Raw genomic sequence first — 144,179 nt, forward strand, 5'->3', positions numbered from 1 at the left:
TTCTTTTATGGAAAACAACGTGAATGACCAAACCATGGCACTTTGTTTAAATGATCTGGTGTATTAACAAACTGAATACCACATGGCTTTTAAAATACGTAAATGAGGTAGGGAGAAAAAAAAAAAAAAAAAAAAAATCTAGATTCTGTAATGTTAACTAAAATAAAATCTTTTTTTTTGTTGTTTGTCTTTTTTTTGTTTTTCACCCTCATGTTGAGGGCTGACTTTCTTTCTTTTTTTTTTTTTAATTTTTTTTTTTCAACGTTTATTTATTTTTTGGGGGACAGAGAGAGACAGAGCATGAACGGGGTAGGGGCAGAGAGAGAGGGAGACACAGAATCGGAAACAGGCTCCAGGCTCCGAGCCATCAGCCCAGAGCCCGACGCGGGGCTCGAACTCACGGACCGCGAGATCGTGACCTGGCTGAAGTCGGACGCTTAACCGACTGCGCCACCCAGGCGCCCCTAGGGCTGACTTTCAATAGATCACAGTGAGGGAATGGCTTTGCTATGTACGAACCCCTGTAAAATCTTAAAATAATATGGGTGCATTGACTGCAATTGCAAAAAATTATATCTGTACAGTTTTAAAGGAAGGAGAGACCATTGTATCTTGACATTCATTTAGGTTTTATGGTGAAAAGGGCTGGGATTTTTCTTTTTTGATGATTCTGCTTATATTTCACCATAAAGTTGTTACTATGTAATTAAAATATTGAAAAGCCCACATGGAATATTCCTTGAACTATTTGAGAAGAAAGGCACTCCAAAAATGAAAGCATGGTCATCAACATATTCGCCCATCATAAACATACCCAAGGAGCATCATTAAATTCTGATAACTAGGTTCCAGCCAGAATGTTGGTGTGGTGAAGTGAATCCTCTTGCTGTGATCAGCACTGTACTGCTTGCAATGGTCAGCCTGCGATGAGGATGAACAGGGTTTTTGGAGCTGTGGGAGGCGTGGAATATGTGGTATCACCTGGGTGGTTCATGAAGGCCTCTTCCCCAAATCTCTCTACCTCCTGCACAGGTCTGCAGTTCTTCTGGGGAGCAATACTTTCTTCTGTTCAAGGGGGGGCACTGTGACCTTCCACTACATATAAATGATTATGTTTTTCCAAAGGAAAGGTTTCAATATCTGTGAAGAAAGAGTGCAGAAAACAGGGGTGGTTCTGGATGCACTGAAATCTAATGTCTTCCTAAACATGCTAAGGATGAATCTAGCATCTCAATTCAAACGACCTCCAGTCCCTCACTCCTGAATTCTCTCCCCTCCTCTTACATTGTACGAAGATGCACAGAGCTGGAAGGGCTGGGCAGGGCCCTCTGATTTATCGTTCTGCCTCTGTCAGTAACTTTAAGTCATCCCAGTGAAGTAAGTTCCTCCTATTTTTAAGAACCAGAAGAGGATGTTCTTCAACATCTCTCAATCATACATTCCTTGTCTGGTAAGACTCACCCCAGAAATGCTTCCTTAAGCTAAACTTTCTAAACTAAATTCCTCACCTGCAATTTCACAGCCTTTTACTTGTTGGATTGCCATCAGAGATTAAGAATCCTTAATCATAGCCCTTCAGAATTTTTATCTGGCAACTGTAACTAGGTGAGGGGTCATCTAATCCTCCTTTGCTAACACTGTGCTCAGCGATCTAGGAGCTCAGAGACTGATGGACACTCTTTCTAGTTCTGGAAAATGAGGAGAGTAATATTCACCTCTCTTCTCCTTGCATGCACCTTGTAAAGACCCATAAGATAATATGAATAAAATAACTCAGGGAAATATGAACAAGCTCAAGTTAATATTAACATCCTTCTCACTTTTCCATTGAGTCTTTGCTATCATCCAAGGCTTCTCTGCTCCTCTAGCACTGGCTTTGGCATCTCATAGCATTGCCAGTAGGAGCCTCACGGTCTTCCAGCCACCCCTGCTCTGCCCTCTGACTTGCAGCTCTGTGCAACCCACAGCACCGATGGCTCGGTCTGAATGGATTTCCTGGGGTTGGTCTCTTCCTTTACCTTCTTTGTAAACTGCTGAATCCTTACAGACATGTGGTTCTCAACCGGGGGTGTTTCTCCCCCTTCCTCCCTTCCCAGCAGAGGACACTGGGCAATTTCTGGAGTAATTTTTGGTTATCATAGTAGTGGGTAGAGGCAAAGGATGCTGCCAAATACCCAATGATATAAGACAGCCCCCCACCCCCAAGAATTGTCTGGCCCCAAATAGTTGAGGCTGAGAAATTCTGTTATATATTAAAGCTCACATATTTTTTTTTTTTAAAAAGAGCCTTATCAAGGTCTAATTGATATACAGGAACATAGATATATTTAAAGTGTACAGTTTGATGTGTTTGACATCACTACATGTGAAACCATCGCCACAATGAAGAAAACAAACATATCCATCACCACCAAAAGTTTTCCCTGTAGTTTTGTAAGTTAGCCCTCTGCTTTCCACCCACCCCACCCTCTTCTACCCAGTGAACCACTGGCTTGCCTTCTGTCACTCTTAATTAGTTTGCATATTCTAGAATTTTATTTAAATGGAATCATATACTTGTTTTTGTCTGGCTTCTTTCACTCAGCGTAATTATTCTGAGATTTATCCGTATCATTGCTGAATGAGTTACTCTTGAAAAGGAAAGATAAGCTTATGGTTGAACAAAGGGATATGACCTGTAGGCCCTAGGTCACTACTACCCACTCCTTTGATGATTTGCTTCCTATATGGGATACCTCACTCAGCTGTTGTATAGCTTTTTGTTTCTGTTTTGTTTTCAGTCACTTTTCTTATCATGGTCCTCAAGACCTGGCCAGTGAGCTATCTCAGTGGTCTTCTAATGGGAGACTTCTGATTTCTAGGCTCTGTTTCCTTTAATTCATAAAACCCCATTCTTTCCCCTTCCCTCAAGAAAATCCCAGAGAGCTAATATGTAAGATACTAGTTTGAGAAATACTGCCCTGACATAGCTTTTTTTTGTTTTTAAATTTCTACATTTCAGTTTTTATGCACATGCAGTGCACATACAGAGAAATAAGTCTTGACACACCATCTCTAAGTGTCCATGCTTAGCTGGTTTCCCCATGTTGGTGCTCGGAATCTTCCCTGGAATGATACCCAGTCAAGGTATCAATATTTAGTAATAGCAGGATGGATTCTTTAACTGGGGACATTGTGAAGACCATAAAGAAATTAGTTGACAATAGATGAACTCACATATAATTGAGAATTATGTGTATTTTTCTACATGGGTAGCCTAGACATACTTTTATATAGCAATGACATATGTTTTTGGAGTGATATTCTTGAATAAATTTCAAGTTGCTTCTTTCAAGATAAATGATAAAATATTTATTCTTAAGAAAATAGTACTCTTTTTGGTCTGTTCTGTAAATTTCTTTTCCAACTGTTTCCAAATAGCCTGATCCTACAGGATGTGGCTTATTCTTATCTCTTCCTACACAGTATGGTGTGGGGTGATTATTTCCTCATATTAATATTTGTACTATTTTTCTTCATCCAGCTCTTGGTTTTTGCATCTGCAATGGTTCTCCAGGTTCATTTTAAGTATCAGATGTCATTATTATGGCGAGGATGTTTTGCTCTCCTCCACACACGATGCCCTGCCCCTGGCAGCTTGTTACTTGGAAAGGCTTTCTTCTGTCTATGGTGGTCACTGGTCATCTTGCAAACTTAGTGTTCATTCCATTTGGTAGCAGCAATCTGCTTTCTTTTAGGGGAACCCTCTGTCCCCTCTTTAATGTGTTTGGTTAACCTATTGGTCTAAGTACTCTTTGGCCTTCAACTCTCTTATCCAAGAGGTGGCAAGCACATGACCTGGGTTAGCTCCATCAGACTCTTCCCTGGGAGTTTAGTCTTCAGTGGCGAGTGGTGGCTGGAGCTGAGTCATTCTTCTTTCATCTGTGAGATACTGACTGAAATTCTTGGAACTGTTCCTTTCCTGTCCTTCTTGAGGACTGCTCGTTCAGATCTTTCTTCAGTTCTAGGACATTACCCAATGTCTGTTGTCCCAACAAATTATTATTATTATTCTGTCTGTATTTTTTTAGAGTCAGTTTCAATTGCTTACAATTAAAGAACCCAATCATATGCAAAGTATCTCTATTTTTCTTTCCATACATGGTCTTTTCTGTCCTTTGTTCCATTGCCCCAAAGTGGAAAGGTCTGCTTCCTCCTTTTAGTAAGCAGATTGACTTCCTAATTGTGGACTGAATAAGAGACTGCCCTGACTGACCTTGGTGACCCCACTGAAGAGACTGAGGAATGCCCTCAAGAGCAAGAGGAATGGAAAGGTGATTTCTCTGGAACTCCAACAAGACACCAGGACTGGGGGAAGGCAGTGAGAAAGCCCTGTGAGTACTCGGGCTCAGCAGCATGAGAGCACCTTGCCCAAAGCAGTGGCAAGATTTCAAGGGAGGGTGAATGATCAACCTTCAGAGCCTAGCTTTAGACCCCTTATCTCTCAAAGGCAAAAATTCCTTTACTTTTGGCTGGTCATTGAAGCAGAGATACCAGACTTCATAGTTCACTGTGGAGATCAGCAGTGAACATGATGATAGAGGTCCAGAGGCCCTTACCCTGATTTTCTGAGCACCATGGAAGGATACTAGATTCTGGAGAGACGCTGAGGAGGAAGGAGACCCTGGTAATGCCTGAGATCGAAATTCTTGCAAGTCTAGGAGGATGAGAAGTCAAAATGGAAATTAATTTGATTTAATAAAAATAAAGAAGTAGGTTTTTTTGGTATCCTTAGTTTGTAGACTTGAGATTCATAATGGCTATAAGCCCTTAAAAAATTCTCACCTAGAGATTAACAAGTGTATTGAGTGCCAATTCTATCCCAAACATTAGCAAGACTCTGTGGGTAAAGCAAAGACATAGGAACTTTGCCTGAGTCTTCCAAGAGAATACAGCCAACTTGGAGAGAGAAGACTCCAATAGCTTGGAGGAAATAAGATACCTTTATAAGAGATAGTCATCAGCATCTAACAACATTTTAAGAGCTGCCACATGTGCTTAATTGGCAAATGAGTGGCCTGGTCAATAACAGCATGAATTCAGTGGTTGTAACATTAAAGGAAAGTGGGAGGAAAAAAATAATTTAATGCTTTTTGTTCCAGTAAGGGTGAGTGTGCTCGGTTGCTTGTTCTGAGAAAAGGAACAGTTTGTTCCTGCATCTCACCACTTCCCAGGGAGCCATGCTTTGCCAGCCCGTGGTCTCAAGGGTCCCTCTTGCAGAGATGGGGGTCAGGCTGACTGGAGCAGTTTGCAGAAATCAAGCAGGCTGATAATGCGCTTAAAGATGTTTTCTGCTTGTCCTTTTTCCCTGTCTTCTCAAATACACAGCACTTTTCCAGGTCAGTGTCACAGGAGCTTATGTTCCTTTTAAGCAATAAGACCCAGCAGGCAGGGGATTGCTTCGGGATTAGGGGAACTCAGATTGGCTTTGTATGTCAGGGACATGGGCCTATTCTTCCATGCCAGTATCCAGCACAAGGTTGTTTGAAAGCCTTGCTTAAAAAACCTCAAGTTATGGCCAACTTGGAGCTCTGGGCTTTGACGTAGGCAAGGTGAAGAGATCAGATGAAGTTCCCTGTGAGGTTGGGTGGTTGAGGAAGGGATTTGAGAGTCATGTCAGTGCAGAGTTTGTTCCAGGATATTCTTGGATTAGACATAACTCCATTTTGGAGCTTGGTGTTAGTATCTGTAAAATGACCACCAGAATACAGATAGAACTTTAATCAAAATTGAAATATCCTACATTAACATATTAAGGAGTGGCCATTCACTTTACAACAAAGATTGTTCCCTTTATAAGAATTCAAAGTAAAATCCTTTTACAGGGCACTTGCCTTTTATTAAAAAGTGGAACATGATTTGCAAAATGTGTTTGTATTTTCAGCTTTGAAGGGAAATCTCAGTTGCAAGAAGAGAGTTTCACATGTTTTGCTCTATTCCTTCTTCACCCTTCCACCCATCTCCTCCTCTTCTGTGAAAATTATGAGGATAATGTTTACATGGTACTTAACAGATGTTTAAGATCTGAGCTGAAAAATCCAAACTGGTAGTGTATTCATCAGCAAAGACGAACAGGGGTTCATCCTCCAGTGGCTTCTAGACTGGCAGGGAATAGGTCTGGGTTCTGGTCCAGGCCTTATCTCTAAATAGCTGGGTTCCTTTGTGACAAGTCTTAAAATTGTAGAGCCTTTGTGTTGGGACAGAATTAAAGGTCATCTAGTGCAGGCTTCTTCTGACAAAGGCATTTCATCTACAATATCTTAAGTGATGAGTATCTAGTCTCTTTATTTTCTGGGCCTCAGTGGGTCCATCTGTAGGACAAGGGAAGTTGATCTTCAATTTGAATCAGAGAGCAAGGTGGGAAGGGGAGGTTTGAGTGAGTAGAAGCCAGGACTCTGAAAACTAAATGACATCACAATCTAGCAAAGGCCAAGCTGTCCGAATAAGAACTCTTAGGGAATTAAATACGCATTCATTTGTTCTGCACAGGTGTACCCTCCTGTGGTCAATAGTGAGGAAAAGTTATGAGACTTTGAGACACTTGCAGTGTGCTCTGAACTTCCTACAGTTCTACTGCAACATGTTTAAAGGGAGGTAAGCAGTGAGTTTCCTGCATGTTTAAGCTGAATATTATTACAAGGTTGAGCAGCCTCCACTGGCCTCTTCTCTCTTGCTTCAGGTCTCCCTGCCCCCTTCTTTTTACAACATGCAAACCTCAAGGGCATGCAGTTGGGTCTGGCTGAAATCAGCTGAATGTTTACAGGGTTTATCCAAGGAAGAACCCTTGGGTCATTGTCATGGCAATTTTGATAATACTGACAGGGTGCAGATGTGGCTGTCCAGGGCAATCCGAGAATGCATCCTACCCTCCAGCCTCAGCCACTGCTTGGGACAAGTGGGGCTTAATAACCATTTTTTTTTTTTTTGCATTCTCTGTACACACACAAAAAAATCAAATATTTCATCTAGAGTGAGAAAAAAAAACTCTGTAAAGACTGAATGAGTCACTGGTAGAACTGGACAACTGCATAACTACATTGTTTCTTTATTGTCTGTTAACATGTCTATTCACCCTCTCCAACCAACCCCCTCCTTCCCTGCTGTACTCAGACCTGGATATGGACTCTGCAAGACCAGGGATCTTTTCCAGTTCATCTTCTGATGTCTCCAATGCCTAGGTACTTAACAGAAATCCAGCAGTGTTTGCTGGATGAATGAAGAGCTGGGCATGTGATGGTAGAGAGATGTGTTAGGAGACTCCTGGTGGGCAGAGACTGGATGAAGGTAGAAATGAGTGGTGTGAAGAGGCAGGGGCTCCTGGTGCAGATGCCAGGACAAAAGATAGAAGGGAGTGAGTGTAGCTGGTGAGGCAGGATGAGGATGTCACCCCTTCAGTGGCAAGGCCTTAGCCAAGGCTTTTGAGCATGGAATCAACACCATGAATATCAATGCCCAGAAAAGTAGAAGTTAGTGTCAAAATATTTGGAGAATTAGATAGAGTTGGAAAGAGCTTGGGGGCAGAAAGATCTGCAAGGAGGGTGAACTTGTTTCCTTGAAAAAGTACAGCGTGAAAAAGGCAGTGCTAGGGGAGCCTGAGACCTGTTATTGCAGGCCCATTTATCTGGCCAGGAGTGGAGCCAGGACGAAGATGCAAATGCCCAAAGAGTTGGGCACCAACTTGTACATGCGTGTTCGTAGTAGCATTATTCATACTAGCTAAAAAGTGGAAATAACTCAACTTTCTATGAACTGTTGAGGGGATAAACAGAATGTGGTATATCCATTTAATGGAATATCATGTAGCAATACAAAGTAATGAGGTATGGAATCATGCGACAGAACAGATAAAACTTGGAAACGCTGTGCAAAGTGAGAGAAGCCAGTCACAGAAGACCCTGTGTGGATTTATTCTATTTATATGAAATGATCGGAGTAGGCAAATCCATAAAGACACAAAGTAGGTTAGTAATTGCTGGGGGCTGAGAGAGGGAGGAATAGGGAGTGACTGCTAATGTGTACAGGGTTTTCTTTGGTTGGGGGTGATGAAAATGTTCTAAAATTAGATTGTGGTGATGATTTTATTACTTTTTGAATATACTAAAACCCATAAAATTATACAGTTTAAAAGGGTGAATTGTATGCTATGTGAATCATGTCTCAGGTGCCCTTATTCCCACCTGCTGCCCAACTGACTATGGATGGATTTAGAATGGCATCCACTTTCTTAATTTAGTCCAAGACACTCTTGGCCTGGGGCATTTCCTTTCTGAAGAGCTTACAGCTAGGGATCCTGTGACTTAATGTGAGTGTTTTATGAGTGAGTGGGGGCAGTCCAGTGATTAAGAGCACCATCTTTGCAGTCAGAGAGACAAGAGCTCTGATATTTGCTACTTATTCAACCTCTCTAAGTCTCAATTTCCTTATCTGCCAAATGGAAATACTTTGCGTACCTACCTCTTACATTTGATCTGAGATGTATATGGAGTTTGTAAACAGTGCCTGGCTCATGAGTGTTCAACAGCAGCTGTTGCTATAATTAATGATGATTATGATGGTATAAATGCTCCAGCCTTCACTCTCCCTGATGATTATCTGACTTGATGCTTTGAGTACATTTTGGAGAGCAAGTAAGTGGCTTTCGACCCTGGAGATAAAAGTGGAAGACCGAAAAGAATAGAAAAATTTATTGACAAGCTTGTGTGGATATGCATGGAAAAATGAGCTCTTGTATTTGCATTTGATTTAGTTTCTCCAGTGAAAAAAATGCTAATGAATATGATTAAATGGCTGTGCTTAATCCTGCAATTTAAGAGGGAAAAGAAGTCATTAGCAAGTTGATTCTTATTACTAATACTCAAGGTAATCAGCCTCAATTGCAGAGACTGATTAAAAGTAAATGTCCAAATGAAAACACGGGGCTTAAATTAATGAAAGTTGGAGCCCCAAATATTTAAGATAGTAATCTGTGGTTCCACAGTAAGATTAAAGCGATTAAATTATTGGCCATATTTGAACAGGAACATGTGTATATTTTGTCTTTGTCTCTCTAAATAAGGATGGGGAGTGGAGATTTCCAAGCCTCATGCTTCGATAAAAACTTTTCATTTTTCTCACTCAGATATTAGCTGTTTCATTCAACTTTTATTCTCTCTCTGATAGTCACATGACTTTTAAAAATTCTGATAAGACTTGATAGAAATGCCTCAGTGAAGACTCCTCTGAATCAGGAGGCCATCAGTCATTACTTACTGGTCTGCACTTTTACATGAGATAAAATACTCAGAACTAACTCACACATTAAATAGCAGATCCTAGCAGGACAGTAAGACTCTTGACAGAAGAATGTTTCCGAATTTTTGGCCATGCTTCTCTTCTGTCACCAGCTAAGATATCAAACTGTTCAGTGCTGGAATACTTTAGTTTTAGAAATATGTGTTTTGTAGAAAATGAAATGATTGCAAGTTAAATTCTATTTTAAGTGTTGTAAGGTAGCTTTCCCCTTAAATTATCTGGTAGATCTTTTAGAAAGAGCTGCCAAGTGTCCTCTGTTTCTTACCTTCAATTGTTCCCTTTCTACTGCCCTCTTTTTTAATTCCTGGAAAGGTGCTCTGGTGACTCCAGCATCCATTCCTCAGTCCCTGACCACTACCATTCAACTCTCTGTTTCTGTGAATTCAGTTTTTCTTGGATTCCATGTGTAAGTGAGGTCAGATACTATTTGTCTTTCTCTGTATGACTTACTTCACTTAGCACAATACCTTCAATGTCCATTCATGCTGTTACAAATGGCAGGATTTCCTTATTCTTTATGGCTGAATAATATTCCTGTGTGTGTGTGTGTGTATATGTATATATATATATATATATATATGTATATATATGTGTGTGTATACATATATATATATACATATATATATTACATATGTAATATATATATATACATATATATATATTACAATTTCTTTATCCATTCATTTATTGATGGACACTTAGATTGTTTCCATGTCTTAGTTATTATAAAGCTGCTATTAACAAGGGAATGTAGCTATCTTTTTGAATTAGTGTTTTTGTTTCTCGTATCTTTTTAAAAATAGCCATTTTAGGGGTGTCTTGGTGGCTCAGTCAGCTAAGCAGCCAACTCTTGATTTCAGCTCAGGTCATGATCTCACAATTCGTGAGTTCAAGCCCTGATATGGGCTGTGTGCTGACAGCACAGAGCCTGCTTGGAATTCTCTCTCTCCCTCTCTCTCTGCCACCCCCTCAAAATAAATAAATAAACTTAAAAAACAAAACAAAACAAAGGAACTTGTCTATCCCCTTCATTTAAAAAAATAAATAAAAATAGCCTTTTTATCAGGTGTGAGGTGATAACTCCCAGCTTTAATTTGCATTTCCTAATGATTAGCGACGTTGAGCACCCTTTTATGTACATGTTGACCATTTGTATGTCTTCTTTGGAAAAATGTCTATTCAGTTCCTTGCCCAGTTTTAAATCAAATTGTTATTATTTGTTATGAGTTATATGAGTTCCTTATATATTATGAATATTAACCCCTTCTGAGAGACATCATTTGCAATTTTTTTCTCCCATCCAGTAGATTGCCTTTTCATTTTGTTGATTGTTTCTCTTGCCTTACAGAAGCTTTCAGTTTGGTGTGGTCCCATTTATTTATTTTTTGCTTTTGTTGCTTGTGTTTTTGGTGTCATATCCAAAAAATCATTGCTGAGAATGAATTAAGGAGGTTTTTAATTTTTTTTTCCAGTAGTTTTACAGTTTCATGCTTTATATTTAAGTCTTTAATTTATTTTTGTAAGTGGTATAAGATAGGGCTCCAGCTCATCACCCTTTTCAGTGTTTCCTGGCTACCCTTTACTCAACTTTTCCCATTTCTTCCAACTTTGTAGACAAGTCATGTGAACTCTCTCAGTCTCATTTCAAATGTAAAATAGGCATTGTATTGATGATCTTCTGGGTAATTGTGAGGATTAAACATATTAATCCTACTCAAATATATGTGTAACAAGCCTAGCACAGCACTAAATATATAGTACACACTCCATAATTGTTGTTTATTTCCTTTCCATTTTCCCCCATTAAAAATTGCTTTCACAATAAGGCATTAAAGACCAGTAAGAATGTTTAATGAGTTACTATTCTTTGCGGTATTTGCATGTTATTCTATGTAATTAGTTCAATCAATCATACCTTCATTCCATATCAGTGGATATTTTTTGTGGGCCCCTGTATTCCAGAAACTGTATTAACTTTAGCACTTAAAAATTGAGCAACAAAATATTAGGGGTCCAGTGTTCCTGAAATTTTACCTAGTGGGTTTGAACTTAAACACACAGACCTGGTAAGATACTTGAATTATCTTGGTAGTATGTTACAACTCACATTATCAGGCTATCTTTCCTGTCTGAAAATTGCACTATTTGGCGGAATGCCTAAAAACGGTCACCAGAGTTGAGAACTTTACCATCTCTGAAGGCAACGATGGAAAGAAACAGACTCAGGAAAGGCAGCTCACCAAGCAGAGCAGTCTCCCCAAATGTTGCTGTTTTGTCTTAATAGGTCTGTGTTTTTGTAGCAAACCTGTCTGACAGAGGTGTGTTCGACATCATTCTCTAAGGATCCTGAACTTCATGATAAAACGATTCAGAATATCTTCTGATGAGAAGCACAAGGAGGAGTCAGAGATTTCCTTGGGGCTACTTAGCCATAACAGAGATAGGACCATATGCAGAACTAAGAGAATTCAGGAGATAACATATTGAAGGACTGGGTTTGCAGGAAGGGTATAGATGATTAGAGCAGGGGCACAATCCTGGATTTCTTAGCACTTTTTAATCCAAAGAGCTAAAGAGCCTCTCAGCCTGCTTATGAAGAGAACTGGCATAATTGCTACCCACTTTATAGGCGAGGAATTGGGAAGCACAGATTCAAGTCCTCTCTTACCTGGCTCCAGCTTACCTGTTCCTCTTTATCTTCAATATTTTAGTATCACCTCGGCAGCAACCATACCCCCCTTTTTTTATCATCCCGCAATTATACTAGGATCCCTTCCCAACTCTGTGTGGAGGAGGGAGGTAGACTAATCCCAATACACAGATGAGAAAACCATGGCTCAGGACTCAAATGATTTGCTGAAGCTCACCTGCTTAGTCATGGCATGGCTGGGACAAATTTAGGCTTCCAGACTGCCAGTCCATTTCCTGATGTCCCTAACCTCCAAACCTTAGGGAAATGTGAATTCTAGGAAGCCCCCTCAGTGCATGCTGAATCTCTACATACAGACCGGCAGATGGAGCAGGTGGAAGAGGAAAGGGAGCACTACCTATCCATCAGGCTCCATTTACTCCTTACCCAAAGATTCTTCTTCTAGCAACTTAACCACTTTCCAGAGTCAGCATTTAGTGATGGTTGTAAAAACACAAACAATTTAGCACAGGACACTCTGAACTATAAACTCTGGTAAATAGGATTGGGGGAAGATTTAAGTGGAAGGGACAGCTGCTATAAAGACTTAGCAGGAATTCATTAGGCTCCACAGATAAAGCAGATAAAAGATTCATAACCACATACAGGAAGTGAAAGGAAAATCCTAAATCATTAAGATGCAATGAGGTCCTGCCACACTCATTAATCAGATCATCCTCAGGGGTCATGGCTCAAGTATTCAAAGGGACCGACAGAAGGAAGGCTCCTACACCCACCATTTTCCATGAGAGCAGGGTCTTACTGGCATGTGTGGATGTGTCAGAAATTTGATGTTATCTACCAATTTCATCTATCATTTCTCCTCTGATTATTTGTTTCCATGTACTAATATTTGCTTTCTTGCTTTCACCCTTTGTTCCTTCCCTTTCTCCTCTCTCCTGTCCCCCTTCCCTCCCTTTCAAAAACTCCATTCTTTTTCTTTCTTCACTCACCTCTGTCTTTACCAGGTCTTTCCCACCTTCTCTCCCTCCCTTCTTATTTCTGCCCTCCTCAGACTCTGGGAGGACTTGCCTTCCTCCTCTTTCTCATCCTTATCTCCCACTGCCCTACATGCTCTCCCTGTGGGATTCACTGATTTCCGATTTCCCTGGTGGGCTGTGTGCAGGCTGGGGGTGGGGGCAGATGCAAAGGGGACTGGCTCTCTCTTTCTCTTTTACATTTCTTTCAACACTTTTTTTGAGAGGTGTGGAGGTAGAGCATAACCTGACCAGTTAATTTGGTCCAAAATTGTTTGCTTTTATCATTAAATCAGATGTCTTCAGATTTCTATGTTAAAACCAAACATAAGATAGCTGAGAAATATCTCACTGTTTCTTTGGAAATTGCAAGGGACACAAGTGAAACGAATATTAACTGTTACAACATGTAAGGTGCCTATTTCTCACCTCATGCTGTTTAGCACAGATTTTTTCTGAAGAGAATGCCAGTATGGTTTTCTACTCCCCTATTCTCTGACCTTCCTTCAGAAGAGATGTAACAGATTCTCAAGAATTGAGAATATTTGATTGCAATTTTTATACAGTTTTTGAAGTAATTGCTTGTAAGTGGAAACAAAGAACTAAAGAACTTTGGAGCAAAGATGTGTCACTTTCAATAAATCAAAAAAGAGGGAGAGTGAGTGTTATTAAGAGACAGAGGGAAAACTGCTTGGAGGACAAATTCTGCGTGTGCGTGTGTGTGTGTGGGCATGTGCGTGTGTGCACAGTGTGTGTATGTGTGTGTATTTGTGGTGTTTGTGGTGTGTGTGTGTGTGTGTGTGTGTGTGTACGTGTATATTATTTCTGCAAAATTTTGAAGATCCATTCCAGTTTTCTAAAATTGCTGGTGAGATTGTGGTATGAATATCTGTACTTCATTTTCATAGGAACGCTCTGGATGCACCCTTCACACGTTCAGCCACAGCAAAAAGTAATTTTCCATGCACCAGGGGGCTGCAATTTGAGCACTGTAATGATTAGTGATTTCATCCAGTTGTGGTTGACCCCCTGCTCATTTTTATATATTAAATGTTAAAAATGTTGAGAGTGCTGGTTGATTGACATTCCAAGGGAAACTTTTGTGTAGATAAAACATACCGAGAAAAGCCAGGGTGCTGGGAAATTCAGGGTGAAAAAGAGAGAGAAATAAAGAAAGAAAAAGAAAATAATCATAACAGAAAGGTCCCTCAGAGTCTTTCTGAATGTGAAAAATGTTTACATACTTAGGCTGTTTGATGCATTAGTTCCTATTTAATGGGTTTTCACCTCCTCCCCAGTGCCATTCTGGTGCTATACCCCTCCTCTCTTCTCCCCTGTCATCTCTCTCCTGCTTCTCTTTCTCCTCTCCTTTCCTTTCTTTCTTTCCTATTCCTCCAGAAAGGAGCTATAAAATGCTTTCCAAAGAGGCAGGCTCTCTAATGGTGGCTGGTTGCCATGGAAACACACAGTTTCCAAGACCTCAGAGTGATCTGGGGTCAGAGCCTGCTTGGGTCAGAGGCCAAGGCTGCCCCTGAGACTTCTGGGTAAGGGGAACCAGGAGATATAAGGTCATTTGAGGGGTAGGTCAGTGTCCACAGAGAAAGGCTAGAAAAATGGCATCTAAATAGTTATTTCTTCTGTCTCACACTATCCACAATTACATTTGCTAGCTGTTAGTAATATAGATGAATGCGGCTGTGAGTGTAAGGGGTTGAAAAATAAGAATAATTACTGTGTTTTTCTGCTGTTTTCTTACTCTTCTCTATTTATAAAATGATATGGTTCATGTCTCTGAGGAAGGGTCACAGTTAGAAGAAATTTTTTTTGCCAGCTATCAACAAAGAATGTCTATTTTGGTAGAATAAAAAAGTTCAGTTTTATAGATGCCAAAGTTGCCTTTGTTTTCCAAAATCAATAGCATCACATTTTACAAAACACATCAAATTTTGCTGAGATTATTTTATTATGGCCCAGTATTTCAACCTAGGTAACAGAGGTGTCATCTGTGTCCCAGAACAGGTTTCCAGAAAGCTCAGTTTTCCTCTCTTGAATCTGAACACAAGGATGCGGGCTTTCTCTCCACTTCCCCATACAGCATTGAGGGCCACGCCTGTCTTGGAGGTTATGTACCATCGTGGATGGGGGCAGAGGTAATGGGCTAATTAGATGAGGAGGGAGCAAAATTCACTAACTCCTCACCTTTATTTAGTTTGGGGAAAATCACCTCTCTTTTGATTTTTCTCAGAGATACTCCTCTCTCCTTTTCTTGTTCTACCTCCTTGACCCCAAAACCAGTTATCCTGCTGTTCATTCACAATAGACCCCAGAAGCCCAAAGCCCAAATCATTCAAAACTGGCGTTTTTTTCCTGGTAGCAAAAGAGTTTGCCCTTCAAACCATCCTAGAAGATGAGGGAAGTTTGTACTCCACCCTTTAGAAAAACAGCAACAAAAAAATGCAGTCAGGTTTGCAGTTAAAACAGATCACCAGTATTTTGACCATACAGTCTGTAGAAGAATACACCCCTTAACACTGTGTCTTTGTAGCTCCTTCTATCAAGAGGTAGGGTCTGTTTCCCTACCATTTGAATCTGGGCTGGCCATATGATTTATTTTGACCAACAGTCATGCTGGCAGTGATGCTGTGGGATTTATAGGCCTAGACTTCAAGAAGCTTTGCACCTTCGCTCTCACCCTCTTAAAAAACCGCCCTGAAGTTCTCAGGCAAACTAGCAGGATCTAACCTCCTGGAGGGTGATAGGCCACCTGAAGCACAGATGAGGTGTCCCAGTGGAGGTCCCTAGGCCTTTCGGCAGCAGGCAGCCAGCATCAGTCCTCAAACAGGAGTGTGAGGCAATCCTGGATATTCTATGCTAGTTGAGTTCCCAGATAACAGCAGTTATATGAGTGAAGAACTGCTTATTTGTGCCAGGCCCAAATTGTTAATCTACAGACTCATAATCAAATAAAATTGTAGTTACTTTAACTCACTAAGTGTTGGGGTTGTTTGCTACACAGGAGAGGATGTCTGATATAATCATCCATCACTCATACCTATTTCATCTCCCTGTATGTTTCCAATATAATTTTACCATAATTTGATACCATTCATATTCATTATTTTCATAATTGATAACTATGTGACATTGTTCAGTTTTTCAGCCAAGCATTGTGTTATGAATGCCTTTCCTTTCTTGTTCAACTTTTGGTTTTCCTATAGTTTTTTTTTTTTTAATTTTCCTTAGCTTTCTGGTATCTTTTGCTAAGTCTTCTCATATCCTTCAATAGCTCTGTGAAGTGACTCTCAATCCAGTTTTTCACACCATAAACCTGACAGAAGATCTAGAAGTTTTATTTTCTTTTGGAAACCTCCCTCTCAGAGCCTTTTATGCTTCTGCTTTAACTGGACTTGTTGCCATCTAAAATGGCTGCTCAACTCCTGTCTTGGGACTTACTCTCCTATCATATTGTGGATTCTATCTACGTCTCTTGCCCTGAGTCCCCAGTCTATGGCTTCCACATATTCTCCTTTTTTTATAGTAACTTTTCTGTTTTTCAGGAACTTATCCTCTAGTGGTTTTTTGAGAGGTGTGCTTAGGAGGTCTATTTTTTAAGACCTTGAATGTAAGGAAACATTTCTACCTTTACTCTTGATCAAAGTTTGGCTGGGTATAGAATTATAAATTGGACATTATTTTCTTTGATTATTTTGAAGACTTACCTCACTATCTTCTTGATAGTATTGCTGTTGAGAAGTCTGATGCCATTCTTTTTTTTTAAATTTTTTTTTTCAACGTTTATTTATTTTTGGGACAGAGAGAGACAGAGTATGAACGGGGGAGGGGCAGAGAGAGAGGGAGACACAGAATCAGAAACAGGCTCCGAGCCATCAGTCCAGAGCCCGACGCGGGGCTCGAACTCACGGACTGCGAGATCGTGACCTGGCTGAAGTCGGACGCTTAACCGACTGCGCCACCCAGGCGCCCCTCTGATGCCATTCTTATTCTCAATTCTTCACATGTCATTTGTTCTTTCTTCCTGGGATATTTTCTTTATCCTCTGGATTCTGAAGTTTCACAGTAATGTCCTTGGTGTGAATATTTTTTGTCATTATATTGGGCCTTTATACTTTTTAATGTGGAGACTCCTTTCCTTCTATAATACATATTATAAATTCTTGTTTTTTTTTCTTTGATAATTTCCCTCCCAGTATTTTCTCTATTGCTTTATTCACAATTCCTAGTTTGGGATGCTGGACGTCTTAAATCTCTTAGTTTTTATTGATTTGTCTTTTTGTTTATGTTTTATGAGCTATGGTATGGCCTGAATGTTTATGTCCCTCCCAAATCATAGGTTGAAATCCTAATCCCTAACATGATGACATTTGGAGGTGGGACCTTTAGGAGCTAAGTAGGGTTAGATTAGTTCGAAGAGTAGTCCCTCATGATGGGCCTAATGCCCTTATAAAAAGAGGAAGATACAAGAGAGAGCTCTCTTTCTCCACATGCACCTGCCAAGGAAAAGCCATGTGAGGACAAAAAAAGAATATGGCTGTCCACAAACCAATAAGCAGGCTTCTGTCAGACACTGAATCTGAAGGCACTTCGGTCTTGGAGATCCAGAACTGTGATAAATAAGTATTTGTTGTTTAAACCACCCACCAGAACTAAGACAAGATATTCTTCACTTTCCTTTGTAGCTCCTTTCTTTTTTTTTCAGTGTTCACTAACTTTATTTATCAATGTCATGTACCTCAAGAAGATTCTCAGATTAATCACTAAGTCAATTTCTAAGCATATAATAAACTATTAGTTAAAATTTTCATTCAGGAAGGAGATTAATCAGTCACATATATGGATTTAATCCACCAATGAGTCATGAGTAAATAAGACTCATTTCAAAATTTCATTTTGCCAATCATTTGACATGTTTTGCACCAAGGCACAATGTAACCATTATAAATGATAATATTTTCCCACTGTTTTGAAATAAAAGGAAACATTTAATAAAGGAAACACTGTATACATTTCCAGATCTCAGATTTAGTCAGAGGCACAAAGCGTTTTGTTGAAAGGCTATGTATTTATGTCTCTTTATGGAAATGTCAATATTGTCCAGCCTAGACCACTAGGAACACTCCTGTAGTTGAATAAGTTGCAGTAAAGGTGAACACATACCTTGGGGAAACCACTGACTGCCCCTGTAAGGGAGCGTTAGAATGTATCATAGGATATGCACTTCAGCTGGGTAATTTGAGGGAGGGTCTAAGGAAGTGGAATTTGCTCTAGATAGGATGCTATCAGAAAGGGATGGTAATTGTATGATAGACCATTTCTTTCTTTTTAATTTTTTTTTACCAGTTAAGAAGTACTTTTTAAATATCAAAGATGTTCCAGCAATACTTTGCCAGTATGGAAGGCACAAAGTAGCCTACAGCATGATCTTTGTAAAAAAAAAAAAAAAACAACCCCAAAAACTTTCAGTAATGTATGTATGAAGTGTTAAGACAATCTTTAAAAAAAAATTTTTTTTAAATGTTTATTTATTATTGAGAGACAGAGAGACACAGAGTGTGAGCAGGGGAGGGGTAGAGAGAGGGGGAGACATAGAATCTGAAGTAGGCTCCAGGCTCTGAGCTGTCAGCACAGAGCCCGATGCAGGGCTCGAACTCACAAACTGTGAGATCATGACCTGAGCTGAAGTCGGTTGCCCAACCAACTGAGCCACCCAGGCGCCCCAAGACAATCTGTATCCACTTATTTAATTGCATTACATAGATCAGCACTGTCCAATAGAAATATAATTGTGAACCACACATGTAATTCAAAATTTTCTATTAGCCACATTAAAAAATGTGAAATTATTTTAATAATATATTCTAACCAAGTATATCCAAAATACTGTCATTACCACCTATAAAAATTATTAATGAGATATTATACATACCTTGTTTTGTACTAAGTCTTTGAAGTCTATGGTATATTTTACACTTATATCACATTTCAGGTGCTTGATAGACATACACCTAGTGGCTACTGTATTAGTGTAGCTATACACAATTCTGGAATTAAGCATGACAAGTATGCTAGTAATTTTACTTAAGAAATTACATGTTCCTGGAATGAGAAAAATTGTGAGATTATATTTAAAGTTTATGACAAATTGAAGTATTCATTTTATTTATTTATTATTTATTTATTGATTGATTTATTCATTTCTTTTTTAATTTTACATCCAAGTTAGTTAGCATGTAATGCAATAATGATTTCAGGTGTAGAATCCAGTGATTCATCCCCTATGAATAACACCCAGTGCTCATCCCAACGAGTGTCTTTCTTAGTGCCCCCTGCCCATTTAGCCCATGTCCCTATCCACAACTCCTACAGCACCCTCAGTTTGTTCTTTATATTTAAGTATCTAATGTTTTGTCCCCCTCCCTGTTTTATATTATTCTTGCTTCCCTTCCCTTATGGTTCATCTGTTTTGTATCTTAAATTTCATATATGAGTGAAGTCATATGATATTTGTCTTTCTCTGACTGACTAATTTTGCTTAGCATAATACCCTCTAGTTCCATCCATGTTGTTGCAAATGACAAGATTTCATTCTTTTTGATTGGCGAGTAATACTCCATTGCATATATATACCATATCTTCTTTATCCATTCATCTGTCAATGGACATTTGGGCTCTTTCCATACTTTGGCTATTATGGATAGTGCTTCTGTAAACATTGGGGTGCATGTGCCCCTTTGAAACAGCACACCTGTATCCCTTGGATAAATACCTGGTAGTGCAATTGCTGGGTCATACGGTAGTTCTATTTTTAATTTTTTGAGGAACCTTCACACTGTTTTCCAGAGTGGCTGCACCAGTTTGCATTCCCACCAGCAGTGCAAAAGGGTTCCTCTTTCTCCACATCCTCACCAACATCTGTTGTTACCTGAGTTGTTAATGTTAGCCATTCTGCCTGGTGTGAGGTGGTATCTTATTGTGGTTTTGATTTGTATTTCCCTGATGATGAGGGATGTCGAGCATTTTTTTCATGTGTCTGTTAGCCACCTGGATGTCTTTGGAGAAGTGTCTAGTCATGTCTTTTGCCCATTTCTTCATTGGATTATTTGTTTTTTGGGTGTTCAGTTTAAGAAGTTCTGTATAGATTTTGGATACTAAACTTTTATCTGATATGTCATTTGCAACTACCTTCTCCCATTCCATTTGTTGCTGTTTAGTTTTTCTGATTGTCTCCTTCTCTGTGCAGAACCTTTTTATCTTGATGGGGTCACAATAGTTCATTTCTGCTTTTGTTTTTCTTGCTTCCAGAGACATGTTCAGTAAGAAGTTGCTGTGGCCGAGGTCAAGGAGGTTTTTACTTGCTTTCTCCTCTAGGATTTTGATGGCTTCCTGTCTTACATTTAGGTCTTTCATCCATTTTGAGTTTATTTTTGTGTATGGTGTAAAAAAGTGGTCCAGGTTCATTTTTCTGCATTTCACTGGCCAGTTTTCCCAGCACTATTTGCTGAAGAGACTGTCTTTATTCCATTGGATATTGTTTCCTGCTTTGTCAAAGATTAGTTGGCCATACGTTTGTGGGTCAATTTCTGAGTTCTCTATTTTGTTCCATTGAGTGTCTGTTTTTGTGCCCGTACCATACTGTCTTGATGATTACAACTTTTAATACATCTTGAAGTCCTGGATTGTGATGCCTCCAGCTTTGGTTTTCTTTTTCAAGATTGCTTTGGCTATTCGGGGTCTTTTCTGGTTCCATACAAATTTTAGGATTGTTTGTTACAGCTCTGTGAAGAATGTGGAGTTATTCTGATAGGGAGTGCATTGCATATGTAGAGTGCTTTGGGTAGTATTGACATATTAACAATATTTGTTCTTCCAATCCAGGAGCATAGAATGTTTTTCAATTTTTTTTTGTCTTCTCCAATTTCTTTCATAAACTTTCTGTAGTGTTCAGTGTATAGATTTTTCACCTCTTTGGTTGGGTTTATTCCTAGGTATTTTATGGTTTTTGGTCCAATTATAAATGGGATCGATTCCTTGATTCTCTTTCTGTTGCTTCATAATTGGTGTATAGAAATGAAGCTGATTTTTGTGCATTGATTTTATATCTTGCGACTTTGCTGAATTCATGGATCAGTTCTAGCAGATTTTTGGTGGAATATTTTGGGTTTTCCATATAGAGTATCATGTCATCTGCGAAGAGTGAAAGTTTGATTTCCTCCTTGCCAGTTAAAGTTCCTTATATGACTTTGTATTGTCTGATTGCTGAGGCTAGGTCTTCCAATACTGTGTTGAATAACAGTGGTGAGAGTGGACATCCCTGTTGTGTTTCTGACCTTAGGGCAAAAGTTCTAAGTTTGTCCCCATTGAGAATGATATTAGCAGTGGGTCTTTCTATATGGTTTTTTGGTCTCGAGGTATGATCCTTCTATCCCTACTTTCTTGAGGGTTTTTAATAAGAAAAGATGCTATATTTTGTCAAATGCTTTCTCTGCATCTGTTGAGAGGATCCTGTGGTTCTTGTGCTTTTTTTTTATTAATTTGATATATCACATTGATTTGTGGATATTGAACCAGCCCTGCATCCCACGTATAAATCCCACTTGGTCGTAGTGAATAATTCTTTTAATGTATTATTGGATCTGGTTGGATAGTATCTTGTTGAGAATTTTTGCATCCATATTCATTAGGGAATTGGTCTGTAGTTCTCTTTTTTAGTGGGGTCTTTGTCTGGTTTTGGAATCAAGGTATGCTGGCCTCATAGAATGAGTTTGGAAGTTTTCCTTCCTTTCCTTCCATTTCTATATTTTGGAACAGCTTCAAAATAATAGGTGTTGACTCTTCTTTAAATGTTTGGTATGATACACCTGAGTGGCTCAGTTGGTTAAGCGTCTGACTTTTCATTTTGGCTCAGGTCATGATCTCATGGTTCATGAATTCGAGCTCCACATCAAGCTCTGCACTGACAGTGTGAAGCCTGCTTGGGATTTTTGCTGTCCCTTTTTACCTCCCCCACTCCCACTCTCTCTCCCTCTCTCTCTCAAAAAATAAACTAAAAAAAAAAAGTTTTCCCCTGGAAATCTATCTGGCCTGGACTCTTGTTTTTTGGGAGATTTTTGATTACTAATTCAATTTCTTTGCTGGTTATGAGTCTGTTCAAATTTTCTATTTTTTCCGGTTTCAGTTTTGGTAGTTTATATGTTTCTAGGAATTGTCCCATTTCTTCCAGATTGCCCAATTTATTGGCATATAATTGTTCATAACATTCTCTTATTATTGTTTGTATTTCTGTAGTGTTGGTTGTGATCTCTCCTCTTTCATTCTTGATTTTATTTATTTGGGTCCTTTTCCTTTCCTTTTTCTTTTTTATCAAACTGGCTAGGGTTTATAAGTTTTCTTAATTCTTTCAAAGAATCAGCTCCTGGTTTCATTGATCTGTTCTGTTTTTTTTTTTTTTTTTTTAATTTTTTTTTTCAACGTTTATTTATTTTTGGGACAGAGAGAGACAGAGCATGAACGGGCGAGGGGCAGAGAGAGAGGGAGACACAGAATCGGAAACAGGCTCCAGGCTCTGAGCCATCAGCCCAGAGCCCGACGCGGGGCTCGAACTCACGGACCGTGAGATCGTGACCTGGCTGAAGTCGGACGCTTAACCGACTGCGCCACCCAGGCGCCCCCTTTTTTTTTTTTTAATTTCAATAGCATTGATTTCTGCTCTGATCTTTATTATTTCCCATCTTCTGCTAGTTTTGGGCTTTATTTGCTGTTCTTTTTCCAGCTCTTTAAGATGTTTTGTTCGGTTGTTTATCTGAGACCTTTCTTCCTTCTTTAGGAAGGCCTGGATTCCTATACACTTCCCTCTTAGGACCACCTTTGGTGTGTCCTAGAGGTTTTGGGCTGTGGTGTTATAATTTGCATTGGTTTCCATATACTCTTTAATTTCCTTCTTGACTTCTTGGTTAACCCATTCATTCTGTAGTGAGATGTTCTTTAGTCTCCAAGTATTTGTTGTCTTTCCAAATTTTTTCTTGTGGTTGATTTCAAGTTTCATACCGTTGTGATCTGTAAATATGCACAGTGTGATCTCGATCTTCTTGTACTTGTTGAGAGCTGATTTGTGTCCCAGTATGTGATCTATTCTGGAGAATGTTCCATGCTCACTGGGGAAGAATGTGTATTCTGCTACTTTAGGATGAAATGTTCTAATATATCTGTTAAGTCCATTCAGTCCAGTGTATCATTCAAAACCATTATTTCCTTGTTAATTTTCTATTTAGATGATCTGTCTGTTGCTGTGAGTGGGATGTTGATGTCCTCTACTATTATGGTACTATTGTCAGTGAGTTTCTTTCTGTTTGTGATTAATTGATTTATATATTTTGTGCTTTCACATTGGGGGCATAAATGTTTACATTTGTTAGGCCTTCTTCGTGGATAGATGCCTTAATTATGATATAATGCCCTTCTTCATCTCTTGTTACAGTCTTTATTTTAAAATGTAGATTATCTGATACAAGTATGGCTACTTCAGCTTTCTTTTGGTGACCATTAGCATGATAGATAGTCTCCATCCCCTTACTTTCTTTAAAAATTTTTTTTAATGTTTATCTATTTTTGAGAAAGAGACAGAACATAAGCAGGGAAAGATCAGAGAGAGAGGGAGACACAGAATCCAATGAAGACTCCAGGCTCTGAGGTGTCAGCACAGAGCCTGATGTGGGGCTTGAACCCACAAATCATGAGATCATGACCTGAGCTGAATTCAGACACTTAATCAGCCCAGGAGCCCCAATGAGCACCTTATTTTCAATCTGAAGGTGTCTTTAGGTCTAAAATGGGTCTCTTGTAAACAGCATATAGATGGATCTTGTTTTCTTATTCATTCTGTTACCCATGTCTTTTGATTGGAGTGTGTAGTCCATTGACATTTAGAGTGAGTATTGAAAGATATGAATTTATTGCCCTTGTGTTGTATTGCCCTTGTGTTGTAGAGGTGGTTTCTGGTAGTGTTCTCTGGTCCTTTCTAGTCTTTTTTGCTTTTGGTCTTTTTTGCTTTATTTTATCTTTTCTCCCCTCAGAGAGTCCCCCTTGAAATTTCTTACAGGGCTGGTTTAGTGGTCATTAACTCCTTTAGTTTTTTTTTTTTGTCTGGAAAACTCTGTATCTCTCCTATTCTGAGTGAGAACCTTGATGGATAAAGAATTCTTGACTGCATATTTTTCCTATTCAGCACATTGAATATATCCTGCCACTCCTTTCTGGCCTGCCAAGTTTCTGTGGATAGGTCTGCCACAAACCTGATCTGTCTTCCCTTGTAGGTTAAGGACTCTTTTTCCATTGCTGCTTTATTATTCTTTCCTTATCTGTGTATTTTGTGAATTTGACTGTGATATCCTTTGTTGGTGGTCAGTTTTTTGTTGAATCTAATGGGAGTTCTCTGTGCTTCCTAGATTTTGATGTCTGTGTCTTTCCCTAGGCTAGGAAAGTTTTCCACTATGATTTGCTCACATAAACCTTCTACCCCTTTTTTCTCTCTCCATCTTCTGGGACTCCTATGATTTAGATGTTATTCCTTTTTTTAATTTTAATTTTTAATGTTTATTTATTAGAGAGAGAGAAAGAGAGAGAGAGAGAGAGAGAGAGCATGTGAGGGAGAAGGAGCAGAGAGGGAGACACAGAATCCAAAGCAGACTCCAGGCTCTTAAGCTGTCAACAAAGAGCCCTACGTGGGGCTTGAACCCACAAACTGTGAGATCATGACCTGAGCTGAAGTCATATGCTTAACTGACTGAGTTCCCCAGGTGCCCCTTGGATGTTATACTTTTTAATGAGTCGCTGAGTTCTCCAATTCTTATATCATGCTCGTTTGCCTTAGTTTCCCTCTTTTTCTTTTGCTTCAGTATTCTCTTCAAGTTTGTCTTCTATATCACTGATTTGCTGCTCTGCCTCATCCATCCTTGCCACCATGATAACCATTTGAGATTGCATCTCAGTTATAGCATTTTAAATTTCGTCCTAACTAGATTTTACTTCTTTTATCTCGTAGAAATGGATTCTATGCTTATTTTCAACCCCAGCTAGTATTTTTATTATCATGATTGTAAATTCTGATTCAGACATCTTGCTTATATCTGTGTTGATAATTCCCTGGCTATCATTTCTTCCTGTTCTTTCTTTTGGGGTGAGTTCCTTCATTTCATCATTTTGGAAGAAGAAAATGAATTAATAAAATAAAAAATAAAAATTAAAAATTAAAAATTAAAACGAAACAAAAAAATCAAATAAAGGAAGCTATATCCTAGGTGTGTTTTGGTCTGATTATTGAAGGAAGCTTGATAGAATAGAGAAAAAGGGAAAGGAATAAAAGACAAAAAAAAAAAAAAAAAGGGAAAAAGGGAGGAAAATGTTTCAAAATTTAAAAATGAATATAATAGAATAAAATGAAATGAAGAAAGTAAAATAGAATAAAAATTATGAAAATAAAAAATATAGTAGAAAAAATAATCAAAAATATTTTTTACAAAACAAAATAATTTTTTTTCTCTTTCTGTATTCAAAGAATAAGAAAAGAAAAAGAAAAAAAATTGAATAGGTGGACCAATGAACAGAATGAAATATGAATGAAATTACATCCAGTTTCCCCTAGAAGTTAAATTATGAAGCACTTTATAGTCCAAAAATTAAGCAGGTGGGGAGCCTTGTGGTAGTCCTCTAGAGCTTGGTGGGTGCAGTTGGATGGGGCTTGGTGTAATGGCTCCATTCTCCACTAGATGGTGCTGCTTAGCTTATTGGAGTGGATCATTGTGGCATGTGTAGGTGTGTATGCTCATGCATGGGAGAGGTGAAAATGGTGTCATTCACCTTCCCAGTCTCTAGCATCAGAACTCTGTGCTCTCACCTACTGGCAATCAAGCACCCCTCCTTTGTCTCCCACTTCCCTCCATTCCCTGTCTGCGTCCAAGCTGTTAGCCTGCCAGGTGTCATTTTCCTCCCGAATTTTATCTCAGTTGGGGCTGTGTTTCCAAACTCCTCACCTCTGAGGGTCCTGCGACTTGCACCCGCTCCGAACCTCTGGGGGAGGTTCTCACTGAACAATGGCTAGGTGCTGGCCTGCCCCAGAAAAAGTTCACGTGATCATGTAGCAGTGGTGTTTCAGGGATTATGGTAAATTACAACACACATCTGGCGCCAGTCTTCACCATCACCTAACGTCCTTGTTTCAACATCAGCAAATGTGGCTGTTCTCCAGGGTCTGCTGGGACCTTAGCCTGTGGAGAGGCCGCATGGCCTATACCAAATGTCCTCTCATTTCTGTTTCATTCCAGCTTCTTTTGGGGGAGTGTTTTTCCTGTACTCTCCTTGCTGTCTCCATCGTGTCTCCAGAAGCAAAAACAACTCTCTACCCTCTGTAACTTCTGTCTCCCCCAGTTCACTTCTCTGCGCAGTGTACCTGCCAAGTTCTGTGACTTAAGTTATTCATATTATTGTGTTAATCCTCAGATCAATTTTCTAGGTGTGCAAAATGGTTTGGTGCTGATCTAGCTGCATTTCAGGGAGAAGAGAAGCAGAAAACTTCTGTGCTGCTCTGCCATCTTGGCCACCCCTGAAGTATTCTGGTAGAGTATTTCAATAAATCTCATTTATAGGGATGACTGATTGGAGAGATAATGAATCTGTCATTGATAAAAAAGTAATAGTCACTCATTTTAGCCAAGATGGGAGGGATGTGCAGTATTCTAGTTCCTTTCTTGAAGTCTAGACCACATATTCAGCTGCCTGCTTGACATCTGCATATGGTTGTTTTTTATATCTATTCTCAAATTCAACCATTTCAGGACTGAATTTATCTTCAGTAAAACTTATTATTGCTTTTCTCTGTCTTAGGGATTGGTACTACCATCTTGCAAGGAAACCCAGCTATCAATGACACCCTTCCTGATTATTTAGCAACCTAAGGCCTATTTATTCTATTTCCTTAATGATTCTTAAATCTATCCACTATTACTTATTCCCACTACTTCTTACCTAGTTCTGGTCATTGCTTTCTTTCTTGCATTGTGCTCCACGTGTAGCTCTGATTTCTGGGTGATCACAATCTAATTGATTCTTCATTCTGCAACTAACACTTGAGATTAAACTCAGATGTGGCTCCCTCTACCTTCCATTCCCCAGACTTCTGTCCTACATATTTCTTATCTCTATTAAACAGTTTTTCACCCTGAGTATATAGTTGCCTATTCTCTTGCTTGGCTTCCACCCTAGACCATGAATGACTTAAAGGCAGGGTAGTGGTTGTTACACAAAAAGTTCCCCACAAATATTTATTGCAAAAATCTCTGCCTCCTGAGGTAGAATATTTAGTCTTTGGTTAACTCATTCTGTTAAATTTTTTTCCTTCATACTGAGCTGGAATTTATCATCCTAGAATTTATACTCATTCATTGTAATTATATTCTGCAACTATAAGCCTGAGATTTTCTAGAACATAATATCTGATTTCAAACATGTATTGCTTTTATAAAACATCACAAAGTCTTGGAAGTTTTCAATTTCTAGTATTCAAACCACGTGCCCTAGAATGTCTCTCATATTTGGAAGTGGCACGGGTATTCTTCATCTTGTCATATGTCCTGATTTTTGGTTTGGAAAGTTTGGGAACTGAACAGCATGAAACCAATCTGATGCCTCTGCTTGGAACAGCCCTTCAGTTATTTGAAGTCAACCATTATGTCTCTCTTTTCCCTAGGCTGATACTTTTCAGGTTAACTCTCATGGATTGTTCTTGTACTCACCTTTGGATCTCCATACCCCTATTTAAAGTAGGTGGTGACACTAGGTAGTGCTACCTGTGCAGAATGGATCAGACCATCCCATACCTGTTCTAGGCACTGACTTGCTGTTACTACAGCCTAAGTTTCTTTTGCTTTCTTTAGAGGTAGCCACATTATATTTGTGACTCATAATTTATGCTATTAGTTATCAAGCCATATCCTTTACATCTTACACTTGAAAGTTGGATTTATTTCTGTTGAAATATATGTGGTTATGTTGAGGTCATCCTACAATCTTATGATCTTATCATACAATCTTATATTTTACTTTGAATTTCAATTCTGCCACCCAGTGTATTCTCTGGCCATCTCTGACTTGTTACATCAGAACAATGTTAGTTTGAGTTGTTGGCCTATAACTCAATGTAACAGGAACTTTGAAGGACATTTGTTGCATTAAAATTCTCCTTGTGAGTTGTTTTTCCTGTAATGCCATTTGCCTTGTGAATACCTGGTTTTGTGTTTGAATTTCACCAAGTATTGTATTTCACAGCAGGAACTTGGGGTCAGAAAAGTATATTCTGAGCTAACACATAATTAAGGAATATACTTACTCTAAGAAATAATTTTCCTCCATAATAGAATGGCCAGATATAGTCCTATTCAAATACCTATTCAAATATTTGCTCATTGTTTTTCTATCACATAAGCATTTGCAGGTGCATTTTAGTAATAAGAAAACTAGTTAAAAATCCTTTTTCTCTATATCAATCTGAATATTAAAAAAAAAAAAACTATAGACTTCAGTGTCCTCAGGGACAGGGACAATCCTTTATACTTTTCTATCTGGCTACACCCAAAAAACCTTCCCAAATAATCAACAATTTTTCTCTTTCTTGTGTCTACACCCTCCCTTGTACTAGCTCATCTTTCTAGCATGCCTCTCCTCCCATATCCCACAGGTTGAGAGTCCTGTTATTTCTCAAAGCTTAATTTAAATTTCACATCCTTTGAGAAGCCTTTCTCCAGAATCAGTTGAACATCAATTTTTTTGCACCTGGAATTCCTAAAGTACTACTCATTATGTTATCTACCTTTTTGATACAGGATTTATATACGTTAGTATTATTTCTTGAGATGGATTAGGAAATTCCTGTGGGTGGTGACCATATCTTCTTTCCTATGTGATTCCCTACTATTTTTTAAAGAATGCTAGGAGCATAATATAAATTTAGTTGAATTGGAATTTTGGGACACTCAAGGAATATGTCTAGGAAAGCAGGGTTGGGGGATCATTACTTTTCTTTAAAAACAAACCAGAAAGACTATGCTTTCAAAATCATTGAAACAGCATTCCTCAGTGCTGCTGAATTTCTCACAAGAGTCTAATTTGGGTATCTGTCATGGCAAGAACTTTCACATCCTTCTGTGGGATCATCATACAGGGAAAGAACTGGGGAGATGAGGCTGTGATGGGTGGCTCAGGCACAGGACAGAGCTATAAACCAGTAGTTTCCAAGACCTAGCAGCACACATCTGGAATCTCTCTTTATTGTCATCGCAAGGGGCACATAATTTGATTTTTCTTATTTACTACTTTTTTTTTTTTTTGCCAGAGAAAAAGGAGAAAATCCTTGAATATTTTAGGAGACATTTATCAGTTTTTAGTTAAGACCATTTGGTTTCAAGGTAACAACACGTGTTTCTTTCCTTTACTACCCTCATCCTTCCCAACTAATCTGGGAGGTCAGTGCTGAAGGCTTTCTTTTTGAAAAGCCAAATATACAGTTAATCAAAGCAGGTCACTTTCCTCTCCTGGAATCCTACTTAAGCACTGGAGCTGTATACTTTTTCAATGGATGTTTGACATTTATCACAATCCTAAACTGCGTTATGCAGTTGTGCTTTGCATCTACTCTTGGTGACTTGTACCTTTTTAATGCATTTCAGACCATTTTGGGGGAAAAGGTAATTTCGCAGTGAAGAATTAAATTTACCCAAAGAGAGATATGGCCTTTGTCCTTACTCCTGCGAGGTGACCTCTAAATCCTTGGAATTTACAGAATGATAGGGGAGTCTGCTATTCATGTTGGACCCCTAATAGTTTGTGCTAACGATGACTCAGGATAGGGGCTTTTGGCCACACCAGAAAGACTAAACATGTGATTAGGGTTGGTTTTTTTTTTTTTAAAGTTTATTTATTTTTTTAACATTTATTCCTTTTTTGAGAGACAGAGACAGTGTGAGCAGGGGAAAGACAGAGAGAGAGGGAGACACAGAATCCGAAGCAGGCTCCAGGCTCTGAGCTGTCCGCACAGAGCCCGACATGGGGCTCGAACCCACAAACTGTGAGATCATGACCTGAGCTGAAGTCGGATGCTTAACCGACTGAGCCACCCAGGTGCCCCGAGGGTTGGGGTTTTGAGGTAGGTAATGTCAGCCTGACCTCCAGGGAGGGGAGTGAGGCTAGAAATTGAGTTCAGTCAAGAGGATAATGATTTAATCAATCATGCCTACATAATGAAAGCTTAAAAACAACACCCCCCCCCAAACAAACAAACAAACAAACACCTCTGGATGCCAAAGCTTGGGTGAACTTCCCTGGTTAGCAATACTCTATGTGAATTGCCACATATTAGTGCCAGCTCTGAGGATAACAGGAACTTTCCCAGAGCTTATTCCCTGCTTTCCTTCCTTTAGTGGGTTCTAATTTGTATCTTGTTGCTGTAATAAAACTGCAGTCATACATACAGCACTTTCCTGAATTCTATGAGTCATTCTAGCAAATTATCAGACCTGAGAGTGGTTGTGGGAGTCCCTTGAATCTGTAGTCAGCTGGTGTGAAGTGAAGGTGGCCTTGGGGACCTCCAAACTGGTGACTGGAGTCTGAAGTGAGAGTAGTCTTGTGAGGACTATATCCTCAGAGTGTGTAGTTTGTTTCACTCATTACAGTAGTCTATCAAGAAACAGAAAATAATAGGGTAACAGGAAGGAGAAAAGAAAACAAAAATATTTGTGTCAAACTATGAAACCCTGGTGACTGAAAACAAGGTTTTTTTGCACCCTGTTTCTTCTAAAGCAAAGTTGGGGGAAGACAGGAAGGTATTTTTCTTGTGGTTTCTCTGTTGTTAATCTTAACTAGAATTTTTGAAAGAGTGTCCTTATTTTTCTAGTGGAGAGAAGTAGCCCACACCCTGTAGGTATTTAGGGTTGGAGACATGGGAGTCCTTCAGTGGGTGAAAGTGGGGTGATTGTGAAAGAACACGTTTCTTCTCACAGTGGTGCTAATTGGTCTCCTCTTTTTTGCAAGTGGAGATGCCGTGGGCATCATAGGATCGACCTCTGTAAGGGAACTGTGAATACCCAAGGAGAGAGGGCAAACTGATCATTAAAAGAGAAGTGGAGGTGGCGAGGGATGAGTAGCGCAAACCTCTTTCTTGGGGTTGCCTGCTTTGTCTCTGTCCTGTCAGCTTTTGGAGGAATTCTTCCCTCCTTCTATTCTTCTTGTCCTTGCCCTCCTTGAGACAGGCTTCTTAGCTCTTTGTTCTTCCTTCCTGTCTCACCATCCAAGCACTCGTGATTCTTCATTTGTTGATGCTCTGTCATGGTAGAACTGTTGACAGGGATATTTGCATTTTCACAGGGACAAGTCTTAAACCTAGAGATCAATCAAGCTGGAGGGTGGAATTTCATTCCTTCGTTGAGGTCAAGTTATATATTCAAGGGCCTTCCTCCGTAAGAAGTCTACCCAAGGTGACATCTGGTCCAGTCATTCTGATGCTGTGTTTCAGTGATAACCTCAGGCTGAGGGAGGAGCTGAACTTTCAAAGGAAAGCTACATTTGCTATTTGTATAAGAGGATGAGAACTCAGGAGCCTTAAATTTAGGAAGTTAGTAAGTGGTTGACAAATCACCTTGGTTCTCAGTAGCAGAATTTTGTGGTGGTCCTAGAGAGTATGACCTTGAGTAGGTTCTTCAGAAAAGGTGTCTGGGGGCCACAGCTAAAAATTAAGACTGAGTGAAATCAGAATAGGACAGATAGAAACCAGGTTTTGAGGCAGCAGCTCCTTTTGTGTGAATACACTGAAAAGTCTGTGTTTTGCTGCATACAACTGTGGAATCTTAAGAAAATTACTCCTTTTATCTAGACCAGACTTTATGGATAAAAAGAGGATAGTGAATTAGATGTTCTTTAAAGACCCTTTACACTGTAACCATATTATAAATTTTAGCCTAGGGATGAGGTTAAGAATAGGAGAGATGGCCACCAAAGAATGAAAAATTTGCATGGGCTCAGGCTACTTCAGAAGCCCAAATATGCTATCATGTCCTGGGTATTTTATTTGGAGACTGTCTGCTTTGGGGACAGAAGGAGAGGGGCAATTCAGGAATCTCAGATCTGGTGCCCTTTGATGATGAGGCCCATGGAGGAAGCATAATGTAATTGTTGAGGCAAAAATACACCTTGAGCCAGTCCTCCATTTCCCTCCTCATTCTATTGCCACTACGTAGATAACCTCACCTGTTAAGAGGTGAGAAGACTAGCTCGAATATTTGTCCTTTATTCTTAATTTTTAAATTTTATTTATTTATTTTGAGAGAGAGCTCGTGTGCACGTGAGCATAAGTGGGGGTGGGGGAGACAGAGAAAGGGAGCATTGTTGGCATGGAGCCCCATGCAGGCTTAATCTCACAAACTGTGACATCATTACCTGAGCCAAAATCAAGAGTTGGATGTTTAACTGACTGAGACAGCCAGGCACACCTGTCTTTTACTATTTTTAAGAGTGCTCGTTATGACAGCACTTCCTAACCAGTAAGTCCATGTCCAGGTGGGTCCTCTGAAAATCTGGGAACAAGATGATCTTTATCTATATTCGGAGTTCTCTTATCTCCTCTTGTGGCCTCTCTCATCATGGATGACCAGTGCTCCCCTGGAAGCAAATAATACCTTCCAATTAATAGCAAACACACAAACTCCAGCTCTTCTGAGGTTGGCCCTGAGTAGAGGAGAGTCTTCTGGGGGAGGGAGGAACAAAGGGGCAGGAAGGGTTGGCTTGTTCTTAGATTCATTTTCGTTTGAGATTCCTTGAATGAGACCAACATTACTGGCCTCAGGAATACTGCTTCCACTTAGCACTCTGACTCAAATGAGATACAAATGTCCATTCCCTGGCATTTCAGTAGTATAGGCAAGACAAGACTAGACATTCAGGTAGATCTTATCGTGAACAGAACTGAATACACCTAGCCCTACAGGCACAATAGTAGCACAGCACTCCTTCAATCTGATACCCTTTTCAAGTGTGTGTTTGGGAAGCAGAAAGACTTCTGATAGTAAAGCTTAGCCTTTCTTTGATGATCCCTGAGTAATTTAACCACTAACCCACATTTTCATTCAACAGATCAAAAGTTTGATAATTAACTGGTTTCACCATCCTTGGAAGATCTGACCCTCAGCAATCTCTCCCTATCCTTCCTACCCAAGCAATTTATCAATCAATATGCTTTCTTTTTGAGAGGAACGTCAGAAAATACAGTCTCTTCTTTGCTGCATTTCCAATGGTGTTTTAGCTCCTTCTAGAGGGGCACTCTAGGCAGTTGCTCAACTGACTTGATCTCTACCACACACCAAGGGTCCAAGAACTACCACTTGAGTGTGAAACTAGATAATGTACCTCTCTTGAGCTCAGGCTGTTCCTATCCCATTCCCCCATCTTGGGGACCCTTGGGAAAAGACCCAGCCTGGCATCTTTCATTCCCAGCTCTTGGTGTCCCTTCACAGGGAGGAAACTATCATTATAAGTATTACCCAGTGATGCCCATCCAGGCATCAAGACCCTGATGTCTAACCTTTTTAGCTCTTATTTTTTCTTCTTTGAAGATTAACCCGTACCTCTAGTACTGGACACCAACAATGACCCTTTATGAGACCATGTCCAGTTCCGGGGTGGCCTTCATCCTTGCTGGTCTTCACAGAATAACCATAAGAGAACATATTGTTAGAACCCCAGTAGTCACATCACATTTGTAGTAGAAAGAAGCTTTTTTTCCCCTCATTCATCTTTATCCTTTGCCTGCCTTGAGTTTTACATTCAAGATGCCTGCACTGCTGCTGTTAAAAATCTCTTGCTTCCTCTTCTCCACTCATATATGAACCAAAAACATTTTTTTCAATAAGCTGCCTATTAGAAAAGCACTGATAAGCTAAATTGTCAGAAGGTGCTCCTGGCTAAAAACAGCTCAGTGGGTGATTCAACTTTGGAGTAACAGTGCTTTCAACCCAAATGAGCTGAGCTCTCGAGGTGGACTTCAGTCATTGTTACAGAGCCCTGAGAAGATATTTTGGGTCAAGGAAGACCTCCCTGTTTGACTTTAATCACATACAGAAGTAGCAGGTTATTTCAGTTATGCCATCATGATACCTGTCTCATGGCTGGTTGCTTGGGCTGTTCTGTAATAGAGTGAGAGGAGAGTTAGAAGAATCAGGTTCCTACTTTGAAGCCTCATGTTTCCCCATTATTGAGCTTCTTATAGTGTATGGTGAGGCAGGAGGCATTCAGAATCCTGGGAGGGTAAGAATGACAGTTCTTCTTGGGGCATAAATATGTTCTTGAATATTTGGGGGAAAATAATGGTAGTGGAGTTATTTATTGAGATAGTAATTTGTATTTTGTTTTTGAGGCAGTTGAAGCATCAGAAGGAATGAGAGGTCTTTGTATATTTTTCTGAATTCAGAGATGGCCATTGTGTTCCCCTATTACAGTAGCAGCTTGAAGATAATCTATTTTCCAGGCTTTAAAAAAATCCCTAAACTCTGGAATTATTCTAAGAGTATATGTGTGTATATGTGGGAGTGGAGGGCTATGGAGAAGAGAGTGGAAGTGGCAAGAGAAGGGAGATTCCCAGAAGCCTGGGAAGGGATGGAGGTCTGGGAGGGGCCTGTTTGGAGCTGACAGGACTGCAGAAGGCAGACTGGATTTTGGGTGCTGGGTGTTGGGCTCTAGCCTCAGCAAAAATCCCACAAGCCAAGCTGAGGCTTGGCGGTAAAGGTATGGATATTTCTCACCCCCTTACTCCAAGGGCCATGCACAGTTGGGCAGTGAGCCCCTTGGGGCTGACTGGTGCAAACTGTGAACCAGAGCCCCTTCTCCAAATATTCTGTCTTGAGTACCCTGTGACTTTGACAACACCCTAGAGGAATAGATGTGAATCTACAGTTATAGGACTGAAAATGATAATTTTCTGTTCATTTGGCAGGGGGAGGAGGAGGTCTACATTAGATTTAATTTATTTCACAGAGAAAAATTCTGATTTTTATTGAAAAATTGTTGTATTAGTTATCTATTGCTGTGTAACAAAGTACCTCCCAAATTTAACATCTTAAAACACAAACCTTGGTGCATAGCTGGGTGCTTCTGGCTCAGTGTCTTTCTCAAGGCTGCAGTCAAGGTGTCAGCTGGCGTCAGAATCCTTTCAGGGCTCAACAGGGACAAGGTCTGCTTCCAAGTGCATTCACGTGGCTGTTGGAAGGAGTCAGGTCTTCTCTGGGTTTTGGCTGGAGACATCATTTCCTTGCCCTGTGGACCCTTCCATAGGGTTGCTACTCATAACATAACAACTGATTCCTTCAGAGCAAAGGAAGAGAGAGAAAAATGAGTGAATGAAAGAGAGAGAGGGAAAAATAAAAGATGAGACAGGTGGGGGGATAGAAAGAAAGAGAGCCTCTGACAGAAGCATAGTTTTTCATAACCTAATCTCAGAAGTGACATTCCATGGCTTTGTCAAATTCTGTTAGAAGGGAGTTCCTATACAAGGAGAGAGAATTAGAGAGGCATGAATAGTGAAGTGGGATCACTGAGAGCCATCTTTGAGGCTGCCTACCACACCTGCATTTGAGAATGCCATTTTATTTTGTATACACATAACCAAACATAATTATGCTATGGCATAGAACATGCAATTCTGAGATTGTTCATTCAGGGACCTTTAGTGGAAACCATTTGGGAAGCTTTGTATTCATTTGGCTCCTATGTTTAAGGAGTTGCCCTAAGTTGGACTTCTGCTTGCTGGTCCCTGGATACCATCTGAGGGACCATGAAAACACTGTAGGTAGATGAGAAGGAAAAGAAAACATTTTGCTGAACACTGTGGAAGGGATAAGGGAAGAACAGAGTGTGTTCTTGCTCATGGATGTGACATGGTTAAGTTGGAGCAACACTAGGAGACAGAACAGAAAACAGACTGCATTTAAGCCAGTGTTCACAACACATGCTCTTTATACCAAATGCTGTTGGTGGTAGATGTAGGGATGGGGCAAGGCAGAATGTCAGTGGGTCTATCTTAGTGCTGGGCAAGATACTAAAGAAGAGGAGAGAACTGAGCTTCTCCCCAAACCATGGAGGTGGAGGTGGTGTATACAAAATGGGTAGGGGCTTTGAAAGGTGGAGGAGAAAGTTATATTTAGGAACAGACTTGGTGGGAGAGCAGGCGTATATGGAATTCGGGTCCTGGCTTTTTTGTCATTGTCTTGCCCCTCATTCTTAGTGTGTCTCTTTGGGGTATCTTCCACCTGTATAGCTCTGTCATGGGTGGAAGAGCCTCTGGTGACCTTGGAAAGCACAGCCGTCCTTCAGGAAGTTTCCTGTGGAGCTGGGATGCCTGGGATACCCACTCTGAGCAAGTAAGCCCTTTTCTTTTCCTGGAAGGGATGGTCTTTGAGGGGAAAGGGCTAATTGGTTAGGAAAAAGCCCAATAGCTTCATCTTAAAGAAACCAAGTTTAATCAAGGATTTCAAGGAAATAACTAACCAGCTGTTTTGAACTAATTAAATGTAATTGGTTATCTCTTATAAAGAGTTAATGCACCACAAGGAACACCATTATTTTTAGGATCCCAAGGAAGCAGAGATTTATTTGAAACTTCATAATGAAGGTAGATCCAGGTTCTGTGAGGTGATGAGTAAAGAGAACCATCAAATTAATAGTTTTCTGAACTCTGTCTGAATTTGTGTAATTTATAAGGGAAGTGGGGGAGATTGTCTAATTTTATTCATTTTTGTCCCAAGAATAGCTTGTCAGAGCTTACATGTCACAATTTGGGGATTTAATGAGTTGGCATTTTCAGGCTCACTTTTTAATTAATCTTTGCTCTTACCAGGGTAGGGGTGGGCTCATCCTTCCTTCCTGACCCAGAGTTAGGAGTGTGAGGTCTGAGTCCTGACTGTCTAACCTTCCTATGGACTGGGGCTTTGAAGTAGATGCCCATAGGCTGGACAACCAAGGCAGTGGTTGGGTGAGGGGTGGGCTTAGCAGAGCTGAGTTGGCCTCATTATATTTAGGAAGTTGTAATCTTGTGTCTTTGCCCAAACAAACCTTGAAGTTACTTTGTTCTTTCCTTCCCTGACAGTAGAAAGCTAGTTAAATTAGGGAATATAAAAAAGTAGATGCAAATATACGTTAATATTTATCTACCTACTTACTTACTCATTTACTTGAAGTAATTATTTTTATTTTAACCTTAATTTAGAGCTGAACACCAGATTGTTGGTGTAGGGTCAAAACTCCTCTTTGAGGGGCGCCTGGGTGGCGCAGTCGGTTAAGCGTCCGACTTCAGCCAGGTCACGATCTCGCGGTCCGTGAGTTCGAGCCCCGCGTCGGGCTCTGGGCTGATGGCTCGGAGCCTGGAGCCTGTTTCCGATTCTGTGTCTCCCTCTCTCTCTGCCCCTCCCCCGTTCATGCTCTGTCTCTCTCTGTCCCAAAAATAAATAAACATTGAAAAAAAAAAAAAAAACTCCTCTTTGAGGACATATTGCTGATCAGAATTCTGTGTTGTCTTTCTTGTACATACCATTTTCTACAATGCATCATCTCTGATATCTAATTTTAGTTTTTTTTTTAAAGTGGAGTGAAAGTTGTGTTCACTTACAAAGTAGAATCTTAAAGTTTTACATTTCCTTCCCAATCTTTTGCGATTGTATCACTCATAACTAATTCAGTAAGTTTTTATTAGCATTTTTCAAAGCATTCCAATTTAGCTCTTATAGAAGTAACTCTTCTTTTTCACACTCATATTTTATCAGTATATACAATATTTTGTTGAATTAGATATTTACATTAACATATAAATGTGGGGGCGCCTGTGTGACTCAGTCCGTTGAGCATCCAGCTTCGGTTCAGGTCATGATCTCGCAGTTCTTGAGTTTGAGCCCCACATTGGGCTCTGTGCTGAAAGCTTGGAGCCTGGAGCCTGCTTCAGATTCTGTGTCTCCCTCTCTCTCCAACCCTCCCCCGCTTGCTCTCTCTCTCTTTCTCTCTCTCTCTCTCGAAAATAAACATTAAGAAAAACATATAAATGTCACATTCAAATGTTACATGTTAAATACGTTAACACAATAAATGGCAAACCACATTTGGGAACAATTTACTCTTGGAAAGTATAGAACTCAATTGGTGGAAGGAAAGAGTGTATTACTTACTGTTTACTAGCTTTGAGCTCAGAATGCTGTATGTTTTAAAGGGAATAGAGAGTGTCAGTTAATCTAGAACAGGGATCAACATACTTTTTTTTCTGCAAAGGGCCACAGAATAAATGTTTTGACTTTGCAGACCATATAGTTTCTATCTCCAACTACTCAACTCTGCCATTGTAGCACAAAAGCAGCCATAGACAATGTGTAAATGAATGGGTTTGGTGATGTTTCAATAAAACTTTATTTACCAAAAAAGGGCAGTGGGTGGGATTTAGCCTGAAGGTGGTTGTTTGCCAACCCCAGATCTAGAACATGGGTAAATTCAGGTAGATTAAGAGAGTTCCTGCTCATCATGATTTGATCCATCAAATGTTTATTGAGTGCCAACCTTTTATATCTGTGATAGATAAGATAACAATGTGGCTTATTTTTCCAAGCTGTAATATGATCCATGCCTTTGTACTGACTCTTCTGTGGTCTAGATTATTTTCCATGCCTCTTTCATAACCGGGCAAATTTCTGCCTGTCTTTCAAACCACATCTCATAAATCACCTCCTTAGGGAAGACTTCCTGTCTGCCAGCTAACTGAAACAGCCCTGCTCTGGTTGCTGAGGGATCCCCTAGTGCATTCTCCCATCATAGTGTTTATTATGTTGTATTGTAAAAAATGGCCTTCGTCCCTCTCTCTCCTTCTAAGCTGTGACCTTTTGAAGGCATGGACTGGGACTCAGTCATGTCCATGGTCCTTTGTTCATAGCAGGTGTTCATCAATTGTTTGTTGAATGAATGACAAAATCAATCTGGCAAAGCATGAACTACAGAGACCATTTGAGTAGGCTTTGCTATTATTTATGTGTATGTATTTTGACCTTATAACTTTTTTTCTTTGTATTTCTTCACTAAGAAGATGGAGGGAAGTGTAGCAGCTGTTCCTGACAAGTTTTACTATAATTTTCTCATAGAAACATGAACTTATTATTCATATACATTAGAAAAAAGTTATACATGTATATAGCTTTTAAGGTCAAATTCTACTACAAAATTTTTGAGTCAGACTCTGTTGGTTGGCTATTCACAGTCATTCTCAACCCTATTCTCCTTTGTTCACTTCCTATGATTGAGGATAAAAATCCAGACCTTCCCTTTACCAGGACTCTCTTGGCTTAGGGTGGCCATGTGACCCAGTTCTGGCCAATGACATGTAAGGAGGACTTTGCTGCAGATCTCCCAGGAAAGATTTTCCATTTCATTCTTACTTTTTTTTTTAAACCTTTTATTTGTTATTTTTGAGAGACAGAGACAGAGTGTGAGCAGGGGAGGGGCAGACAGAGAGGGAGACACAGACGCAGGCTCCAGGCTTTGAGCTGTCAGCACAGAGGCTGACGTGGGGCTCAAACCCACAAGCTGTGAGATCATGACCTGAGCCATAGTTGAGCTCAAACAACTGAGCCACCCAGGTGCCCCAAGATTTTCCATTTCTAATTGTGGTGGAGACAGCCAGGTATTGTCCATTTGTTCTTCCCTTTTTAGAACCTCTAATTTTTTTTTTTTTTTTTTTTGCCATGCATGTGACTGTCAGGAATAAACACTACATTCTCCAGCCTTTCTTATGGCTTTGTGACTAAATTCTGGCCAAAAGGCTATAGCAGAAGTGTTTTGTGGCAGCTTTCAGGAAATCTCCCTAAAGGAAAAGTCTCCTGTGACAAACTTTTATTCATACTTACTCCTTCCTGCTGGTTGGAATGTTGATGTGATGAATGGAACTGGAGTAACAGCTGGAACCATGAGGTGATCTTGGGAATGGAGGCTGTATCTAGAGTAGCAACAAGAGAGAAGGAGCTTTGTACTCTGAGGAGATACTGAACAGAACCTCCAAAGCGGCCCTGGACCACCTACCTTTAGACTCTTAGGTGAAACAATGTTCTGCCTTGTTCTAGCCACTCTTGTTTTGAGTTTCTGTTTTTCATTACCAAGTTAATCCTAACTGATACACTAATGAGAGGAGAGAGTTGCATGAGGACAACTCACTCACTCTCTCTCTCTCTCTCTTTCTGTCATTGGCTGTTCCATTCTCCATGTCCTGTCTGTGAAAACTAGATGTTTAGCGCTTGTGGCAGCCATCTTGTAACCCTGAGTAAACAAAGATGAAAAACAACACACTGAGGATGGTGGAGGTATAGGTTGGAAAGAAATGAGCACTCAGTGATATCCCTGAGCTTCCAGATGGTTCCTGGGACCATTTTCTTATGCAAGTTACTTTTAGGTAAACAACAAATGTCCTAATGTGATAAGCCATTTCAGTTTTAGTGGCTTCCCTGAAGTTTTACTTCAGTTTTAGTTTTTATTAATTTAGCTTAAGCTAAAGCAGTAGTCCCCTTGCTTCATGCCTGTTCAACCTTATTCTGCCTCTTACAGGGAACCACTTTCAACTTTTGGCTCTTTTCCTTGTTGACATTTAACTAAATACCTGCAATTTAAAAGAGAGGATTTTACTGTCCTAAATTACTCTTTTTACCCACCTCCCTAATGTCTCTTCTTCTGCTCTCAATATAGCTATCCCACTACTTTTGTTCATCATGACTTTTGTCAATATCACTCACAGCTGAGTCATGTAGTGTTCTCAAATTTCATGTCTTCTCTTTGCTTCTTTTTTCTTGGCACTGTTAATTGACTTGCTTTTTATTTGCTTAGTTTGCTATGTATCAGTAACTCACTTCCATATATTCCACTGAGCTGTAAAACTCTTTTTGTTCCATTTAAACACACAAAATCATCGGATGCTCCTTTTCCCTCTGGGAGCTGTCTCCCCTGGAGCCTTCCATCTAACTGCCCTGAGTGGACTGGCTGCTCTCTCTCTTTGCTGGCCAGTTTGCCATCTCAGGTGCTATCCTGGGATTCTTTTTGCCTCCTTTCTGTGCTGGAATCCCTGCTCCTAGATCCCATGTCTTTTTATTTCCTGGTTTTCTCAGTTGTTTGGCGGCAACACATCTTCCTGAATTTTTCTAAGAAAGAATACATTGTTTTTTAAAGATAAAATATTGTCTGGAAATGCCTTTATCTGACCTCCCCACTTGATGCATAGTTTGGCTGGCATAGAGTTCTTGGCTAGTGATTGTTTTCCCTTAGAATTTTGTAGACATTGCTATATTATGTCCTAACTTCTGCTGCTTTTGAGAAATCAGATATTATTTTTACCTGTTTTGTTTTTGTTTTTGTTTTCCTTCTTGAAAGCTTTAGAATCTTCCCTAAACCCCAGTGTTCTGAAATTTCATGAGAACGGTTTGTGTCTTTTTTGTTTGTTTGTTTATTGCTTGGGATATTTATTAAATTCTTTTAATCTGGAGACTTAAGTATTATGTCTTTGATCATTTTCTTTCTCTAAACTTCCTGGGGTTGAATTTTGGAACTTGTGTAAATCTGATGTTAGATACTCTGGATTGGTTCACTATTTTCTCTTTTCTCTCCTATTTTCCATCTCTTCATCTTTTTGTTCTAATTTCAGAAATATTTCCTCACCTTTGTCTTCTAATCTATTGAGTTTGTAAAATTCTGTCTTTACGTTCTATGGCATTTCATTCTTTATTCATGGATACCTTATTTGGATTTTATTAGCTTTAATTTTTTTTATTAAGTTGACCATCATTTAAGTACAGGGTAAAGAATAATCATACAAGAAAACAATACACTACACAAAATCTTAACACATGCAGGCATAAACACACATACACACAAACATGAAGGAAATGAAAGATAAATATCCCTACTTTTTTTTTTAATGTTTATTTATTTTTGAGAGCGAGAGAGACAAAGCACGAGCTGGGGAGGGGCAGGGAGAGAGGGAGACACAGAATGTGAAGCAGGATCCAGGCTCCGAGCTGTCAGCACAGAGCCGACATGGGGCTCGAACCCACGAACCGCGAGATCATGACCTGAGCTGAAGTTGGAGCTTAACCAACTGACCCACCCAGGTGCCCCAGATATCTCTATTTTTGATTCCACTTTTCCACAGCTGTCCATGCTGTGGACACTGTAAGAACACTATGTCAATGTTTTTGTGATAGTGTTTTTTGAATGCTTGAAATTTTCTTCTGCTCCCTGCATTGTTTCTTTTAAGTCCCGTTTCTTTTGTTTGTTTTGATGTTTCCTTTATGTTGGAGGTGTATGTACAATGGCTTTCCATTTTATGTAAGGTGAAAGTGCTAAAAAGATGACTGGAAGGTATGCATGAGGTGAGGGGGTTTGTACCAGTGATGGGTGATCAGATGGGAACTTAGGTATTTCACTGGAGGGCCCCTAAGTCTCTCATCATCTGCAGTTCTTTGTTCTTGGGCTGGTCCATTTCTGCAGAGTAATCCTCTGTGTTTTCTGCCTGGAGGTAGACACTTGGCTGTCACAGTTCTGGAAACTGGGGGTAGGGTGGTATCTTAACCACTTAAACCCCTGTTTTTTTGGTAGGGTTTTTTTTTTCTTTTCTCAATTAACAGATTTACTGAGGTGTAGTGGACAGAGCCTCTTGCATTTAGTGCAAGCACTGACCCCTCTTCTGCTGTGCAAGTTTCTCTTTACTTCTTCCTTGGAGGAGGAGTCTTAGGAGGTGCCTGGTGACTCCAACTGTTTTTCTGGGGTCTGCAGCACGATCCAGCTTGCCTTTTAGTTTAGTTTTCAGCTTCTCTGGTCTGCTAAGTCATTTACCATTGCCCATCTACTTTCCAGCATCCACAGTTTAGATACTGTCATCATCTTAATGGGATTGAAAAGTGAAGAAAAAAAGCACAGGTACAATCTGTCATGTTTAACCAGAAGCCCTATCAGGTTTGTTTGTTTGTTTGTTTGTTCATTCATTTTTTTTTTTTCACCAGCTTAATATCATCAATTCTTACTACTCAGATGTGGGCTCCTTGAACTGTTTGGGGGCTAAGGGTCAGAAGTAAAGGATGTATATATATGTGCGCATGTTTGTGTCTTTTGTGTATGTGCAAGGCTATGTATGAGATTATGTGTATGTCTGTGTGTGTTGGTTAAAATGAGAGTAAGTGTGTTAGCTAAGGAAATAAATGGGTCTGGCATGGTGAGTGTGAGGAATTGGGAGGGTGGGGAGAAGGGCAGGGAATAGGAGGAAGGCAGACTTGCAAGTTTTACAGTATATTTTACCTCAATGGAATATTTCCTTCCTATTCTTAACCTGGCCCTTCAGCTCATCTCTTTAAACCAGAAACCCTGGGATCAGGGTCAAACACAGGCCAAGTGTGAGATTTAACTTTGCTCCCTTCCACAGCACCTTTTAAACTCTCGCTCAGCCACTTTGGACTCAGCCACTTTGGACTTTCTTAGAGCTCTCTGGTTGCCCAAATTTCCACTTTGTTTTTATCTTCCAAGTAGTGCTCTCTGCTTCTGCCCCCTCCTTGCACAGAATCTGAAAATACAAAATGTCTTCTTCTTTATATGCATTTGGTATCTTATTTAATTTCTGTGCTACTTTGGTCTTCTGATGGTCAGCCCACATCTTTCCCCTTTCTCACTGATACTCTTTACAGTCCTGTGTGTTTTTCTAAGATGTCACAGCGCTCTTGTTAAGGAGGTAGGGCAGCTAATATTTCTATTTTATGGATGGAAAAACTGATGTGAAGAGGTACATCCAAGGATACATTTAATAAATGCTATTTTAGGATGGATGTGAATGGAAACCGTAATTTCTGAGCAGTCTGGGCCTATAGGTTGGGAGGAAGGGTATAAAGCCATAGGGAGGAAAACCCATCCTTAATTGTGCTTCTACTCTGTGGTCAGACAGCCAGGGACTGTACTTGGGGTTACATATGTTGTACTTGGGGTTACAACAAGATGTTGTCTCATTCTTCAGTCAGTATTGTGAGCTTGTTATTTTTATCTTCATTGTCCAGATGAAGCTCAGAGAAGCTATAAAACTTTCCAGTTGTCACACAGACCATCCAGCTGTGATTAAATGGGGCTATGTCCTATAACACCTGACAAAGTTGATATTCGACCCCAGGACTGCACAGTTTTAGAGCCCACATGAGTATGTGTTGTTAACCTTTTCCTCAGTGTCTGCAACTGATCATTGAAATTTCTGTCACTTAGAGTGGAAACCAAATGTAAGTGTCTCTGCAGTCAGTTCACAGAGATTACTCTAATTTAAAGAGCAGACTCATGTATTTTTCTGTTTTGGGAGAAAGATAAATTATGTGTTTGAGGACATATTTCTTTAGTGGCTCCTTTATAAAAGCTTTTTTTTAAAAAAAAAACAACCTTGTTTCTGAGTCCATAGACAATATTTAAAAAAAAATTTTTTTATGTTTATTTATTTTTGAGAGATACCGAGAGACAGAGCATGAGAAGGGTAGAGAGAGAGGGAGACACAGAATCCAAAGCAGGCTCCAGGGTCTGAGCTGTCAGCACAGAGCCCAACGCAGGGCTTGAACTCATAAACTGCGAGATCGTGACCTGAGCCAAAGTCAGATGCTTAACCGACTGAGCCACCCAGGCTCCCCCATAGACAATATTTTTAATTGCCCTGCTTTTTTTCCCTGAGTTATAAAAGCCATGCTGTTAAAGTTACAAATGTTAAAAATTTTATTATTTGCTAAAATCTCTGCCTCAGAGTGTATTCTGTTGGCTTGGATTTACACAAAAGTGTTATAAATAAAAGATTTAAATAGAAAATGTGCTTGATGTGGAAATTCAATAGTTAAGAGGCCCACAAAACTTGCCAGATGTTTGTGTGAGAAGCTGGCACTTCAGGTGGGTAAGTATTTATTGCTTCCTGTAGGGTAATATGAGCTGCTGGGGAGCCATGAAGTAAAAAAGGAGACCCTTGTCTGTACTGGGGAAAGAGCATAGTGGCACTGACTTCATAATTAGAGAAAAAACTAAATGTGAGGATACACCAACCCGCAGCTCTGCTGTTTCAAAATATCTTTTTATTCTAAGGATAATGACTTTTTTTTTCTTTTGCTTATGTTGCTATTTTTTTCCTAGGGAGTTCAAACTTTGTGTTTATAGGGTGACCTCAGGGGACATTTACTGGACATTTACTGGAGCTTTGGAGCATGTGAATTCCAGGCACATTTCTGGAAGCACATATTGGCTGTTATAGATGAGGTGAACAAGTTGCTGCCCACATCCAAGTTCGGCCTGAGCCACACAGCTGCCTCAAGTCTAGTAACTTTCTGTGAGATCCAAAAGGAAATTAGTTTTGCTCCCTTCTCATTTTTCACAAAACCATCCCAACACATTCCTCAGTTTGTCATATTCAAAACATTTTCTGATGGCTCTTTTCCTTGTTTGGGCTCTTTTTTTTCTCTTCTCTTCTTCTTCCTTCCTTCCTTCCTTCCTTCCTTCCTTCCGCTTAAAAAAACATATAGGGGCATCTGGGTGACTCAGTCAGGTAAGTGTCTATCTCACGGTACGTGAGTTTGAGCCCTGTGTTGGGCTCTGTGCTGACAGCTCAGAGCCTGGAACCTGCTTCTGATTCTGTCTCTATCTCTCTCTGCACCTCCCCTGCTCACGCTCTCTTTTGCAAAAACAAAGCAAAAACAAAGCATATATGATTTTCATCATTCTAAGTTTTCTTTCTAATTGTGCTAAAATGACAGCTACTTTTGGATTTTCCTAAGTGGTTTTGTTTCTTATTTTTTAAGAACATGCTGGGCATGTTTTAACATACGGGCACTAATTGATATTGTGCCTAGAAAATGGTTTGGCACTGTGAGAAATAGTAAAGAAGTGAAATGATCACTTGTATTAGAGTGACGAGGTGGGTATAGTCCAACAGTCTGAGGGGAAAACAAGGAACATATACAATGGACACTCGTGCTTGCAATAAGCAGGTGCTCAGAAGTGTTTGTTGGTTGACTGAGTGAAGACGATGTTCCAGGGGCCTGAAATAGAAAAAGTTTCAGGGAGGCGGTAGGATTTAAGTTGCCAAATATTCACATATCCAAATGCATTTAGATAGATAAGAGGGAAGTCCTGCCTACCACGGTAGGGGGTGGGGGGGGGGTTGCATTTTACAAAATGAAGAGGTGAGCAGAGGCTTGATTCCTAAGGCAACAAGTGAGAAAATCTGAGTCAACTAGAGTGTCATCTTGGGGAGAAATGAAGAATGATTCCATGAGATCCATACATTCCTCTTCTGTCCCTATAAATCCCCTTGTCCCTTGTTAGTCATTGTCCCTTGTCTCTTGGCTCCTCTGAGCTGTGGGAAACTCCCTGCTGGGCTTCAACTATCCTGTGTGTGGCAGGGTGAGAGACACACTTGTTTAGAAAAGTAACACTATAAAAGTAGAAGAGGTGTCTTGGGTCCTATAGCGAGCGTGTGTGTGTGCGTGTGTGTGTGCGCGTGTGCGCGTGCTGATGAAAAGAAGAAGTGTTGAATTCCTAAACTCTCTGCCCCGCCCGCCACCCCTCCCCCCCCCATATTGGACAGCTTGTGTCAGCATTTCCTTGGCGTGAATTTCGTCCTTGCAGAGTCTTGCATTGTATTTCAAAATTATGCAAAGAGGTTTTTAGCAGCATAACAGGAATGCTTAGTTATCCCTTTATTGGGGAGTAAATTAGATGGTTATAAAGTTAAATAAAACCCAGAAAGTTCCTACTGCGTTTTCTTAAAATCCTTTGTCAAAACAAATAGCCTTGAAATGAACATAAAAATTTAAATGGCATTGAGTCTAATGAAACAACATGAGCCTAATGAAGTTGGAGTGCTGTGTGAGTACTGGGAAAGCAGGCCTGCTTTTATCTTATTGGAATGTTTACGTCCTTGCCTGTCTCCTAATCACACAGTGGTAACGTCATCCTGAGAAAATGCTTTCAGAAAGATTGCAAGTAAAAAACAAGAATGAGACAGCCTCGGGTTAACAATGCAGAATCCCCCAAGAAGTCAGACTAAATCAATTGGTTAGGATAGAGGGCACTGGGCTAGAAGATTGCCCCGATCTTACTTTTGGGTATGTGAATATGTGTGTCATTGATAAAGGGTCTCACGACTGTAACTGGGACAACACCTCCAACTCCATCTGTTGGAAATCAAAGTCTTTATCATGTTCTCCATAATCAGCGTTCTCTCCACTGTTACCTTTGGTTCCTTCCTCTCTCTTTCCATATCCCTAAGTTGCTAAATTTTATCAGTTCCTCTCTCAGTGCCTCCAAAATCTCTGTCATCCATTCCATGGCTACAGCCACCAGTTCTGTTCATTTTCTTGACCTTCATCCCTCATCTCTGTGACTGTAGGCTCACCAACCTCCACCTCATCCCCCCCCCAAGTGGTCAATTAATCATCCTAAATCCAATGTCACTGTGTCATTCACCTGACCACCGCCCACAGAATAATCCTGATAGTCAAAGGCCACTTACCACCCAGTTCTAATCTGCTTTCTTAGCTCCATTTCTTGATATTGCCTTAGATGGACATAGGACCAGTACAACCACTTGACTGGCCTTGCTCATATTCCACTTGAATGTGGCTTGTTCGTTCCCTCACCATGCCTTTGTTTACTTGTTCCCACATTTAGGATGATGCTTTTCTTCCTCACTACTTATGCAATTTCTTGCAAGGTAACAGCTTGTCACTTTTTTAGTCACCTCTTGGAGAATCTGTTGAAGGCCATCCTTCATCCTGGAAAAGTGCATATCCAAAGAGTTCATTGGCCCCTGAAGTTCCATTAATGTACCCCTTAAAAGAACATTGATCTTAAATGAAGAATCACTGCTTAAGGTCAAGTTGAAATCCCTAGTCCTCCATATAGCCTTTACTAAATAAATTACTCTGGCTAATGATGAGAACTCCTCTACCCCTTCTTTTCTCACCTGAACGCCTCTGAAGTTGGTGTGTTTTCCACTGACTAAAGACCATTGTGTACTGTTTGTTTTCTTTCTATGCATATGGTTTGTTTCCCCACATAAACTAAAGCTCCTTGAAGGTATGACCCTGCCAAATACCTCTTAGAATTGTATAGAACTCAGTGTATATTGTTTTGATTGGTCAAAGAATACAATCAGGCACATATAGGAGTCAAAAAGACAGTTTTGGGGTGCCTGGGTGACTCAGTCCATTAAGTGTCTGACTCTTGATTTTATCTCAGGTCATGATCCCATGGTTTGTGAGTTTGAGCCCTGCATTGGGCTGTCATTGCAGAGCTTGCTAGGGATTCTCTCTCTCTCTCTCTGTCTCTGCCCCTCCCCTGCTCATTCTCTCTCTTTCGTTCTCAAAAATAAATAAACACTCTTGGGGTACCTGGGTGGCTCAATCGATTGAATGTCCTACTCTTGGTTTCAGCTCAGGTCATGATCTCACAGTTTGTGAGTTCAGGCCCCCTGTGGGACTCTGTGCCAACACTGTGGAGCCTGCATGGGATTCTCTGCCTCCCTCTCTCTCTGCCTCTTCCCTGCTTGTGTGCACCCTGTCTCTCAAACTCTCAAAAACAAACAAACAAACAAACATTAAAATAAATAAAGGAGCATAAAAAAAGGGCAGTTTTTTTCTTCTTCTACCCCTATTGTTGTGGAACATGTTCTGGAGAGACTTCTGAGGTCCAGTGAGTCAACCTGATCACTCTGGTTGGCCTCCTGATCTGTGAGTAAGTTACTGGAATGATTTTCAGAATGGCCACTGCCTCTGAAATTCCTGATCTAGAAGGAGGGAAAAAAAGTAGCCATGTTTCATGTTTAAGTGCATTTTGGGATGAATAAGGAATTGGCATTTAGTGCAAGATCTTGACAAATTGTTAAGATGATGAGTGCATCCTGGGTGTACTCTGGTTTACTTTCTAGGTTCCTTCCTCCTTGACATTATGTACCTCAGGTGTCTCTCTCCTAACCTGAATCTGTACACAGGAAATGCTGTACTATGAATTATTTAGACCTCTGTCTGAATGGCAGCCTCTTTATTCTTTATTCCAGAATTATTTATAGTTAAAGTCTTATTTTTAATTATGGCATGAAAGGGGCTCCTGAGTGGCTCGGTCAGTTAAGCGTGCTACTTCTGCTCAGGTCATGATCTCATGGTTCATGGGTTCAAGCCCTGCATTGGGCTCTGTGCTGACAGCTCAGAGCCTGGAGCCTGCTTCAGATTCTGTGTCTCCCTCGCTCTCTGCTCCTCCCCAACTCACACTCTGTCTCTCAAAAATAAATAAACATTGAAAAAATTTTTAATTATGGCATGAAAAACTTGTTTTTTTAGTAAAGGTAGTCCATACATCTGATAATATGAAAGGAATTTTAGGGGGCAATGGCTCAAACCTAAAATAACATCATGTAATTTAACATCTGTACCATCCTTTTCACTCCCCTAACACACACACACACACACACACACACACACACCCATGGCTGGAAGTGGCTTCTGTATAATGGATATATACAGTCTTAATAGCACTAATCATTAATTGAGGAAGCCTTCATTTTCCAAGTTCCCAAAATAATCTGAGCCACAAAGGCTTTACCACTTAGTATGTTCTCCAGTAGAGAAGGAATATGGGATGGCAGGGAAGAGGTAACAAGAAGTCGAATGAGCAATATGTTATAGGTTCAAGATTAAGAGTTGGTCTAGGACTAACAGGTGTAGAAGTGTTTGAGTTACAAACCCCAATAGCAGTAAAAGCTATCTATCTATTACGGGCAGCTAAGAGCAGTGCCTCTCAAACTAGTCTAGGTGACAGAGCCCCTGGACAAACTGGTGCTCTTTACTTATATCATACTCTTTATGGAACACCATAAAATGTTGACATATTTTACCCCAGCAGGCAAACAAGGAGCAGGTTGCTGGCAGAAACCAGGCCTATATTATATGTATGCAATAAAATCGTACTATCATAAACACACTTCCACCAATACAAAATGAAGCACAGACCTCAGTGGGGAGGAGAGAGGGAAGATGACTTTTCTGGCTTACTGACACTCAGAGAGAGGGTCTGTGGACAGCAGGCATGCCTACACCCTCCCAGAGTGGTGACCCTGGGTAGAAAGGCTGATGGCAAAGTCAGTGACCATGCCAACTGAGGAATAAGGGCCCTTTCTTGATTTTTGTAAAACTCCATAAGCCTCCCAGTTTTGATTCAACCAAGGAAAGGAGGGGGTGCTTCTAAAGAACTGCAGTTAGATTTTCTGCTCAGCAGGAGAATCTGATCAAGATTTAATTTGATATAGAACCATTAAAAATTGATGTTTCTTGTACTCAATTGCCATGGAGTAATTCATATCATTATAGGTTTTGGTTCTTATTTCACTGTTGGGACTACTCATTCTCAACAATGCCTTCATCAAGCCTTGAGTTTAAGAATTCCTTCCATCACTGTGTTGAAATCTGGCTTAAGTGTATACCCTATTGTTAAGCTTCTGGTGACCACATAAACCGCCCTCTGTCTGGGTGTGCTAACTAGCTCATAGGAATAGGCCCCAGAGGCTAGAAAATGATGAAGAAACACTTATGTCAGTTTTTTCTATGAATTGAAGGAAGGCCATTACAGATCAAATTCAGGTGAGGAATACCTGGACTTGACTCCTGACACCAAGGTCGAGACCTACAAAGGTAGAGCAGTACTTCTCAAACTTTAGTGTGCATGTGAATCACCACCCCCGCCCCCCACCCGAGAACTTGTTAAAATGCTAATTCTGACTCAGTAGGTCTGGGATGGTGCCTGAGAACCTGCATTTCCCAGATGATGAGGTGATGTAGGTTCATAGACCATACTGTGAGTAGAATTTGTCTTAATTTCTGTTCTATCTCTTCCTCAAACTTGCTCTTTGGAAGTTATTTAGGCTTTAAAAGTTATTTAGCTTGTCTAGATCTTAGCTTCCTTAACTGTAAAAGAAGGGAATTGGTTTTAACATTTTTGAGATGGACATTTTTTATGGTTTCTGCCCATCATGCATTGCCCCTATCAGCGGTTTGATTTCCTTCTGGCGAATTTACTTTTTGTCTTTATATGCAGTTGTGTAGGTAAGTCCCAAGACTTGCTGTCCCATTATGATATCTAGTAGAGACCCTCCAGGCTCAGTTCCCTGACCTTCCTCTTATAGTCCAGGCATAGCAAAAGTCATGATGGGACTCAAGACCAGTAGACTTGACCTACTGGTTTCTCTCTCTCCTAGGACTTTGAGTCTTGTAGCCTGAAGCTAGGGGAGAAGAACCATTGAAATTCATCATTCCAGCTGTGGGGGAAGCACTCAACTGCCAGCAAAACCTTTTGGGGTCTCCTTATACCTGTCTGTTCCAAGCTTTGTTCTCTAGTCTTCCCTTCAATCTTGTGAGCAGCCCCATAGTGTTCTAGAATATTCTCTTTTTATTTAAGTTACCCCAAATCAATGTCTCTTGCTTGCAAGCAGAGACTAATCTAGTTCTCCAAGTTCCTTCTGACTAGAGACTTGTAGGATTCAAGTCCTCAACGGCTTGTTGACGAATTGATAACTATTCACTATAAGTAAAGGGAAAGGCACAAGAATACTTTTCCGAAGGAAGGCTTGGGCATGGGGTTGGGTGTAGGTTCCTGGTGCTGGTGAGGGACTTACATTATTTTCCAGCTAACTGAGCTGTGGCTTGTACTTCAAAGAAAGCAGCAAGGCTCTTAATGAGGCAGGCCTCTTGAACCTATTTATAGTTAGAAATGCCAGGAAGCTTTTGTACTTTGCTTCCTTTGACCCTACCCATCAGTGCATGGGGTTTTCCGAGGGGCTCTAGAATTGCCTGTCCAAAATTGAGAATAGAAGCTAAAAGCAGTCAGAAAAGATTCCGGTGAGTAAGAACATTGCTAAGCAGTAACAGAGCTTATAGCTCAGTTGCCTTGAATTGCAGTTTGAGGAATAAAGACACCAGACACCTTGCCCTCATTACCAAGATTGTAATAAGGATTGGAAATGCCATACACATATGTCCCTGCTTCCTAACTTGTGCCAGAATGGCCAGCGGCTCATTAGTCGACTTAAGTCACTCTCTTCCTGGTCTAGGGCTTCGGCTACTATGACCATTTCTTGTTGTCTGTCAGAGCATACTAGGAATGAACTTGCAGTCCAGCATTTCACTCCTTACCTTTCTTATCCTCATCCTACACTTGGCTTTTTAGGGGCCAGTAAATAATACTCTTCTATTCTCACCCAGTTCTGAGGAGTCAGAAAGATGAAGATCACATGCCAGCTTTATTGCCAAAGCCCTATCGAAGGTATACAGCTTAGACTACTGCCCAGTAGGCTTTCCAAAGCTTCATTTCTGGTCCCCATCTGGCTTCAGGCCCCTGCTAACAAGGGGCAGCACCTGCTGTGCTTAAGCTTCCTCTTGGAGGAGATCAGAATGTGTGTGTAGGCTGCAGAGACAAAGGGGAACATAGTCAATGTATACTGAGCTGAATTATGTTATGGTTTCCTGTTCTATACTTTTCATTGGCAAATAAATAATTCCTTTTCCTCCCTTTCAATCATATTTTCAATATTAAATTGACCTGTTTACTTCCTAGACAGTTTCTTCCTACTTCTGTTTAGCCTCAATCTTCCTTGTTCCTCCATATTTAGGGTCCCAAGGGCACAAAAACAAGTATCTACCCTGAATGTAATGTTAACTAGAATTATTGACTACAGTGAAACATGGCCCACCTGAAAACTGAGATTGTATCAGCCATTTACTTTGTGTAATAGGACATTCTGCACTTGCTGAGGAAGGACCCTGGTTGTGCCCCACTGATGCTCCTTTGGCATGGAGGCAGCAGGGAAAGGGTATAGTCCTTCTCAGGCTTTTTAGTTTTCATAAGAGAATGTCTCTTATGAAAAAGACATAAGAAGAGAATTCTTCCCCTTGGTAGACTGTTAAAGGGTATAGGGGATGTAGTATATGACACAGTAGTCCAGGTTCCTGCCAGAGACAATACCTCGGACTCTGTTATTCAGTTCTTAGTGAAAGCTCAATTCCAAGACATAAAACTCTAAGAGGATTGTTGGAAGCCTGTCAATTCCTCCAGCAGGCCAAAGTTTATCCCCCAAATCAAGCCAGATCATCAAAGAACCATGTACTTGGAACACATTGTTTTGATCTCTTGTAAACTACTTTTACTGAACTGGACTTTGGGGAGAATCAATGATGCATAAGAGGAAGCCTGAAAGCTGCCTGTTGTACTTCTTGAAGGAGCATCAGTGAGGCTGTTGTCAACTATATTATATCACTGCCCTTTGTGAGGACCCATAGGAGAAAATTTTTTTTCAGATATGAATACTAAGTAAATCTATCTTTCTCTTAAACAAAATGACTTTGAAGAATTTTATGTTCATTGTAGTTTTTGTAATTGATAATATTTCCCTTTTAGGTTTGGCTGCCATGACACTTAGAAGTGAAGTTGGGACGTGTAATCTTTGTATATGACATTCTGACATACCTTTTTTGGGTATATTTAATTTGCTTATAGTTTCAAATACTATTCTACCCTTGTTTTCTTCTTTGCTCTGATCTTTATCTACTTTCTTTTCTTTTTAAAAAATTTTTAATTTATTTTTTTAAAATTTACATCCAAATTAGTTAGCATATAGTGCAACAATGATTTCAGGAGTAGATTCCTTAGTGCCCCTTACCCACTTAGCCCATCCCCCCTCCCACACCCCTTCCAGTAACCCTCAGTTTGTTCCCCATATTTATGAATCTCTTCTGTTTTGTCCTCCTCCCTGTTTTTATATTATTTTTGTTTCCCTTCTCTTATGTTCATCTGTTTTGTCTCTTAAAGTCCTCATATGAGTGAAGTCATATGATATTTGTCTTTCTCTGACTGGCTAATTTCACTTAGCATAATACCCTCTAGTTCCATCCACGCAGTTGCAAATGGCAAGATTTCATTCTTTTTGATTGTCGAGCAATACTCCATTGTATATATATACCACATCTTCTTTATCCATTCATCCATTGATGGACATTTGGGCTCTCTCCATACTTCGGCTATTGTCAATAGTGCTGCTATAAACATTGGGATGCATGTGTCCCTTCGAAACAGCACACCTGTATCCCTTGGATAAATACCTAGTAGTGCAATTGCTGTGTCATAGGGTAGTTCTGTTTTTAGTTTTTTGAGGAACCTCCATACTGTTTTCCAGAGTGGCTGCACCAGCTTGCATTCCCATTTATCTTCTTTCTTTACCAAGTTGTCTTATATTTTGTATGCTACTTCAAACTCAGTAAGGATGAGTTAGAGTATCGTTAAATTCATGAATTAAAAAAGAATATACAGAGTTATATTTCCTTTACAGAGGAGAATATTCTTACCACTTGTCCATACAGTAATTTCTTGCCTTGTTGTCTGGGGTCCATTTCTGCCCACAACTCTCATACTTCTGACTTGGCCTGCTTTGAAGCTTATTTGGCTCACTCAAGGATTAGAATTACTTCTGATGCTTTTACTACATTTGAGAAGAATATTAGTTATTTGCTCAGGTGATTCTCTTTTGTTTGTGAACTGTGAGGAATAGTTGGTATGAAGCTGGGGTGGGGATGCATGTAATGAAGGAAGCTCAGGCTAGTCACCAGCCTTACATCAGAGGTAACAGGATGATGGGAAGCTACATGTCCATGCAAAATATCTTTCAATTCAACATGGATCAAAGCATTTGTTTGATAAAAATTTTACTATGCCTTGAATGGGCATTTATTGTCAAGGTAGTAGAAAGTCATTGCTAAGAAAAGTAGGGTATGTCAGCATAATGTGTTAAGTTACAAAAATCATTTTGAACTCATGACCCCCCTCACAAAGAAATATTTTTTCCAGTTCTGTTATTTCCCAAAGTGGCCCAGCAGCAGAAGCAGCCCTTTTGTATACTCTTGGCTTTCTAAGTATTGGCCCCTAGCAGGAGCCCAAGCTTCCTATAGGGGAAGTGATTACATTTCTCAGTATAGGAAAACTTGAGAATATTCTATGGTTGCTGGGAAAAAAAAGTACTTTCAAAGATGTCAGGTGGCAGGGAAAAGACAAAGAAACCAGGTTATAGAACCACATTGTAACAATTTGAACATTAAGAAATCAGGGGCATGTTACTATATGCTGTTTTTTGTTTGTTTGTTTCTTATATTAAGTATATATCTGTTCTTATAGCATCTTAGAAGTGTTTTTAAAAATGCATTTTCGGGGCGCCTGGGTGGCGCAGTTGGTTAAGCGTCCGACTTCAGCCAGGTCACGATCTCGCGGTCCGTGAGTTCCAGCCCCGCGTCAGGCTCCGGGCTGATGGCTCGGAGCCTGGAGCCTGGAGCCTGTTTCCGATTCTGTGTCTCCCTCTCTCTCTGCCCCTCCCCCGTTCATGCTGTGTCTCTCTGTCCCAAAAATAAGTAAAAAACGTTGAAAAAAATAAAAATGCATTTTCAGGGGCATCTGGATGGCTCAGTTGGTTAAATGTCCGACTTCAGCTCATATCATGATCTCATAGTTAATGAGTTCGAGCCCTGTGTTGGTCTCTGTGCTGATAGCTGGGAGCCTGGAGCAGGCTTCAGATTCTGTGTCTCCCTCTCTCTCTCTGTCTTTCCTCTGCTCACACTCTGTCTCTCTCAGAAAATAAATAAACATTAAAAATAAAAAAAATTCATTTTCAAAGTCCAGAGAAAAATAGTAGAAACTACTAAAAACAGGAATAATTGGACAGTATTCACTGTCTCATACAAAAATGGCATAGAGGTCCAGGATTTAATTGGCACAATGGTAACACACGGTAACTAAGTTGAGAGAGGAGTTAACAGTGTGTAGGCAAGATTTTCAATGTCCAGATGTCCTAAGGAGGAGAGGTAATTGCACAGACCCAATCTTTCATCTCCTAAGAAACAGAACCCTTAGATGGCCTTACTAATCATAATAAAATAGTAATTAGGAATATAAGCTTTTCTAATAATGCTAACCAGCCAGGTCACTATAGTGTAATGAGAGGACAAAGGTTCATGCTGACCAAGTGAAACTCAAATATCTCAATACATTATTTCAAGGGGAGATACCAAAACCTGTGTGAAAAGTGTGATCTTAGAGTTTTAGTGACATAATAAAGGAAGGTGAATTCCTAAAATAGCTTAACCAGATTCCATGTCAGACAGGAAACAGAAAGCAAACAAAGCACAAGTACATCAACCACCCGCCCCATCCTAACACACAAGTACCCAAAATATCAATAATGCAGGACTTGCAAATGTAACTGACTAGTCTGAGATTTTTTTTTTGAGAGAGAGAGAATAGATTTGGTATCATTACTTACTGCAAGGCTAAGAAGATATAGAATTTAAATTAATGTATTAGCACTAAAAGTAGTTTAAGTTTAATAACAAGTTCTGTAACACTGGTGCTATTTTGTCAGGGTTTTGCCTACTTCTCAAATGTTTAAAACATTTATGAGAATATGACATTTTAGATTTGTGATTGTAATTCAATGTCGAGGAGAGCTTGAGCAAAAAAAAGTGTGTATTCAATATTTGAATGTTTAGGAAAATCTGATTTGTTAAGTTATAGGCACTTATTATTTGTGTAACTAAATTGTATATTTTGAGAGCCATTGATTCCTTCATATTTGAAAGAATGTTAATTATTTTATAGATTTATAAAAGGTATATATATTGTACCTGAAACAATAGTTGAAGTGGAGTTTCATGTCCATGAACAAAAACCATGAAAAAAAAATTTCTTATGATGATGCTATATGGTTTGAAAGTTACTGCTCTCAAGTTTCTCTCAAATTTATTAGGGGTCATAAGAGTAATTTGCAAGTAATTATGTAGAGTTTAGCTGTGGTGATAAAACAGAATTTGAGGCTCAAGGCAGGTATGCTCGACACTGATAGGAGGCAAATTTGTGCAGGGTGCTCTTTTAGGCAATTGGACCTATGGTTATAGAAACTTGAATTTGTATAGATACCTCAAAATCCAACTCTGGGAGTTGGTTGAGAGCATTAAGTGAGGACACTGACATTAGAGAGATTTTGAGGCTTGACCAAATCTCCAGATTCTTGATGGGCAGAAATGAAGCTTGAGTTCAGGTTTTCCTGTCTGAGAGTCCAGAGCTCTGTTCACTCTGTGAGCCCTGCTTGAATCTGTGCCAGGGGACATGGGCCCATATATGATATATGCATAGTAGGTGGCCAATAAACAATATTAGCAATAATAAAAATAGAAATAACAGCAGCAACAATATATTCACTCATGAGAAGCTTATCGTTATGTTTGGCAGATGAAACGGGCTTATCGAGAAGAATCAAATCATTGTGAAAACAAATTTCTAATGTATACAAGGAAGAAGGTAGAAGAGAGCATTCCTGCTCTTTCAAATTACTCAAAACAGACAATCTAACCAAAAAAAGGGGCAAAAATAGAAGCAGACAATTCACAGAAAAGATATCCAGATGGACAGTAAACATATGAAAAGATATGCAGTCTTACTAGTAATTGTGGGAACAAAAATGAAACACAATGTTGTTTCTCATTTATCAGATAAAAATTAAAAAAAATTATGATATTCATTGTGGGTGAAGATGAGAGGAACTAAACCTTGTAATTTGGGTTGGAATGGGCTATGGTGAAGACTTTTAGAGGGTTGATTTCTTAATATTATTCAAAATTTAAATTGTGTTCATGGTTGACCCAGAATTGGAATTCTAGTAATTTGAAAGAAATCCTGTTCATGACTATAAAGATGTAGATAGCAGGGTGTTTAATGACATATTATTTTATGCTACTGACAAATTGACATTACACAAAGATTTCTTAAAAATGAGATTAAATGCAATATGGTGCATCTACACTGTGGGATACCATGTGGCAATTAAAAATTAAAAGTTAAAAATATCTTCAAGGATAAGATATCTTATCCAAATGGGCAGATCACTGAGGCATTTTGTTAAGTGACAAAATGCATGAAAAATCTGTCTAATCATCCCATCAGTGCAAAAAACCAAATGTGTATATGTTTATATATGATTATAAATGCGTAAATAAATAACCTGAAGGAAACCCTTAATTGTCATCAGTCATTACCGTTGGAAAGAAGAATGTGTTTGGAAATAGGGAGGTGGATAAGGGACTATGTTCCACGTTGCACTATATATCTATATCTATACTTATAACTGTATCTGTATCTGTGTACTCATTGATGTCTATGTTGATGTGATATAAGAGTCTGTATTGAGTTCATATAGTATTAATCCCATAAAAATTATCTGTTATTTTTAATAAAGAATTTTTAAGGCCCTGGCACTCCAGCCTAGTCCTGTTTCCACTCTAAGAAAATAATCACTCATTGTATAATGAAAGGAATGGCATGAAAAGACTTGAAAGGAACAAATGGCCACTTCTTGGCCCTGGTCCCTTTCCTCCTTGCCCATCTTTCCAATAGAACATGTGGAGGTAGAGAGCATCCTGCCGCACTTATGTGTGCTTATTGAACCTTTTCCTGCCTTCTAGGGTGAAAATACACCTGAGATTGTAACTCTTTAAAGTAGATGATGCCAATTTGAAATGTTTTCTCCAATGTCTAGTGTTCTCTGCTTGGCTGGCAACCCCAGCACTGCCCAGTGTGCTTGCTTGCTCTTTCCAGGTGGAATAGCAGTTTGTCTTAGGCTCTGCTTTGTACTTGCTTAGTGGAACCACACAGGAGACCTGGCCTCATGCTGGGGACAGAACTGCAGAACATGAACTCAAAGCCTGTACTTTGTTTATCAAATGGAACAGTTCTGCCAACAGAATCTGTTGGGGATGTTGGCCTTACTTCCCAGGAAAAAAGATGAATAGTTTGCTTTGAGCACTTGTGGCAGTCTCTGTTGGCTCATGGTAATAGGAGGTGGCACTGCCATAGCACCTGTATCTCTTGGGATGCAAATCACAACTCCTACACGGGAAGGCTGTTCAATGGAGGATCCAGAAAGGCACCAGCCACGAGGTACTTGGGACTGTCACCTAGTTTTTCCATTGATTATTCATTTGTCCAGCAAACATTAGCTTTCTCACTCTGTTCTACCTGTACAATTCATCACCAGACACATATCAAAGCCTACCATTTCTGTGATTTTCTCACACTGCCCTCTCCCTGGCCTGCTTTGACTTGTTGTCCTGGCTTTCTTTCATTTTCCCTGGCTCTCTGTTCCCTTGGGCCTGCACCTTTGTTCCAGATAGTGATTGTTCTAGGACTTACTTGCTTTGAGAGACTGCCTAGACATAATTAGCCTGCCCTGACCCACAGTTCTTCCTGGATTGTGATTTGCTTTTGGTTTTCTGGCTTTGTCTTGGCCCTAGAAATGAAATGGGCTTGGCTAACCTTTTAGAATTTTCTAGGCAGTGGAGGGGATCAGATAACACCATGGCCAAGCACATTGTGCTAGGAACCAGGTTGTAGGTGGGAAGAGCTAGGGCTATGAAGATCCACTCATTCCTTCATGAGAAAGAAAATTGAAAAAACATATGGGCTATCAGATGTTGAGAACCTCTTTAAAGAAAGCATACTGAAGGAGAAAGAAGTTATTGGGGTAAGAGTAGGGATAGCAATTTAATAGGGAGTTCAGAGAAGGCCTTGCTCACCAGTGAATTGCTTGGGAGGGAGACTCTAGACAAAAGAAAGAGCCAGGCCAAAGGCTATGAGGCAAGAGCTTGCCTGGAATGTTGGAGAAAAGCAAGAAGGACCGGGGGTGGGGGTGGGGGCAGGGATGAGAGGGGAAGAGAGAGTAGAGGTCCATAAACTCAGCTCTGTAACACATCCAGAGTATGTAGCACTGTGTGGTCCTTTGTGAGGGCTTCGGCTCTCACTGCCTGTCAGCTGAGGAGATAGTCACTACTATCACTAGTGGGGAAGTCTCATGCATAGAGGTGGACACCCACTCAGCATGCTGCATGTGGACCGTCTCATTTAGAGGTGATGGCAAGACTGACAGGTAATAGCCAACTCTGCCTGAGGGAGTTGGGGAACAGCTGAGTCTGCAAGTGTGAGAGATTTTCCAGAAAGAGGGACTAGCATGGGTCAGGGCTACTGTGTGTGTGACATCATGACATCTTCAGAGAAAGGAGAACAATTTGCTTTGGCTGCAGATGATAGTGCAAGAGCAGAAAGGCAGGAAGGAGCTGAGAGGAAACTGATGATGGGGGGGATACCAGCCCAGAAGGGCCTTATGTGATGCAGTAATGTGGTTGGATAGTCATGGAAAGTCATGGCAGGTTTTCAAATAGGGACATGTGACTTTCACTGTGAAGATGAAAATAATTTTCACTCTAATGCCTCAGTTTCCATGTGATCTAATAATGAGAATTCTCAGGATTTAGAGAAAGTGAAGTGAAGTGGGCTTTGTTTACCTCACCAGTCTCTGAGGAGGAATAAATGAGATAACATATATGAAAAAGCACAGTCTTCAGAGTGTCCATTATTGCCTTTGACCCAAGAATGGGATGGATGGATTTGGCAAAAGGAGTGGGCAGCATACTCAAGTGGGAAGGATGCATGGATTCAGAGTTGGACCTCGGTTGGAATCTTAGCTTCACCATACACTGGCCATGTAACCTTGTACTAGGTGCTGGACCTCTCAGAGTCTCAGTTTTCCCAACAGCAAAATTGGTTAATTTTTACTTCTCAGGATTGATGTGTAGACAAGGTATATGAAATGTGTAGCCCTGTGAATTATTCAGAGGAGAAGCCCAATAGCTGACAGCTGTTATTTTTTGAGAGTTATCATGGTGGACACATGATCAGATGGATACTTATGACAGTCCTACTGTGAGCAAGTTAGTATGCCTCGTGCTGTTAAGGCATTGCTGCCGATGCTGGTAGGATGCACCATTTGAATCTGAGCTGCTTTTTAATAGGGGGGATGGGTTTGTGCCAATCTTTTACCTTTCTTGGATCAGTTTGTGCTCATGGCATGCTGTACATCTGTGGTTAGGGGCATGATCAGGACACGTGAATAAGTGTGGCTAATGGGCCCCCAGGAGCATCAGGCTCATGGCCAACATGATATATACTCTAGGCGCTGTCCAACTAAGCTAACTGGCTGCAGCCTGGCTTACAGTCATTGATTCAGATAGGCCAAAGAGAAAAGGAGGCTGAAACATGGATTCATATAACTAGCTCATAATTTTATGCTACTAAGGGAGAAAAGTCTTATTTTATATGAATTTAGCAGAACAATTGTCCACGTTGATTGAATTCTTCAAATAACTTCTCATCTCCATGCTCTGTTTTGTTTCAGAGCACACAGCTTCCCATTTAAAAGAGAGAAAAGAGAAAAAAAATTACTGTCCAGCTGCAATTTCTCATTTGGCAGGCGCCCAGCCATTTTCTCAGGATTTGACAGAATGTGATCTCTCATTTAACTCACTTCCTAATACTGCCCCTGAGCAAGACTGAATTGAATCATACCCCAGTGCAATCATTATCTTGGCTGAAGATTCACACCTACAGTTCTTCCTACAGATTGTTCAGTGCAACCCACAGTGGACTCTGAGGAAAACAATCAGAAAACAATGCACTTGCAAAGCTGAAGCCAGGCTCACTGCTGTGTCCAATTGGGCTGCCTTGCTCCTGCCTTTTAATGATTTTAACAATTCTCCACAGTCATTAGTCATTCATTCATTCAATAAATAATTAAGCACCTAGCATGGAGCAAATGCAAATAGTATAATCTATGATCTCTTCCCTCAGGGAACTTACAATTTAGTGGAGAAGGAAGATGTACACAAATAACTAGCCTCTAACATAGGAGCATATAAGTGGATGATGAATAGTAGGGTTTGAGAGCAGGGGAAGATAACTTTTGCCAGGAATGATTTCATGGAGTGAGTAGAAAAGTTTGGGTGGTGAGTTGAAGGAATGGGGTACACAGAGATAGAAATGGGGGGGGGGTAGGTGAGTACCTCAAGTTGAATGGTGGGAGAAATAAGAATGGTGTGCTCTGTAATTACTTTTTGGATTGAATTGAAATAAATAGCCTTTGGAGTAATGCAATAGTAATCCAACAGCTTGAAATTTTTAAAGAGGCTACATAGAGGGAGGCCAGTTAGGAAGCTGGTGCAATAATCCAGATGAGAGAGAAGGGGATAAGGTGATAGTGACAAAGATAGTGAGAAAGGGTGGGATTCTAGATATATTTTAGACTTTCTGATCTCAGTCTCCATATGTGGTTCCTCCTAGAGGACTCCTGTTCTTCAGTTTTGAAAAAAGATGCTTCTGAAGAAGTAGTTCTCAGTGTGTGATCAGAATGTTCCCCCTCACCTCAGCCATGGCACAATGCCTTTTTTTTTTTTTAATTTTTTTTCAACGTTTATTTATTTTTGGGACAGAGAGAGACAGAGCATGAACGGGGGAGGGGCAGAGAGAGAGGGAGACACAGAATCGGAAACAGGCTCCAGGCTCTGAGCCATCAGCCCAGAGCCCGATGCGGGGCTCGAACTCACAGACCGCGAGATCGTGACCTGGCTGAAGTCGGACGCTTAACCGACTGCGCCACCCAGGCGCCCCACACAATACCTTTTGAAGTATGGCTCTGCTCCATTTGCAGGTGTGATACATAGGGTCATAGACTCACAGAACAAGAGAAGTGGGGCCTGACGATCCTCTAGTCCGATCCCTCACCTTACAGATGTGAAAACCAAGGCTCAGGGAGAGGTGAACTGATTTGCCCACGTCCTGAGAGGTAGTCAGGAGTGGGACGAAAGTTGGGTGTCCTGACTCTGAGTCCATTGGTCTTCCTAGATCACTACTTGATCAGCCTAGATCAGCCAATGTGTGCTTTTCCCTTGGGGCAGAAACTGGCCTCCTTTCTTCTTGTTCAAGTTGGTCTATGTTTCCCAGTTTTTCTTGCAGTTAGGTGTGGCCATGGATTGAGTTCTGACTAGTGGAATGTGGGTAGAAGTATGAATGCTTACTCTCAGGCCTGGCTCATTAAAAACCTCCCTGCACAAGCCTTGACTTTTTCCCTCACTTGCTAACAAGATATTGATACCCAGGGCAACTTCAAAAGCAATGTGTTGAAGATGGCATAGTCCTCATTACCCTGGAACCTTTAATGACATCATGGAACAGTTATTCCTCCCACTTTGATTATAAATTGTATTGTGGTAAGCCACTGAGATTTGTGGATTTTTTTTGTTAAGGTGACTAATATTGTCTTAACTAATTATATCTTATCACCTCAAATCTAGAGAGAGGGACTTCAGTAAGATTACCTGAAGTGATTCATATATGCTCCCTGCAGTTGGTTGGCACATGGACTTGGGTTTTTGATCCCCATCCTAAAAATCTAGAGGATAAGAATTTTTGGCAGCAGAACAGGGAAGGATGGGTTGAGATTGAACTGCACTCCCAGAATTTGTCACATCAAAAGGAATGTGGACCAGGTATTAGTCATGCAGTAGAGAAAAACTACCTGGAGTTATTTAAATTCTTGTTCAGGTATACTACCAGGCAAGAAGACATTGATGATGGAGAGAGTGTCTGGGTGTGTTGGAGGTGGGGGGGGGGGGCGGGAGGGGGACAACCAGAAAGCCCGAGGTAGAGGGAGAAGAAGTGGCAGAAGAACTGGTGACACTGCCCCCATCTTTGAAGTTGCAAGTCAGGAAATCCCAGCTGGGGAACCTCCAAAGAACCCCGAAGTCACATAGAATCAGATTTAAACATTATCTCAGCAAGAGCAAAACATCAATAAGACTGTACTAGTCAAGTAAGAACCTTCTGAATCCATTCCCATTCTCTCTCCTTGATGTTCCTATGCAGAGAAGGAAAGGGTGATGAAGCCAACCATATGCCCTTTCTCTAAGGCAGGAGGCCTGCCTACCATAGGTTTCTAACAGGTGAAGAAATGGAAGGGAGTCTTAACTATGGATGAAGATAGTCATGGATTAATATATTAGAGTGTAAATTCCACTTTATCAATTAAGATTTTATTTTACCACTTCAAGTGATCAAGTTACATCTTGTTTTCTAAGAGTGATGAAAAAAATCAGAGGGCCCATCATTATGGGTTTTCAGTGTGGAAGGGGAAAAACTTCCTATGATAAACTTCTCAGGAGCAGTGGGAAATAAAGAATAAAGGTGATTCATTTATCAGATGGTACTTATTCAAGGTGATATCAGTGGTTCCAAGCACCATGATATGCTTGGATGGGAACAAGGACTGGATGCTAAGGAAGCCCATTGGAGGGGTGGCAGAACCAGACCTACTGGAAAAGACATCAAAGGTGGGACCTAAGGGAGGGAGCAGTCTATGAGGTGGAGAAGGAGTATTTCAGGTAGATAGAGCAGTGAACAAGCTGGGAAAGAAAACGAAATACTTAAAACTGAAAAGTGACTGGAACACAAGAAATGTGGTGGTACAGAAGCCAGGTCAGGAATCCAGATGGTGGTAAATGTGTTGAGAAATTTGGATCAACCTGAAGGACTCTGGGAACCCCTGGGAGACTTTTAATTTTTTTATTATTTTATTAAAATTTTTTTAATGTTTACTTATTTTTGATAGAGAGAGAGAGACAGAGTGTGAGGGAGAGGAGGGGCAGAGAGACAGGGAAACACACAATCTGAAGCAGGCTCCAGGCTCTGAGCTGTCAGCACAGAGCCCAATGCAGGACTTGAACTCATAAGCTGTGAGATCATGACCTGAGCTGAAGTCAGACACTTAACTGACTGAGCCACCCAGGTGTCCCAGGAGATTTTTTAGACAGAGGAGTGACATGATATGATATGTGTTTTAGAAAAATCACTCTGCCCTACATGATCCAGCTGTAGGATCTTGCCCTGATTTTCTAAGACTTAGTGTATGGAACTTTCCCCCTCAGTCTTTGAACTTTAGCAACATAGTTCTACTTTTGGGTTGGCAAACACACTAAGCTCTTTCCAACTTCAAGGCTTTTTCACATATCCTTCCCTCTTCCTGGTACACTTTTTCTCCATCTCATGGCATTTACACATTTTTTTGGTTCTACTTTAAATGCCATTTCCTTAGAAAGACTTTTTCTGTCCACTCCATCTATATTACTTTTCTATTGGTGCCATAACAAATCACCACAAAATTAGAAGTTTAAACAATGCAGATTTATTATCTTACAGTCCTCAAGGTCAGGGTTTGGCAGGGCTGAGTTTCTTCTGGAGAATGCATTTGTTTTCCTTCTTCAACTTCTATAGGCCACCTAAGTTTCCTTGGCTCATGACCCCTTCCTCCATCTTTAAGACCAGAAGCAGTGGGTCAAGTCCTTCTCATGCTGCCATTCTTTGGTTATCCTAATTCTCTCTTCCACCTTTAAAAACTCTTGTAATTATGTTAGGATAATCTCCACATTTTAAGGTCAGCTGATTAGCAATATTAATTCCATCTGTAATCTTAATTCCCTTTAGAGATGTAACTTAACACATTCATAGGGTCCAGAGATTAAGATGTAGACATTTTGGGGGAACGATAATTTTGTCTACCACACTATTTAAAGTAGGTTCTCCTGATTTTCTTTTGCTTAGCTCTTGTTTGCTTTCATTCCACTAATCAAAAATTTGGAGTTACTTATTTCTTTGCTTTTTTTCTTTTCCTTTCTCTCATAAGAAAGTATTCTCTATTAGGGCAGGAACTATCTGTGTTGTTTACCTTTGTGTGCCCAACAAATAGTACTTGCTCAGTAAACACTGATTGAAAGAATTGACAAATGAATGAAAAGTTGTTGAAAGAATGGATCATGGAATTTAAGGTGAAAGGGATTAAAGTGAAACTTTAAAGAGGTGATAGACCCAACCATCAGAGGAGTAACTAAGGAAAGTAGATGGAAAGATGGGAGGCTGTGAACTGAGAGTAAGACCCTGGAGTATGATTCCACATGTGGCAAACACTAGGGGCAATTTTAATATCTGAAAAAGTTATTCTTAACTATCTTTGGGGGAGGTTATGGGGTCCCTTGAAAATAACATAAAAAAATATAGACCCTCTCTTAAGGAAAAAAATGTAATTAACACACACACACACACACACACAATTTTGCATCCATTTCAGGAGGCCTGCAGTTGTCTAAATCTTCAGTGAATGAGGAGATGATTTGGAGGTCAGAAAATGGTGGTATAAAGAGGATAGAGAGATATGGAGGTTGATGGCATGAGCCTTAAAGGATATTATCTCCCAACCAACACTCCTTTATAACACTTAAACTGATGTCAAAATTACTACCAGCAAGAGGGTTGTAAGCAAAAGACATATGGGCCACTTGGACTTGGTTATTGGGTCAAGGTGGAGCAAAAGGGAATTCGACTTCTTCCTCCTCTTTACTTTAGGATGGTAACTATAACTCATACTATTAAATGATAAAAGAACTACTCAGATTACTAACACTGTTCTCTTGGGACTGCATGCTTTTTGAGGATGAAGCTCTGGGGAAATGGGTAAGATAGCTGCTGTCATGGACTCATCCAAGGGAATGGTGAATGTCAGTCTGCATCCAAGGTGGTTTCTTCTGATAACTCTTCTGACAAGCTCCTATCTCACAATTCTTACCACGAAACAGGAAATTAAATCTGTAGCTTTTAGGCGATTATGATGAAAGAATCTTTTGTTGTTTGTTAACTCAACAGGGATGGGAATGTTGAAAATGAAACACAGAGATAGATTTTATGGTTGTTGGATTACAGTATTGGTGGATTTATGTCTTTTCCAGGGCTCTGGCAAGTTAGAACATTGTTTGGGAAGGCATAGTATCTAGATAGCTAAGATGAGGATCCCCAAGAGGATATTGGGCATTTGGAGAATGAGGATCTCCACACTGCTCTAGAACATACACTGCCACCCTTTTCCTAGGGGAGAAAATTGGTAATTCCCATTCATTTTCTATGGCAGAGACCATTGGTTATCCTCTAATATCTTTTCTTCCTTTCTTCTAGAGAAATAGCACTCCTGATTTTTTGCAAAGCCCATGGCTCTTCAGAATAAAGATTTCATTTTCTAGCTCCCTTGTAGCTCAGTGGGATCATGTGAGTAAAATGTAGCAAATGTGACATGAGTAATTAGTGTAACTTCCAGGAGGGGATTTTCTCTTCTTCTTTCTCTTGTTTACTGGTTAGAATTGAGATATATTGACTTGGCTTGGACCAGATCAATCTACTAGACCATCAGGAGCCTATTAGACATGATAGAGGATGATGATATCTATCAGAGTAGCTATGGAATGCCTTAATAACCTTGGGCCACCCACCTGGGCCTTTACCTGAGGAAAATGTACTCCTGTCTTGCTTAAGCCATTGTTATTCGAGGTTTTGTTACTCTTACCTGCCTAATTCTCATCCTTCATTATTGTTCACCCAGTGAGGGAGAAGGATTTAATGATTTTATATAGTGCTTTCTGAATTTTGGTCTCTATTTCTGGGAATCTGGCTTCTGCTGGTTTACAGGTCTTGGTAACCAAATACAAGATTCTTTCACCAGGGGCAGGAATGGGTTCACAGAATTGGAAGTTGAGACTGCCACCAGAGCAGGTTAGGCTCCTCACACTATTTGGGGACAGGAAAAGGTGGGGATAGAATTGACTGGAGTGACTCACCTTGATTATCAAAGAGAAGTCAGGTGGCTACTGCATAAAGAAAATGATTTTACTCTAAGGAAGCCTTACTATGGCATGACAAGTGGTCTATGTTAATGTGTAATTGTTGTATTCCTCTACAGGAAAGACCATTGAAGGCTCAGATCCCCTAGAAGACTCACTCCTCCTGTGATAGCAGAACCTCAGCTGGTTCTGTCAGAGCTTCTTGTCAAAGGTCAGAGGAACATGATGTGGGTATTACAGGTGGCGGTGAGCCATAAACACCAGCTGTAGTTTTATGGCCAGCTGGGGGGATGCCTTTCCGTGCATCTTCTTACTTACTGTAGAATCTATTTAAAAAGTTTTTCTTTAATGTTCTATCTTCCTCTCAGGTTATTTGGGATTGTTTATCACTTAATCTCTTAGTGCAGACCACAGAGATATGGTCATGATGGATTTTTCCGGGAGTTCTGGACCTAGAGAATAGTGTATGTGCATGTGTATGTGTTTGTGTCCTGGGGAACTACCAAGCAGTGGACCAAGGTAGCAGTTTATTTTTACCTGCATATTATGCTTTCCTGACCTCCTTCTCATCCCTCTTATGGTAATAACTGTTGTGTCCCTGACACTGTTCCAGGCTGGTCTTCCAAACAGTATCCCACACCCTCACTCCAGGAATAAATTGGGCCGATTGAATTCTGTCTCCTGGAGCTTCTAAATTTGAGCCAAGGTACAGCAGGATGGAAGGCTGTCAGAGTGCAATCACCTCATGCATGGTAATGCCCTTGAGTGAAGATCTGCAAATTCTGTGGTTGAGATTTCCAGCACTTCTTTGGTTTGTGTCTTCCCTAGGCCTGACAGTTCACTTCTTTCTGCAATTTTGTAAGTGATCTCAGGCTCCATTCAATTTTTTATATACATTAGCCAGAGTAATTTTGCTTGCAACCAAAGAGCATTAACACAGGATCCATAAATTCCAAAGTGAGCATGGGCTTCATACTTACCTGTGAAGTTACACTCATTTTACAGAAAAAAGAAGACATGTGAATATCTAACCCAATCCGGAAAATTGGGGGAGACTATGCTGGAACCAGATCATTTGACTCTTTGTTTAGTACTCTTTGAACTCAACTATATTATGCTTAATCTGCTTCCTCTAATAAAAACACAAACACTTTATCTTTTTCTTCAAAGCAAAGTGATTGTAAACATGATAGTACAGGTTATGAAACAAGGGAAAATGTGAAACATTTTTGCCATATTGGGCTTGAAAACAAACAAACAAACAAAAAATTTTTTAGAAAGAAAAAAAAAAGAAAACAAACCTTCAAGTGTTGATTAAAGACAGGACAAATTGTCCCCAAGGTTTACAATGTAAAACAAGACAAATCCTGAAAATTAAGTTGACAAGCCTATACAGCAGTGTAATTTTTTCTTAATTAAACTGACAAAGATCCCAGTTCCACATAAATCAAGGAAAAGCAACACACCCACAGTGCTCAAAGGAGGAACATTAAAGAGTTGTGGAAAGGAGAATGAAAGAAAAAATGTAATGAAATAATCCATGCTTTGCTGATTTGCTTTCCTTGGGGTAGGTGATTGGTTGGAGATGAGGAGGGGAAGTAAGAAGGAAGAGAGATAACAGGCTCTACAAGTTAATTTCTAGAGTTATCCTAGTGGAAATTATATCAGGCAGGAGTAATGGCAGTCTTCTTCTACCTTTTAAACAAAAGAAGGATGCAATTAAATATTAAAAGAAGTATTGATTCTTGATTTTTAGGAGATCCTCCTGATGGGCTCTCTTCCTGGCCCTGGTGATACATTGCACAGGATAGATGTGCCCCCTTAATTTTGTATAAAGTGATTTTTTTAAAAAAAAATTCAAAGCAATTTTAAATTTCATTTTATTGTATATAAAAAATGGCTTGATTTCTAGTAAATGGATACAAAATACATATACCTGCTGTACTCACAGATTGTCTTTGGCAATCAATAATGGCACTGTTTCCCAATGAGCTAGTTATGGAATCCCAATCCTTCTCAACACAGCTTCTAGGTTGTCATATCAGCCAAGAGGAGTGGGTCTAGAAGTAAAATCTGTTTGCCATCTCTGGACTGGTTAGGAGGTAGGCTTTGGAGGTGGATGAGGATTTAGCGCATCCTTGTCTGCTGTGTAGCCTTGGGCAAATAATTGCTCTGAGCCTCATTAGTAAAAACGGGGCATATGTTGTCTTCAAGTTTGGAGAAATCTATGTGTAGCTGGATCACATTGTGAGGTATTAATTTATGTCTTTTCCTGTATAGATTTCTACCTTCTGTCTCTAACCCATTGAAGCACAGTGCAGTGTCCTAGAGGAGCTAGGTGGTGAGAAGGGAAGGAGAAGTAGCCTGCAGGGACTCTCCAAATTTTGTTTTTAAAAACCGAAGCCCATCAGAGAACATAGAGGTTAGAGAGAAGGTAGAAGAGAGAAGAGGAATGGTGGAAAAAACAAAGAGGTTGGAGAAAGCAAGAGGAAGGGAGGCTTTCCTCTGACTAAAAGGAGATTTTCCAAATTTATTGAGAGATTTTGTAAAGACCCACATTCTACTTCCTGACAAAGCCCTTGAGAATAATGGCTACAGGTATGGGAGGCTGTAGTTGGGTTCCCCTGTTTTGGCAGAGGGGTCCAGGCCTATCCATGGTGCCTCTGAAGATGGAGTAAAGCACTGATGGTTCTGTAAGGCTACATTAACTAGGACAGTGGATGTTCCTGAGGGAGCCTGTGTGTACAGGTACCTAGGCCAGAAGGCCCTAATACCTTGGCACCTAGTACTGTGGTCTCTTGGGTTGGCAAAGCCCAAAAGACACCTGAGGTGAAGTTTCCTGCCATCCTGCCATCCAAAATAAAAGTTTAAATTAGTTCATAGAAAATAAAAAGGTATAGTATTTCTTGCACCCTTGACTTGAACTGAGACTCATACTAATACCTCTGTAAAGAACCTAGCAGTGAAAACTTAAGCCACAGTTACTATTCTTAGGAAAGACTTTTTTTTTTTTTTTAATTTTTTTTTTTCAACGTTTATTTATTTTTGGGACAGAGAGAGACAGAGCATGAACGGGGGAGGGGCAGAGAGAGAGGGAGATACAGAATCGGAAACAGGCTCCAGGCTCTGAGCCATCAGCCCAGAGCCTGACGCGGGGCTCGAACTCACGGACCGCGAGATCGTGACCTGGCTGAAGTCGGACGCTTAACCGACTGCGCCACCCAGGCGCCCCAGGAAAGACGTTTTAAATAAATCCCTTTTTTTTTTTCTTAAGTAGGTTCCATGTGTGGCATGGAGCCCAACTCAGGGCTTGAATTCACTCCCCTGAGATCAAGACCTGAGCTGAGATCAAGAGTCAGAGGCTTAACCGACTGAGCCACCCAGGTGCCCCAAGAAGTCCTTTTTGAAAAATGAGGAATTCTTTTACAGTGTGTATAATTATCCCAGTAAACCTACATATTTATCTTCACTTGGATTATTCTCCCCTTGTCCCCACCCCTAGTTCAGACCATGCACTCCCTTCCCTGCTATATTCTCTGCCCCAGGAACCTGACCTTTTTGGGCTGCCTGATCCAGGCTTTCTTCCTGGTTGGCTTTGGTTGGGTTTGACCAGAGGGAGGCACCAGCTGGGAGTATGAGAGAGGGAAAAGTTGGGCTTTCTTACCAGCTCTCTCTCTGCTGGGTACCAAAGGTCTGGGCATGGCTGTGTCCCTGGTGACCACAGCTGTTGCTGGTGGCTATCCTTCATCAGGCTACAGTAAGTCTTACCTCTCCCTTTGTCCCTTCAGGATTCGGGGTAGGAATGGCTCCTTCCTGTTATTCATTCCTGGGAGCTTGACATCCCTTTGGTTCTCTAACTCTGCTCATTCCTCTGAGGGCAGTCCTTTCATTAAGTTCTCCTCATTTTAAACATCTGGGTAGAATTGTTTCATGTTAAGACCTTGACTAATAGCAGAAGCAAGATTATTTTTTTGGATTGTTTTCCCAACAGTAGGAATGGTTACAGTGATCTGGTCACTTTACCCAACTTGGATTCTGTTAGGACCTAGGACCCACCCCTCCAATCAGTCAGCATGAAGGCTGATTGGGACTATGGGTCAGTCAGTGGCTGGCACTGTGGGGTAGCGTTCAGTTAAAGATTAGGTGTTGGTATCTCTGTGACCTAGGTTCAAGTTTCATTTCTATCTATGATTTACTTCCATTTGGGTAATATAAATTATCTCTCTGGGTATTCATTTCTTTATTTTTAATGTATGCTTGATGTAAGTATTCACCCGATAGTGTTGTGTTGAGAATAAATGAGATGATGAAAAGTGCTTAGCACACGCATATTATTGAAGTATGGGAACGTGGTAAAAAAAAGTGTTGTTCTTTGCCATGAGCAATTAGTTTCTATAAGATCAAGCCATTGTTTTAGATGCCTTAGCATTCTGCTTTAAGCTAAAAAGGTTGCAGGCTTTCCATCCCTGGGAACCCCTACTATTGGGTGAAACTGACAGTTCAAAGCCCTTGTCTTATCTATCCAGGATAGAAACTTCCAGAAACAAAGAATGGCTTCTAGGTGCTTACTTCCTGGGTGTGATTTCTGAGGTAAAATAGAGAAAACTTCAGTTATGATGACTTCATCAACCTTGACATGTCAAAAACCCTTTTATAGATTGCATTGTGAGACCTCAGGACTAAAATGACCAATGGTTTGGGAAATAACCCAGCTGCTAATTCCCACTATTGTGCAAATGATCTGCAACCTAGCTTTTCCTGAGCTGAAGGGAGGGGCTTTGATGGGAGCCTTGAGGAGAGGGTTGAGTGTTCAGAGGGATGGGGGATCACAGAGGTGATGGGCAGCTTCTCTAGGCATTTCTATGGAAGTAAAATCTTTGAGGAAAGCTTATTTTAGGCTCATTTAGGAAGACAGTGTAACTTTCTGGCAAAGTCTTTACTGTACAGGAATAGGAATCCAGGGAATGGTGGTTAACCTTGGCTGCGCATTGGAATCATCTTGGGAGCTATTAAAAAAATTCTTATGCTTGGGTCTCCCCTCTGAAGATTTTGTTTTAATTCATTTGGAGTAGGGTCTGGGAAACTGGATTTTTCAGAACTTTCCAAGTCATTCCAATTGCAGTCAGAATGAAGAAACACTGGTTGGGACAAACTTTCTGAGTTTGGGAGTGAAGATGTTAGGTGTAGGCATTTCAGGACTCCTCAATGGGGAGAGACCAACATTAGATACCTGCAGTGTATCACATATTATACATAGTTTTGTCCTTTAATTCCCTTAACAATCTCATGGCATTGCCATTCCCACAATCAAGATGAGGAAACAGGCTCAGAGGTCAATACCCCCAGGGTCACACTCCGAAATAAATGGTATCTGGTATCTGGTAAATGGCAGAGCTGGGATCAGAACCTATATTTTTCTGACTCCATGGCTACATACTTCCTCCTCTGGATATCTAAATTTCATTTAGTTAACTCAGTCTTTGTAGGCAAGTTAGGTGTCTCAGAATTTGCTTTTTCCTATTTTTAAAAAAATTTTTGGTAAACCAGAAGGCCAGAAAAAAATTAATTGTATACTCAAGATTCTCCTGTGATAGGCTCATAATTTTAACATAATCCAACTTCACTTAAAATAAGCCATGATGTTTTTTTCTTCCAGTTGAGATTTGATCAAAGGCCTTTCCTTTGATCACATGGCACGTACACACCATGTAGTGTGTATGCTTGAAAACGAAGCACTGAAAAACATGTTGTGAGATGCCCTCCTTCATTCTGACGTAGGCAGGAAGTCCCAAAGGGACTGAGGAAGGTTTTGATTTCAGAAACTGTTCCCTTCTCACATGCTTGTGTGTGTGTGTGTGTGTGTGTGTGTGCGCGCGCGCATGCTTGTGTGCACACATGCCTGTGTATGAACTGGTGTTCTTTGTGAAGGGGAGTGGGGGAAGTCTTTGTGGTGCTTCAGATGACGAGTAGCAGAGGGCAGAAATGAGGCAACCTCCAAACCCATACATCCCATCATACTACCAAGAACAACTCAGTTCACTTGAAATATTCTATAAATAGATGTCTGGCTAATAGCATTTTTTTTTTTTTTCAGGAAACAGAGAATTAAAGATTGGAACACATGGGTTAGAATTCTTGCTCTGATACAATGGCATGACCATAAACCCACCTTTCATTGTCCAAGCCTCAGCTATCTAATATGTATAACAGTGATTTAAAAACAAAGAACAGGGGTGCCTCGGTGGCTCAGTCAGTTAAGCGTCCAACTCTTGATTTCAGCTCAGGTCACAGTCTCATGGTTTGTGGGTTTGAGTCCTGCACTGGGCTCTGCACTGACAACACGGAACCTACTTGGGTTCTCTTTCTCCTCTCTCTCTCTCTGCCCCTTCCCTGCTCATGCTCTCTCTCTCTCTCCCTCTCAAAATAAATAAACTTAAAAAAAAAAAAAGATGGGGCGCCTGGGTGGCGCAGTCGGTTAAGCGTCCGACTTCAGCCAGGTCACGATCTCGCGGTCCGTGAGTTCGAGCCCCGCGTCGGGCTCTGGGCTGATGGCTCAGAGCCTGGAGCCTGTTTCCGATTCTGTGTCTCCCTCTCTCTCTGCCCCTCCCCCATTCATGCTCTGTCTCTCTGTGTCCCAAAAAAAATAAATAAACGTTGAAAAAAAAAAAAAAAGAACAGCAGCAAAACCTGGTCTCACAGAATTGCAGAAAAATATAGCTAGCATTGTACCTGGCATATAATAGATACTCAATATATGTTAAGCAATCTTAAAAATCTTGATTACTGGAAATCTTAAAGCCTTGGTTTTGTTGACTGAGAATATGGCAAAGTGTGGGGGCCCATAATTCTGAGTGACACTGCTCTGTGGACTGTTTGGGGGAAATGCTTTCAGGGGAGGAAGAGTAGGATTCTGGGCAACTGAACATTGCCCTCTGAACATTACTTCTACCCTTCACTAGCCAGCACACCACTGGTGTATCCTTGGTCTTCCTGTGCCTCCATTTCTTGAGATGAAATGGGTTAGAGTGAGCTCTCTAGCCAACATACCAGGCTTTTGTGAGGATCGGATGAGATGCTGCTTGTGCAGTACTTGCCAAAGTATAAAGTGACATCGAAATGTGGACAGTCCTGCATATAAGTGGAAAGTGTTCTGAGGGCTGGGAAGAGTTGAATTGGGTAGGAACTGAAGCAGCACAAGGGGCTATCTCCTTCCCTGAATTCCTTTAGCCCCTGCCTCCCCTGCTCCCTGGCTGGCCAGTGCCCTCTCCTTCCTTGCTGGCTTTGTTCAGGTCCCCGTCTTATAGTCTCCCCACCTACCTGCCCAATGGACTTTAATCTTCTGGAGGGCAGTGACTACCTTATATTGTTAAGTAATATTTCTTCTGATTGGGGCCCTGAAATATGTTTGCACTTCAAGTTTTCTGTTTCTGTCCCATTCCTGGGAGGAAGTAAGTCTTGTTTTAGGAACTTAATTCTAGTCAAGGTCGGATGCTTCGCAAGTACTAAGGGAAAAACTCATACCTTTGAGGGGTCTTTCCTGTCACCCTCCAGTGTCTTCTTGGGCCTCTGGGACAAGCAAAACTAGTCAGGGATGATGGGGAGGAGGATCCTCGTCTGCTTGGTGGGTCTTTCCAAGCACAGAGGCTGCCTTGGCTGGTGGTCTTTGCATTGGCACTCTCACCTCTAGGTTACATCTTGATTTGAACTGATTTTTGGCTTTGTAGCTGGAGTAACACCTCCTTTCCCCACTCTCCCACCCCAGCTCCCTCTTTGGATTTATCAACCCCAAGATGATCTCTGGTGCTTAACGTGAATGAGTGAGCAAATGAAAGAATGAATGAATGGATGATTGAATGAATGAATGAATAAATGAATGAAATCCTAGCCCTCCTTGCTGGGGGCTTTCAGGGAACTGGGCTCCTGTGAGTCACTGCCCTGTTGTGCAGGGCTCTTCATCACAAGCATACAGGTTCTCAGCAGGAGCTCAGCACCCCCCTCCCCACCCCACCTGCCCAGGAGCTTTCTCCATTGTAACTCCTTGTTACCTGCTCCTGTCTGCTCCTGTTAACAGCCTGTGTCACTGCTGCCACAGTCGGTCATTGTGACCAGCTTGTCAAGCCCTGCCAGGTTGAGGCCCTCAGTCTCATTGAGAGATGTTAAACTGACTGTCCAGTGGGCCTTCACTAGGGCAGGGGAGTGCTTTGATTTAAAATGACAATTTGGGACCAAAATAGGAAGTGAGAGCAAGCCTGGCAATCAAGCTGGGATTTTTGAGCAGTATGGGTGGGAAATCTTCTCAGCTCTAGGCAAAACTCTGTCCCTAGCCTTAATTAGCTTGTGTGACCTTGGGCAAATTGCTGATCATCTCTGGGTCTCCTCAGTTTCCCATCTGCAAATTTAGGGGAGTGAAATGCATGATTTCTAAGGTGTCTCCTAGTATTTACTCTCTACACTGCTCTGCTGCTGTACCTCTCAGGAAGATGTTGCCTTGCTGGTGGCTCTCCACCAGCTGCTGTGTCTGGGGCCCAGGAGGCTGTGGTGGGGAAAACGCTTGCAGTGCCTGTGGGAAGCCATTCCCAGCCTGAGTACAGTCTCTGTCCACCGATGGCCGTGGAATCTATTTGCTGTGTGGTCCTCACCTCTCAGCATTAGCTCCCTTCTCCAAGGGCTGAATGGGCTCAGAAGGGGATAATTTCAGGGGCAGGGGCTGAACTGAGCTGGAGGGTGACTGGGTTTATAGAACAGAGATGCTATTGGAGGAGAGCTAGGGCTTCCCTCGCCTGTGCAGGACCTCACTTCCTTCGTTCTTCCATGTGTTTCCTACAACACAGGCTGGGCCAGTGGAGACCCAATTCCAGGCCTCATAGATTTTTCTTCTCCCCAGATACTCTGGCAAAAGACCAGGCTACAACCCCAGCATATTTTGAATTGAGATAGCATTTGGCAACAAATCTTTTATAAATGATGGCATTGACATTATATCTCTGTTAGAGTAATTTACTCCCCACAGTAATTTGACTTAGTTTGTTCTACACAGGGAGTTATTTTCATCATCCTTTCAGTTGTTATTGATGAGAGCTCTTGGAAAAAGATTAGAAGATTAGTTTAAAATTATCCCCAGCAAATTTAAAACAATAACAGGGACATGAATACAGACTAAAACAAATTAAGGGCTGTCATAGCTGTATTAAAAGACTATTGTTTGATGAATTGGGGACATAATGGTAGCACTAATGGCAAGGCTTGAATACACCCTCTTTCACTCCACTTGCCCCAGAAGTTGACTCTCCCTCTTCCCTTGCTTCTGCCCCTTAGTCGTGCTTGTCTTTGTGTTTGCACCTCTGCTCATGTGCTTTCCTTTTTCTGCCATGCTTGGCCCATCCATAGCTCTCCAGTCCAAAGAGTTCTTTTCATTCCCACCTTTCTCTAGAAGATTTCTTTAGAACTGATGTCTCCCTTCAACTGACAGGCTGGTATTATCTGTAAAAGTGCCAATTATTTTAGGAAGGATTTCTATCAGTTTCCCAAGATACTCATAGTTATTGTGAGAAAGAAAAGGGGATGGGGAGTATGAACAATTTTTTTTTTGGTGGGGGGGAATGTTAGTTAAAGGTAAAAGACTTTTTTTGTTTTGTTTTATTTTGTTTTTTGTTTTTTTGGAAGGATTTAATATACTGTTGAACTTTGTGAATCTGTCAATAGGAAGACATAGTGTACAGCTTTTTCCAAAGATCCTTTCCAATTACCTCTCGTAATGGGGGTATTTAATGTAAGGTTATAGAGAAGGACAATAAGAATATAAAAACTAGGGCAGTCACCTTGCTAGGTCTTATGAAGATTGAGATGTGTTCAAAAGCTGGAAGGCTCTAGTGAGGCTCCAAGTTGCTCATATCCAGAGTCATATACTCTGGTGTCATCTTGTAAACGGGACCCACATACTTGCTGGAGTATATGTGTGTGCTACCACCATGACCAGTTTTCTATGTATTTCCAAGTTGAATTCATGAGAAATTTCATCTGTGTGAATCAGCTAATCACTACTGTCTCTGGTTGGGCAGAGTCTTGTGTCAGCCCATGCTAAAGGCCACTAAAAAGAATGCGAATGTGCTGCCCTTTGGTCTCTAACACAATCAGTGGTTGCCTTTGTGCAAAGTCAGCCTTAGCACCACTTGCCTAGAGCAGGGGCTCAGGCAGCTTTAGCTGGAGGGGAAGCTAGGAGAGGTGGTCTCATGAGTGACATATCCAGGATAGTTCACCTCTTGAGGCCATGCATACTCCTCTGCTTTCCTGCGTTCATTCATTTCCAAGGCTACTACACCTAATGCGATCTACCTATGAAGCTTATGACTGCAAATCACACTCACCTGAACATGGGAAACAGAGTGAGTCATGGTAAGTAGCACACAGAGGGGCTCTGCTATGGAGCCCCATGTGATTATCAGGTCCACAGTCTTTTGGTGGTTTGCTGAAGGTAAAGGATCTCAATATGGAATGAGTGTGCAGTATGGTCTCAGTGTAGAAATACATCTCTTGTCTCCTACATAGTGAGTGCATTGATACCTGGCATATGGATTAGTGGCTATTTAGGTGGTTCCTGCAAATGTGCAGCAAATTGTTTTGGTCAAACACAACCTTTTTCGGCCAAAGCAAGAAATCACTTGCTTTGAGGCAAGTAGTTTTGAGGCAAAGAAAGGTGAATTTTAATGCAGATTCTCTGGTAGAATAGTGCTTCACTTTGGAACATGTGGTTAGGAATTCAGATGGGTCAATGCATGTTTGCTTCTTCACTTCCACGTAGTCTTGGCTGACTTTCTAGAAAGACATGCTGCCATAGACAGCCCAGCTGCACACCATTGGCTCTCTTTTTAAACAAAATCAACCAACCCAGCACTCAAGCTTTGCAATAGCAAATTTTCTGTTAGTTGTGATTTTAGAGAAGTTGGAGAATGTGATCATATATGTAGGTTTGAATTCATGGAAGAATTTCAAGCTTTATTTTAGGCAAAACCACCTTATGTGTCATAAACAGCCCATCCTGGCCTCTTAGCATGATAGGATGTTCTGTGGGGTTGACGGGTAGATTGGTATCAAGTGCCAGCAAACACAGGGTGGTACCAGGAATATTGACCGAGTCAGCAAGAGTCAGCGGTGCAAGCTAGGAGGTCCAAGGCCTTTAGACCATCACCTATCCAGCCTGGCTGCTGTCAGTGTCCAAACAGCCTGATTTACAGGCCCAAGGGTGGCATCAGTACTGCTGGGAAGCAGTGATTCTGGTTAGTTCTCTCAGTTAAGTATGTGCCTGGTAGAGCCGTATAACATTGTTGAAGGTGAACACATTTGAGAATCAGACCTTGGATTGAATTTTGATTTTGCCACTTACTACATGTTTGATGTTAGGCTTATTTTCCTTAAATCTCTGTGAGGCTCAATATTCTTATCTGTGAATCAATATAATAACACCTACTTCCCAGAGTTTTTTGCATGTATTACAAGAGATGATATATGAAAAGGTTTAGAAAAATACGACACCTTATTAGCTCTCAATAAACTGGCTCTTTTTAAAAATCAGAGTAGAAGTAGAAGAAAATTTGCCTCTTTTATTGAACAAAACTGACTGGGTGGCTCAGTCAGTTAAGTGTCCAACTCTTGATTTCAGCTCAGGTCATAATTACACAGTTCATGAGATCAAGCCCCGCATGAGGTTCTGCACTGACAGTGCGAAGCCTGCCTGGGATTCTTCCTTTCCCCCTCTCTCTGCCCCTCCCCCCACTCTTTCTCTCTCAAATAAATAAATACATTATTTATATATAAACAAATAAACAAAAACTAGTAGACTTACCATGACACACACTTCTCCTCCAACCTGCTGCTTCATTCCTTGTTCCTTTTTATTAAGCAGAAAAAAAAAATTTTTTTTTGGAAGCCTGAATCCTGCCTGGTGTATTTCACCTTTCCTTTTGGGTTCTTATAATTCAGTTATTGCTGGCAGCACCTTGCTAGCCTCAGGAGTGTATCTTCTTCTCCTCCATCCCTGACTTAAATTACCTACCTAAGAATGGATACACTCCTAATTCAGTTTTGAAGTTTGACTTATACATGGCCTGAAAGGATGTATTTCCCAAGAGAATAACAATCCTGTATCTTGATTCTCTTAGAACAGCTGAAGCAGATGGCATTTTTAAGCACTACTAAATATTAGGAGACAACAAATAGGAATAGTTGACGTACTTCAGATTTATGATCCTGCCCTAAATAGTGTGTACTCAAGATTTTCAGGCCCATCTTGTGATCCTTCCTGATAATTTTAATGTACATTTGAGCTGTGTGTGTGTGTGTGTGTGTGTGTGTGTGTGTGTGTAGGGGGCACAGGTACAGGGTCTAGGGAATAATAAGGAGGGAGAGGATTGGCACAATCTTGCAGGCATGAGTTCCCCATGCCCAGATCCTTGTTTCTCTTCACTTGGAAATAACAATTCATTACCTTCCTCCACAGCCACCTTATCACCTTTTTGCCATTTTCCTGAGGGTTCAGTCTTCCAGTTTAAGAGCCAGTTCATCACATCCCCAACTAATTAAAGCCAACAGTGACTTAGCCTATAGGTGAACTCCCACCTCTTTCACACAGGAAGAAGCCTTTATGAGATCTGTCCAGATATTGGTCATGGCATCCTCATAATGACAATACCCACACACAGCAATTGATGTCTCTCCCATGATCTCCCATCAGCTGACAAAGGGTGATACGGGGGAAACCAAATGTGGAGTCCAGTCAGAGGACAGGCTGGCAGAGGTTATGGTAGAAGGTCAAGAGCTTTCCTGTGGGAAAGTTGAGGTCTAAGGACAGCCTGGACTGGTGGCTTGACAGACACCCTAACAGAGCAGGTTGGGACATTTGTAGTCTGATGTGCATGGAGGTATGTAGGGGCTAAAAATTGTCACCCCCAAGTTAGAGGCCAGGTGCGGGGGAGCCAGACCATGCCTGGGCTCCACTTGATGATGGGAAAAGGGCTTCTATAGGATCAACAAGACTGGCTCTTAGAGGCACAGGCCTTGGCAGGGCTGACCTTGAACCTTGACCTTTTCTGTCTTTTCCCAGCTCTTCTTTAGATCCAGGAGAATCCCCCAGATGCCTGTTAAATTTTCAGTTTTCTGGGACTCAACCCCAGTTATTCTGATTCAATAGACTGGGCTGGAGCCCAATTACCTGTAATTTTAATAGCCACACTGGCTGATTATGAATCAGGGGTCTATGAACCCCACTTGACAAATGTTACCTTCGATTCCTATATAAAACTGAGAACTTGATATTATTTATCCTTTATCTGGAGTGGTATTAAAACAATATGTTCTGAAGAAAGTCCTCATGTAATTAAGAAATGTTGGTTAAGCTTGAACTTGTTGCTGACACACAGAGTCCGTTTATCTTGATTCTAAGTAACAGGCTTGCCATTTAGGAATTAAAACCCATTCCTGTAATTTGATACTGGCTACAGCTGTTCCTGACTTTGGACAACCAGAAACGCTAATGTTCCTTTGTGATGAGACTGTTGCACTATGATGTTTCCTCCCACCAAACCCTAAAAGTGTTTGCAATGTTTCTATCTAATGAGGATGTGAATGGCAAATGGTTCCAAGGTATTCGGATAATGTCTCCACGGGGCCTCAAAGTTTAACCATTTCTTCTCTATGCATGAAGCAGAAAAGTTTAAAGGAGGCTCAGCTACTCTCTCCAAGTACATGGTGGGCAGCATCTGGTTTCCTTCCTTGTTGACACCTGCTGAAGATAGTTCAGGAAGGTCAGGGCTGTTCTGATGGAAGGTTACATTGTTGCAGCAGCTAGAGATGGTGGTGGTGCTGCCTGGTGGTGCTGATCCTGTGTTAGCCTCAGGCTTTAATTCAGTACTAATAGTTTTAAGGTCTCTCTGTCATTAGGTTTAGATATAATTTGTTGTGTAATTGGAGAAGGCCAACACCACCTACTTATTCAATGGGTCCTGATGTCTGGGATCTTATTCCCATCTGTAACTAGCCTGCTGAGTGACTCTGGACAAACACTGAATATCTTGGTCCTTGGTTTTCTCATCTGTGAACTTGTCTTACCTTCAAAGCCTTCGAGAGGGTCAAATCAAAATGGGTGGGGGACTTGGGTGGGAAACATACACTTGATCCAAATCCAAACAGTACTATTATTTTAAGCCGTGATTTTAATACAATGCTATAATTGAAAAGGGTGTCACATTCTTTATTTGTTAAATTTTTTTTAAATTTTTTATGTTTTTAATATAATTTATTGTCAGATTGGCTTACATACAACCCCCAGTGCTCCTCCCAGCAAGTGCCTTCCTCAATGCCCATCACCCGTTTTCCCTCTGTCCCTGTCCACCCTCAGTTTGTTCTTTGCATTTAAAAGTCTCTTGTGGTTTGCCTCCCTTCCTCTCTGTTTGTAACTACTTTTCCCCCTCCCTTCCCCCATGGTCTTCTGTTAAGTTTCTCAAGATCCACATATGAGTGAAAACATATGATATCTGTCTTTCTGAGACTGACTTATTTCACTCAGCATAATACCTTCCAGTTCCATCCATGTTGCTGCAAATGGCATGATTTCATTCTTTCTCATTGCCAAATAGTATTACATTGTATATATAAACCATTCATCAGTTGATGGACATTTAGGTTCCTTCCATAATTTGGCTATTGTTGAAAGTGCTGTGATAAACACTGGGGTACAAGTGCCCCTATGCATCAGCACTCCTGTATCCCTTGGGTAAATTCCTAGTAGTGCTATTGCTGGGTTGTAGGGTAGTTCTATATTTAAATTTTTGAGGAACCCCCACACTGTTTTCCAGAGCAGCTACACCAGTTTGTATCCCACCAACAGTGCAAGAGGATTCCCGTTTCTCCACATCCTCATGAGTGTCTGTAGTTTCCTGATTTGTTCATTTTAGCCACTCTGGCAGACATGAGGTGGTATCTCAGTGGTATTTTGATTTATATTTCCCTGATGAGGATTGACATCAAGCATCTTTTCATGTGTCTGTTGGGCATCTGGATGTCTTCTTTGGATAAGTGTCTATTCATGTCTTCTGCCCATTTCTTCACTGGATTATTTGTTTTTTGGGTGTTGAGTTTCGTAAGTTCTTTATAGATTTTGGATACTAACCCTTTATCCGATATGTCATTTGCAAATATCTTTTCCCATTCCACTGGTTGTCTTTTAGTTCCGTTGATGGTTTCCTTTGTAGTGCAGAAGCTTTTAATCTTGATGAGGTCCCATAGTTCATTTTTGCTTTTAGTTCCCTTGCCTTTGTAGATGTGTTGAGTAAGAAATTGCTGTGGCTGAGGTCAAAGAAGTTGTTTCCTGCTTTCTTCTCAGGATTTTGATGGTTTCCTGTCTCACATTTAGGTCTTTCATCCATTTTGAGTTTATTTTTGTGTATGGTATAAGAAAGTGGTCTAGTTTCATTCTTCTGCACATTGCTGTCCAGTTCTCCTGGCACCATTTGCTAAAGAGACTATCTTTTTTCCATTGGATGTTCTTTCCTGCTTTGTCAAAGATTAGTTGGCTGTGCATTTGTGGGTCCAATTCTGGGTTCTCTATTCTATTCCATTGGTCTATGTGTCTGTTTTTGTGCCAGTACCATACTGTCTTGATGATTACAGCTTTGTACTATAGCTTGAAGTCTGGGATTGTGATGCCTCCTGCTTTGGTTTTCTTCTTCAGTATTACTTTGGCTATTGGGGGCCTTTTGTGGTTTCATACAAATTTTAGGATTGTTTGTTCTAGTTTTGAGAAGAATGCTGGTGCAATTTTGATTGGGATTGCATTGAATGTGTAGATTGCTTTGGGTAGTATTGACATTTTAACAATATTTATTCTTCCAATCCATGAGCATGGAATGTTTTTCCATTTCTTTGTGTCTTCTTCAATTTCCTTCATAAACTTTCTATAATTTTCAGCATACAGATCTTTTGAATCTTTGGTTAGGTTTATTCCTAGGTATTTTATGGTTCTTGGTGCAATTGTAAATGGGATAAGTTACTTTAAATTCTCTTTCTGTTGCATAAAAATGCATTTGATTTCTGTAAATTGATATTGTACCCTGAACTTTGCTGAATTCATGTATCAGTTCTAGCAGTCTTTTGGGTTTTTCCATGTGTAATATCATGTCATCTGCAAAAAGTGAAAATTTGACTTCTTCTTTGCCAATTTTGATGCCTTTGATTTCATTTTGTTGTCTGGTTGCTGATGCTAGGATTTCCAACACTATGTTAGACAACAATGGTAAGAGTGGACATCCCTGTTGTGTTCCTGATCTCAGGGGCAAATCTCTGTTTTTCCCCATTGAGGATGATATTAGCTGTGGGCTTTTCATTTATGGCTTTTATGAACTTTAAGTATGTTCCTTCTATCCCTACTTTTTGAGGGTTTTTATGAAGAAAGGATGCTATATTTTGTCAAATGCTTTTTCTGCATCTATTGACAGGATCATATGGTTCTTATCCTTTCTTTTATTAATGTGATGTATCATATTGATTGATTTGCGAATATTGAACCAGCCCTGCAGTGCAGGGCTGATCATGGTGAATAATTCTTTTTATATGCTGTTGAATTCGATTTGCTAGTGTCTTGTTGAGAATTTTTGCATCCATGTTAATCAGGGCTATTAGCCTGTAATTCTCCTTTTTTTTTTTTTTTTTTTTTTTGTGGAGTCTCTGTCTGATTTGGGAATCAAGGTAATGCTGGCTTCATAGAATGAGTCCAGAAGTTTTCCTTCCCTTTCTATTTTTTGGAATAGCTTGAGAAGGATAGGTATTAACTCTGCTTTAAATGTCTGGTAGAATTCTCCAGGGGAGCCATCTGGTCCAGGACTCTTATTTCTTGGGAGATTTTTTGATAACTAATTAAATTTCTTCACTAGTTATGGGTCTGTTCAAATATTCTATTTCTTCCCATTTGAGTTTTGGTAGTATGTGGGTGTCTAGGAATTTGTCCATTTCTTCCAGGTTGTCCAGTTTGTTGGCATATAATTTTTCATAGTATTCTCTGATAATTGCTTGTATATCTGAGGTATTGTTTGTGATTAATCCATTTTCATTTGTAATTTTACTTATTTGGGTCCTCTCTCTTTTCTTCTTGAATAGTCTGGCTAGGGGGTTATCAATTTTGTTTATATTTTCAAAAAATCAACTCTTCATTTCACTGATCTGTTATACTGTATATTTGGATTCTATATTGTTTATTTCTGTTCTGATCTTTATTATTTCTCTTCTTCTGCTGGGTTTGGGGTTTCTTTGTTCTGCTTCTAGTTCCTTTAGATGTGCTGTTAGATTTTGTATTTGGGATTTTTCTTGTTTCTTGAGATAGGCCTGGATTGCAATGTATTTTCCTCTCAGGACTGCCTTTGCTGCATCCCAAAGGGTTTGGATTATTGTTTTTTCCTTTTCATTTGTTTCAATGTACTTTTAAATTTCTTCTTTAATTGCCTGGTTGACCCATTCATTCTTTAGTAGGATTTTCTTTAACCTCCATGCATTTAGAGGTTTTCCAAACTTTTTCCTGTGATTGATTTCAAGTTTCATGTCATTGTGATCTGAAAGTGTGCATGGTATGATCTCAGTTGTTTCATTTTTATTGAGGGCTGTTTTGTGACCCAGTATGTGATCTATCTTGGAGAATGTCCCATGTGCACTCGAGAAGAATGTGTATTCTGCTGCTTTAGGATGAAAAGTTCTAAATATATCTGTCTAGTCCATCTGGTCCAGTGTATCATTCAGGGCCATTGTTTCTTTATTGATTTTCTGTCTAGATAATCTGTCCTTTGCTATAAGTGGAGTATTAAAGTGCCCTGTAATTATCACATTCTTGCCAATAAGATTGCTTATGCTTGTGATTGTTTAATATATTTGGGTGTTCCAAATTCAATGCATAGACATTTATAGTTGTTAGCTCTTCCTGATGGATAGACCCTGTAATTACAATATAATGCCCTTCTTCATCTCTTGTTACAGCCTTTAGTTTAAAATCTAATTTGTCTGATATAAGTATGTCTACTCCAGCCTTCTTTTGACTCCCAGTAGCATGATAGATGGTTCTCCATCCCCTCACTTCCAATCCAAAGGTCTAAAATGGGTCTCTTGTAGACAGAAAATAGATGGGTCTTGTTTTTTTTTTTTTTAATCCATTCTGATACCCTATGTCTTTTGATTGGAGCATTTAGTCCATTTACATTCAGTGTTATTATTGAAAGATATGGGTTTAGAGTCATTGTGTTATCTGTAGATTTCATGCTTGTGAGGTCTCTGGTCCTTTGTGGTCCTTGCAACATTTCACTCACAGAATCCCCCTTAGGATCTCTTGTAGGGCTGGTTTAGTGGTGATGAATTCCTTCAGTTTTTGTTCTTTGGGAAAACCTTTATCTCTCCTTCTATTCTGAATGACAAGTTTGCTGGATAAAGGATTCTTGCATATTTTTCCTGTTCATCACATTGAAAATTTCCTGCCACTCCTTTCTGGCCTGCCAAGTTTCAGTAGATAGGTCTGCTACTACTCTTATGTGTCTACCCTTGTAGGTTAAGGCCCATTTATCCCTAGCTGCTTTCAGAATTCTCTCTTTATCTTTGTATTTTGCCAGTTTCACTATGATATGTTGTGCAGAAGGTCAATTCAATTATATCTGAAGGGACTTCTCTGTGCCTCCTGGATTTCAATGTCTGTTTCCTTCCCCAGATTGGAGAAGTTCTCAGCTATGATTTGTTCAAGCACACCTTCAGCCTCTTTCTCTCTTTCTTCTTCTTCTGTAACTCCTATGATATGGATATTGTTCCATTTCATTGAATCACTTAGTTCTCTAATTCTCCCCTTGTGATCCAGAATTTTTTATCTCTGTTTCTCAACTTCATCTTTTTCCATAATTTTATATTCTATTTCACCTATTCTACCTCTGCCTCTTCAATTCTCATTGTCACTGCCTCTAGTTTATTTTTCATCTCATTTACAGCATTTTTTAATTCATCATGACTATTTTTTAGTTCCTTGATCTCTGCACCAATAGATTCTCTGCTGTCTTCTATGCTTTTTTCAAGCCCAGTGATTAATCTTATGACTATTATTCTAAATTCCTGTTCAGTTGTATTGTTTATATCTGTTTTGAGCAATTCTTTGGCTGTCATTTCTTTATGGAATTTCTTTTGAGATTTCTTCCGTTTTGTCATTTTGGCTAGTTTTCTGTCCCTTATGTGTTTAAAAGCTTGTTATGTGCCCTGCACCTGCGAGCTCTACTATATTAAAGAGGGGTCATATACTGTCCAGGGCCTGGCCCTTCAGGATGTTTTTTTTTGGAGAGTGTTACTTGCTCTCTGTTGTTGTGACTTTGGTTACTTTGTCTCCCTACTCTAGTGATGTTTTGGACTCTCCACCAGGTGTGCTTTGATTTGTTCATTGAAGTAGCCCTGGAAAGGAAAACAAACAGACAAGCAAACAAACAAAAAACAAACAAACAGAAAACAAAAGCAGGCAGGCACATAAACAAAAAAACAAAAAACAAAAAACCAGAAACACCAGCTGCAAGTAAACAACAGGGTGGAGCCAGTGCTGATAGAAGAGGCCTTATCCCATACAAAGAGAGAATTTCCAGGGGGTGGGGAAAAAGAAGAAATAAAAATTGACCAGGCAGAGAAACTACACGGTTAATCCAGAGAGAGAGAAAGGAAAATAAAGAAGGAGGTGGGGAAAAAGAAAAGAAAATAAAATTGACCAAAGAAACTATACAGCTTACTCCAGAGAGACAGTAAGGAAAATAAAGAAGGAGGTATAGAACATGTATCAAGAATGGATTAAATATGTATGCTTAAACAAACCAACAACCAGAGTAACCAGACTAGAGGAGGGAAGAGCTAAGAAGGAGAAAAGGAAGGAGGAATATATCTATATAATGAGAATTGTCTGAGAATTAAACAGGCAATGCAACAGCAAAGGTCTGGAGGAGGGGCTGTCTGGTTGTTGGTGTCAATCCTGCTCCAGTAGATACACAAGTACTAGGCACAGAGGAGTGTAGTTTGGTGTAGGTGGGTTCCACCTCCACTGTGAGCGGCTGTCTATTCTCTGAAGCTGCCCTACTTATGGCCATCAGGTTGTCCTGGTGGGTCCCTGGAAGCAACTCTGCTTCTTTTTCTCCCGGACTCTTAGGGTTCAAAGTCCTTTGGCCTCAACATGGCTTTATTTGAGAGATGAGGGAACTTTGGATCCCCCTACCTCTCTGCCATGTTGGCCACTCCCTCCAACCCCTCCCTTCTGAGGAACTGCGGCTTTGACCCACTCAGATCCTCTGGGGGAGGGTCTCACTGAGCAATGGCCAAGTGTCAGCCTGCCCCCAGGAATGTTTGTGAGACCCTGCTGCTGCTAGTGTCCAGAGACTGCAGCTGGGTGCCAGCCCACCCCAGAAAAAGTTCACCTGATCATGTAGCAGCAGTATTTCAGGGTTTATGGAAAATCACAACATACATCTAGTGCCAGGCTTCCCCCATTACATCCTTGTTCCATCACCAGTGAATGTAGTCGTTCTCTGGGGTCTGCTGGGACTTTTGCCTGTGGGGTAGCCACACAGCCTCTGCCAAATGTCCTCCCTGCAGGGGAATCGCCTTTCCCCATGTGGCCCATGGACCCTTTGGACCTCGCTCTCCACTGCTGGGGATTTGCCCTTCCCACCAGAGCACCGCCAGGTATCGAGCTGCAGAGTTTCAGATTCTGTGCTCCCCCTATTTGTAGAGTCTTAATGGAATTTAAGCCCTCTCTTTTCTCCTTTATCCCTTATATATATATATATACTTTTCAGTCCCTGTGGCTGTTTCCACTTTTCTACTTTCTTACCAGGTGCTTTTGGTGGAGTGCTTTTTCCATACTAACTCCCCTCCATCTCTGTCCTCTCTCCACAAGCAAATACAACTCCCTGCCTTCGCAGCTTCTCTGTCACCCCTGGTACACACCTCACGCTGTGTATTTGCTGAATTCTGTGGTTCAGGTTTTGCAGATTGTTGTGTTAATCCTCAGGTCAGTTTTCTAGGTGTGCAGGATGGTTCAGTGTTGATCTGGCTGCATTTCAGGGACGATAGACGCCACAAAAACTTCCATGCTGTTCCATCATCTTGGTCCCTCCCCCCGTGTCACATTCTTTATATTGATGCCCAACTTCCAAAAAATCAGTTAAAAATCCATACTATTTTTATAAAGTTAAAAAAAATAAAACCCAGCAGCATTTGGAGTTTTCTCTATTTTTCTTGACAGTGATTTCTTTCTTAGTTTTCAAAATTATGTGATGACCAGGATCTTCCATGCATGGAAGTTAATGTATGCATGACCCCTTTATCCATACTGCCGATACTCAATCAGTATCATGTTGCAGAATCATAGATCTGGCAAGAATAGTGGTTCCAATGGTGACAGCAGAATTTAGGAACTGGCTGTGGAGCTGCCAGAGTTGTCATTGGTCATCTGAGGTGTCCAATACCAGGGGATATTTACAGCAGGAGCCATAAAGCCATGAATCAGCTAGGTGAGAGGTGGTTCTGCATATACCCCCTAGACAGCTGAGAAAGCATGCAATTCAACATATACTAAGCATAAATCAGTGAGCTGGATGTCAGGACATCTGTCCCATCACTAGGAAGCGACTGTCTCAAGAATAGGTGATTTAATGTATTTGTTGCTATCTGCATTGTTGAATTGTGTTAATATTAGGATCATCTAGGGAAGAATAATTAAAATGCTTCTGGTAGATTAGGATTGATGGAGGCAAAGGGAATTTGCCACCAGCATACCAAGCAAGTTGATATTTTTTTGTTCTAAAAACAAGGCTTACTCATGTTGGTGACTTGACCCATCTCAAGAATTGCTAGCATACTGAATATGAAGTGGCCTAAGAAAGTTTAAAATGTGAGATGAATACAAGGTATTATTTTGATATTTCTTTTTTTTACATATTTAAAAAAATGTTTGTTTTTGAAAGAGAGAGCATAAGTGGGGAAGGTGGGCAGAGAAAGAGGGATACACAGAATCATAAGCAGTCTCCAGGCTCTGAGCTGTCAGCACACCTTGACAACTGAACTGTGAGATCATGACCTGAGCCAAAATCAGAAGCTTAACTGACTGAGCCACCCAGGCACCCCTATTTTGATATTTCTAAGAGTTGTAGGCCTCTTTGAGTTCATTCTTTTTAAAAAAGTTGTTTATTGAGATATAACATGCATCTCATAAGCAGCATACATCTTGTGTGTGAGTTCATTAATTTGTTCTTAAAGCTTATTTATTTATTTTGAGAGAGAGAGTATAAGCAGGGGAGGGGCAGAGAGAGAGGGAGAGAGAGAGAATCTCAAGTAGGCACTGCACTGTCAGCATGGAGCCCAATGTGGGGCTTGAACTCATGAACCGTGAGATCATGACCTGAGCTGAAACCAAGAATATGACACTTAACTGACTGAGATATCCAGGCCCCCCTGAGCTCATTAATTTCAAAAATATTACTAAAAATTTGAAATTCTTTAAGAAGTCTCCTGTGCCTTATGTGCTTGATGGGGAAGGTGTTGTTGCAATGGGTTATATGTTAAGATTGGATTCAAATAAGAACTAGAGCTTATATGAAGTATTATTGGGACAGGGACCAGCTCCATGCATACATCTGTCCAATCAGGAGTATGTATGTGTATTTCAATGTATTTACATGTGTGAGCATATGGATATTAGAAGACCAAAATACAGGAGTTATATATTAGTGATGTATGTATGTGTGTGTGTGTGTGTGTGTGTGTGTGTGTGTGTGTCTGTGTAATAAGGCTCTTCTGGCTACAAGGAGCAGAGCCCCAATGAAGAAGAAAAAGGATAAGACTACATTTGGAATGGAAATCCCCCCAGGGTGATCAAAAGGTCAGTTTCCTTCCCACTGTAGGACATCTTTGCCTTTCTCTACATGACTGCTTTGTCCCAGCCTTGGTCACTAGGTCCTCTATTTCTTACTCATAGTTTTTTCTGCCTCATAACTATGTGGCTTGTACTTGGCCTCAGTGTGCCTTGGCCCCACCTCTACATTAACGCATCCTTTTAGCTTTTGCTTCTCCTAATGATCAAGCAGACTTTTCTATGTTTCTTAGTTCAAATTTCAGAGATAAGAAATGTTTTGTGTAGGCTGCTGGCAAGCCTTCTATTTGGTTGTCTGGTTCAGGATTTCATCTCTGGCCCCATAAACTTTGGCCAGGGGGTGGGTGGGAAGGCACTAGTGGGGTAAGCATGGCTACCTATGTCTTTGCCTTGAGCAGAGACTACAGAATGCCTAGGAATTGACAGCTTTATTATGGTGCAGTAGGAGACTGTGGAGAAGTACCTTAGTGGTTCTTGTGGATAATGGAACTCTGACTGAAGAAGAAAAGGATAGAGAAAAGGGAAAGCACTCCTGTGAAGGGGATTAAATTTCTCCCACTCATTCTGTAGAAAGAGGACTTGTTCAATGATGAAAAATCATGAACCAAGATAAACAGATAAACAGATCACTTATGGAGGCATGGCTCATAGAGTTATCAGAAGGTGCTAGCTACAGCAGAGAGGAACCTGTTATGAGAGGTGAGTTAGCCTTGGTAGATGTCACTTCTAAAAGAAAGCCCTGACTCACGGAACAGTATGCTCATGCCTGTTTCAGATATGAGTGAGGGGAATGGCTTTTCCAGGCTGATGTATCCTAGGAATTCCCATATGTCTTTGCAGCATAATCTTCCATGTTAGAAATATGTGTAATGTCACATTTTCTACTAATTGTTTTAGTATACCTTTGTGAAATGAAGCCTTGTATTTTAGCAGTACCCAGGGGAAAAGGAAAAGAGGGTAAGCTGGAGAGAGGGTGTTCCTTCTGGCATCATTCCAGGAGACTGACCACCTGGAAGAATTCACAAAGTTAATGTGGAGGGATGTGCTTCTTTATTATTTTTCTAAGGAAGAAATCCAGCTTTGACATTGAAGAAATGCAAAAGACTAGAGACAATTAACTAGAAGCTGTGGAGAGTGAGAGATACCTTGAATATCTGCTTTGCCTTAGGCAGGGAAGTACCTCAGGAGCCTTTGGTCCATGAAATACCACTTGTGTGTCAGAAAGAGGAAGCCCCTCCTGTCCTGTTACAGAGCTTTGGATGACAGGGGACTGAACTGAGCAGTCTTAGCTCCAGCTCACAAACCCTCCAGCTCCTTGTTTCCAGGCATGGGGCCCTAGTGCCCTCTTTTTCCATCTCTGCTTCCCTCCATTCTTGCTCTGAAGAAATAGCCAGATTAACACCTTGGTTTCCAAATTTATCTATGCTAGAAGCAGCTCTGGATACCACATGACTGTCTCCTTGGAGGCGTGTGTCAGGAGGATTACCCACCTCAGTGTCCTTCAGTTGCCCAGAGCTCTGGAAGATTCTATTCTCAGTAGCATGAAGGATGTCAGGAGACAGGGAGGAAAGAAATGGTCAGTCTTTACCACCTGCATTAGCAAGTGCTTTTAAATATATGAAGCCATGTGGGGGTGCTGTTGTTATAAGAGATGAATGTTCCTTTACTGAGCCTGTCTGCTGAAAGTCTGCAGTGGGACTGGGTGCTCACGAGTAATCAGACAACCGTATAAATGATGGCTCCTGCAAGCCAGTGGATGTGGATAGCAGAGTCGGCCTGTCATTTTGAAGCCAGTGGGCAAGCCTGTGTTCTTCTATGCAAACCTCAGGAAATTCAGTGGGAAAGCCTTCTTAATGCTAGCTCTACAGCTGGACCTTTGTTAAGGGAGAGTAAGGATGGGCTACTTGGCAAGCATTTTCCTTAGTAATCGTGAGGATGGTTGTTAGACTTCATTAAATATGAGCTGAGGAAGCTGGCTTAGTGAGGAAGCCCTGTGATTTTAAATGTGGGCCAAGGAGAATCTAGTAACAGGGCAAAGAGAATTTGAAATCAAATCTAGACTCTGAAGGGAGCAAGGACTCTTCCAATAGCGAGCAATAACCTATGACTAGCAATATTCTTCAATTTTCAAAAAAATCTGTGTAATCTACACCAAAGTTTTATCTACATCTCTTCTTTTTCCTACTTCATACCATACTTGTTCAAACCCTCTTTCATAGACCAGCCATGCCCACATAACTTTTGCCTGGTCCAGTGACCAAATTCAGCATAAAGTATCTTGCAAAGGGGTCTCTTTGCAAGGGCCAACATGTGTAATGGTCTATTTGTTCACAATCACTTTAAAAAAAATTTTTTTTAACATTTATTTATTTTTGAGACAGAGAGAGACAGAGCATGAACGGGGGAGGGGCAGAGAGGGAGGGAGACACAGAATCGGAAGCAGGCTCCAAGCTCTGAGCCATCAGCCCAGAGCCCGACGCGGGGCTTGAACTCACGGACCGCGAGATCATGACCTGAGCTGAAGTCGGATGCTTAACCGACTGAGCCACCCAGGCGCCCCCACAATCACTTTTGAAAGAGTTGAGTGGTTGACTCATTCAGGCCACTCCAGAGAGTCACCTAATTAACGTTTCTGAGATCGTGCCATCCTTATGTCCCTCCTTGCTCCAGAACCTACCATGGTCCACTCAGGACTATGCATAAACTCCACAATCTTCTGCCAGTTTCTTAGTGCCTCCTATGGTCTACCCATCCCATCCTTCTCCAATCCCTTTCCCCACTTCTCCCCCAAATGGCAGTGTCCATTTTAGTCATGTCCTCTCCACAGCTGTTCTTTGCATGGGATTATTTGTCTGCCCGCATCAGCCTATCCAGTAAAGTCTCATCCAGTCTGCAAAGTTTGCCTCTAATCTTAACTTTTTGGTGAACTTCCCGCCCCACCTTCTTTTTTCTAATATAGTTTCTCCTTATCTTGAGTTTTTATAGAGTCAGGTGCTTGAGGAGAAAGTTACTATTGTTTCTAAATTCCAAAAGTGTTGAATATTAAGGACAATACATGAGTGATACAGAGTTTTATTTGTGTGTGTGTGTGTGTGTGTGTGTGTGTGTGTGTGTGTTTGATCATAAAACACAGAACAGGAGAGAATGCGTGATGATGACTGAGTAGCTTTGGAGGCAAGAATCCTTTCCGGACTATTGGTGAGGTGTTTGGGGAGAGGAATTGGAGAAGAGAACACATGAGTTTAGAGCTAATACTGAACTCTGCTCAAACCTTGGGTTTGGAGGGTGGGTGTAGAGGCTCTTGGATAGGTTTGGGGTCTGAGGCCAGAGGGGCCACACACACCTCACTTCCTGAGGGGACTTTGGGAAGAAGAAGTTCAGCAGAGTGCCCTGCCCCAACATGTTGGCTTTGGAAGCATAGAAATGGCAGCACAGTAATATTAGGCAGAAAGGAGGCCTTGCCAAATATCCCCCCTCCCTTTCCATACAAGTTCTCCTTTGGCTCCTGTAAGGCATGGAGAAGACCTGAAGTTTCTTAGGTAATGAATACTTTAGAGCCTGATGGGGTTGACAGGGATTCATATTGGGATGGTTTAGGGAGCCCAAAGAGGATGCTGTTGGATGGACATTTCAAGTTTGAGCATAAATCAAGGGAGGAGTGGCCAGGTTTGAGAGGGTCAGCAGAGCCAGGGAAACCCAAAGTGTTGGCTCAGATGGGAGAAGGACTCTTTTCTAGAGCCCTCCTGGGTGCTACTTGTCCTGAAGGGAAAGAAGGAAGTTATTCTTGAGAAAAGTGAACATGGACCATTCAGTGATGGGTCAATTGTGATGGGTGCCATGAAGGAAGTGAATCAAGCATAGTGATGGAAGATTGCAGGTGTGATGGGATGCATTGGCACAATTAAGTTGGAGGCAAGAGGAAAAGGAGACAGTAATGCAGGAGGAAAGGTTCTAGGCAGAGATGGTAGTGTTGGAAGGCTCTGGGAATAGAGAGAGCAGGTTGGATTTGAGGACCTGAAAGGAAGTTAGAGCACTCGACAGTGGCACTTGAGGAAGGCAGTGGCATGAGACAAGGTCAGGAAGGTGACCAGAGGCAAATCATTTAGGCCTTGTGACCCCAAAACTGAGTTTGGAGTTTTATTCTCAGTGCAGTGTGAAGTCTTCAAAGCAGTTTGAACAAAAGAGTGATACTATCTGAGTTTTGAAAGGATTATTGCGAAAAATTATTTTGAAAGGTTATTATGGCTATTCTGTGGAGCCCAGATCAGAGATGGGGGAGTAGGTTCTGGAATGGCAGCCTGGGGATAAGATCCTCCCACCTGTAGAAGAAAGCCCAACATATTCATTCTCTTTCCCTTCTGGCTTCTTAGCTCTGAGCATCCTTTCTTACCTGGGGTTTTAACATGACCAAGGTGTCCCAATTGCTTTTTAGTTCAGTTGCATACAATACATACTTATTGAACATCTGAGCAAGGCACAGTAGGGGATTAAGAAACACAAATCTCATCTCTGCCCTCAAGGAGCTTTAAAATTACATTAAGAGAAACGACATTTGTTCATTAATCACAATCATCCTCTGCCATGTAGGTGTGGATTTAGAGGAAGACTAAGATGTGTTTTTTTGCCCTGGAGTGGTCATGTTCTGGGGAGACAAATGTTTAAAGAAAAATTTGTGTAGTGTTACATAATAGAGGTACATGCTGAGTGTTCAGGAAGGAAGGAAGTCATGTGTCAGGACAGCTCTTAGAGGAAGTGAAATTTGTGTTGGATCTTAACCAAGAGTTGGAATGGGCTGGAGGCTAAGCATTTTAGTCCTATTGAAAAGGAGGCTGCTAGATGCTATACTTAATATGAGTCAACAGTGTGAGGTAGGTGCTAAGGAAGTGAGTAGGTTGTATTAATGAAAGCTTAGTTCTGAAAATAAAGGAGGAGATGACTGGGTGGTGTTCTTCTGACTACAGAGTTGTTAGGTATAGGTGAGGGTAACCCTCTTGAAGAGGGATGTAAATGTTGAATTGGATGGATGTATTAGTCTGGGACTTCTGAAAAGCAGATTCCAATATGGGATTAAATGTGTAATGATTTTATTAAGGGAAATGCCTTGAGAGAATAATAGGGAGAGAGCCAGGAAAGGCTGAGAAAGCCATCAGAGTGCAATATAAGTCTACCCAATTGCAGGAAAGAGAGAAGACAGGTTTAGTGGAAGCATTCTAGATTGTCATGCTGACTAAGGAACGATTGGCAAGGCATTTGGGGAGTCCTCTAGCCAAAGTTAGCTGTCTGAGCATGCTGAGTTTTCCAGAATTTAATATCCGTAAGGGCCCCAAGTCATTGGCTGGGAGCAGCCTGGGGGCAGTGTGGCCTTAGTGCAAACATGACAGTGAATTTCTGCGGCAGCAGTTGGGGCCCTTGACTGATAAAAGTCCCTGTACCTGGGGGTCTGGGAGGCTCACATGCAAGCCTGTAGAGAATTTCTGGGGCAGTGAGAAAATTCAACCAAATATGGGAAAGGAGACTACAATATGCTGAGTCTGAAGAAGTCTCAGAGGTGACATTTATCATTCTTTTTTTTTTAATTACTTATTTGACATTTATTTATTTATATGGCTGTATGCTGGGAATATTGATAAGAAAGAAAGAGACCTTGCCTTCAAGGAGCTCATAGCCTAGAGGGGACTGCAGCCTGATGCACCATGATGACTGGATGAACTCAGCACAGGGAACACATCTAGGTGCTGATGTTGGTGGTGATAGGATCATTGGATTCCTAGAAGGCTGTGAGCTGGGTTTTAAGCACAAACTGCAAGTCTTCAGGTGGAAGAAGGAAGGGATTACACTAATATTCAAAGAGGCGTGGTATGTGGAATGACATTTGATCTTCATGTGAATAATGTAATTGAATTATTTTAGCCCCAATGTGTGGGAACTGTGAGAATACAGATTTGGGATTAATATAAGCAAGAACATTCTGAGAAACCGAGCTTTGCAAAGGTGAGATAGGGTTGCCTTGGTGCATTTCCAGTGTTGCTAATATCCAGCTGGGAAAGCTGTTAGCAGAGATGGAGTCAGGTCAGGGAAGGGTGGTTGTGATTCTCAAGGTGATTGTTAAAGTCCTTCCCATCCTTGAGATTCTATTGATAGGGAAAAATCTGTTATAAGATGGCCGACAGGACTGATAGGGACATTTCAGTCCCTGACTGAAGACTCCCCTTCTGGGTTCTTCTTCCTACCCCACATTAGCCTGTGCTAATGTGGAATGTGGAAGTAACAGACTATAAATTGTTCTCTCTGCTAGGACTCGGGGCGCAGATTCCTGGAGAGTGATCTCCTCTGAGCCCGCAGGTGTGAGATAAACCTTCTGCTTTCCAAGATCTCTGAGTGCCACTTGGTTCTTCCACCAGGTGATCCAGACCAGGTTCCATAACACTGATTCAAAGTAGCACTTTTTGGAAGGCAGCCATTAGAAGAACCATCTGTACCCTCCCAGCCTCAGGATGCACACTGTCCTGCAATTTCTTCCTGGCCAGGGATGAGGACAGGGGGGCCTATTTCTTAGAAGGAAAAATTTCAGCATCCAACTCATTACATACAACAAAGGTTAGGAGTCTCAGGAAGTGACTTTCTCTGGCTGATCAGAGGTGAGATTTCCACCAGTACTCTTGATTGTCCTCTCCAAAGAAGGAAGCAGGCCATAAATATATATGTACAATGCAATGTAAGTTCATCAAAGGCCTCCCAAAGACACTACTTCTTGGAGAAACCCTCCCTGGAGACTTGATAAGTATCTAAGAGGAAATGGACTGCTAATTAGTGAAGAAGTTAGATTATATATATTCCTGCCAATATCCATTCTTAATAGAGTAGGATAGCAGTTGTTTAAATCTGACAATAGAACCTACAATCAAAATGATGTTTGTTCCACTTGTTTTTTTCTTGCAGGTATATCCTGATATTTCTTGCTCCTCCATTTCTTTGCTCTCATTCATCTTCCCCACAATGTGTTCCTGAGATGAAGCAACTCAACTTCCAGTTGCCCCTGAACTCCCTGTACTTCCACACTTCAGTCCTCCCTGGTTTGATTCCCAGCACTGTTGCATTTAAACTTTGGAAGGAATCAACTAAATGGTTTTCACACTGGGATCTCATTATAGCAAGGTGAGTTTCCCTGGAAGCCAATATAGAGATAGAGTGTAAAAGGGAGGATGTTTATTAAGGAGCACCCTTGGATCAGTACCTGTGGGAGGGTGTGGGAAATTCCTTCCCCCAGAAGGAATTTAATCTTGCTTGAGAGGACTCTTTCCAACTGAGGCAGTGCCCAAAAGTCTGAGAGCTAAATGCAGTCTGTTGCCCTCATACCCAGCAGCTGTGGCAACAAGTCCTTCCTTAAAGGGGAATCTGGGTAACAAATGGCAGTGTCCACCACAGCCTCCCTCTCTGTTTCCCCACCTACTGTCGCCAAGAGAGAAGCAGCTCTCCTGTGATCTGTTTCATAATTAGGGTTCTGCACGAGAGTCCCTTTGCAAGATGGGTTCTGTGCTAAAAAAAAGTTTGGATATCACTGATTAGAGACTATAAGGCAAGCTGAGGGCCAAGCACAAGCTAGCACAAACCCTCCTCTCCAGGTGGGGCATGGTGTGGTATTCTTCAGGCACTCCTGGCTGCCCAAGAACAAAGGAAAGGCAGAAAACAAGTGGTTCAACTGATAGTCCCCATCAGTTCACAAATATCTCATCAATAGCCTAATCTCCAGGAACTCCCTACTATCTTCATGATAATGCTTTGCTAGAGGGAAAAACAATCTTAGCTTGACAGTTGGTAGGCATCCAGTAATCTGTAAATCATCTTTAGCATATGGAAATCCCTTTAAGAAACTTCCTCTTGACTTTACCTCCCCCAATTCCACACTATATAAGCAGTCACTTTGCACAAGCCCAGTGCAACTCTTCCTGCCCATGGGTCCTGTCCCTGTGCTTTAATAAAATCATCTTTTTGCACCAAGACATCTTCAAAGATTCTTTCTTGGCCGTTGGCTCCGAACCCCCACAAATACCCCCAAACCCCATCAATCACTGCCCTTGTCCAACCCTCTCATTTTTCAGGTGAGGAAATTGAAGCCCAGCCCAGCTTCTCTGAGTCCTAACATAGTATCTTTTAAAATTTTTTACCAAATTTAGCATCTCTATATCTTTGTTTCCTTTCTGTATATCTAACACTCCCAAGGACAGACTGATCAAATGTGGCAGACACTGCTGGTCTCCTAGCAATATTCATACTCTCTTTTCTACTAACAGAACCTTGGTTTGTGCCCGGGGCATGTGCTCAGCTAAAGAACCTCATTTCCCAACCTAGCTTGCAGCTAGTACCATCGATGTGACAAAGTTCTGGCTCATGAGAAGTAAACTGAAGGTTTCTGGGTAACCTCTACTTCCTTAATATAAGCACCACTCCTTCTTTCTTCCTCTTTTACTTCCTCCTGTTGCTTAGAATGCAGAAATCGTGAATGGAGATAATGCGGCCATTGGGAGAGAATGAGAACAAGGTTCTCAGCCTAAGATTGGCAGAGCACAAAGCTAGAGGTGCCTGGGTCCAGATAATCTATGTGGAGCTCTCCTCTATCTTCTCTGAGTTTTATGTTATATAAGGGAAATAAAAATTCCTGCCTAATTAAGGCACAACTCCTTGGAATTTGGGTTGCCAAACCCAATCCCAGGTGGATAATGCTGAGTTGAGAGAAAAGAAGATCTTGGACCTCATGTGTTCAGATTAGTATCTTCAATTGCCCTGGCCTCAGAGAATCCCAAATTCCATACCTGAGGCATCCCATGGCTTCCTGTATGAAGGCCTGGTGAAGGGAAAGGACACTGAACTGGGAATTTGGAGAAGTGGGTTTCAAGTCTATTTCTGCCATTCACTATTTGTGTAATTTCAGACAAGTTGGATAATCTATTTGGGGCTCAGTTTCCCTTATTGTAAAGACAAAGAGTTTGAGTACATCTCAAAGTTTTCTTTCATAGCTTAAGTCACAGTTTCTCTCCCTTGACTGAGTGTACACTGGGAGTGCATCTGTGTAGAGGCCCACTTTATGGCAGTAGTTACAGGTCCAGAGGTTGTGGGTGGGACAAGTGTGAGAAACAGCTTTGCTTTTAAGGTTATTTCTTGCTAAGTATAATCCAGTTGGCTAAGGATTTTCTTCATAAAAAATTCTTTGTATTTTTGTGGGTTGATTACTGGCTTAATTAATGTAATTAAACACAATTACAAAATTAGTACAAATCTATGTAATCAGGTACTAACAATATGTAATTAAGTAACTACATCTTCTAATTAGAGACTTGAGTATGCAGTGCCACTTTAGAGTCCTTATTCTACTTTGTACAAAAGTTATGCCAAATCTACACACAGATCGTTTCAGACATTTGTCTTACCCCATAGTTGAATGGGTGTTTTTTATTCCTATAAATTATTAACAACACATCCCCCCCTGTTTAGGTAGTAATAACCTTGTATTTTATTTTCAAATCAAATATTTTTTTAAAGTAACTATGACCCCAAAATCAATCTCAGATTACACAAAATAGAAGTTGTCTTAGAAAGAATGATTTGAGTTCTGGAAAGGGAACTCCAGAATAGCAATACATGAATAACATTATAGTCACATTATCAGTCTTTCGAATTAGAGTTTGATGAATTTTCCAGGTTTTTTGTATGCATTTAATTTGCATCCAAATATTTGATACATTATATTTTTATCTTTTGACAAAGTAAAATGAGAGTTCCATGATGATGGAAATGCTCCAGATTTGCGAGATCCCTAGTTTTTTTCAAATGGGTTTGCAACAACTGTCCTCCAGAGAGCACCAAGAAAACTTCAACGGTAATCTCTTGCCCCTTTTCCATTCTAAAGAACAGCATGCTCTATGATTTGGGTGTAGCTGCCATCTTGGTGGAAGAGAAAACCATTTGAGATTTATTGAAGCCATATGGCTTCTAATGACCCCCTTCCTTACAACCTGAGGGCATCCCCTAAAAGGTAGATGAAATGTCCTAGGCTGGAAGTTAGCATACTTAATTTTGGTGCCAATTCTATCATTGGCCAGTGATTTTTCTGTTTCCTCACCTAGGATATGTATTTAAAAAGTGGTACCGTTTGTATATTTAGTAAGGTCAAATGGACAGAGTGTATGGAAAAGGGCAAAGAAAAATATAAAGCATATCTTTGTGTTAGGTTTTATTCTCTATTATTATTTGGGTGTTTGGGAGATTTTTTTCCTTTAATTTTCTCTATCTAGGTCACTACTCCTTTTACTCATGCAGGTGTAGCTTTTGAAAACTGGTATTTGATGAAACACCTCATTTTACAGATGAAACTGAAGCCCAGAAAGGTCAAGAAGTTTGCCTAAGGTTCAAGGTTAGCTAGCAACAGGGCTATTTTTAGAATGCAATTTTCTTGACTTCCAATTGAGTGCCCTTTCTAATCACACTAGCGTGGTCCTTGAGGACCTAATGGAGTTGGGGACACCATCTACCCTTATTGATATATCTCCCAGAGGAGAGCAGCCCCTTTTTCACAATGACACTTTTTCCTGGAGGAGATCTGGATGTTGATGCTTCTCAGTAGCTCCTTTTCCTTGAGGAAAGATAGGAGGAGGCAAGCACTGCACTTGGTGAACTAAAACAAAGCTTTCTTGGATGAATTATGAAAATTTGGGATGGAGATTAAAAACATAGGGTGAATTGTCTTTGCCTTATGCAGTGTGTGGGGTGGTGGTCTTGGACTTGAGATGAAATAAAGTGGGGAGGTTATTAGGGTGGAATCAATGGTGGTTGTTGGTGAGAGAGAGACATTAGTGTCAAGTAATTTTTTTACCCTATGAAGGGAGATGGTTTGGTGGCTTTGGTTAGAGCAGGCTGGGTGGTAAAGCCAGAACCATGGTCTATAAGTACTTAGGTATCGTGTGCTTGCAAATATGCTTTTTTTGTGTCTTCAGCTTTTAGTGGTTACCATTCGGTAACTCTTAACTGAAATGGTTGGGTTTGTCAATCTGCTTCAGGAACTTTGTCTTACAATTGGTTGAAAAAGTGCTTTTCCTTGGGATTTGATAAGGATGATAAAAGGATTTATTTTGGATGACTGAATCCACTCTGTGGGATGGATTTATAATTTCCAGAGGAATTAACTTAAGTATAACTTATAGGCCAACTATAATCATGATACAGTGTGATTTCTTTTTATTACCTTATCTCTCCTTGTTAAGAAATGAAAAATAAATTCTAGACATTTTTAGTTTCTATTCAGCTTCTCTTCTTTTAATACTCTGTTTTTTTTTGTTTCTTGTCTATGTTCATTGCAATTTGCATCCCATACTAAACTGCCTTAGGATTTTTAAAAACTGAATAATACATTCTAATATCAATTAAGGAGACTTTTCAGTGTCTTCACATGCAGTTATTTAAGGTTAGATGTCATTTCTAAATGGATTGCATCTCTGAAGCCCCAACTATCTTAATTCCCATTCCTACTGTTCCATGTCATGCTAAAACTTCTCATTTATAATTAAAAAAAATCCTCTCACTTTCCTGGTATTGGGAAAGCCTGTTGAGTTTTGCATCTCTGCACAGTGCTGAATTGCTCAGACTCGTGCTGTGGCAACAAGAGGTTTCCTAACCCTGAATTTTGTTGACCATATGGGAACCATGGTCAGAAAGTGTAGCCATTGCCTGTAGAAGAACATCAAATTAATTCTGTTATCATCTGGTTTTGGTGAACAGGGACATCATATACTTTGTCTACCCTGGATCAACAGTTTTGTGTTTTTCATTTGATTATTTTAAGCCCACTATATTGTTAAATCAGAAATTGTGAAGGGTCTGAGATTTTATTCTACATGCCAGCTAACAAGTTATCCTGCCATGGTGTGGTGTGGTATGTGTGTGTATGTGTGAGTGAGTGTGTGTGTGTGTGTGTGTGTGTGTATCTATACTAACAGAAAACAGGAGGCCTCAGAGTCAGAGATGAACATAGTTCATTATATACAGCAAAGGCTACAGCTACTTAGCACCAATTCTTCAAGTCCCAGTCTTTGCATGGTGATATGGTGAGGGTCAGATGGTAACTGCACATGTGGTAGGGTGCATCATAGGAGAGGGACCCCATAATAGGGAGGTTCTAATCTTATATAGGGTCTTGGCAACCTGCCAGTGCCTCACTGGCAAAGAGACCTTACTCTTTCTCTGGAAAGTAAGCCAATCTTCTCTAGGCTGAGAAGAAGACATCTTAATCTTTACTACCCTGGAATGTCTCTGGGGAAGGATCTTTAAGCTTTACTATATTGGAAACAAATCTTTCCTCTAATATGAAGGGATACACTATTTCTAGTTTCTAAGGATGTTTGCTATTCAAACAATTTCGTGAAGAGATAGTTTAAGGTATATATAAACTCCAGATTCATGGAGAATTATCTTTCAGCATATATGTAGGCAACATCTTTCCCCTAAACAAATAAATAATCAAAAACCAAAAACACATAAACATCTGTGGCCCTTCATGAACTACAGTGTAAAATCTAAACTTCTTGACTTGGCATTTAAGGTTCTTCACTACCTGCCCCCTTTTACAATTCTCCATCTTTAATCCTCTGCTTGGACATAACTGGTCTTCTCGTCATTGGCTTTTTCCCTCCACATTGTCTCTCTCTTTATGGCCTTTATTCATATATTCTCCTGTTCTTAGCATGACCTCCCTCCTTTCCTTTCTTTTTTTTTTAATGTTTATTTTTTATATTTGAGAGAGAGAGAGAGGCAGTGCGCTAGTGAGGAAGGGGCAGAGAGAGATGGAGACAGAATCAGAAGCAAGCACCAGGCTCTGAGTTCTCAGCACCGAGCCCAGTGTAGTGCTCGAACCGATGAACTGTGAGATCATGACCTGAGCTGAAGTCAGATGCTCAAATGACTAAGCCACCCAGGCACCCCCTCCTCCTTTCCTTTCTACCTTTATGAATTCCTTCCCACACTTTAAGAGCTAGTTCATCAACCAGGCTCCCATTCTTTCTAGTTGTAGGGTAAGCACCTCTTCTTATCTGAGCTAATTCTGAAACCTGACATCCATTCTATGCAGATTGAAGAGTATGACCTGATTTACTGACCAGGAGACTATCACCCCTTGAGGCCCAGGGCTCACCTATTTTAAGGTCAGATTGCAGTTGGACACAGTGGATCACCCTGGTCTGTGGCTTGGTTAGCCTAGTGCCTTAGTTCTTAAGGGCCTCTTAGATTTAAGCAGGTTGCCAAGAAAGCCATGGTTGTGGGTTTTATTCTGATACCATAAATTCAGGATTAACACATGCCCCCAAGCCTCTTCACTATGTCCCCCTTCCAATTCCAGTCTGCTTTCTCAAGAAGGGCCTCACAAAGTTTAATACATACAAGACATACCTGATGAACCCAATTCAGTGGGTCTGGGGAAGGACCCGAGAAATTTCTGACAGACAAATTCCCAAGTTATACCGATACTGCTGGCTCATGGCTCACACTTTAAGAAGCAAGGGTTGGGGTAACTTTTGGACATCAGGTATGTGTGTGCATACCTGTAAGTCTTTACAAATGCTGCTTACCTAGAAAAAGAATCCAGAAATCCAGAAAAGGAACTGATTTTCTGAGCATATTACTCAGATGCAGGATTTTTTTTTCTTTTCCGTTTTATAGCTGAGAGAACTGAGATTAGAGAGGAATGAATCTTTCTGATAATAAGCAGAAGAGCTGGAATTCACACTCCTATCCCCTCATTCTGTCCACCACACCAAGATCAAGGTATCTGAGGTCTACTGGCTAGGAAGTGAACATCACACCTAAGGCAGGCCACAGACCCTGAATGACCACACAGTGCTTTCAACCAAGGTGTACAGTAGAAAAGACAGCCAGGGGCATGTGGTCAGCTTGGTTCTAGTTGATGAGAGCCCTTTGGAAGATAAGACACTTGTATATGGAAGCATGTTGGCAAGTTCACAAGGTTCCTGGCCTGCTCTGTCATTTTCTCTGAATTATTCAGACTGTGTAGTTCTCTGTTTCAGAATCCAATACCTGTGAAAGTCTTTTTCTAATATTTATTCATTGCTCTCCTGATTGGGGTGTTTAGCTTTCAGCCAAATGGCATATACAGGTAGATGGCAAATCCCAGGAAATAGCCTCATGTGCTGGGTAGAGGTGTGCATAATGGTCTGTAGAAGAGAGAAAGCAGTTGTCCTGTTAGTCAGGGAGACAATCTGTGGCTGTGACCACTATCCTGGGAGCCCAATTCTGGGTCTGCCTTTGGTTCCTTGGCTTGATGAAAACCCTTCACCTTGGGTTGGGTTCCTCTGCTGCTACAATATGACCTGAGCCAATTTAGTCCCTTTTTCTCATTTTTTTTTGTTTGTTTGCAGCATTCAGTTAGGCTCTGTATGAAGATAATCAGGGCAGGAACCCTCATATCAAGAAGATTGTAATCTAGTAAGTAGCTGTGTTCCTGACTACTAGATCCATGAGGTTTAAGAACTGTCTGTTCTCCATCTTTTCACTTATGTATTCTTTGAACACCCTACTATGCACTAAGAACTATCAACTATCATGGGAATTCAAGTCACTCAAAAGTACTCTTCCTATGCTCATGAGCCTCAGGGTCTATCTGGAGAAACCTGGAGTTGGGATTGCAAAATTAGCAATCACCTGCTAAATGATGGCATCTCCACTTTAAGTGAAGTAGAAGCCAAAGGAGGAAGAGAATATTGTGATGAGGGAGGGCAGAGAAGCCTCCCTGGAGACGGTGAGACTTCAGTCTAGCAAGGAGAGAGGATGTGCCAAGAACAGCACAGTCTGATAGTAATATGGTACAAGCCACAAATGTCATTTAAGTTTTCTAGTAGCCACATTAAGAAAGTCAAAGGAAACAGGTAAAATTAATTTTAATATTTATTATTAACCTAATACATCCAAAGTAGTATTATTTCAACAGATTATGAATACAAAAATTATTAATGAATACTTTATTTTATTTTTTGTATGTGTGCTAAATCTTTGGTGTATTTAGACGTGTATTTTACACATACATTTTGGTTTGGACTAGCCACATTGCAAGTACTCGGTAGCCACATGTAATGGACAGCACAGGGGGATGGGTGGATGAGCTTGTAGTTGTGTTAACCCTAATATATGAACTGGAGGACAGGACTCCGGGTAGGTGGGCTAGGTGGGTAGAAGGAGGTCTCGGCCAGCCCTGGGCCTGAGGAAAGCAGACACGCTGTGGGAAAATGAAGAATAAAAATACACATAGGTTCCAGGGACTTAAAAAACCTGGTGCAGGGAGGTACCCACTTTTTCTGCCACAACACACAAATTTGAAATGGCTTTGGAAAAGAGGCCCTGAATAGGAACTGCATTTCCAGAGAAATGAGCGTCCTTAAAGCTGTCTGAATAGAAAATAAGGTTATCATTATGCCTTATCATTAAGAGAGAGAAGAATATTAAAAGGACTCAGTTCAGCTTGAATAAAAAAGATAAATTTCAAGTAAACTGGCATACAGTTTATCCATGACTGGATTTGCTGTAATAAAGTCAGCGAGGGAATAAGCTGGATGATTTACAGGGAGACTGCTTCTGTAAAATTTACAAACTGCTGTGATAAAATGTCACCTTTTATGATGCATTCCACCCGGGCTGCATATATAAAGGGCACTGCAATGGAAAGAGTTGCAAAAACAAAGCTGTAGTCTGGCTCCCCAGCTGCCTTTGTCTGCTTTTCCAGCAGAATTGGGGATTTATGGAAAGATGACCTAGTCACTCGCTTTTTACGGTTGTGGATTGCAAACTGCCAGTGAAATGGCATCATTTCCTTTAGTTTTTATTTTGCCACCTCGGGGACTGCTTTCAGTAATTTAGACCAGGAAAGCTTGAGGTGAGGTGAGGAAGGGTAGGATGAGGAAGGAAAAGACCGCAATTCCAGGGGTTCTCAGTGCAGTTGGGAAGGCAAGCATGCCCATGAGTGATTTAACACAAATGTAGCAGGTATGAATTTTTAATCTAATCCATGCCATAATCATTTACTTTTCCAGATTAAATTTTATCTGCTATGAGTCTCCATCTGCCTATTTGGTGGGAAATTAAGTCTCAATCATTATTGGGGTATACTTTATATGCAGATGAATCCTGGTACTACACGCTGAGGAGGGGCCAGGTCTTCAGGCCATGGTGTTTCCATCTTCTCACTACCCATTTGCCTTCACAGTGGCCCTGTAGGGAGTGATCCTGTCCCTCTGTCTCCCAGTCCTCATGCTCTGGGGGAAGTCACTGAGATGCTCCTCTTATCCTGCAGCCTGCCATCCAACAGCCTCCAACCTCCTATCCCCACCCATCCAAGGCTCTGCCTGTCTGTGAGGCCACTGGCATCTCTCCTTAGCCCCTGTCTCAAAGGAAACTTGTCTCCTCAAGCCAGTGGCTTCTCCTCCTCCCCTCTCAGCACTCACAGCCATGCCTCCTCTTCAGCAACCCCAGCTCAGTCTTCTTCAGTGGGCCTGAAATACAAATTCTGTGTGTGTGCACATGCATGTGTGTGCAAAGACTAACCTGGATCTTGGAAAAAAAAGCAGTGTTGGCTCCTTTTATCCTTAGGTGGATATGGGGAAAACCGTGTTTACACCAGTTACTTTCTTCCTCAGTAATTCACCCAGTTATACTAGGTAGACAAGGATAAATACTACAATGGAACTAGAAGCAAAGTTGGAGAGATTACTTTCAACGTGGAGGAACCAAGAAAGGCTACAAAGAAGAGGTGAGATTTAATTAGAGCTGTGAAGGATGGGAGAAGTTTGCTCTGCAGGCAAAGTCAATTCAGAAGGGAAAGATAGAGCCAAGCCTATAGTGGAGGGGGCAGGGGAGGTGGAGGTGGAGGAAAGGGGGATGGGGCCAGAGTGAGAACATTTGGCTTATGTGTGGGTGAAGTGGGAAGCTGGGGAGGAGGAAGTGAGTCTAGGGCTGGGGTTTGGATATGTGGAAGAGGGGTTGGTGGTGGTTGTATGGGATGCTAAGTGGTGTGGAAAATAACATGGCAATATCAAGTACTTAAGCTCATCCTTGGCCGTTCTCAAGTAGTGGAAACAATTTAACTTATAAAACTGGATATGTGGGTAGCAGTGAAAACAAGAATGTTTCTACTACAAAAATGCTTGTCCACCAGGTATCAGTAAAAGTCCAGGCTGTCATAGCCAAACAGGATTTAGATAACTTTATCCAAAGTGTGCTCCTTTATATATTAACTTTCTGAATACACAATTCTCCATTGTACTAAGGGCGTGGGGCAACATGCATCACTGAGATCCCTCACAATACTCTAATCTCTGCCAACTCCCCCCTTTTACCACCTCCTCTGTTGTGTAGGCACTAAAGTACCCCCTCCCCCCTTAAGACCTAGATAATCCTGGGAGTAGGAGGACCCATTTGTCAGGGAGCAGAGTCCAACAGAGGCTTCTGGAGTTGCACTGGCCACGGAGGTGGAATTGCTGGAAGGAAAACCCCAAAATATGATAATGGAAAAACATTAATTATAGTCAGTGTCAAGTTGGGAACAAACAACAAAACAAGTAAGCAGTCCACTTAGAGACAAGAAGATTTGAGAGCATGTCAGTCTAGGAATGGGGTGAGGTAAGTGGTTCAGAACCTAGGTTTAAACAGCAGGGGCATACTAAAATCCTTCAGTTATGTGCTGCTAATATATATAGTGCTGGGTGGGCATGGGGACTTGTGGAGACTATAGACCTAACTTGCTGATAAGGAAATAGAGTTGGCTCATTTGAACTTAAACTTCCCCTGAGATATGAACCCTCTTAGCTGGAGCAGGGAAATATCAGTTTCCTTGTTCCATTATTCCTTGGTCAGAAGGTGCATGGGGACAGTCCCCTCTGTGTGGTCACAAGTGGCCACATCTGGATTGGGTTCCAAATCCAAACTCTTGAGCTCAGCCCATCTATTCCTTGGTTCCCTGAATTCCCAACTTGTCAGGCTTTGGGGAGTATCCATTAAGGATCTGTCCCTTGCAAAACATGTATCTCCCAAATTAAGAGTTTAACTAGATTTCATTTTGGGAATTGAACAAGAATCGGCAATAATTTAGCTTATAAAACTGTAGTTTAATGAAAGTATAAGACAATAGGCCTGGAAGAGGCTTTTTACTATCATAAGATGAGAGTTTGTATGGCCTGTGCTGACAGATTTACTGTTGTTTTAACTTAATAAGCTATTTCTGTTTTAGCGTTGTTATTGTTTCCGTGGTTATAGGACATTCTGTATTGTTTTATTATATTATCCGTCCCCCTCAGTTTTAGGGTGGCATTTTTCTCTTTGCTTAGCTTGTAAATATACATATTTCCTCTTATCCTCCTGATTCTTCCAGGCACAGGGAGAAACAGAGCAGTTTCTCAGGACATGGGGTGGGATTTGCCTCTGGTCACCCTTTTCTTTCTTTCAGCTGATAAAGGGCAGACTCCTCTTGAAGTCAGTATCCTCCCCACAAATTGTTTTAATTACGTCTCTAAAGCCATCCAAATAAAAATTATATTTATCAGGTTTTATGCTTGTAAAGCATTTTTAGCTTTAAAATGTATTGTCTGGTGTGATCTTTGTGACCACTCTGTGTGGTGGGCTCCATGGAGGATGGGGATGTATTACTGTCTTCATTTTACACATTGGGAAGAGGAGTTCTAAGAGGATAAATAAGTAGCTGAGGACTGTCTAGCAAGTCAGTGGCAGAGCCTGGAGGTCAAAGAACTTCCTAGGAGAGAAGGCTGGGTTGAGGCAGAAGACATCTTCCAGCAACAAGGACCGATCATGAAAGTAGTAGCCTATTGGCTGTGGAATACTCCATGACTGTTCCATTACCAACTTAACAGATGATATAGATCTTTAGCCTCCTCTTTTTCTTTCTTCATATTTCCCAAGAGAGAAATTACAGCTAGGAAGGAAAAACAAATTTAAAATTTTTTTTTTTTCAACGTTTATTTATTTTTGGGACAGAGAGAGACAGAGCCTGAACGGGGGAGGGGCAGAGAGAGAGGGGGACACAGAATCGGAAACAGGCTCCAGGCTCCGAGCCATCAGCCCAGAGCCCGACGCGGGGCTCGAACTCACGGACCGCGAGATCGTGACCTGGCTGAAGTCGGACGCTTAACCGACTGCGCCACCCAGGCGCCCCAGGAAAAACAAATTTAAATCTATCTCCTTCACTGTCATTGGGTAGTCTAGTCAATATTTGATGGACAACAAGATGGTCAAAAATCCTCTGGGACTGGCTTGAGGGAAACTCTCAAACCAACTAGAGAAAAGAATGGAAGAGAAATAGTAAGGTACATTGTGTTAATTAAATTTTTTAACAATCTGGCAAGGTAGGTGAGTCCTAACTTATGAAAGGGAAATCTGGAGTTCAGAGAGAGTCAGAGACATCTTTGGGATCCAGCAGCAATCTTTCTCTCAAGCCCATGATCTTTGGGCCCCTTTATTTCTGTCCTTTCTCTTCCTCAGGTACTCAGGAGACTAAATCTATAGTGAGAATCCTCAATCTCTCCCAGAACCAGGGAATAACAATTTAACAGCATCTGATTGGAGTAAAAATATCTTAAAGAGATAAAGGGCCAACAAACACAAGCCTGTTGGTAATATTTAGATTTTAAAGAAGATTAAGTAAATTACTCTCTTAGATTAATCTCTTTATGGAAGACAATCCAGAATGGAGGAAAAAAATGAAATGACTATTTCGAAAGCCTCAGGCAATCAGGCTGGGGTTCCATTCCTCACCCGTCAGAACTCATCAGCTTCTGGTTCCTCAGATACAATGCAAAGATCTTTTCTAGTTCTACATTCTACGCTCCTATGACTGAAATCACATAAGTTGGTCTCTACCTGGGCCTGGCCCTTGTGCTCCATTCAGGAAGAGCATGCATCAAGCCTGTGCTTCCCATCTCTAAATTTTCTACGTGTTGAAGTTGGTCCCTCCTCCTTCCTGTGGATTTCCTCAGTCACAGCCCTTGGAGAATCTCCTGCCCCAAAGTCCTTCGAAAATCCAGAGTGTGGAGGAGAATAGGGCTTCAGCCTGTCATGGTTCATATTTTCTACTATGTCTCTTTTTTGTTTTTCCCTCCCTCTGTATCCTTCAGTCTTAAGATTTGTAGGGTTTGAGTTTCAGACTGGTAGAGAGAGAGTGCTTTTTGTAGAGACAGGAAATTCTCCATCTGAAAAGGTCCAGTTTACCTCTCTACTTAACTAAGGCTTCATATGGTGTCAGCTTTTCCCCTTTTCTTCCTTCTTTTCCTTTTCTTCCCTTTCTTTTCCTTCCTGCTATCCTTTCTCCTCCTCCTCCCCCTCATCTTCCTCTTCTTCCTCTTTCTTCTTCTTCTTCTTCTTCTTCTTCTTCTTCTTCTTCTTCTTCTTCTTCTTCTTCTTCTTTTTTCCATTCATGCATGTTTTTTTTTAATTGAGAATTTTCCTTTGTGGCTCCTATCAGTGGGAATGTTAGGCAGGATGGATCATGGAGGTCATCCTAGGAGCCATTTAGCATTTTTAGGGTCTGTGCCCAGAGTGGTTCAACAGTGCCAGAACTGCTAACTTGGGGTTGAACTTCTTGATTTCTTATATTCCAGGAGAGTATTTTTACTATTATTATCAGTCTTCTTTTTTTTCTGCTCTCTCAGCATCAGCATTCCTGGCTCCAGGTAACTGTCTGATTTATCACCAATATTTTAATTTTAGCCAGTTCTGCTATTTCCTTGAGCCCCAAGTCAGCATCCTAGGTCTCAGCATCATAATTCTGAGAAGAGAAGGGATAGGGCAGGAGCCCAGGCTCCAATATGGCTGGTTACAACTCACAGTAATTATTCTGTAAGCACTGAATTGAATTTGCACTAAAAACTAGCCTCCAAGGCTAAGGACAAGACAGATTTTGGGCAATGATTATGGATCCCAGACAATAAGGAGCTGCCAAAATTTTTGAGGAAGGGATATAGTCAATGTATTACTTTATGAAGTATTTACTGAGAGTTTGAGATACTTCAGGTCAGTGACTGTGTTTTATTCATCTTTGAATCCCCAATGCAGAGCTCAGCACTGACAAAATAGAGGCATGAATACTTTGAGTAGCATTAATGAATAAATGAATGAAAAAATATGTGCACAGCACTGATTGTAGAGAGGAGAAATCAGGCTGGAAGCATTTTCAAAAGGCCTTTATAATAGTGAGATAAAATGACAGAGTGATTGATCAGATATGGAGGGAAGGAAATAATAAAAACTGATTTTAAGTTTATTATTAAAAGTTTGGAGAATGGAGACACTAAGTCTTTAGAAATAGAGGAGTTAGATAAGGGAGTTGGATTGAGGTGGGGAGCGGAGGTATTAACATTCACGTGGGCATGTTAAGATTCAAGCATCCAGATGAACATACAGAGCAGGCGGCTGGAGAAAGAATGGGAGATCAGGACAGAGGTTAGATTTGGGGGTGGGGGTGTTGGAGTTCTCTTCTAGCAGGTGGTATTTTCTGTGGGAGAAAATTAGATATCCAATGGAGGGGATATAGAGAGGGTAAAAGAATATCTGAAAAATGTGTCTCAATGAGAAACTATTGAGTCCTTACATGCAGCTGCTGGGTTAGTCTAAATATGCTCCAGTGACATAAAAGCTACATTAGTTATTGTATCATTTCCAATGTTATACACTAATTCCTAACAACCACTATTTAAAAGTACCTCTGTCTGAAAGCAAAGGATGAATCTTTATATGTGGTATAGCGATCCACTTATTCTTCTACCTACTCATCCATCCACTGATCCATTCATACACATCTGCCTCTCCATGCATCCATGCATCCATGCATCCATGCATCCATCCATCATCATCTGTCTGCCCACCCACCCATAACCTCTTCAATATTTATTGAATGGCTTTTTTAGGATGGGCTAAAGAACAGAGACTTTTTAGCACTGCTGATAAATCGTAACACTCAGTTAATATTAAAGAAGATTTTATTTGGAACAAAATTGGCAAACATCATTACACCCTGAAACTGATCTTTAGACCTTTTCCCCTTACGTCTGCAGCCCCTGGGGAAATGATGCTGAAGAGCCTTCAGAAATCAGATGTCAGCACTCAAAATGTTTTATAAGCCTTAGCAGTGAGCTTTAGGCATTCCCACCTTTTTTCTCTCCCTCAGCAATTCCATCCTTACTTTTTTGTCCCCTGAGTCTACAACGTGATCATTTCCTCATCCATGGAAAATACAGTGATTGATACCCTTAATATGGGTGGATGATCTATGAACAGTGAGAGTCTAGTTTGGGGAATGTAGGGAATGAGCTGCTTTGTGGATAGTTTTCATTCCAGATCCTGAAAGGGATAATAGGGAAAATGTGCAGGAGTGAAGTCATCCAAAGGAACAGAAGGATAAAATTCTGCCTGGCCTGTTACTTAGGTCTGGGAGGGCAGGAGGTCCTTCTCTGTCCCTTTCTTCTTTCCTCCTTTCTCCTCTATCTTTTCACCTTTTCTCTTCTCCTTCTCTCTGTGGAGTTAAATCAGTGGTCCACTGTCGTTCAGACTTCTTGGGATTTTGGGGCCTACATTGTCCTCTCTTTGGTGGGGATGAGGGTTGGGCCAGCTCATTCTCCATCTCACTTGTGCCATTGGTTCCTGTCCTGCTACACCAGAAATGGAAGGTCAGGATGCTTTGTGAATACAGCAGGGTAGAAGACTCACCTCTTCTCTCTTTATGAGGAGGGAGCTGAGGGGCAATTTTGTAAGGGCCACATTTGCATTGAGTCTGCCCATATGAGACCCAGTAGTGCCAACACCTCACCATATCTACCTCCTTTTCCTTCTGCTCCAGATTATATAAAAGTATGACACCCCACAACCTGTAGTACCCTTGTGGTAATTTATCCTTCTGTAACCGTTTCTCTTGAGCCCTCCTGCTCCCAGCTCAATCTAGCTCCTGCCTAAGCCTGATCTTCCCAGATGATGCCTTGGTTTCCAGTCCAAACCCCCCAGACAAAACAAAACTTAGAATAAAGTCAGTAACCCCAGAATTTCATTCTCTGATGATCTTTTTATAGCTGCCTACCTGTTGATTAGTTGTAGGGTGGGGGGGGGGTTGGGGGAGTGCTTACTTTATAGAACGGGCTTGCAGAGCTTACTTTATAGAAAGAGCCCCTCCAAAGGCTCACAGACACTGTGTTGGCTCATGGGGAAATATTTTGGGTAGAGACTCTTCCCAGAGCCCTTCCAGGCCCTTTGTGATGCCTACTCTGGCAAGGCTGGTCTTTGTACAAGTCATTATGGTTCATAACATGGACTTTGGAATTGAATAGGCTTGATTTGAATCTGGCTTTTCCAATTTCCATCTGTGTGATATTAGGTAACTTTTGTTTTTACTCGTCTAAGCCTCTATTTCTGCATTACCAAAATGCTGATGGTACTTATCTCATAGGGCTGATGGGAGAGTTAAATGGAATAATAATAATGGCTATTTACCTATGGATGCTTAGAGTGTGCCAGAAACCAGTCTAAGTGATCTCTATGGGAATTATATCATTTAATCCTTACAACAGCTGTGTTATTCTCATTTGGTAGCTGAGGAATCTGAGGCTCAGAGGGGCTAAGTAATTCCCCAAGGTCACAGAGTTAGCAAGTGGCAGAGTTGAGCATGACTCTGAAAGTATAATTCTATAGCCATGCTCTCAAACAGGGTTCATCAAACTATCTTTTAGATTATGAGGAATCAGTCCTTGACATGTGGTTAGCACTCAGTAGCTGTCAACCATTTCATACAGACATCTCCTTAAGGCCTACATTTATTCAGTGCTTTTACTCCTATATTCATTCACTCAGTTTTTAGAATGTAAGCTGCATATGGGCAGGGATAGAATTTTTCCCAGTTTTATTTACTGTTGTATCTCCTGTGCCTAGAACACTGCTTGGTATAGATTGGGCACTCAATATATTTGTTAACAAATGCATCTACTCACTCATCCATCTGTGTGTCAGCAAAGGTATTTTGAGCATCTACTAAATATGAGATTCCATGCCAGGTGCTGAGGTAAGGTAGAGTCTCTGACCTTGAGGATCTTATAATCTGGCAAGGTGAACAGATTTGTGACCTAGTAACTCAATTTCAATATGGAGTATCTAAGAATGTTACCTGGGGTGAATGGAGAGGACAGCTCCCTTTTCTTCTGAGATGTTGCCTAATTTTTCATTTAGTGTTTCCACCTGATATCTCTCTGTGAGTAAATTCCTGTCTATTAGAATAATCTTACATCCTGCAGAAAGGATAAGGAGGAAGGGTAAGGCTGGAAGTATTTTGCTGTGCAAACTATGCACTACAAAACTCTAGGGGATACCATTCATTAATGTAGAGTCTGATGGGAATGGTGTCATCATAGTTGTGTAAAGTGGTGGCTCTGTAACAGCTGCCTTTAAGGTCACCTCTGAATTATTTTACCAGGGGCCTGGGAGACTGGGAATAATTTACATAAATCCTTTGAGGGCACCTCCCAAGGCACATTCTTGGTCCCAGTGACCTGTGTAGAGAGTTAGAGCATAGGCCAGTAAGCAGTGTGAACAGATTATATTGCTAAAGGGAATGAATTTCACTGGGATCCTGTTGGTGTTTAAGCCTAGTGGGGCATGGACCACACTGACATCATTGATATCACCAGGGACATGACTACGACCATGAGCTTTCTCCTTATGTAAGCTTAGACCCCTTTTATTTGCCACATATCCTCCACTTGGCACCATACTGTGGTCTAATAGTATGGGCTGCAATTCCAGCCCATGGAGACCTCATTTGTTTTTGTTTCTGTTTTTTTTTTTTTTTAAATAAGTTTTCACATGCTTTCCAAAGTCTCTTCTACTGAGGGTTGGGAGGAAGCTTCTGAAACTCATTACCCTTGGATGCCAGGGGGCCCTAAGATTTTAGCAAAAGACTTTGGATAACAGCAATGCTTGACCTGACAGGGAGGACAGTGCTTCAGTTATGGGCTTGGAGTCTTGCTGGCTTTGTACCTTATATTAGAGCTTGTAGACTTGCCCTGTTTCTGTCCATGGGGTTCTGTATAAAGTTTGTACTTAATCCCTCCTTCCAGGATCTACACCATACAGGGTTTTCAGGCAAGTGCAAACATTAGCCCTCTGCATAGCAAGTTAGTTCCTGTCTTCTGTCTTGGGCATTCCAAAGAACAGGTCAGAATTTTAGGGCACAGTGGATACATTTCAAAACTGAGCTCTGGTTTTGGCTGTTCCACTCAAATGGCCATGTAAGTTTAGGGCAAGTCAATTTCCCTTTCTGGGTCACAGTTTCTCCATCTGTAAATGGTATCATTATATCACTTAGGAAGAGGTCCTCCTCCTAGAGGTCTTATCAGGGTAAAACAAAATAATGCACGAGAAAGTTTTCTAAGCAATTTGTGCTGTAGGGATGTGAGTACTGCTTGTTGCATGTTTCTGTTTTAGCATAGTGTAGCTTGACCACATGGGCCTCTGGATAGACACAGGTGCTTCTTAGTTTGCAGACATCAAGGATTGAGCCCAATCCCATGGCAAAGCAGATAGTAACCGCAAAGAACGTCTTGAGTTTTTCTCTGGAATAAAAAGTAAAGCCTTCCATTAAGTCTGGATTCCTAATGGGCTATACCATAGTAATACTGGCTACTGTAAGAAATGAAACCTCAAAGTATGAGTAGCTTATAATATTAAAAGTTTATTCTTACTCATTAACAGTCAAATGCATGTATTTATTTTCACTGGGTGGGTTTTCTTCTTGCACTGTTTAGAGATGAAGGTTTGTTCTATCTTGTGGCCTCAACATCCTAGAGACTGGTTCTCACACTTGGCTGATCATCTGCATCACCTGTGGAGCTTTAAAAACCCATGTTTGGTTCCTACTTTAGAGATTCTGATTTAACTGGTGTAGCCTGGAATTTTTTTTAAATAAGTCTCAGGTGATTCTAATTTGTAGCTAAGGTAGCAAACCACCAGCACCTGTTGGCATCCTCTCCTTTTGACCATAAAAAGGGGGAAAGGAACAGAAAAGAGGCTGCATTTACTTCCTAAAAACCTCAGCTCTTGTTTGGTGGATATCACTTCTGCTCACGTTCCATTAGCAAGAAAAGCTGTATTGCCACCCTGGATGCACGGTAGGCTATGAGATGCGCTCAGGTGCTATTTCCCAGCAATGGCTGTGTCCTGGGGAAGGGGGAGCATTTTCATTGTTTATCTGTGTCCCAGAGGCTGGCAGTTTGAGTTCCCCAGTCCTTACATATGGCATCAAAGCTTGGTGCTGTTAATTCAGAGAGCCTTCCTGGGTATGAGGAGAGGAATGGGTGTCACTTGTTTTGTATTTGGGAACCATGGCCACCCACATTCTTGTCTTTTATATTGGTATAAGGATATTTTGTTGTTGTAATAAAGAGTGATGACTTTGCAGGCAAGCAAATTTGGTTAAAATCCTCATTTATTGCTTGCTAAACTTGGGATTTTAGGCATGTTATTTAACATCGATAACCTTCACTTTTCCCCAAAGTAAAATATATGTAATTCTGTCTGTGTTGAAAGGCTTTATAATAATATAAAAAATGCCTACCTTGCCTTAAATAAGATAGTATCTGTTGTGGTGGTGGGTATGGTAGGCATGGGGCAGAGGTGGAATGTGGAATCTTCTCTCTTCACTGAAGTGGGGAGAGAGGGGCTCTCTGCGGTGGTTGGGAACAAGGGAGTGAGGAGAGAGGCTGGGTTTCACTGCTAGGCTGAGAAAGTGCCCCTGGATTCCCCCTCTTCTATTGGAGCAGAGTATTGGAGTAATGGGTCTGGCTTCCCTGAACAGACAGCACCTCTTGGAAAGCTGAGGATCAGGCTTGTTTTCTCAGTGTAGGGGTATCAGGTGATGAGCTGCCACTACTGGGCTCTGCATCTCCTTAGCCCCAACCCTCCCTCCCCAGTAAGGAGGAGACCTTACTTCTGGAACCCTAAGCAGTTTGGGTGACAGACTCCAATCCAGGCGCAGGAATGTTCCAGCAGGACCAGACTTATCCAGAGCCTGGCAGATGCCTCCCGCTGGGCTAGCTGCGGCTGCTGCCTGGGGTTGTTTGATAAAGGAAGACACAGAGATCGCAGGAAGCCTTCCTGTTAGTGCTTGCGAATAGCTGGGTGCAGATAACATGCCTGTCAGTTCCTAGCCTGGAGTGTGACAAGACTGGCTTTGTGTGACTCAAATTGATTCTGTGTGCGTCCGGTTGATGGGGGTAGGGGGCAGTGGCAATGGGAGGGGAGAGGCTGGGCAGGACTGTGAAACCTACAAAGATCATTTTTGGGGGATTTCTGGTTTCCTCTCTCTATGACTCTTTCCTCCTCTGTGACCCAGTACCTTTGGCTTCCCTCCCAATCCCTTGTTGTGAGGGTTAACCTGGATGAGGTGGGGCTTGGGTTACGCCAGGTTGTTTGGAGTAATTGTGTCCTAAAATCTCAAGACAGTAAAGGTGAAGCAGCTCTGTTCAGGGGCCACTGCCCTCTGGCAGATGCTGTCAGGTCTGCCACTCCAGGCAGATGGCAGCAGTTCTACACGATCATGAATGCTCCTGGGGAAAATCCAAGCTCACCTCATGGTATATCTTTTGATGTCCTTAATGCCTCTTTTATTTCTCCTGGGATGCAAGAGTCTACAGGTGAAGCTTATGTGGTCCCTCATACCAATTGCTGAAAATGATATGAAACACCTCATACGTGCAATGTGCTGTTGTGCTTGACACATTTTCTGGTGATGGTTCAAGCTTCACAGCAGACATTCAGGGTGTTTTATTTTTTATCCCATTTTTACAGATGAGAAAATAGGCGCAGAGAAGGTAAGGGATCTGCTCAGTTTTATGCAGCTTGTTAAGAGGTACTAGACTGCTTGGTTTCAAAGGTCCCTTCTCCCTGCTCTGATCTCCAGCTGGCATTCTGCAACACCTTTATAGATGAACAATGAAATGTTACTTGTAGGGAATGGGAGGAGATGGAAGAATCGGAATTTGTGAGGAGTGTGTTTTTTTTTTTCAAAAGTGTATTTAATTTTATAATTACTTTGGTTTCAGTCATGATACTTAAGTTGTGATAATGTTAAATAGTCATGCATAAAATGTCTGCTTATCAAAAAGGAGTGTAAGTTCAAATTGAGAAATCTAAAACTTCACAGTAAGGTATGAGTGATGAACATAAAATGCCTGACCCTTCTCAGAATATTTTAATCTTAACATGTGGTGATGACAAAGGAATGATGAAATTTCTACAATGAAGGAGAGATTTTAGGAGCCAGAGCGTTCCTGGAAACCATTTCAGCAGATCCCAACAAGGAGTTTGAAAGCATAATGGGGAGATAAGTCTTCAGTGTCCCTCTTGACCTCCCAAGTGGGAACTGTCTCCATGAATGATCTTCAGGAGGTGGCTCTCAGGTGGTGTGCTGATGGTCAGGATACCAGGGGATGGGGGGTGGAAGGTAATGAAGGATAAAAGACCTTGTTTGAAATGTAGAAAGAACCCATGGATCATTTTGTTCTAATTGTCCAAGAGGACCTTATTGCGGGTGTATTCATTTTGATTGAGAACCAGTATGTGGAAGAAACAAGACTTATGTTGGAAAGAGAACATGACATTATCTGCATTTAGACTTAATTCAGTGGGAAGATGTTTCTCTGTCCTTGGAGGAATATTATGGCAGGCTGTGTGGCTTTTATGTTCATCCTTAGGAAATACTATCTAATGGACTCTATCAGTTACATAACTGAATTCAGGGAATCAAATACCTAGTTCAAAATAAGAATTAAAATTCCAAACTAGACCAACATGAAATATTTCCCTGCTCCCAGCCCCATGATTGGACCTGCCATACCCTGGAAGTCTTCAAGTGGGAATGAGGACCTTTCCTTATGCTGCTTCTCTCTCCCTCAACCTCTCTTAGCTATTTTGATCCCCTGGGGATTGGTTTGAGAAGGGAGGTAATAGCTGGTTTTCATTGGCTGAATTCTTTCTGGGCCTGGAAAGTGGTCAGAGAAATTTCTTTGAGGACTCCGTGCACTCTTTGAGTTTTCCCTGCTGGGCCCCTCTCCTTGTCCTATTATGTAGGGTATTCCCTTGGATTCTTTCCTGGCTCCCAGACATTGGGTACACCTTCAGCATCTTTCAGCTGAGGTCTCTCCATCCTTACAAGCATACTTCTCAGGGCCCACAATGAACTTATGTCACTTTTTGTTGAGTGGGACACATGTAGCTCATGGGAGAGCTGCATTTCTTGGAAGTACAAGCTTATCCCAAAGTACCAGCCTCTCTCAGCCCTCAACAAGTAGTTGCTCTTATCTTGACCTTAAAATTTCCTGGGCAGGCATCATGCCTCAGTCTGCAGTCGTCATAATCTTTCCCGAATTAGTCAGGAGCCTGTCTTTAGCATCCCCCAGTTGGAGAAATCACACTTTGGAGTATCCTCAGTGGCTGCCTTTGAGCTCTTCTCTAGTGAGTTGTTAGAAGTAGCACATCCCTATCCCTGAACAGAAAGTGGGTGGGGAATTGCAGCCCACAACCCCTCTCTAAAGAAATCTCTCAACCAGCTTCTCTTTAAAAATTCTTGTCTTACCCAAAATGATATGACTTGACTCATATGAGGACTTTAAGAGACAAAACAGATGAACATAAGGGAAACAAAAATAATATAAAAACAGGGAGGGGGACAAGACAGAAGAGACTCATAAATAAGGAGAACAAACTGAGGGTTGCTGGAGGGGTTATGGGAGGGGGGATGGGCTAAATGGGTAAGGGGCATTAAGGAATCTACTCCTGAAATCATTGTTTCACTATAGGCTAATTTGGATGTAAATTTTAAAAAATAAAAAAATAAAAAAAATTTAAATAAAGAAATTTAAATCAGGGGAAAAAAATTCTGGTCTAACCCAATTTTGTATCCATGATTTTTTTTTTTTTGAGGGGTCCATGCATCCAGGTTCTTCCTCATTCCCTTTGTAAATTCTTAAACTATGTATGTTTGCTTGGGAGGTCTGCCATCCACTTCCTTTGATATCCTAATATCTATGATCTCTATGGCACTTTCATCAAAACTGTAGCAGAAAACACTGTTCTAATAGCTTATGCATGATCCATCTGAATCTGGCTGTCATTCTTCAAGTGTGCTGCTTTGGCTGAGTGGAGACACTGGAGACTTGACAGCAATTTGTATGATGGTACCTACCACACTAATCACAAAGCAGTAGGGTTTGGGGGTGGCACAGTCAAAAAGGGCAAAGGTGAGAAGGGCAGGATGGGATAAGTGGATGGAGGAAAGGGTACCCACTGTCCCCTGTGGTAATAGAATCATTTGGGTGAGGCTTTGATGATCCTTAGTGATGGGATATAATCCTTACATCAGCTTCAGCCCAAATCCACAACCCACAGCCACTTGGCAAGAGCAGAGTGCTAACCCAAGAGCAGGATGAGGTTTCCTGGGATGCTGTCACTTCTACTCACACTTTGGAACCTCCAGAGCACATCCGCCTTCATGGCCCTGACTTGTTCTTATCACAGCCCCTTGTGAATTATGTCACTGTGTCCTGTTGAAGTTGAGTATAAAAATGTGCTGAGTGGGGCACCTGGCTGCTCACCTGTGGAATGTGCAACCCTTGATCTTGGGGTTGTGAGTTCGAGCCCCAGGTTGGGTGTAGAAATTATTTAAAATTAAATCTTCAGGGAGCCTTGATCTCTCAGGGTCATGAGTTCAAGCCCCATGTTGGGTTCCATGCTGGGTGTGGAATCTACCTTAAAAATCTTATGGGTGGGCTGAGCTTTTGCAACTCTTGGAGGGCAAGGCCCAAGGACAAGTGCAGGTTGCTTGACTCCTGGGAAAGGCAAATCCCAGGGGATGTTCTCGTTGCCAAAAATCTCCCCCTGCATTGCAGACACTGCCTAGAAGAGTGCTCTACTCTCTGAGTGAGGGCCTCAGTATAGAACTCTGAAGAGGCTTAGAAACTGCTTCAGAACCTCTGTGGTTAGGTGTGTTGATTCCTGGCAGTGGAAAATAACACTACACAGGAGTTAACCCCATCCCTGGAATGAGGTAACCTAGCTTTCAATCTCCACAGTTAAATTTCAAGTTGTAAAACTTGGAGTAAGATAGTTTGTCTTCTGGACCTTAGTCGTCACATCTATAATGTGGGAGTAATATCAACATAATTGAGATCATTCATGTAAACCATGAGGCACATAACCATCTTTCTATAGCCATTACTTTTGTGAAATTATTTTGTGGAAACCTCCAGAAAAATAGTACTTGGTACTCAAACACTCAGCTCTTGATTCTAAACTTGCTATGTTACTGGCCTTAGGTCTTTCTTCCTTTTTCCTCTTTACCTCTCTTTTTACTTGGACATATAAAACCATTGCCAAATGAGTTATTTGAAATGTGAACATTAAATTATTTGAACTCTTTAAAAGTTCAAATGCCCTGTGTTTATACACTAAAACAAACCAACAGAAACCAATAAAAACACAAATTGGCAACACATACACACACACACACACACCCACATGCGTGCGCACACACACACACACACACACACACACACACACACACAAACAACACTCTACAGGCAGCCCATGTAGTGGGAGAATCTGTCTTAGGGACAGATTCAACAACAGAATTGCCAATCAACCATGGAATTAATATTTATGCTCCAATGGTTTTAGCACAATGAGATGCTGTCCTGTTCCATCAGAGTGCAGGGTCTTTGTTGAAACTACATTTCCCTAAAAACAACCTGGATTAGTGAACAAGGGGCAGTGAGAAGGAACCCCAGTAAACTGGGCCATTCTGTTTAGGAGCCATCTTGGATTCCCAATTTTTCTGCCCCTATATCTCCAGTCCTGCCTACCATCTTGTTAATATTTATAGTTGCAGTTTGCTGCTCCAGTAGAAAAAGCCAGAAGTGCTCATGGATTGCCTCATAAAAAGAAACTCAATTTAGAAAGTCTTATTCACTAAGGATTTATTAGCTCTTCACACTCTGGAAGCCTGGAGTTTTATTTTGATTCAGAGTTAGTTGTGCACCCAAACCAGCTGAATAATTGTACCCTGGAGACAGGAGGCCAGTTGGAGGCAAGAGCTTTTCAGCTGCCAGCAAGTTCCCCTTTGGTTATGGTCACCAGGTGGGGGTGTATGTGTGTGATAGAAGTTGGGGGAATCCTCTTTGCCCAGGGTGTAACCACCCAGGTGTGCCCTTCTGTACACCCTGAGCCAGAAATCCCTGAGTTTTAATTACTTAAAAATAGATTGTGGAGATGGGGGTGGTTAGAGAAATCCTACAAAGTTATGACTGAAAATTAACAGTAAAATTTGCAGGCAGCATAAGTTCTATATGTGGTTCAAGGGAGTGGGGAACAATGAGGAAAGGTTCCACTTGAAGAATTAAATACCATTTGGGGGTAACCTTGCCAAGGTAATCTCAAGGAGCTAGATGAGTAACTGAGCTGAATGGCATGAAGAGTAAGAGTTGTGTGTCCAAAGGAGGACCAGTCAGCATGCACTGGGCTGGTCAGGGAAGGCTCCATGGCAAGGCATGATTTCAGCTGTACCTACAAGCATGGGTTTTATTTGCATAGGGAAAGAGGAAAAATGAGGAATTAAATAAAACAAACAAAAAACCCCCCAAACCTCTCCTTGCTTTGGATTTCAGCCAGGACTTGAATGCCATTGAAAGGGAGAACGGTTACTTTAGAGCTATACTTCAGTTTCAGCTACAAGGGTCCATGCCATGTATTTGGGAGCATAAGAAAAAAGGGGAATTATCAGAAAACTCTCTTTATTCTTGTACTCGATCTCCACCTCCCCATCCCCCAAAGGCTTAAGAATTGAGTAATTAATGCAGGCCCAAGGGACAATAAAAATTGTAAGTTGCATGATCTTGAAAGTCCTAGTAACAGCAATTAGGCAAGTAAAAGAAATAAAAGGTATCCAAATTGGAAAGGAAGATGTAAAATGGTCACTATTTGCAGATGACATGATATTATATATAGATAACTCTAGAGAGTCCCCCAAAAAACTGTTAGAAGGGACCAATAGAGTAAGTTTGCAGGATACAAAATGAGTACACAAAAATCTGTTGTTGACAGTCTGAGAAGTTCCTGAAAAGATGGCAGAATCAACATTTGGAGACTACTCGGTGTAGAAGCAGATAGTCTTACATCTTGATTATGATACCATAGAAAAATCGATATCAAGATTAGGTGAAGACGGGGGAGCTGGGGTGGCTCAGTCAGTTAAGCATCTGACTTGGGCTCAGGTCTTTATCTCCTGGTTTGTGGGTTTGAGCCCCGCATCAGGCTCTGTGCTGACAGCTCAGAGCCTAGAGTCTGCTTTGGATTCTGTGTTTCCCTCTCTCTGGCCCTCCCCAACTCTAGCTCTGTCTCTGTCTCTCAAAAATAAATAAACATTAAAAAAATAGGTTAAGATGAATAAAATCAATATCAAGATTAGGGTTATCAAGAAATGTTTAAAATATGTACTTTTTTTTTTTCCTGTTTAAGAAGTCAGGGAAGAACTTTAGATTTTGCTAAGAATTGGTCAACAATCTATTGGGATGTAAAGAGGTAAATGCTGGATACCTACATGGGGAAGAGGATCAGGCCTCTCCTGGGAGCTGAGCATGTGAGGTGCTTTCAGATGTTGTTCATATTGATCATCACAGCTCTGGTGAGCTGCCTATTTTATTTTTGGGGAAACTGAGGCTCAGAGAGATTAGGTAACTCACTTGTAGTCACACTTGTACTCACACAGTGAGTAGCTGAGAACCAATTTGAATCTACTCCCTAGGCCATTATAAATCACTATCATTTATGTAGAAACCTTGTTTTCAATGTTATGTATAATAGAAGTTTTGTTTGACTTTCTGTGGGTCCTTTGCTGGTCTTCCTGAAATAAAACTACCTGAGGACAGGTGCTGGCTTGGTTTGATATTTCAAAAAAAAAATTCATTGTTTTGTGCCACCCAATATTTAATAAAGCCTTTCTAGTATAGGAGGATGAGATAATTCATATACAGTGCCTTGCACATAAGAATTCAATAAATGCAATCTATCATGATAATGATGATGGTAATGAAGATGATTAAACAGCTTTTGCCCAAAAGGATTTCCCCTGACAGACTATTGATTTTCTGCAGAAGAATCAGCCTAACAGGATAGAGATTTGTCATCTCCACATCATCAATTATGAAGCATTTATCAAATGTAGATGAGGACATAGGCTTTGGAGTCCAAAGCTCAACCTTGTTCTACTGCCTCCTAATGGTGTTTCAGGACTCTTGTCCTAGTAATGGAGGGCAAGTTATCTTCTGTTTTGCTTTTGTGTTTCTCGCTCTCTTTCTTGCTCTCTTGCTCGCTCGCTCTGGTTTCATCACTAAAAACCATGAGTGGTGTCTTTCTTCTCAGAGCTGAGCTAACTTGCTGATGATCTTGTAGAGATTTTCCTTAGGAAATATAGCAAGCCTCTTCTGCTGAGTGGCAAGTGTTCTGTTAGCCCGTAATGATCCAGCTCTCCTATTGAATATCTGGCCCATCTTCCCTTGAACTTGTCCCTACTACATTCCCTCTGTGAAGATCAAATACTGTGCATGGTGAAGACCCCATTTGGGACTGAGGGCAGGAGAGGTGACAGCATCTTTTGGCCTTGACTTCCATACAAGAACACTAGAAGGGGAATTAATTACCAAATGAACTGTGTTAATAATAATTGCTAGAGGACTTAAGAGAAGGATAAAGGATTTGTACCTGGGATGAGGAGGAAAGTATTTGTACCTGGGATGGGGTGGTCCCATAGGCTTCTTGGGTGGCATGGCCCTAAACTGGTGGGGCTTGTATTGATCCTTAAAGCCAGAGTTCTCAGCCCTACTTTTTTTCTTTAATATAATTTCTTGTCAAATTGACTAACCTACAGTGTGTTAAGTGTGCCCTTGGTTTTGGGGGTAGATTCCTGTGGTTCATCATTTACATATAACACCCAGTGCTCATCCCAGTAAGCATCCCTCAATCTCCATCACCCTCATTCCTCATGCTCATTCCTCAATCTCCATCACCCATTTTCCCTCTCTCCCCCCACCATCCACTTATTTTGTTCTCTGTATTTAATGGTCTCTTGTGGTTTGCCTCCCTCCCTCTCTGTTTGAAACTATTTTTTCCCCTTCCCTTCTGCCGTATTCTTCTGTTAAGTTTCTCAGGATACACATATCAGTGAAAACATTAGGATATCTGTCCTTCTCTGATGTATTTCACTCAGCATAATACCTTCCAGTTCCATCCATGTTGCTGCAAATGTCCACCCTACTTCTTAATAGATGTGTGACCTGAGTAGGTTTTTAGCCTTTCTTTGCCTCCATTTCCACATCTGTAAAAGCGGGATGATAATAGTGCCTACCTCATAAGATTGTTGCAAGGATTAAATGATTTGGCACACCTCAAGTGCTGAGGACCCAGGACAGATCTAGCACCTAGGAAGAATTCAATAAAAGCCATATTTCCTGAAGACTTGGAATGATTTGGGTAGTCAGAAGCCAGATAGCAGAGGCAGGAGAGAGAATTAGGTCAAATTTATGGTCCCTCCCAGCCAAGGCAGGAGGTGTGATGCATCCCATTTCACTAGTGACACAGCCAAGGGCAAAATGTTGATCCTCTGACTTCCCTGAAGGCTTAAGTGGCTCCTTAGGTGGCTGCAATCTGGAAAAACTGTTTTCTGAAGAGTTTAATTTGCTCTTTGGGATATATTTGAACCTGGGGAAATGCTGGTCCTGAGATGGAGATTTTGTGGCTTCTTAGAGAAAACATGGCTTGTTGGGAATTTAGAAGACTTGCTGGCTCAATTTCACTAAAAAGCCATGTTCAAGCCCAGCTGTTGACTTACAAATGAGTTTCTAAGGAGAATACCTGGGTGTAACCTGAGGTTAAACCTGTTCTGAGGCAACATCTGGGATCTCTCAACATTCAGTAGGCATGGGTTGATCATCTTACACGTGCCATGTTTCTGCCTTTACAGAACTTAGAACTTATTACTATGACAAATCCTCTCATGGGGGAAGTGTAGGGCACTATGGGAGCAAGTGAAAGGACTTAACTAGTCCAGGGTAGTGAAAGACAGGACCTGTAAGCCTTAAAGGAGGTGGGGGAATTCACCTAGAGCAGTAGGATTAAGGATTAAGGGTGGGAGTGTGGGAGGTAGAAGGAACCACTGAGAGGCTATGTGTTCTGACCTGTTGAGACAGGCCCAGTTTAATACTATGTATGGGTGATCATGTGTGTGTGAATGGGAAGAAAGATGGGATGGAAGAGGGGTGGTTTGGGGTAGTGAAGAGAGACTTCATCTGAATTAAGAGAATGCTGTTTTTGCAGTATCTTACTGGCTGATTTTGGGCAAGGCACTTCACCTGTATGAACATTAATTTCTTCTTAATACAAATTTGGCCTATTTCCCAAGGCTGTTTAATAATAATAGAAATGAAAGGGCTTAAAATGTACAATGTTAAATACTTCTCAGGAATTGTCACTGTAATCATGATTTCATTATGGAAGGCTGACAGTACTTTTATAAATCTGTGGTACTGGGGCTATGTCAAAGTCAGTGATTATGAATCACCATCATGAACAATGTCTTTAATAGTTCCAATGCCATTATTAGAAGCAAAGTCTCAGTTTATGGTCGTGGCCAGTGTTAATCTATTAGAGTAAATGGTCACATCTGCTGTCCATTCCCCCTGGTCCACAGCCACCCCCACCTACATATGTCCAAAAGGTGGTGGTTGACAGGTTACACAGAAAAGATGGAGATTGTTTTCCCAAACCTAGTCACAGAGCATCAATTCTTGGTATTACATCTCCACTACTGGTTTACAGTGATAATTTGATCAGATAGCTGAAACAATGGTGGGAATGTTGTGAGCGGTAGAACAATATGGTATAGCAGAGGGACTTCTCCCTCAGCAGAGAGATGAAAGGGAAGTCTTGAGAGATCAGCTGCAGGGGTCATATGTGAAGGTGACAATCTGGTGGTCTGAAAAGGCAAGTAGTCTTCCATCCTAATCCTAGTTTTCTGGCTGCTTGGTGGCCTTGGCAGGTCACCTTCCTTCTTGAAGCTTTGCTTTTTTTATCCATTAGCTGGGAGATAATAATAGTGCCAATTTCACAGAATTCTGAGAGTTATTAGGAGGTAAAATTAGGACATATGAATATAAAATATATGTCAAAGATTTTATATAACTAGTTAATTAGCAAGGGAGACTCTAAGATGATTCAACTGGCTTAAAGGAGAATTCAAAGAATCACACATATAGGTAATAAGGAATGCCCAAATGAATTTAAACATAGGTGCAAACCAAGTTGATCCACAACGCAATAGTCAGTTGCATTTGACTGGCTGCGTTTCATTTGCATTTCAATTGACAAATTTATTTGCTTTGTTATCGGTTTTATATGTTTTACAGAGTAATAGAATAGCTAAAAAAAAAAACTTATAACCCAGAGTATGCTTAGTTTTCTATTGAAAAAAAAAATCAGCAATCTTTTTGGTCCATTTCAATGTCTTTCTCACATTTTCTTATACTTAAATAAATAGAGATAATGCATATAGAGTGCTTGGCAAAGAATAAGTGCTCAATAAATGCTAGCTATTATAAAAGTCACTAAAATTAATAGTAATAACTCTGCCAGCCGTGGAAAGGATTTTCATCTCCCTGAAGTAAAGCTTTAGTCATGATACCTCCTTCTCAAACTTTCAGTGACTCATCATTGTCTGAAATAAATTCTACACTTCTTAGCTGGACACTTGAGGACCTATCCCCATCCCAAATTACCAGTCCATTTCCTACACAGGATTCCTTGCAGGGTCTGTCATGGTGCCTGGAATTTCACCATTAGGGATCAAACTTCTTGGTTCCTGAAGAACTGTGGGTCTCTTAGTGCTCCCTCTGAAAATGCAAATGCAACCAAAAGAGGATTTTGCCTGGACATGATCTAGCAACAATATACCTGTTGAGATGGGCAAGTGTGTTAGTCTGCTCAAGCTGCTAAAACGAAATACCATTTGCCTGGAGATAGTCTGGAAACCACATGCTTGTCGAGATTGGCAAGAGTGGTAGTCTGCTCAGGCTGCTAAAACAAAATACTGTAGACTGGGTAATTTAACAGACATTTACTTTATCACAGTTCTGGAGATGAGAACTTTGATCATGATCCATGATGAAGTACTGGCTGATCTGATTTCTAGTGAGAACTCCCTTCTTGACTTGCAGACAGCCACCTTCTTCCTGTGTGTTCACATGGCCTTTCCTCTGTACAAGGAAGGAGAAAGAAATCTCTGGTGTCTCTTCCTCTTCTTATTAGGACATTAGTGCTATCAGATTAGGAATTGCTCTTATAATTATTTTTGAACCTTTAATGACCTCTAAAAAGCCTTATTCTCCAAATACATTACATTGGGGATTCGGGCTTCAACATACAAATTTTAGAGGGACACAGTTCAGTTTTATAACAGGAAGGTACAAGGAAACAGAGGGTGGAAAAATGGAGTGTGGGATGTCTAGCTTCATCATTGTGCTACAGACCCAGTCTGCAGAGTTTTCCTTGTTTGAGACCAGTTCGTACCTGGAGTACTTGGCACTTGACTCGCACATTCCAAAACACTGGCCCTAGCTGGGGAAGATGGCAGGGGGTTGGGATTCTCTCACTCTCTGATTCCAGTGGGTGTCTCACTTATGTTGAAAACCCAAGACAGCTGCCGAGGTGTGGCTGAGATTTTTATTGGGAGAGAAACACCCAGAAATGCTACCAAGTTCTCTTCAAGGATTAAGATTATGTGGTTTGTTTTTGATGGGTGAGTAAAACAAGTGATTTTCTTTGTTCATATATTTGACTTTTTTTTTTGTCTAGACATCCTTATTTTAAAGTAGCCTTCCTTTCATATTACTTTATAGAGACCTAGGGCATAATTTGACTTAATCACAGTCCAGTCCATTTTGATGCTAACAGTTGAATAAAGTTGCACAATATACACAGGGTTTTGGGGGTAGCCAAGGACCTGGGATTAGCTAATGAAGTTTTCATCTTGGGGTAAGTATTTTTCAAAATGTGTTTTATGCCAAACTCAGTGACCAAGGTTTTCAGGAAGACATGTGGGTAATTTCAGGAGCAATTTTAGGGTAGCTTCTATCGTGGAATTGTTTGCTTAGTAAGTGGGTATCACTTCCTATTAGAGTTTATTTATTGGAAGCCAAATAGGAAGAAAGTGTTAAGTGGCATACATAAATTGTGTCAGTGAGACATAATGAAAAAGAAAACTAAGGTCCTGCTGGGTTTGCAGCCTAACAGACAAGAGCTTGTCACTTCCTAGTCCTCGGACATTAGGTAAGTCCCTTAGTTTTCCAGGCTACAGTTCATATAACTATATAAAATTAATGTCAATGACCTTTAAGCTTCTGTATTAGGATAGTTTTAGCTGCTGTAACAAATGCCATGATTCAGCCTAACACAATAGAAATAAAGTTATTGAGCAGATAAATTTTTTTTGACAAGTTTTCTTTTAAATTTTTTTTAATGTTTATTTTTTGGAAAGAGAGACAGAGACAGAGTGCAAGTGGGGGAGGGAGAGAGAGAGAGAGGGAGACACAGAATCTGAAGCAGGCTCCAGGCTCTGAGCTGTCAGCACAGAGCCGGATGCGGGGCTCAAATTCATGAACCATGAGATCATGACCTGAGCCGAAGTCAGACACTCAACTGACAGCCATCCAGGTGCCTCTGAAGTTTTGTCTTTAAAACAAATGTAAAATTGTAGTATAACAAGCTGTTGACAAATGCATATATCAAAAGCTTGTACCTCAACTAAGTTATAGTAAAGTGAACTCCTATGTAACTAGTAGCCCAGCAACACATTTCATAGCCTCTAATCCTCTCTCCACCCCAAGTTACTCAAAGCAACCACTGTTCTGACTTACAGTACCATAAATTAGTTTTGCTTGTTTATATTCTTCATATAAATCAAATGTGTATTTTTGTCTCTGGCATCTCTCTGGGATTCAAATAGGAGATTCAGATATTGTTGCATGTAGCAGTAATTCACTAATTTTGATTGCTTTATGATATTCTATTGTGTGAATACACCAAAAATTATCCATCCTTCGTTGATAGATATGTGGGTTATTATGAATAATGCTGATAGGAACATTCTTATACATTCCTTTTTGGAGTGTGTGTGTGTGTGTGTGTGTGTGTGTGTGTGTGTGTGTGTTTCATTTCTCTTTTTTGTTTCCTATTGGTTGTATTATTGAAAAATACTTGCAGTTTTTCAAAGTGGCTGTAAACTCTCATATTTATCAGTCATTTGGATTCTTTCTGTTAAGTAACTGAATTCTTTACATTTCTTTTTTGTATTAGGTTGTTTCTTACTGATTTGTAGATGTCATTTTTTTTCTGGATGCGAATGAACCCTCTGCTCTGTGCTACTCTATTGCCTTCTATCTTCTAATTCCTGTTCTTTTTTTTCTTTTTATCTTTATTTGCTCTCTCATTATCTTTAGTTGACTTTGTTTTATTAATTTCTCAAAACGGATTTCATTTATTTTTACTCTTTTTTTTGTCCTTTTCTTAAAATAAAAGTAGTTAAGGCAATGATTATTCCTCTGAACACTATGTTAACTTTTCTTGTTGGTTCTGATATGTAGTATTTTAATAATTTTCTGTATAGTCAGAAATTTTAGTTTGGATTTTCACCTTGAAGCAAGAATTATGAAAGTTTTTTTGTTTTTCTTTTTTGTTGCATTGGAATCGGAATATATTGTTTTATACAACTTGTACTTTTGGAAATTCATTAGCATTTTCTTTGCAACCTAACAGATAATCAGCTTTATGAATCTTAAGAATGTGAAAAAAAATGTTATTTATATTGAGTGAATAGAAATTGTGTATATGGGTATTTATATAAAATATGCCATCAGTCAGATTTACTTTATTATGTTAGGTAAGATTTTATAAACTTTTTCATTCCTTTGTTTGTTATGGAATGGGATTAGTCTCCTAAAACTTATGTGCTTTTTTTGATTTCTCTTTGAATCTCCTGAGATTTTGTTTTCTATGTACTCTAGACCTCATAGATGTTCACACTTCTTTTTTTTTGAGATCGTACCCTTTGGCATTAGGAAAATATTCTTTCTTCCCTCTCAATTTTTTTGGTCTGAATCCAATTTTGTATGATAGATGGTGATTTTTTTTTTTTTTTTTGGTATGCATTTGCCTAATTTGTCAATTCTATTTTAACCTTTTCTGAGAATCTACATTCATCTGCATTAGTCTGCAACTACATGTTGTGATTCAATCTGAATGTTTATTTTTTACTGTTGGCCTTTGTACTGTTAAGTATGATTTGGTCTTTGTGACTTGATTTTTTTTTTTTAAGCTTAAATGATATCCTTTATCTTCAGAATCATTTCATCTACCCTACTGCTCATCTTCTCTCCTCTTTCTTCTGTTGATATTTGTTATGATTCCACATGGTCACAACATCTAACGTTGTGTTCTGTTACCTTATATCTACATTTGTTTTAGTCTTACAATCCATTTAAGGAGAGGAAGCTGTGCTCCACTAGTCTTGTTGCTTTGATTTTTACAGTAATTTCTTGGTTAGATGAAGTTAAGCTTCTACTAAATTCCTTAAGGACTTATGCAAATGATCCTGTTTGTTTTATTTAAATTTAATAACAGTTTGGCTGGATATAAAAATTGTGAGTTCCCCTTTGTTTTTTGATCATTTCAGGGGTGTTGTACCCCTCTCCTCTCTTTTGTTTTCCAACTATTGAACACTGCTGTGAAGAAGTTTGAGGCCAGGCTGTTTCTCATTTTGAATTTGTGACTGCCTTTTAGGGTAGCTAAAACCCTAACCAGAAGGTTACTTCATCTTTGAAGTCTGGTATTTTTATTAGGATGTATCTTGGTATTGATGGTTAAGAGTCCCTTAACTCTGGGACACAGTGTACCCTTTCAATAAATAGACTCAAGTTTTTTCAAGTATATCTTCCAATATTGTGGAAATAGAACAAACAAAAGCTATTTGAGAGCTTGCTTTACAAGGAAATTCACAACAATCACTTGAGTTGTATAGAGACTCAATGTTGGACAGAGGAGTGGGATAGCTTCATGATCAGAGGAAGATTTAGGCAGGGGGAAACTAGGTGGACTAACTAGAAGCCGGCATCCTATGTGATTGCCTTGGGGAGCATATTTTTCTTTCTCCCATGGTTTCTAAATGGGGCAAAGGTTGAAGCTAGAAGTTACTGATCAAATCCTGGTTATTTGGGAATAAATGCTTAGAGGGGTGTTACTTGGTTTTCTTGGATGCAGAGAGTGAATCAGGTGTATTTTCCTGTATGGTCTGGATAATTGTTCATATGTATATTCAGCCTTTCAATTATTATTTTTCCAATTACATTTTTTTCCTTGGCATTCTAGTTACATTTACTCTGGCTATCTTTTAATTAACTTCACTATCAATCATCTCTCAAGTTCTTTTAAACTTCCACTTTGTTCCTTCGTGTCTCATCTTCACATCTCCTTGTGTTCACTGGTGTCTTTTTTTTTTTTTTCTCTTTTGCTTCTTCTGATTTTGCCTTTATTTCTGTGATAGCTTTATTTTTATTTCTTCTATTTCATTCCTGAATGCTGCCAGCCCATGTTAATTTTGTTCTTGTGCCATTTATTCACTGATCTCTTGAATTTGTGCTTTGAGCTCATGTTTAATAGAAATTCCTTTCTTAGGTGTTTTAAATTTCCATCAGTTTCTTTTCTCCATGGAAATACGGTTGTGTATTCATTGCCATTTCCTTTTATTGACCATTTTCTCATTAAAAACAAAACAAAACTCTTATGTTCGTGTAGGTCCTATGCTTTTTATTTATTTTTTAATTTTTATTTTTTTTTTAATTTTTTTTTTCAACGTTTATTTATTTTTGGGACAGAGAGAGACAGAGCATGAACGGGGGAGGGGCAGAGAGAGAGGGAGACACAGAATCGGAAACAGGCTCCAGGCTCTGAGCCATCAGCCCAGAGCCTGACGCGGGGCTCGAACTCACGGACTGCGAGATCGTGACCTGGCTGAAGTCGGACGCTTAACCGACTGCGCCACCCAGGCGCCCCGGTCCTATGCTTTTTAAAATACTCAGCTTTAAAAGTGACATTATTGTGGACCAACTAAATGTGTAAAGAAGAAGCCAAAGCTATTTAGTTGAATTTTTTTTTTTTATGTTCCAGGATTTTGTGTGTGAGCTCATTTAGACTTCTCTTGATCTGATGAAGACCGACAATGAAAAATGTATAGCTTTTGATTATTATTTTTAGTGCATGACTGTACCCTTGTGATGCCATGGATATAGACTAAAAACGTTATATATATATTTTTTTTTTATCACAGCATCCTGTTTCTGGAGTCTCACAGATGCACCCCCAGTAATGTATCCCTATCCTTCCTATTACTAATATTTCCTATTACTGTAGTTAATTACTACTAGTAGTTACATTACAGTGTGTATCCCTCACTATGTACTCCTCACCTAGAAGTGTATGTTGTATCACAGTTTTTGGAAATTGTAGCTGAGTCTTCCTGTTCAGAACTTTTTCTTCTTCTCTGCTCTTGCCTACATGGCCCCTTCTCAGTCACAACTGTTGTTTGAAGCTCTGGGATATTTTTGAGGGGATGTGGTGAGGGTAGGGATCTGAGGTTTTTAACTGTCTTTCAGTTTTCCTGAAAATGGAATTTGTCTTTTTGCTTAGTTCTTGGCAGTTTTAGATAATTTTGTATCCTTTCCAGGGAAATAAGAGGGAAATGTTGATTATTTGTCATGATGTTCAGATAATTATTTCAAGGTTCCTTCTAGGAGACGCAGGGGAAGATGGCATCTGGCAGTGACAGGGAATGTCCCTCAGCATGGCTGACTCAAAAGAAGGGAGCCCTTCATTCCTGTGGCCAGATCAGTCTCTCTTACTCTTAATTCTGCTTCCTACTTGAGCTGGTGTTTAAATTATTGCATTAGTAGTCTTCATTAACAAAACAAAACAAAACATCTTAAATATATAACAAGCCACTAGGAAAAAAGTCTTATTTATTTATTTATTTATTTATTTATTTATTTATTTAACTGTGAATGGCAGAGGACAGACTATGAATCAGTGTTTCAGTTAGTATTTGGTGAGAAATTGGAAAATAAAGTTTAGACTTTGGTCATGATTACTAGGTAACACATGATAGAAAACTTATTAGATTTTTTTTCTCCTTAAATTACCTTTTTAAAAATCATTCTATATCTGGCTTTAGAAGAAGGATGAACAGATTGCAGTCATTGAGGTGTGATTTTTGATAGGCCTTCAGAAGCCCTCTTGGCCCAAAACATGTGTCACCTAGGGACTTTTCTTCTTGCTTGACTTTGAATCACTTCAGGACTGCTCCTTTAGTCATCTTCAAGATTTCAATGGGCAAGGCAATGCACTAAGGATGAGTTTGAACCAGTTTTGAGGTGCTTTGATTCTCACAGGAGTCTTTTAAATAAAAATTCCCTGAGAATTTTCTGGCTCTTCCCCCTAGGGTGACAACCATGTTCATGATTGGTAGTAGTTTTTACAGTCAATACCATGTATTAATATACAAACTAAAGTATGGCAATGGGGTAAGGGTATCTCTCCTTTGTCAGGTATGAACTTTTTTTTTTTTTAACGTTTATTTATTTTGAGAGTGAGTGAGTGTGTGTGTATTGGGGAGGGACAGAGAGAATCCCAAGCAGGCTTCACACTCAGGGTGGAGCCTGACTTGGGGCTAGATCTCACCATGAGGTCATGAACTGAGTTGAAATCAAGAGTCAGATGCCTAACCAACTGAGACACCTAAGCACCCTTGGGCCTGAGCTTTTAAATATAACCTTCTTCTGTTAAGGTGATTGGGCAGAGTTGGGGTCTTTGAGTAAGAATCAAAATGGGGGAGGGTGATCATTGCACCTAAAAAGACAAACACAAAACAACCCCCCCCCCAAAAAAAAAAACTTAGTTCTAATCTTCTCTTTCACAGTCTCTGCCTTGTTGACATGTCTGAGCATTTTTGCTTCCATGTTTAAAATTGGGAGGAAGGAAGTAAGTAGAACACTCTACTTGCATCTTGAAACTTGGTCCTATTTAGCCTTTATTCTGAGCTATGCACTGCAAGGTGTGCTAGTACAGATAGGAATAAAATTGTACTCTTTCATTCTGTATTTGTTCTTTGTGAATACCTCCCTAGAACGTTACTGGGAGAAGATAGGGATAATTAACAAGGCAAGGGCTGGTCCTTCTCTGATCCCTGACTGTTGTAACATCATCATAGCACCTGGCACTCTGATTTTCACCTCACTGGGATGTTGTAAAGACCAGGTCAGGGAATACAGAATGGATGGGGAAAAATGCTCACCAGCTGGGAAAGAACAAGCTATTGTGGAACATGGAGCAGTAAACTAGGAGAGCCTTTGTGTGAGATGAGTATGTTTAAAGATGTGGCTTGGGAGGGATTGGTGGTCAGAGAATATTTTTGAATTAGTAAAAGACCTTGTTAAAACATTAAATATAATGGGATAATAATATTGTTTACAGTCCTTAAATGCCTCCTACTGCTTACTAGGAGGATAAAATCTAATCTATTTAGCCTTGTCTCCTTCCTGTTTTAGCCTGTCTCCACCCCCTTAAAGGCACAATGATCTTTAATTCCTTAAGGTAATCAAATCCGATATTAATTCAGGGCCTTGGCATCACATGAGCTATTCCTTCTTTGAATATTTGACTCACTTAGCAAATACCTGCTTGCCAGATAGGTTCCCTCCCCTGCCCCCCACTTAAATTGTCACTTCAGAGAAATGTATTTTTATCCCACAAAACTCAGGTGTGTCACAAATGTAAGTTTGTTTCTGTACCTCCTCTATCTTAAGATCTTGTTTTGTCTAATGGCAGGAAAAGCTACAATCTTGCTAATCCATTAACCTAGTCACTTCCAAGAGTTTCTTTAATTCTAGAATTAATCACTTCAGATATTTTCCCCCACTTTTGGTGTTGTATCCAATTAGTAGGGGTGCTTGCAAGTTGTCACAGCATTTGGGAGAGCATCAAGTCACTGGTATCTAACCATGAGATACCTGTTTGTGAGACAAGTTTTTGGCGTATCTCTGATTATGGCACCCATACCTCTAGTTTCTGTCAAGGTATACCATCTTGCTTGGCCAGGGGGGTGGTCCTTATCAAGAGAACTAACCATGTCCTCGTATCATCCATGGCAGCGTAGTCCACCACCTGCCTTCTGCTTACCCGAGATATTTCATAGTCTTGCGATATCCACAGCCTTGCTGACTTTGTCTTTCACAGCTAACACCTGCGAGACCAGTAAATATGTAAACTGGCTCTTTACCCTTATTTTGCAGAATTGTCATGGAATAATCTGATACACTGATTCTTTCAAGGTTTTGCTTTTGATACTTAAGTCTGGGCTTTGACAAATTGTGGAAAGAGCCTAAATGTCCATCAACTGATGAATGGATAAAGAAATTGTGGTTTATATACACAATGGAGTACTACGTGGCAATGAGAAAGAATGAAATATGGCCCTTTGTAGCAACATGGATGGAACTGGAGAGTGTGATGCTAAGTGAAATAAGTCATACAGAGAAAGACAGATACCATATGTTTCCACTCTTAGGTGGGACCTGAGAAACTTAACAGAAACCCATGGGGGAGGGGAAGGAAAAAAAAAAGAGGTTAGAGTGGAAGAGAGCCAAAGCATAAGAGACTCTTAAAAACTGAGAACAAACTGAGGGTTGATGGGGGGTGGGAAGGAGGAGAGGGTGGGTGATGGGTATTGAGGAAGGCACCTTTTGGGATGAGCACTGGGTGTTGTATGGAAACCAATTTGACAATAAATTTCATTTATTGAAAAAAAAAGATAAACAACAATAAAAAAGTCTGGGCTTTGAGAACTCAAAGACTTTTTTTCTGAGGAAGCTCAAGCACTTGTCAATGAAAGTTTTATTTTTTAAGTCAGTTTGCTCTGTCAGTAGATTGAAAAGTCTATTTTGAAGTTTAAAAACTCAGAATGGATTACGTCTTTGTCTTGGTATTCTTGCTAAAAAAGGAATAGAATTTTTATAAAGGATTGAATATCTGTGTACAGGGAAGAGTCAAAAACGAGATGGTGGAATACAGAGGGAAGTACTTTGTATAGGAAATGTACAGAGGGAAGTACCTTGAAACCTTCCTCAGTGTCAGGACCAGATCAAACCCTGCTGTTACAGGCTGAAATTAAATGCTGAATTGATAGGTATCTCTATTACAGCAATGTCCATGTGTCCCACCAAACTGAGTTTCTCTTTTTTTTTTTCTTTTTATATACAAACTTACAGTTAAATCTAAAAGTAATAGTTATTAAAAACTCATCATTGGGGTGCCTGGGTGGTTCAGTTGGTTAACTGCCTCTTGATTTCAGCTCTGGGCATGATCTCATGGTTCGTGAGTTTAAACCCCATATCGGGCTCCACATGGATAAATCAGAGCCTGCTCGGAATTCCTTATCTCCCCATCTCTCCACCTCTCCTGCACTCAAGCTTGTGTTCTCTTTCTCAAAATAAGTAAACTTAATATTACTATTATCTATATTCTTGAGATTATTTGTATTTTTTTAAGTTTATTTTTACTTTTAAAATTTAAATCTAAGTTACTTAGGATTTTAGGAGTAGAATTTAGTGATTCATCACTTATATCTAGAACCCAGTACTCATCCCAACAAGTGCCCTCCTTAATGCCCATCATCCATTTAGCCCATCCTCCCGCCCAACTCCCTTCTAGCAACCCTTAGTTTTTTCTCTATCCTTAAGAGTCTCTCATGGTTTGCCTCTTTGTGTTTTTATCTGGTTTTTCCTTCCCTTCTCCTATGTTTATCTGTTTTGTTTTGTTGACTTAGCATAATACCTTCTAGTTCCATCCACACTGTTGCAAATGGCAAGATTTCATTCTTTTGATTCCCGAGAAGTATTTCATTGTGTGTGTGTGTGTGTGTGTGTGTGTGTGTGTGTGTGTAAATTTGGCTGTTGTCAGTAGTACTGCTATAAACATTGGGGGGCATGTGCCCCTTCAAATCAGCATTTTTGTATCTTTTGTATAAATACCCGGTAATGCAATGGCTAGGTCATAGGGTAGTTCTATTTTTAATTTTTTGAGGAATTTCCATACTGTTTTCCAGAGCAGCTGCACCAGTTTGCATTCCCACCAGCAGTGCAAAAGGATTCCCCTTTCTCCATATCCTTGCGAACATCTGTTGTTTCTGGAGTTGTTAATGTTAGCCATTCTGACAGGTGTGAGGTGGTATCTTGCTAGGGTTTTGATTTGTATTTGCCTGAAGATGAGTGATGTTGAACATGTTTTCATGTTTTTTTGGCCATCTGGATGTCTTTGGAGAAGTGTCTAATCCTGTATTTTGCCCAGTTCTTCACTGGATTATTATTATTATGTTTTTAGTGTTGAGTTTGATTAGTTCTTTATAGATATTGGATACTAACCCTTTGTCCAATTGGTTATTGGCAAATAACTTCTCCCATTCTGTAGGCTGCCTTTTAGTTTGGTTGATTTTTTACTGTGCAGAAGCTTTTTCTTGATGAGGTTCCAATAATTCATTTTTGCTTTTGTTTCCCTTGACTCCAGAGACCTGTCTAGTTAAGAGGTTGCTGTGGAAAAGTCCTAGAGGAGAAAACAAGGCAGCAACACAACAAACTGAGTTTCATGAGAGATCTAGGACTTTCTGTCTTGCTCACTATTTAAAGCCTGAGCTTTAAGTGCAAGACTTGGCAGAGAATAAGTGTTACACAAATTTTCATGACACTATTGAATAACACAGAGTGAAAGAGGAGATCAACCTAGCAACAGGATGGTCTGGTATCAAGGTGCTGAAGGGGTACTGAATGGACACATGTGGGAAATGGCTGCAAGTAGTACCTCAAATAATTGATTGGAGCAATGATGTGTTTGAGTATTGTTGTGGAACCCATTGGAACCAGGATCTTTGTGCTCTGCATAAACTTCAAGTAGACATTGAGTTGGGAACTTATTTTGGGATAGTAGTGATAGAAACATCATGAAGAACAAAGCGGGGAGAAAAACCCTTCTGCTTGTGGGTAGCACTGTTGGCATCTGCCTGGATGCTCTTTACATAATTCCTGCTCATCACCCTTCCATATTCCCCAAACATGGACTGAATGTAGTTCTGGCTGACTACAGAGAAGGCTTTATTTATGTTGACATGGTGAGGACAGGGGTTTGTAAAATTCTCTGCCTGAATGTGCTGCACTGGGGTTAGAGTTTCCCTATAGAACCAGTAGGCCTGCTTGAAGAAAACAAATAAGTTAAAAATAACAAGTGGATAATTCACTTTCTCATTTTATCAGGTTGTCAGGAAATTTGTGTGTATTGTATGTGCTTTTATAATTTGAAAAACATATCTGAATCTTGTCAGAATTGATTATTTTGGGACTTTAAAAGCAATACACTCAGAGAACAAAACTGAAAAATCCTGACTTGAAAGCAGATGGTGAAATTTCTTACTCATTTGATTCTCAGGGAATCCTGGCACATTTTTGGCACTCGAGAAAGAGAAATAATGTTATTAGGGTCACTGTCTCAATTTATCTTAAGGGAAGGACATGAGGAAAATGTAAGCAAGGCTTACCTAAATTTCTGTATAACCCAAACTCCAGAAGCTGGTGGAAGGCAAGTAGCTTTGCAAATTGACATCAGAGGAAAAACGAAACAAAACAAAATTTGGCAAGATAGATTCAGACACCAAGAGGGGGTGTCTAAGACCTGTGACCCAGCTTCCTTATTTTACAGATAAGGAAACTGAGGCCTGGAGTGAATTGGCTTGTTCAAGGTAACAGTTAACTACTAGGAGAGCTGTGATCGGATTACTTAAACCACTACTCAAACTTGTATTATCATACAGACCATGGAAGGATTCTGTTAAAAATGCATATTCTGATTGAGGAGGTCAGAGACATAGCCTAAGAATCTGCATTTTCACATGCTCTTTGGTGATATATTGACAGTCCTGTTTCCTGGACAACACTGACTTGTTAGTTAGCAGGGTCTAATCCTAAACCATCCCAGACTACCTCCTTCAGAGAGGATGCTAGGTTAAGGCAAGGAAGGAATCTCAAGAGCCGTCCTACCTGGTGAGCTCTCATTGGGCCATGCTAAGCCTGACTCTCTAAATCGGGGATGTCCTGTGAGGTCAGGTTTTGGGAGTTCTGACCAGATCACTTTTCTTGCCTTCACCATTGATCCTGTCACTGTCTTCTTACATGGGACAGGGTGTTGGAAAGATGTGCTACCTGTTATGTAAAGAAAAATTGTGGAAGACTAGCAATAGACTATTTGATTCCTTGGGCTTTCCTACCATTGTCTTTGAGCATTGTTAAAAAATAGTTACTTAGCATAATTGGGAGTGGAGGAGGGTGAGGGAGGGAGAGAATCCCAAGCAGGATCCATGCTCAGCATGCAAGCATGTGGGGCTTGAACCCACAAACCATGAGCTCATGACCTGAACCAAAGGTGTACATTCAACATATTGAGCCATCCCGGTGCCTCTGTTTTTTTTGTTTGTTTTCTTTCTTTTTAAAAATCTAAACTGTAGAACTCTAAGTGTAACACAGATGATTCTTGTCTGTAGAAATGCAAACAAAATATGTCCCATGGAATGTGATTATTGCTGTATAATATTGACCATATCTATCTGTAAATTCATTTCAGCATTCCTGATGGTCTATGTGTTTCTTTGAATTCTCCTTTGAATTGATTGCAATATTGTACTAGTTGTGTCATTACTTCATGAGTTAAAGTATTTGACACACGTCCACTTGATATGTGAACAAGAGCCATGATTTTATCTTTTAACAATGTATTTTTCTTAACAAACAAAAACAAAAACAAACCACTGATTATTGGGTTGCATATCCTCTCCAAAAGAGGTGAAATTGGATCTTCCCTTTAATGTGAGAATTTGGGTTTTTTATTTTCAACTTTTATATAGCATTTAATGTCATGCCATCTTCCGGAGTCACAAAGGATTATAAGTTACTGATGAAGCAACTAAAGCTCAGGGAAGTAGATTTATCCAGGGGCACATACCTAGATACGGCAGAGCAAGGACTCTTCCATTTCCTTATACTACCTTTTATTTGTGTGTTCAGATGACCCAGGTCGTGACTATTACCCCAATCCATGAAATGGGGTTAAGGAAAATGAGAAAGGTTTATGTCTTGTCACGGATATGTTTGTATCTATGATGTACCTCAGGCCTGTCACCTGCAAAGATGTATTATCAACCAAATGTGTCTCTGAAGCTAAATGTCTCCATGCCACTATGGATGAGAATGACCATGGTGACAGATAGTGATGATAGTTTCTTGGAATGAATACATGCTTTGAAGCCAGATTGACCTGAGTGTGAATTCTTTTCTGTTATTTACAAATTGTCCTACCCTTGGCAGAGTTGTTTATCTTCCCTGGAATTTTTTTTTATTTGTAAAATGTAGATCAATTTCATAGAATTATTGCAAGAAATTCGAGACGAGAAGCACAATGTAGTTTTTAGTCGTTGTTTATCAAATATTCTTTTCCCTTCACTTTCTCCCTAAAATATATTCCTTTACTTCAATTGTTTACTCAGAAGAGTGTTAAGTGCTTGATGACATTTAATGAACACTTGTTATGAATCCAGCCTTGTGGTAGGGAGTATGGGGCTTACAGAAATGTAAACATTCCCATTCCTGCTTCTGATAAATGCGCAGCCTAATTAAGGAGAGTGTAGTTCCAGACCTCAGTGCCGTAAAGGTTCGGAGAAGTAAGGCATCAGTGAGTGTTATAAAAGGTGTTATGGCCACATCATGAATAAAAGTGAGGTGGTAGGAAGGGATATTAATGAGCAGAGAGGATGGTGTTATGGAATGTTGGAGCACAAATGGGGAAAGCAGGCCTATGGTGGTCTGGAGAGCTTGTGTGCCAAGCTAAGCAGTTAGGTCTTGATAAACAGGTGACATCCAGATTCTCAAGGGTCTCAGCAGAGGAAGGAGTGTGCTGTGCAAGTCTGGACATGGCCTTTTGTGGCTTCTTCCATGGGCTCTATTTGCTGCTGTTAAGCTCCCCACCCAACTTCTGGAAGACAGAGATATTACATGCTACTCTGACACTGATTCAGAGGCTGCCTTTGAGGAGTAGTGAGGAGGAGGCTGCTGTGGGAAGAAATGGCAATTTAAATGCCCCATGGAGGCAGCTCCCCCAGATTTTTGCACATTACATTTCCTTCTGAGTGTCTGCTCTTCTGATTACTTTGAACAGGAAGATGTTATCTGTAATTTTTCATCATAAGTCTGTTTAATTATCTTTTTTTCCTCTCTAGGGACTCAATTTAATGAAAAGGTATAATTTTGACTGCTGGAAAATTGAGCTTTGCTGCTCTAGTCAATATTTTTCATTACCATTGTCATTTCTAGACAAGCCTCTTGATAATGGAATTGCATGTGAGCCCTTTATAAGGATTTTGACAAACTTCCATTTGGAACCAAGGCAATTTCTGTGGCTCGGACTGAATGCCTTGGGCTTTGGGTAAGAGGGGATGAGGGCAAACTTCCCTTTTATGGGCACAACAGTGCTGATGTGCTGAGGGCTAGTGTCAGTGCAGGATACTGTATAGTGGGCAGATCATCAGCACTATGTACATGTATTTATCAGCAAGTAAAATGGGAGATGTTGAGCCTGGAGCAAGGAGTGATAGGAAACCTACACATGGGAAGGGAGTCTGAAGTCCTTTTATACATATGGGATACAGAATGCAATCAATACATGATATTTAGGCAAACAAAGCTAGGGCAGCTACTAACTCCTAGAGTGACTAAAGTAATGACGAAAAATAAAAATAACATACCTTTGAGTAGCTTGCATATACTGTTCAATTTTTATTTTTAAAACAACCCTGCAAGGTCAGTGTTAATAATCTGATTTTTGTAGATAATGACAGATCTGGGATTAAATTCCTGGTCTTTCTAAGGCCAAAGGCTGAGCTCTCTATAGCATGGCACTGCCTCTCTAGGAAGATCCTTTTAAGTAAAAGACTTCTTAGCTTGAGGTGAAAGTATTCTTACCTTGGGATTCAGATGAGTCCCAAGTAATGGTAGATTGTACTTTCTAATAATCTTTGTATGGGGGACCAGGGAGATTTCTTAGGAGGAGGATGGGGAGGAATGGAGGCTGAAAAAGGTAATGAATTATGTCTTGTAAGCCAAGGTTGGTCTTCCAGCTAACATGGAGTGCTGGGTTTTGAATCTAGTTAGCATGGATACTCAGCCCATCCTCTGGTCCAGTCCTGAAGATGTCATAAAGACAGGGCTAAAAATAAAGACTAGCTGAGT

Source organism: Lynx canadensis, chromosome A3 (assembly GCF_007474595.2).
Source record: "Lynx canadensis isolate LIC74 chromosome A3, mLynCan4.pri.v2, whole genome shotgun sequence".
Taxonomy (NCBI): Eukaryota; Metazoa; Chordata; class Mammalia; order Carnivora; family Felidae; genus Lynx; species Lynx canadensis.